The 144,179-nt window shown below is 42.4% G+C and overlaps 1 protein-coding gene across 1 annotated transcript; it reads right to left on the reverse strand.

Moving 5' to 3' along the window:
• Window positions 1–29,098: 29,098 nt before the first annotated feature.
• ncam2a (neural cell adhesion molecule 2a) lies at window positions 29,099–113,861 on the reverse strand. Its single transcript, XM_078290970.1, has 18 exons — window positions 113,856–113,861; window positions 112,888–112,951; window positions 105,411–105,617; window positions 100,745–100,888; window positions 98,727–98,864; window positions 88,031–88,148; window positions 81,517–81,686; window positions 74,883–75,028; window positions 68,458–68,608; window positions 65,623–65,810; window positions 65,303–65,399; window positions 62,137–62,310; window positions 58,483–58,602; window positions 57,013–57,134; window positions 54,574–54,748; window positions 39,498–39,705; window positions 34,105–34,191; window positions 29,099–29,213 (listed from the first exon to the last, which is right to left on the reverse strand). The coding sequence occupies exons 1-18, from the start codon at window positions 113,859–113,861 to the stop codon at window positions 29,099–29,101; spliced, it is 2,430 nt and encodes an 809-aa protein (XP_078147096.1).
• Between the last annotated feature and the right edge of the window lie 30,318 nt (window positions 113,862–144,179).

Below are 144,179 nucleotides of genomic sequence, written 5' to 3' on the forward strand. Positions count from 1 at the left end.
ATACATCTGGTTTGCCAAGGTTCACAAGCGAGTTAGAGCTCGGCATCCTCCTCAGGGCCGTTTGCTGCGAAAGCATTTGCGGGTTGAAAGAGAAACATTAGATTGGATTAGACCCGAGGGACGCAAACACCATCGCAACAGGAGCAAATTGGGAACTGAATGAAAGAAAAATCAATTATGTCGAACCCTCTTATTAACAATTAGTGCTGGTGAGGGGGCTTTCTCTTGCTTTTGTTGTGGCTGATTGTTCTGAGAGTGGCATCCTCGGCAGCTGGGGTTGTTTGTCTTAGTGTTGTCTTCCATACTGATTGTCACCACCCAAAGGGAATCTTTACAAATATAGTTTCTAACTCTGCAACTTTCACACAGTTTTTACCCGCTATCTCATATGGTTCATAAGGTTTACACACCGCCGATATCACTAGTGATGGCTGACTCACAAAACATTCAGACATGAGGACTGCAGTGAGTGTGTTTGTTCCAACTCATCTTCTGCACATGTGGCTCATAGTGCACAATATGTATTGTACTCTTTCTCTTTGGTGAACACTGTTTGAATGAAGAGCAAAGTTTGCTGATAACAATTATTAGTGTGGTAAGCTGCAGTACAAGGACCTTTACAGAGCAAAAAAAACATGCTGGAAACGTGAGAGCAAGAAAATGTGTATACCATCTAAAAGTTGCTCTTACAGTAAATGTCAATTCTAATGTATGTGAATTGAAGATGAAGTCTGAAGTATAACATTTCAGAAATGATGACATGTTAGGGAATGAGAAGCATTTTAGAGTGTAGGCATCATAGGGAACAATGCATTTTATAGTCACTCAAAGTGTGAAAATGGTTGAAAAAAGGTCACTACAGTACACCTAATGTGCTTATCATACTGGCTTGTGGAGCATTTGCAAAGAGCTTCTTGTGCAAGAATTACCAGTTATGAATGTAATCTAGGTATATGGGTTATTATGCGTATTATAGCTCCTGATTCAAATACTAATACATGAAATTTTAAGCAAATGAGCATGACTAACTTGCCATTGTGCACCGTAACAAACTAAAAGAATACTGCACAATCAAATTATTAGTGTTAATTTAGCTCAGCGGTAAAAATGTATGCTTTTCCAGCATTTCTGTGAGTCTACACCCATCAGTTAATTTAACACTGTTCGATAGTTTTGAACAGCCGCCTCAGAGGCATATCAGCTCTATGAGTGGACTCTCTAATCAATACTTGCCAACTCCAAGTAATTGTCACTGAAAAATGTGCTACCAATCTTCTTATTTCACAATAATTAGCTTACGTACTTAAACGGTGGTGTATTCTCTCATCTGCAAGTGCAAATTGCCAAGTCCTCAAGTCCCAACCTCTGATATCGTCTGCTCACACTATGATTTTAGATCCCGAGTACGGTTGACATAACTTATGACATGCAGTTAGAACAGAGTGAAAAGAAAAAAACTCCCATGGACTCTGTTTTTAATGCATAAAACTGCTGAATAACCCACAAGTAAAGGTAGCATCAAAAGGAAGAAAAACAAAGTGGACACAAAATACAAAATAAATGTTGAAAAAGGTCAGGTATGCTGGAGAGCATACTGTAGTGCAAAGGTAGACAGAAAAGGAAAAGTCATTTCATCAAAATAATAAATAATAGTGTGGAATTATACCAGCCTCGACAGAGCTTTTGAACCACTGTACACTTTGGCTGTATCTCTTTCTATTTCTTTCACTTCATGCTTTTTTCCACGGCTCTCAGAGTGCTGACCTTCCCTTTTAGTTTCCTCTCCTTATCATATCTCGTCTCTCTTCTGATCTTTACTTTAATGTGACAAAGACGGATCACATGGATCAACTTTTCTGTACGCTCCTAATAAAATCAAGTTTCGATCAGTAGTTTAAGGGGGAGCTTCAAAGTTAGCAACACAGTTCAGCTCACTTATCTGTGTAGAGGACATGTCTGAGCTGGCTGATCCACCCCGGGGCCCCTGTGGGCCGCGCCGGGCGACCCCTTACATCCAATCACAGCTGGTGAGTGGCTGGTTGGGCAATGATGAGCAGCTGGCTCTGTCACATTAGCCGTGACCGTCTGCGACCCGGGGGTGGCTTGGCAGACTGCTGGCTTACCGAGGGGCCTGAGAGGCAGCGCGGTCTGGGGATCGCGGGGGGAAATGAGCCGAAGAGGGCGCCGTCACCGACAGGACGCCGCCGGACTACAAGGAAGGGAGGGACGTGCCGGCAGCCTTCGCCTCAGCCCGCCTGGCCCGCAGCCAGCTGAGGCAGATGTTACACGCTGATTCTGTAACACCGAGGCTCCGGGGAGGTCATTTAGGAAAAGGTCTCTTGATCAAATTTGATTGTAGAAATGTGGCAGGTAGGCAGAAGTGAGAATTGTTTATAAGCTTTGAAGGTGATGTAAAAAAAAAAAGTTCTAACCTTTGACCTTTCCTTGCTGCACTCTCAGGATTGCTGGAGGTGTGCGGTGTACAACTATTAATGTTAGGATTAAAAGCCCCAGGTATTAAAATAGTAAAAGCCTTGATGTCAAGTCACATCAAATTTATAGGGGGATTTTTGTCATGAGATTCTTTGTACAGCAGCAGAGGGCAGAACAGATAAAACTAGCAAAAGAGAAAAAAATAATCCCATTTAATGATGTAAATACAAAGATTGTGTGTGTGAGTGTGTGTGTGTGTGATCACTTGCATGCACATAGTGAGGATATGGGAGAGATGTAGAGCAACAATAAAACAAGTCCACTGGAGTCCCTCAGTAGTAAGAAGCTCAGCAGGGGAGGAAAGAAAAGCAATGGGAACGGCTTGTATGGTGGGAGTTTACAGTAAATTATAGACCACACTATATACACACAATAAATACGGCGTTGTAATCAATGTATGCAGCGAACCAGGCCAGTGAAGAAAAAACTGTCTTTTTTTTTAGTTCAGGTAACTATTCCAGCCGCTGAATTCGGAAAAAGTTGAATGCAGGAACCAGGTATTAGTGCAGAAGATAGCTAGCCACTTAAAACTACTCCCGCTAATCCAAGATGAATCTTCTGGGATCTGAAAGTCCGTGCCGTGCTTTCCTATCCTAAGGCTCAAAGCAAACAATCTGAGAAATTTGCAAAAACGAAAAGGAGTAGAGAAGCAGGGCAGTAAGCCGGGAAAAGTGATAGCAAAAGAACATTTCTTTTTTTAATGGGAGTCCTGCATGCCCGCCAGATTCAAAGAGAGTCAAGGGTTTCAAGGTGACGGCTCCCAAATGTCAACCCAAAACATGAACTGTGAGCAGAAGACATGCCCAGCAAAAAGAATCAGCTAGGAAGTGAAGTGATTAAAGTTTAAAAAGGCATAGAAGTTGTTTTAAACCCTTTCCTTTATCAGGAGAGGTGAATAAGGAGAGCCGAGACAATGTTGATCCAACAGCCTCATGTTCAATTTCAGCCCCAAAGATCACAAATGGAGGTTAATTATTTTAAAGCATACTGAATACTAATAGCGGAATAGTTTGCCGACAGGATAGCTCTCACTTGGTAAAAGAGAGCAACGCTTCAAGCAAACACGGTAACTGATAACCCAGAACAGAAGATGTGACGAGCAGAGGGCATATTGTAGCATGGCAGTTAAACTGGTTTAGAATATTTATAGGACGAGGAGCTGAAGCTTGAAAAATGTTCTTGGGATGAAAGTGCAGCCGAAACCGAGGTACAAGCCCCAGGCCCAGCCTCCCTACTGAGAGGAAAGGGGGACAGGCAGAGGGTGGGAAAGGACAGGGGGTGGACAGCAGAGAGGGACAGAAAGAGAGAGCAGGCGGCGAGGCAGAGAGGGAGCGAAAGATTGAGGGAGTGAGAAACAGAGAGAGCGGGAGTAATGTGGAAGTAAGAGAGACAGATTGAGAAGAATAGAGCGAGAGACACAGATGGAGACAGAGGCTGTACGTTCTCACTGCAGCTGAAAATGTCCCGATTCAGATTTTTTACCCCCCCTCACATGTGACACAGACCCGATGTTACACCCAGTGTGTGAACAGCAAAACAGCAATCTGGAACATATGGATATCATGTGGATGTCACCCGTTCACCTGAGACAATTGTCATAATTTTGGCACCTAGCAGCTTGGCTGAGTCAGCGTTTGCATGGAGGGAAACGAGACACGACAACGGAAAGAAAAAAGCGAAATAACCGACTCGACTGGTATTTGGGGAGACGGCTCAATTCGGTGAAAACTTGAAGGCAGCAATTTGGAATCATATTTGGAGAGATCCCCAACTGCACTACTTAGCAGATGACTTGCAAGGTGAATGATGGGCCTAAAGTCTCAAGTTAACGAGGTGGATGCATTTAATAATCTGCATTATAAAGGTCTCAAATCACCGCTTGGATTTACTGTACAAGTCAATGACACATCAGCTATTATTCCCACTGAATTCTATGTCATATAACAAATTTGTATTAGATGCACCATCAGTGTCGCATCATCTCAAGAGTCTCTCTGCAACAGACTGGAAAGGCATGTGCTACAGGCCCGTCCCGCACACGAGCGCGACAGATGTTAAACACATACATTACCGCCTGCCACACAGCAGCTCAGAACGCCACACACAGCTGTTGCACTGTAATGTTCTCATCATTTTGGTTGAAAAGTTTTGATTGCTTTCGGTATTAGTGCCATGTGATCGCATTCTGCACTTGTGATTGCATTACAGTTAAGTCAGTCATTGGTCACTAGCGGGCACTTTGTATCTTTGGCGTCATCTTTACGGAAATTGGAGGGATCATGCATTTTGGCTCTGTGTTCTGGTGTTTAGAAAACTACACTAATTGGCCTGATGGGGGCGCTATAATGAAAGGTCAAAATTTCTAAATTTGAAAGGACCTAACTGCTACACCATAGGTCTTGCTAACTAAGGGGTGGCTGCATCATTTACTGGGGATGACATGTTTACTTTTTGTCAACACCCTTCATTATCCTGCATTGTGTCTGACATCTTGGCTGCAGCTGCTATGCAACTCCCTAAAATGATCTTCATCTAAAAACAAATCAATGAACTTTTCCCTTTTTATTTTCATTTTTATTTGCTGATTTGACAAAATGTTGAAAGAGAAGTTGAGAAAAAGTCCTAACTATGGAGACAGATTAGATGGTTATTTAAATTTATACCATGGGAATACAGCTATATAATATGGCATACTGTAATATCAATACTGGAGTTAATACAAGCAGCACTGATCTAGATACAATAAGACATGGGGCTTCCCAGGACAAAAAGAAAAAAAAAAAACACACTAGTGCGTACACTTGTCCCCGGCTTGTTGATTCTCATCCAAACAATCCAAACTAAATCTAAACATCTATTGTGTAATTTTATTAGCCTGTCAGGAAGTCAGCTATGGTGACTCTTTCATATTTAGCTGCCTCTACTGCCAATGGAGTGTAAAATAGTCAGAATAAATAACTGTGTAATCCTGTGAGGCATAAAGAGAGACTGGCACCATCACCGGTGAGTTAACTCTACCTGGGTGGTTCATGTGTATCTAGAGACATACGCCACTTCTATTTATGTCATGCTAACCAGAACATCAGTAATCATTTTGAAAGAGTATCTGTCACCTTTTCAGATGGTGGACTTCTCATTTTGAAGCAGGATCCAACATATTAACTAACGTGTGTATGTGTGTGTGTGTGTGTGTGTGTGTGTGCATCTGCCTGTGTGGGTTACATGGTCTCTAAAATGAAACTAAGTTAATTTAGCGGTCTATTGAGTAGTCCATTCTATTTCCCATCACATCCCAAGGTGACAGCGCGATACTCTATAATACACTTTCATGTTGTTTTGAAGCGAGAGCAGGAAGGGAGAGGATGGGGAGGGAGAGAGAGAGACAAAGAGTCGGGTAGTGTGTTTGCTCTGTCCTGTACTCATACACTATAGTGCTTTCTCCCGCACAGCCTACTATTACAGCCCCTCTAATCAGATTTGCAGAGCGAGGCCAAATGCAGGGCCCCTATCTCGACTTCCTTAATGCAGCAAAGGGGCGAGCCATCAGAACCCCTCTTTGGACAGGCAGCTGAAATAACAGTGATCACTCCTGACAGCAGCGCATGAGTGGAGTCTGCACTCTCATTTGGCACGGCGCTCAAATGTCATTTCACCTTCGGCGCACGCTAAAAGGTGACAGGCTCCATCGTTCTTGCCATGGGGACAGGTTGGCTGTGGGCGAGGACTGTGGGCAAGTACACCGAAACCAATATGTATTCCAAACAGATGAAACGACTCGCTGTCCTGATTGACAGACCCCAAAATGAACAGATATGTTAATGGTATGTAATAAATCTCGCTGGCGCATGGCTTAATATTCAGATGTGCGCTGTATAATTAGATATCATCTGATGTCAAATTGTTATTGCTACTCGTTCAATCCTATTATCCATTTAACATAACCGGTCCAGTTCCACTAAAAGGTCCAGTATCCCCGACAAAAATGACTTTAAAATGACTTACTACTAAATGTAAGCATGGCTGATCCAAGATATCAGAATGAGAAGGAGGAATATATGTCAGAGTCTGCACTTCTGCTTCAGGGACACACGGAGCGGGTGGGATGGAGGATGCACCGGGGGGCAGAAAAAGACAATCCTGACCCCTCCCAGCACCCCTCAACGGCCTCCTGAGGCCTCTAACACCCACACTCCCACAGGCAATACAGCTGTGATTGGGCAGTTCTTATTGCTGCCTATGTGGGTGTAAATTCAACAGCAATGTACAGGGGATGAGCACGATAACAGAACCGCCGCATGAAAAAGGACTTTAACATTGGAGATACTAAATCACAATAGTCCAAATTGCAGATCCATTCCATCAGATTCCAAATTCACAAAAAAAAACACAAAATAATTTTATGTGGCAAGGGGAACAGTCACAAAAATATGACAGCATATTCCGAACAGAATCGACAAAGAGCAACAGAGGTTCCAAGTCAAACCTCACCACCAACAGGGACTGACGAACACTTAACAGGATAATTGCTGAACACCACAAAATTACAACCTCAAAAAACGACCACAGAATTTAATCAACACCTCTGTGACACAGTCTCAACAGAAACTGTATGTCGTGAGTCTCACAAAGCCAGTATTTATGACAGTACTGCCACTTAACCACTTGAATCCAAGGCCAACATGTCAAGGAGCACAACCTGGTGGTTTCTACATCTGGATGGGGAAAACCAAAGATTGCAACCCACAATGTCTGTTGCCGACTGTTAAACACGGTGGTGGATCTGTAATGGTACGGGGCGGGCATCTCTTGGGAGTCATTAGGTCTGATGATTGCTCTGCATGGATGTATAAAGGAATATAAGGCCATTTCACAGGGCCATTTTAAACGGTTCCCTCATGACAATGCTCCCATACACACTGCTAAACAAATTCAAGAGCGGTCTCGGGATAAAGTCAAACGCAGAGTGTGAAGTAGATTTCCACCTGTGTTATCTGCCAAAGACGTGAATGCTTTTCATCTTGAATAAATGGTCCAACATCTCTCTACACACAGACTTGTAGGACAGCATGAAAAAGGAAGATTGAAGCTGATCTGAAGGCAAACGCTGACCCTGCTCCTTATTATGAGGTACTTGATATTCATATATAAAGTTAGGTGTTTCTGACAGACTATCCCCTGTGGATTTTAAACAAGACTTGAGGAGGCATATTAAAGTATTTCCACTTGCTTGTTGTGACGCCAGCAGCAATGCCATCAGTTATGAATTCTATCAGTGGTATATTTGTGAACTTGTGACGAACTCCAGCACACCGTCAGGCTAAAACATTTTATTGTAAAGTATACAGTGAATTTACAATGGTTTGGTCCTATGAGTAACAACTGAAATCAGTTAAATGACATGGATATAGAGTGTTCTTCAGCTGAGTAGCAGCCAAGCCTTATCACAGAAATATAAGAAATATGTTTTGGGGTTTTGGACAGTTTGATGCATATTCCTCTGTTTAACCTCTAAATGACTCAAAGAACAATGAACATTTTTCATACCATTTCTTGTAGGTGATTGATTCAGCAGAGGAGCGAGACAATGAGATAAGGAGAGCAGTATCAATCATCATTTACAGAAGGTCATTGGTATGGACACTGAAACTGAAACCTACTGTCCCTTCAATTCACTTTTCTACTCAATGTTCGCTCGGTCTCAACTTGGCAAACGATCTCAAAATGATTAGCCAGGCACATTAATTAAGTTGACCTTCAGAATGATGATAATTCTTATATAGGGATCATATATGGATGCATGATCTTTAACACACTCCTAAAATCCTATAGATTATCACCATTTAATTAGTTTGACCTACTATACAAAACTGCAAAAACCCTACAATGATTTATGGGGTATCAAATTAATGTTTGGCCAAGGAATTCAATTAGAAAAATAACCTGTTTCTATAAGCTACAAGGCCTGAAAAGCAATGGAAAACAACAGTAGCCCTTTGCTCTTACTATCTGCTACACTGACAAGGGGTTGCCTCTCTATAAATAGTTTATTATGCGCTGTACACCGACAGAAATGCATTAGTGGAAGTGTTGCTCTCAGATTCATACATTGAACTGCACCAGATAAATGCCCTTTTGTGAGAAGCCTTCAATCTTGTAAAATTGATTAAAGCTTCGCTAAAAACTTAGCGAAAAAACTAAAAAAACTAAAAAAACTAAAAAAACTAAAAATTGAGCACGGCTGTTTTCCATCATGCGCCTGGAGTCCCGCTAGCCTTAATGTCACTGGAGTCCTGATGTTTTGATTTCCCCACCCTGTCGAGACAGACTAATCAAGCTCTGAACACTGCTATCTTTAGAATAATGTTTTGGTCCATGATTTCAACACTTCTTCCTCACACATACACTACCAGTCAAAAGTTTGGACACACCTGATTGAATGTTTTTCATTATCTTAAAGCCATTTTGATATAAAGGCTTATGCTTAAATGCTTGAAATTTGTCTCTTAGACAAATATAAAGTTAATATATAAACTATGAAGTTGATGCCAATGTATGAATTTCTTTCCAAAGCCTTTGCATTTCCATCAAGGCAAAGGGCGGCTACTTTAAATAATCTAAAATATAAGATAGTTTTGATTTGTTTAACACTGTTTTGGTCAAAGCATATCAAACTACATGACCTGTTACTAAAGGCACAAAGCTGTAACTGTTTCTATGGAATTTCAAGATTAATCATTCATGTTTTCATCAATATGAAGCATTTCCCTAACCCTAAAGTCAGTGTCATGACTAGTGAAGGCAATCCTGGCTGGAGGCAGGTACGTTGTCTCATCACATAGCAAGTTATGGAAATCATTCGAAACATCACATGCTCAGAAACCATGATGTGTAGCTGATTCAGACAGCGCGGCAGTAACCCTATCATGGATCTGAATTTAGATATTTCATCTTGGCTGGATGCTTCCCCTTTGATAGTCTTATGCATATTCATTAGCCGTGATATCCACCAGAAGGTTATTATCCATAAATGTCACTCTGTAATTAATTAATCCTGTCTGCTGGTTGCTCTCCCTGCCTCATTAATGAGCCAAGTCTAGCTGATTGTATTCATATTCATGTGTCCAAATATACAGCTCTATTTTGGATTCAGATGCCAGAATATTTCACTTCATTAGCGGAAGGAATCGCCGGAGGGCCGTTTGACAGGCAGGATCTGCGTTCTGAGTTTCCTGTCAGCGGTGTGCACAGGATCCCGTTTGTCTGTTTGGGTTGTTACAGTAATGAGGGAACACATGGCTCCGGAGTCAAAAGTGAGGGAATGTCTTGGTCGATGAGGCAAAGTTTACTCACAGCCGAATGAGAATCACCTTCGATGGGTAATGCGGTCCAAGGAGACAATTATGGGGGTAATTTTGTGCTGTTTAGCAAATTGATTTTTAAAGCTACCCCAGAGGCACATCTATTACTGTTGGTTTGAGTTTTAATAAAAATCCAATATGAATTTGCACAAAGCCGAGAGGAGTAACTCTGGCACATTAGGCTAATAGAGAAGAATACCACAGCTCATGAATGGCTTGCAAATAGTTTGACATTTAGCCTTCCATGCACTCAATTATTGGGTGAGAAATGTATCCTTCGGCTCTATGCCGTTATACATGGCGCTTCCTGCAAATGGTAATAATCTATATAGGCTTTAAGGGGCACTGTAACACATGTTTTACTGATATGTGGCCAGTGTGTATGATTGGCAGGATGGCCTCGCGGAAAGAGAGATTGTATCATAATTGGACGCACACACACGTCAAATCCCCATTATCAGCCGTGTGCAAGTGTTCTTGAGTAAAACACTGAACCCCTTCTAGTTCATCCTCATTCTGGATAGGAACAACAGCTATAACGTATAAAACATTAAATGTACATGTACACTTAGATGGAAGACCACTTCTATGCCTAAGGCTGCTGACTTTAACCCCCTGCAGTTGTGTCACTTTGATACTACAATCCATAGTAGTTTGTTAAAGCCTTGCATTGAGTTAAATGGGGTGTCTGAATATGATGGGAAGGCTTGGATCCTGATATGTGACTCATGGGAAAGCAGTCACACTGTGGGAAATATAGATTTTTTTTTTTTTATAGATTATTTCTGATTATCTTTGCATTCTGAGCTTTTAAATGACATCTCTCACAATACTATAATATTTTGTTTCACTTATTTATGACTAAATAAAAAAAAAGTGCATTTTGATCAAAGTTTTGTACTGTAAAAAGCTCTGTAAAGTTAGTTGAACTTGGCGGATAAACAACTCAGAACATCTCAAGGATGCGTCCATCAAGATGCAACTGCCCAGTTCCCAGAGAAGTAACATCCTTTGTTGTAATTTTGTGCACCAAGTACAAAATGATTTGCTTGGTTTTGAAGTTGGCACAGGCATGCATGTGCATCCTAGAACCCACACTGATTCATCTAACTCAACTGCCAACACAAAAACAAGCTTTTACAAGCCTGCTGGGTGTTTCAGAAAATCTGAATGCTGTTTTAAATTGCTTGTAGTTATCATCCCAGCCTGCAATCACCAGCACTGTAGGTACATTACTTTCCTGTTTCAAAATACAGTCAAGGTGTTTCAAATCTTTTTGTGGAAGTGAAACACATTGGTGGTGCAAGCAGATAAACCTGCTGAGGATTAAGCAGGTTTGACCCCCATGTTGTTTCCTGCATGGGTTCTGACGAGACTGTTTTCTGTCTGTTACCATTCAGTTTGACCGAGGGCAGCAGGATGGTGCAGTCAGAGGGAGACTGCCCTTCAGACAGAAGACCTGGGCTCCAGCCGCAGTGTTGGCAAGCATCCACCCTGCTGGAGTGTCAAAACACTGAATCCTTACCAGCTTACCAGCTGTTCTGTAGTTGAGCCTGACCTCTGACCTCTCTGTGAAGGGGGGCAAGCAAAAAGACAGTTTCTTGACAGTTATCAATAAAGTATCACATTTTTATGTACAATATGTGCTAGTGCTGAAACAATTATAATTGTGATAGTCGATAAATCATTTTAATTATTTATCAAGCAAAAGTACCAAACATTTGCTGGTTACAGCCTCACAAATGCTAAGATTTGCTTGCTCTTTCCATTTCATATCATTATAAAATGAATACTTTTATAGATATATTTTCTAGACTAAATGATTAATCGAAAAAATATTAGATTAAGTTTGTGTTTACCCCAATATGAGTGCTTACTTTACTCTCTGGGTGCGGTTGGAATCATGTGACTTAACCATGTAGCGTTGACCTTTGACCTTAGCATGATGTGATATATATACAGTATATAGGCTAGTTCCTGGTTTGGGATCTTTCATTGTGTACACTGAAGATGGTCACCTGACCGTTTGCTACATTCCATCTTGCACTTTGGAAATAAATGGATTTATATCTTAGATATTAGACTGTTGTCTCACATCCTTATTTTTGTGTAGGTTTCATACCATACATTCACTGTAAAACACTGTTCAAAACTGCTATTGGCAATGTACCTTGCATTCCTGTGTCTTATTTTCATGGATAACCGGCCGTAAACCTGGATGGCGTGATGACACAGGATTTGATGCTGCAATCCCTTGGGCCATAATCCAAGGTGAACATTCATACAGAAGCCCTATTCAGATGTCAAAAGAATGATGTACTAACCCACAAATGGTCGAATGGGTTACTATGGAGGACATCAGGCTACGCCGTCATAAATCTACAGGACCATCAGACAGGCAGCACCATTCACCAGCCATCTAATCTAAATGTTACAGGGTGTGAGAGATCGGGTAAGTCACTGGGGTTATCAAGTGGTCTCCTCCCATCAGAGATGTTTCATTAGGCCCATGACACCTCCAGAAGAAGTGAAGAACCATCCCTCTCAACAAAAAACACAGCTGAAATCGCTTCCACTACCTTGTACCTACACTTAGGTGTATCCCTAGATCCCAATATTACTCAATAATTTCTAAACTCACTATTGATTTCGACAACAACCGGCTAATGGGACGGCTTGCTCGGCAGTTCAGAAACAAATTGTATCAGCAAGCCAACATATCAACATTCTAAAGAATCAATATACCAACAAACATGCTATAACAAACAGCCAGAGCAACCATACCACCTGCAACAATATATCAGGTAGCATGCTACAGACAACTAAAGCCAACAAGCAATTCCAAGGAATCAATATAGGCTACTAGCAACCATGCTACAAACAGAGATGGACAGTATTTCTGTTACTTTTATTTGAAATACGCATTTCAATTACTTAGTATTTTGTAATTGGTATTTGACAGGGCTGAAAAAATGCAAATGTAATTTGTAACAAAATACTTTAGAGTGGAGTAATTTTGTATTTTCAAAATACTCAAAATACTTCCTCCATGATTCATAAAACATAAAAAAAAAATCATGTAAATACATCTTAAAATGAAGAACAACACACTTAGACACACTCACACAAAGTGATTTTGTAAGCCCACACTACTCACAGTATTTCCGTAATCAAGTTCATCTTCTGTGAAGTTCACCCTGCCCCCCCAACCCCCCCCCCCTCCCCAACCCCCCCCCCCCCTCCCCAACCCCCCCCCCCCTCCCCAACCCCCCCCCCCTCCCCTCAAGCAAGCCAAAAAATGAAGCAGGCAGTTGGCAAAAAAGCTCTGTTGAAGCATTTAATCCAAGTATTCGAACACAGCTTCTTGTTATTTCTGGCGATTTCTTCATTTCAAGTCCAAGAAGAAAGATTGAACAGTAAAGTAAAATCTGTCTGGCATTTTGGGGATATACTGTGTGAAAATGGTGTGAGTGTTCTTGTGTGCACGACCCTGCAAGTGTGTTTATGCCTGGGTAAAATATGTACATACACAGTACAGGCATATGCATATACAGTAGCATTCTACTTCCTGTTCTTCCTTCCTGTATGGTTCAAACTCTCACCAGAGCCTTGTGTACATTATAAAAATCTGAATGTTCTGCCATTTTGTACAAATTCTGAATGCCCAATGTTACAAATGTATTTTCCTGTATTTTGAAAATACAAAATACATGTATTTTATCTTGATACATTTTCCTGCTCCAGTATTTTGTATTTTATTTTGATACATTTATTTGAGGGGTATTTTGTATTCTGGCTACAAACAAACCAATGCAACCATGCTACTCTGTCAGGAATGCTACAAGCACAAGCTAACAAGCCAACATAACAATCAATATCCCAACAAACCAACGCAACCATGCTACTCTGTCAGGAATGCTACAAGCACAAGCTAACAAGCCAACATAACAATCAATATCCCAACAAACCAACGCAACCATGCTACTCTGTCAGGAATGCTACAAGCACAAGCTAACAAGCCAACATAACAATCAATATCCCAGCACACATGCTACTGATGAACAGCCAGAGCAACCATGCTATTGCTAATGCCAGTGTCAGCTAGCATGCTACAAACAAACAAGAGCTAACAAGCAAACATACCACTAACAAAAGGCACCAACAAGCATGCTTCAGTCAAACAGTTCAAACTTACTTTAATAATAACTTTAGCACCGCCCACAAATGCCTAATTAACTTAAAGTGGACTTGCTGCTCCACCTCTGCTACCAACTCAGTATACCTAAACATTTTCCCTTCATATGCCTCATCTACTGCGTCCTCCCATGGCACTGTAAACTCAATAAAATACACAAAGCACCAAGTCTAAGTCCCTAAACTAGTATTTACTATTTCCTGTGGGATTATTAATTTCCCCCCCAAATCTACTGCCATTTGCCAATCTGTGAACACCCTTAGCTGGCCTACAATATGCCTGCCCAGAAAGTCTTTACTCCTGGGCTTTATTCGCATCAAAATGAGCACATTCCCTTGATGTCTTCCCTTCAATGAGCCCTCTAGTGACGAAATGTCTGGCGTACAACAACTAAACCCTTCTGGTTCTCAGCAAGGGAAGAAAAGCGATGATCAACACAAGTCAGAACTGAACAGCCCTCGCAACTTTTTACAGGAAAGAAGTCCTAAACATTTACTCTCAGAAACAAAATAAAAAAAGGCTTTTCCAGTGAGAAGTTTTACCAAATAAAAGCGAATAAAACTGCAGCTAAAATTGTTTAGTCTCTATAAATCAAATAAAGCCTTTTTGAGGATATTGGGTTGTTGAAATAGTCAAAATGCTGCATCTTTTGACAACCTGCCCACTTTTGAATGGTGCAGCATAATGAAAAATTGAAACAGAAACCATATCAACTGGAAGTTGCCAAATCAGCTTACATTTATAGGATAATCACAATTTATATCAGCTATCATTCTGTTACATTCAGAGCGGATTCAATGACTGGAGCAGAGCGGTGGATTGTGGGATACACTTGTGGGATACATGCTGGGGGCATTTTCTACCCTTTGTGGAGGGGAGGATACACCAGGGAATGAGGGAGAATAAATGCTCCGAACCGAATTCCACTTTTGCTGGTCAGCCATTGTTATCTGGGCATTTTGGGGATTCCCCAAAGGGAAGACGAGGGAAGACAACATCCAGAAGAAAGCATTTTACGTGGAACCGAATGCAGCCCTAGTCTTTTCTCCCTCATGGAAAAAAACAATTGTTCTATCTTCCTTCCTGTCAGCTGATGAATTAATTTCGATTCGCTTGCTCTCAATTGCTGCTGACACCTCAACACCTGCTTCTGTCGCCAGGTGTATCGTCCTTGACACAGATTATTTTTGCATCCTCACAAAACATGTCTCAGAGCAGCTAGGCCTGAACATAAGGGACAGACTGACTGAGATTTTGGGGAGACGCAGCACATCAGAGGTTGCACTTCTAATGAATCTAATTCGGTTCGCCTCCACACCCCACAACTCCCTCCAGCCAGGTTTCTTCTTCTCTACAATTTCCCAATTTATCCGCTGACCCTGTTTTGCATGACAGACAGCTTTAGCACACCTGCTGCTTCCTCCTGCCAGTGTATTTGCTCCACAACCATCCTTCTTTTCCCTGATAGTTGCCTTACTCCATAAAGGTTTTTCGAACGTTAGTCCTAGTCCCCCTCCCCTTGCTGCACCTGCCCTACAGTTTCCCTATGCCTGGATGCTGACTGCTGATCTGCCTCTCTTGGATGCCATTTTACAGTAGGCATTACACTCCAAACTGTTGGATAATGTAGTTTGATAGCAGAAAATTGTTCAGCTATCTAAACCATAAGTGGCAAACATCGCCCCTCTGAATCAACGAACAAGGGTTTCTTTTTAGACTCACCATTTTGCACCAATGTTCAACAATCATACAGGGAGAAATCCATTGTAGAAGAAGCAGAAAGACCAATTTCTCCACAGACAGCAGCCTCAATAGACCAGAATACAATACAGCCACAAGACATGTTGTGTTTTGAATAAGGGCCGCAGCCATGATTATAGACACATCTCAGGGTTCACAAACTGGTAGGCTAGCTAGCTATATTTATATGCTCATATGCTCACCTTTGATTGAAAGCAGCACGTTTACGTTCCTTCTCTGGGGATTGTTGAAAGGCATTCTGGGAAATGTAGGAAATCACTACAAGATGAGGCAGGTTGACGAGGTATGTCAGGACAAAATAATGCATTGAAAATGATGATGATGATATCTAACCATATAAGAGTATCCAAGGGTGGACTTTTCCTTTAAACCCACCAAATGGTAGGACTTTTTATAGAATATACACTTGATTTTGACTTTACAGTTGAAAAAGATAGACCAGCTTGTAACTGGGATCTCATAGGTAGCTAAGATTGTAAAATGTTCACTGGTGGATCTGGTGGATCTGGTGATCTGGTTGAAGTCCAAGAAATCCTGTGGGTCTGAAATGGTATTTGAGTATGTTCAACAATGAGTCATCCGAACTGTTTGAATACAAATGACCCAAACCTGCAAGCAGCAGAACTCATTGACAGCTAAGAGGGAATTGAATTATTCAGGTATCTATTATCTTATTTGTAATTTGTAGGCATAGAATCAACTGAGTGTGATTTGATTCCACTGGGAAAAGAAAGTGCCATGTACAAATGACATACTGAAATAGTTTTTCTATTACACAAGGAACTGTGCTTTCATCCAACAGAAAAACAGGTATTTTGCAGCTTGATTGTAGCGCAGATGCACAGATGCAGAATTATAAGTCTCCTTTGGCTCCAAGCATTTGATGATGCCGTATAATGAATGGGCCCTGAATCACAGCACACACAAGTAAAGTGACCAGCGTTTGTGACTTCCCTAAGATTTCTATGCCAATGTATTTATCTGTGATGATACTGAATATCAAAAGGCAGTTCTCGCCTGAGCATGACAGACCTCATGCGTTCCCCTTTTTAAGGCACTGCATCACTTTGAAAGAGAAACAAACTGAGGTAATTTAGGCCTATTCCCATGGAGAATCCTCCCTGTGTCCTTGAACACTGAGCCCACGGTGCGAACAGCCATAAAGCGCTCATTTGTCAAGCAAAATCGGGTCTCAGTTCCCTCCAAAGCTCGCTTGCTGGGACAAAGAAGGAGACAGCATGAAGGCTGCTTTATAGCTTAATGTTTAGTTACCTTTAATGCGAAACATAGTGTGGTTACCTTGTATTTCTGAGCAATTTATGGTTGCACCTCTGCTCCCTTTTGTTCCAGCACAATGTTTCCTGGACAAGCTGCTCCAAAAGCCAATTTAAAAACCTCGAGAGGGTGACATGACCTCTTACTGAATTTATAATACATAACTCTGCATGTTCTGAAAGAAATTAGGCATGCTGTGCCCTGTAGCTCTACTTTTCTCCAGAGAATATGGTTATATTGAGTTTGACAGGCCTGAATGCAGCAAAAGTCATGCTATGGCACATTCAGCTCCAAATGAATGAGGACTTGGGCTTGTAATGGCTTTCATAGATATGCTAAGTGATGTTTCTTTGGTGAACTCAGTGATAGAAATGCTTAGTCATGTTGCACCCCTTTGATAAACCGGGAGGAAATGTCCCTCTGCTGAAACCTTAAACACATCTTATATGCATCAAAGCATGGCGCGCTGCCAAACACGGCCATTTTTTCACCTCTCCTGTTTTTAGTCAGCCCTCTTGCAGTTCTTGAAGGAATTGTTCCATATCATGTCCTGATCTCAGCATTACCATCTACATCAAAATATTTGGCTCCATCCTTCATCGTACTGCTACCTGCAGTGTGCCGAGGGGCCAAGCAGCGCTTCAAGATATGACTTGTCAAAACAACATCCATTTTAAAGTGATAATCTGCAACTTTTTCATACAAATAAATGTCCCGTTGTCCCACAATGTCCCATAATGGTAGATTAAGTTGATCAAAGGAATAATACACAACACAAATAAATGTCCGTTTTGCTACTCTTTATTGCCAATTGATACCATATAATAGTGATTCAACCTACTGGCGGTTCATTAAAGCTTTTCCATTTGCTTTTGTAAACTCCTATGAGGCTTTTTCCCACCAAAAATCTGCTCATGAAGTGATTTGTTTTACATTTTATGGAATGAACAACAGCGGTTTGTTTGTAATAAAGATTACAAGGCAGAAGAAATATAAAAAGCCACAGTCTATGTCTATCTATCTATTATTATGTATGTAGCAATAACCGCTTATCACTAGAGATGTCGCCAAAATCAAGAAAAACAAGAATCTTGTGGATTATCACTTTAACAAGTCAGTTTCCAAAATTTGAATCTTAAAATCTTTTACCCACAGCGCATCCGAGGGCATCACGAGCCAAATTCAGGTCAGGCAGTCAGTCAGTCAGTCAGTCAGTCAGGCAGTCAGGTAACGCTTAGTGAGAAGTCGCATCACCACGCTGATGACGCTGACGCGACCTGTGCATGCAGTCGACGTCATCAGCGTGGTAAGAGTAGCTATAGCTTCTGGCTCCAAAAAGCTGTGTTTTGTGAAAGCGGAGGACTTTATTGGAACTTTTATGGTGCCGTGTACATGATACTAAGCCCAAGGACACTCAATGTAAGTTTGGGCCACCAAGGACACGGAGCTTTTGACGTTTAAAAGGCGCATCAACCGGTGAGTATCTGAGTGCCCAGTTGCATGAAAAACCTTAGGTGTCAAACTTAAGTTTGCCCCTTTGGGCAAATAATTCCCCGAGGCCAGGGGTTTTTAGGAGCGTTGCATGAAGCCCCTAAATGATCTCCTCAGCTAAGGGCTTGTACTTAGTGTTTACAGTGGTTTCAGCTGTAACAACGCAGTTGAGTCCCTCGTTACCGTGGCATCCGCTCTGCGCGATCTGCAGAGGCTCGGCAGAAATCGCTATTATTTTGAAACATCTACAAAACTCACAACTCCCCTTGCAATTTCATCAAAATTTAAATTTTTGTGACACCAAACCATGTCATAGATACTTATTTCATGCAGACTATAATTTTGTGTACTAGAAATGGATTGGCTGCAAGCATGCTAATGGGAAAATGCATTGAACAAGCTGCTAGCTTGGTGGATTTCAATCTTGCCAACAAGAATGCTGGAAGCATATTTGGCTATCGGGCTAGCCAGCCTGAAGCCTCCTACACATAAAACATAATTTTCTTTGACTGTAATATTAATTAATTTAAAAACAATAGCAATATAAAAATGGCACAAATACTTAAGAGACCATGGGAGGCCCCTTAATATTTAAGGAAAGGAAATTCCCTTAAGTGCAAAAAGGATATTCCCTGAGGGGGGGGGTTAGTGGGTTTTGTGCAACTCCCTTGAGTTTAAGGTGAACCTTAAAGAGAACTTAAGGTATAAAACTTAACTAAGAGTTTTTGTGCAACCGGGCACAAACTTCTAACTAACTTCACCGCGGTAAGGAACCGGCGTTTGGAAGGCGTCGCTAAATGAAGTTCTCGTTAGCGGTGAGTTGGATAAAGATCTTTGGGACGCGAGTAATGACATAGCCATCTAGCGTCCCTTTGGGGCTAACCGAGCCCCACTCTCTGCTGTTAATTTACATACATCCACGTCTTTTGTTGCCCTATAAAATTATTTAACCGATAACCTATAATAACATTGAATTGAACACGTGGGTCTGTACAGGATCTGTGCTTCTTTATTATTACACAATGCCCGTATTTTAACTGTCTCCAGTAATATGACTAATATGAAGTAACATTATAAAATACCAAAGCACATGTTGGCAGGTCATTCTGGTTTCAAACATCACATCTCATGCCCCACCAGGACCTCTAGTGTTGAAATTCATCATAAACCTTCTGTGGTGTTGCTGTATATTGAAAACAGGGTTAAATCTTTCTATTTTATACAATCATTTTTGCTCATTTTCATGAAGGGTGACAATAATTCTGGAGTTGACTGTATATGTATATGCATCATGCAATTCCTGTATGATAATTTCTTCATTTTACAATGCATCAATTCACAGTAAATGAAAAAAAAAATGGACTGACATGGACTGATTGACTGATTGCAATGCAACAGCGAATTTATTTGTTGCAGTGGGATTTCAGTCCCTCTCTGTTTCCTCGGCTGCACAGCTGGTGCACAGTTTGAAACAGCCGGCGGAAGAAGCGTCGGACTCTGTTCTTCTTCTTGGTTTTTTTCACATCCTGCTTCTCCTCAGTGCCAACCAGGCTGCTGGTCAAGCCTTCCTGGACTGGAGTAATGGCAGGAGCTTCAGTAGGGAGGGTCAGAGGAACCAGAGGCGCTTCAGTAGGGAGGCTCAGAGGAACCACAGGAGCTTCAATAGGGAGGCTCAGAGGAACCAGAGAAGCTTCAGTAGGGAGGCTCAGAGGAACCAGAGGACATTCAGTAGGGAGGCTCAGAGGAACCACAGGCGCTTCAGTAGGGAGGCTCAGAGGAACCACAGGCGCTTCAGTAGGGAGGCTCAGAGGAACCACAGGCGCTTCAGCAGGGAGGCTCAGAGGAACCAGAGGAGCTTCAGCAGGGAGGCTCAGAGGAACCAGAGGAGCTTCAATATGGAGGCTCAGAGGAACCAGAGAAGCTTCAGCAGGGAGCATTGGAGGAACCAGAGGAGCTTCAGTAGGGAGGCTCAGAGGAACCACAGGACATTCAGTAGGGAGGCTCAGAGGAACCACAGGCGCTTCAGCAGGGAGGGTCAGAGGAACCAGAGGAGATTCAGCAGGGAGGCTCAGAGGAACCAGAGGAGATTCAGCAGGTTCTGGTTCTGTTTGGTTCCAGAGATGAGCAGGGAAAATAAATGTCAGGGAAATATGATGATCAAGATCGATCAGGAAGTTGAAATCTTCTCTAAAATGTTGCTTGTTGTATCACAAACTTTAGGTCCAAGATACACAAGCACAAGTATTGCTTACAACAGGGATGGGACTGGCAAGCGGCACAAAATCAATGTAGAAACCACACTGGCTATAAGGAATAGGAGAATGAAAAAATACTTACATACTTTACATTGCCTCACAACACTTCCCATGTATCATGGCCCTTATTCCTCCCTCTAACACATTACACTGAGTAGATGTTCTCTTTTATTAACTTTATTTATTTAGTAACTTTTACTTTGAGTATATTTTAAATGAGCTACTTTTCATTTTATTTGAGTAGGTGTTTACACCAGTGATTTTCCATCTGCGTAAGTCAAACCTCAGCAGTGTAACAGAACATCTTGAGTAGGATATTTTGGTACTCTGTCCACTGCACTCTTGAAGCTGCAGTCAAATGAAGTATTCTTCTTCAAGAGCCTTGTACAATTTATTAACTTTTTACAATGTTTATTGTAAAAAAAAAAAAAAAAAAATTGTTCTACTACTCCTTACTAGCTAAGCAAGGCTTCAAAGTCCAGCCAATGTAATCCACTTGCACTATAGTCAAACTATGAATCATCAATTAATGTACCAAGTTGTGAAATCAGCTATATCTCACTGATGGTGGAGAAATCAGGCTGCATTCTGAAGATAATGTTTGCCTTTGATGTATTGAGTTTAGTGGAGTTTAGTTTACTATCAGTGCATGTTTGTATTCACACCCTTGGGCATCTGTTGCACACACTTACCTTTTTACACACACAGTTTTCTTTCAACCTATTTCTTTGTGTCTTGATAATCTATAATTGGTCAGCTTTCTCTGTGTGTAATGATCTGTGGGTCTGTAGATGATGTTGATTGGGAACACAGTGGGAAATACACTTTAGTGCATCACCAATGTTAAAACTGTCTAGTTCTCTTCACTTTGGTTTAAGAGCTAAACATCAAAAGTGTGAATAGGCCCTTTTCACAAACATGGCTGCCGTACTTCCGCAGGGTATAGATCGGTTCTCACCATTGCCAGCATTGTTAAAAAGACAACTTTCTGTCGCCCATAACTCTGTCTGTTTATTGTTTCTTGATAAGGATCCCCAGTAGCTGTACACAAAGGTGCCAGCTATTCTTCCTGGGGTCCCACTAAAACACAATATACATCCAAAACAAATACACAAAGTTTAAAACCAGGATATAATAAAAGCAAAAATTAAGACCACTTTGTCATGGGACATGAAACATGAAAGACAAGCAAAAATACAATAAGATAAAACACATTTGTACAGTAAACAATGATTCTTACATATCAAAGGCTGAGGACAAGCTTAAACAAACAAAAGTGTGAATTAAATATATCTACATGGATACACCGGTACAAAACAAATTATGCATTTGACCTTAACTCATAAACAAATGTCTTCTAACAAGTTTTTTGTCTGATGACCAGATAATAGGACGGCATGAACAACTTGTGTCATAATGTTTGAGGAAATAAAAGTGTTGCATTTCCTGCTATACCTTTGCCTACCTTTGCCACTATATTGTCTATATGTTTCGACCAAGACAATGAGTTGTTTAGTGTAATACCTAATAACTTGATCATATTTAGTTGTTTGATTTTGGTTCTCCCAATTGCCAGGTTCAACCTTATGTTGGAAACTTGGCGACTTCTTAAACCAAAAACGATCGCTTTAGTCTTAATAATATTAAGAACCATTTTATTACATGTCACCCTGAAAATGCTATTAAGTTCATTATTTAATACTTCAGTTAACTCATCACATGTTGATGCAGCATAATATAATGTAGCGTCATCCGCATACATTACCATTTTTGCAGCACTAAGAGAATATGGTAAGTCATTCAAATTAAATAGAGCAGAGGACCCAAGCAGCTCCCTTGGGGAACCCCACACTGAAGGTCCTGACTCTCAGATAAGCACCCATTAAAATAAACTTTCTGTTTTCTCCCATATAGATAGCTGTGCAAGAGGGAGAGCGCCAAAGGAGTAAAGCCTTAGGATTTGAGCTTGCTCAACAAAATATCATAATCAATTACATCAAAATCAGCGTGAAAGTCAATCATGACAGTGCCAACGATCTTATTGTTATCAATATTCTGTAACAATTCATCAGTCATTTGTGCAAGAGCTGTACATGTGGAGTGACCCAAACTGTTTACAAACGTCTTCTGCTGCCCTTCAAACATTAACGGTAGGTAACGTATAGCCCACCTTGTGATATTTAACTAACATTAGTGGAATTGTTTAACCGATAACTGTCGCAGCGCTTCAGTGCATTGAATTCAATTGAATTGAACTGAACACACGAAATTCTAATAATGAAGTGAGATGATTCCACTTTCTTCCAGTGCAGTCTCACTTGCTTCAGGCATTTTCTGGAAAACATTTTCAATAAGGCAGATCACATGTACTAAGAAAATGATACTTCACAAAAATTCCCAAAACAAATTGATTTGCATTGGATAAAAGTGAAATTACCCCATCCCACTGGTAGTATAAGATTTTAAGAGTCAATACTAGATTAGTTTGACTTGTTAAAATGGCTATTTTTGTTGGTGAAAGAAATGTCATGCTCCTGCTTCTTCATGAGAATGCATGCACCCTAAAACACACACACACACACACACACACACGCACACACACACACACACACACACACCCCTTCTTCTGCCGTTTCCCGTCTCCTCTCCTGTCTAATCAGAGGAGAGTCGGACCTCTGCTGGGAGATTCTGAAATCAGGCAGATTAAGGGAGTGGAGGGTTATACCTGCCAAAAGGCTTTCCGCTGGATTTGCTCATGTGGCGTGGAGTTTTGGGAAGCTGCACTTCCCTGCACATTGGCAAAGTTTCAGAAAGCTGTGTGTGTGTGTGTGTGTGTGTGTGTGTGTGATCGTGTGTGAATTCTGTGCAGCCCAAGTGTGCGGGAATAAAGTGCGTTAAAGTGCGTACATGCGTGTGTGCGTGTGTGTGTGAGTGTGCGAGAGAGGAAACTTTTGTGTGGCCGCAACAATGGCGGGGAGATTTCTTCACAGACTTCCCAAACTTCTCTCATAGTTGGGATTAAGGTGCTGTCAGCGCACAGTATCATGGGAGGACTCTGCAAACTGGAAGATTAGAAGAGAAATATTACCTGAGGGCTTACTGTGCTATCTTTCCGCGTGGAGTATGGCTTCCCAGCTGCATTCAGCAAGCTAAAACACACTGTATACTTCTGTGTTGTGTGTGTGTGTGTGTGTGTGTGTGTGTATGTGTGTGTGTGGTCCAATACTTCTGCCATTTGTCTGACTCACTGTGTGGAAAAAAAAAGAAAAATCCATCATACACCTGTAACAGATTTCCACCTGACAACCTCGGAGTTTGAGGATGACTTCGTTTTTTTCTACTCTATACTCCTGATTGCAGTTAGATTCAACTCAGTTCAACTCCACACACACACACACACACACACACACACACACACACACACCCCTCCACCCCCCATTGTGGCCAATATCACTCCTCTCTACATCTCTTCATCTCAAATGAGAGTTAGTGTTTGATGTGCAGACTTTCTCCGAGCCCCCTGTGGGAGATAAAGTTGAAGTTTGTTCCCCCTTGTTAACAGCCAGGATCCCCTCTCTCTCTCTCTTTCTCTCTCTCTCTCTTTCTCTACTCTCGCTCTCTCTCTCTCTATCTCACGTGGGAGAGAGAGAGAGAGACGTCTGTGAAATGTTATCTACCGACTTCAAATGAACGCTGAAGAGGGGGGCAGCTTTGTTAAGGAACACTGTGGCTCCTCGGTTCTATTCAAAAATGGTTTTAATTCTTCCTCTGAGCGGAGTTTCTCGGTCTCTCTGGTCTTTATCATGAAAGCGCTTTTTTTATTTTATTTTATTTTTTTTTTGTTTCAAGGAAGGGAGGCCAGATTTAGATGCAACACGGTTACTGTTTAAAATGGAGTAACGCCGTTTCAGGAATGACCTTGATGAAAATTGCACTTTATCCTCTGGAAAAAATGAGCTCTGCCGACTTCAACTGCAAAAAAAAACATTAAAAGCTATTAAAGTTGTGTCTTTGTGGAGTCCTCTGCTTTTATCTCGCAATTACACCAGACTAAAGCATATAGCCCATTACAATGCAGTGGATTATAATGAAATATCCGGCCAGTATCAGTATCTATGAGAGTATCTTTTTTCCCCCCGATATAACAGTATCCCACTACTCACTTCATGTTTATGTAATCATTGGATGAAAAAGATTTTTTTACTCTCATATTGATTCAGTCGGCTCTGGATTCAGATAGTAATTAAACCTAAGCACTCATTTTCTAAACTATGAGTGGCTGTTTGTATTGTTTGACAACAGTGGAGTAAAAATGTGGGATCTGAAAGTTGATAAGTTACTTTATTTATTGGCATGCTAAAATGATTTGGGCTTTAAAGGACAATACCAGTGGGTTTCTATGCCATTCTTGCTTTGATAAGAGTTTATACCTCATATATAATCTTTGAGTGCATGTGTGAGCAAGTAAACATGTCGTCCCCCACGAATGATGCAGGCGCCGCTTGGGCCAATCAGTAACAAGATGCAGCATCCCTCCAAGTTTCATCAAAAATCTGACTGGTGCTGTAGCAGCTCTAGCCCTTCAAAGCAAAAAAATGTGACCTTTAATGACAGCGCCTCCATCAGGCCAATCAGTGTATTTTTTTTAACACTGAAACACAGTGCGAAGATGCATCCTCCCTCCAAGTTTCATCAAAATCTGAGCAGTGGAGCCTGAAATATCACCTGAGATAATGTCAATTTCATGGCATGGGGGACAATAAAATATGCATCATTTGAAATATGTGACACCTATTTAAAAAAATGATTGATATTGCTGAAAAATGATATTCCAGCAAATGATTACTTTTAAAGGAGAGCTCAGAAAAAACACTAGTTATCATCCCGGAAAGCCAGTGAAATGGGACAAAACCACAACGTCTCGCTCTCTTCTACCAGGACATGTTTATTTACAGCGGCAAATGACAGGAGTTACAAGTGTTCCACAGGTACGTACAGAGAGACATCAATAGTTCCCACCTCCTGCACAAAGCACACTCAGCGGGGGACAGTCCAAGGGGACACGGGGGGAGCATGGGGACAAGAGGACACATACTGTACACTGAGCTCAAACACACCTGTTTTTACCCCCTTTACAGAGAAAAAAAAAGGGCCGAGGCATGGAGGAGGAGATAGAGGGACGAGGGACGAGAGAGAGGGGAGGGGAGGTGAGAGGGAGGGGGTAGGGGGGGCATCTAGACTCATATTCAAATACAAAAGAACATGTACAAATCGTATATAGCCTCCAGGCACTGTGCTCCCGTATTTACAGTCGTCGTAACAGGCAACCGAACCCCCCCCCTTCCATGGCGGGACCATCCATTTGAGATACGCAGGTACGAGGGCTCGCTGTGAGAAAACAAAGCCGGCGTTATGGGGGCTGAGATAAAAACCAATGGGGGCTGAGAGACAGGGGGGAATGGGGGGGGTGTGGGTGGGTGGGTGGGGGGGGGGTTGCAGACACATGCGCGGAGTGCCGCAGCCTGGGGAATTAATCACTGTCACGAACTACATAATCAGTTTTTACCTATCAAAGCGCACTCCGAAACTCGGCGTGAGAGCTCTCGCCGGCTGCACTCCACGCTCGCAGAGAAACACTCATGCATTCGCGGCCGTACGCTCGTAATCATCACGCCCTCTGTGGGTTTTTTTTTTTTTTTTTTTTTTTTGAAAAGTCGCATTATGCATCACGGAGCTGGAAAGTGTACTTGGCAATACACTTTAATCTGATTTAAATGGGTAAAGGGAAATTAACAAATGGAAATCAAAATGACAAGCCAGAGGAAGGAGATTTTTGTTCTTCTTGCCTATTTAATAATGTCATAGTTAGGAAGAAATAATCAGAAAATGGGTTTTAATTTCTGTTGTTGTGACAATATTGCACTGTGAACCCAGGGTGAGGTATAAAATTAAATCATGAGATGGGCACATTGTCACACCCATCACACACACACACACATCAACACACAAGTTCTCATAGATACACTCAACATACTACTATATACAAGCAACCTGACCCACATAGACATACAACCGTGTGTATACACAAACACACACACGCACACACACACACACACAAAATGATGCATTACACAACACTAAAACCCCTTATGTCATGGCCAGATTTCTGCAGCCTATCACTGTACTTTGCACTCAAACGTTACAGGATCAACCTGTCAGCTAGTTGTACTTCTATTATCCCTCCCGCATCTTCTTCTACAACTCATGATCCTACGACTACATTTCCCAGAATTCACAGCATGACAATATAATTCCACCACCTGACACGTTCTGTGACAAAAGCAATAAAGTCACTGTCAAAAATTAATTTGATGGTCTACATTGTTGCGGCGGCATAGGGCCACGGGGGAAAGAAAGGAAGGCACACTAATGCCGTAATTACTGCCTCCATTGAAATGCCGTGAAACAGCCTTAGGGCATACTGTGGATTTTCTTAAGGGAAAGCAAATGACTAGAAAAAAGCAATATTACACCATCACTGAACTTTGGACCAAAACACAACAGAAAAAAACCCAAAACAAAACGAGCTTTTCATCTGAGGAGCGTTCACAAAAAAAGCCAAGCCTGTTGCATTTGAAAAAAGACACATCCTTTAGGGTATATTTACATAAAAGCTTTGTAAAATATTTTTTTTCACCTATGTACAACACATGACAACATCAGAGAGAATAGCGATCAGACCAAGAGGAAAAAAGAGAAAGAAAGAAAAAAACAAAAAAGGTTCAAAAGGTTTGAATTCGTCTGAGGCGGGTTTGAGAGAGGAATGGATCATTAACAATATACATGACACACATGTTGGCTCATTTTATTCCTCATCAGGACACCGTTACTCATTTGTTCCCATTCCTTGAGTCCTACCATTTCCCTTTAATGGTGCTTACATAACACCATTCAGGGCGTTTGTGGGGAAGCCTTCCAAATACATAACCTTATTTTTACACTACTCACAATGTATACCCAAAGCGCAAACTGGCTTGCAGTGCAGTTGTCACAACTGTTGGCAGCAGTATACTGTATGCAGTGTGAACACAGCAGAGTAAAACATATTGATGTTACAGAATGTGAACGGGTGAAAAGCTTTGCCGCTTGAGTGTGCGAACAATATTTAGTGTCAATTTGAAAAAGCTTCTGTGACACTTCGTGAATGCACATGTGCAGCATGTTAATATAATACTTTATAGTTTGTAACATATAACTAATGCGAAAAAAATACACAATATTCTCTCTTTTTGGCATGTTTTTGCGAGGTTCTTGACGTTCGTTATCCGTACCACCGAATATGACCCGACAAGCCCTTCAGCAAAGCTTATTCATCAAATAGCGAGTCCTGATTTTAATAATATATTCTATTAAATTTTATTCGGTCCTGTTTGCAACCATCTTTCACAGTCTTACTGGGGAGCAAACGCCCCTGAGAGAAGCCTGTCATCAGGTTTTCCTAAAGCAGCAGGGTCAAAGCAACGCTCGGCGCTTCAAATCTCATTAAGAGCGGTTTACCTTTTGTTTACTGAAGCCAGCTGGTTTGAAACGCAATGTTTCTGTATTTGGCTCTCATTAGCCAGACACCTAGCTAGGCTATTACAGGCATAAAAAGGCTGCCGCCGTGTAACATCCAGGCGATTGGATTTAAATCATGGTGATATCCCGCAGCGAGGGTCGGCCTATGCTTTAACTCTAACAGGAAAACAAGAGAATTATCAGTTTGAGCTTAGGGGCAACACTGGCGTATGCGTACAAGCTTTGTCTGCGTGTGTGAGTGTGTGTCTGCGCGCCGAGTCACGGAGGGGGCTGGAGATGTGATTTATCAACATTATCTGCATTCAATTCAGGTTGTAAACAAAAAAAAAACCAGAACAACAAAAATGTCATCAGAAAAACAAGTTATGAACAGCAAAAGTAGACAAGGAAAAAGTCGGCAGAAAATAAGCCCAAAAAAATAATATACAATCATTGATCAACAAGAGCCTTCCACTGACGCCATGTTTGCGAGAACATGATACATATATCAGTCAGCGTGTCTAAAAGGCTGACCCTTTCTTCCTTTCTATTTTCTCTCTATTATTTGTATTTACACATGCCTTTCACTGGGGCATTGTTATAAACAGATATGGTATTTTTCTCCACTATTTTCCCGCGCTGTAGCTTCTCTGGGTTTTGGTCTCATGGGGGATGATCCGAATGTTCTTTTGGTGGTGCGGGGGACCATCCCTTTATGCTTTGCTGTCGTCGGGCTTTGTGTGGATGCTGTTGTCACTGTGCACTTTGATTTCAATTGTGTCCGGCTTGAGACTCTCTTTTCCGTTTTCTTCCTTCAGCGGTAGCTTCCTGCGGTAAACAAGAAAAAAAAAAAAAGGCAAAATGCACAGAAACGGACATGAGATGCTGCAGAGTGCCGTCGATGCATGCTACTTCACACATGCACGCTCGGTAATTACAGGAACTTATGACACCCAGACAAACAAAGTGAAGAGGCATAGACTCAAGAGTGCACATCAAGATGACATTTTTGCATGAAGCACACAAATAAACGCGAGCTAAATTAGATCTGAAGTGCTGCCATGAGAGAACGTGGGCTTAATGCATTTTTTGTTCTGTACAAAATATGTACACTTTCCTGCTTTAGAGCCCACTAGTAATGATATTTCAGGCCTTGTGGCATGTGAATCAGTTGCCCCCAGTGGGATTAATAAAGCTGAATTGAATTGAAGTGAAAAGGGCATTTAAATATTAAAAACACTACATCTGCAGCGCTGCAAATGGGGCTAGGTAAAGCCATATTATTCACATCTGTGATTCCCTCTGGCCTGGATGCTTGTTAAAAAAGCCTTAGCCAGACAGGAGATATCTGACCTAAAATAGTGATCAGTTTGCTTGCCTCCCTTGTGTTCCTTCCAAACACAGAGAGATATCTCTTGGCAGTCTTGGCTAGTCTGGACAGAGCTGAGGCGTTGCAAGAACAGTCACGACCAAACATGATTTGGCAAACCCTCTGCTGGATTTTCTCCATCTGTTCACCAGGGATGAATGCCACACAGGTACGCTCTCCCAGAGCAACCGCTGCATAATAACTATGTGAATAATTATAGAGTACTAACTAGGAGACACGCAGAGAGACGTGTTTCTGATTTGGCTTTTAATAAATTAATTCAGTCAAATAATCACATTAGAAGAAGCGCACGCTCGGTGCGTAGTGAAGTGGACTGCAATTTAACAGATTTTGTCCATGGAGCTGAAATGACACAGATTATATTAATAGCAGACAAACTAAACATTTGAATATTACAGCAAAAACCCCATCAGAAACATCATCGGGGGTCTTTCCCTCTTCATGTCAGTCATGGCTGCACACTGTTTCATTAGTGTGGCTGGTGGGAGGGGCTGTAGAGAGGAGGGGGGGGGGGGGGGGGGGGGTGTTGTTGTTGCTGTTTCAGAGTATTTTAAATTCTTAAATAGCTCTGCAAACTTGCCTGTGGCGACTTGAACAACTTCACTACAGAGCTTGCACCCGAACCCCCCCCCCCCCCCTTCAGCTTCTGACTCGATTCATCTCGGGCAAAAAGAAATATTAACATATCAAGCCGCTTGATTGGCTGACTGCCTCTTTTCAGACACGCAGTTCATCTCATCTTCCTGAGTCTTGTTTCATGTAATTCAGCAAAAGGACGTCGCTGTTGTTTTTCTTATGATAATGTGGGCACAAGATGAAAATCTTATCAGCCTCTGTTTCCAGTAATATGATGTATGAGAGCTTTTATCCTCATTGTGCGCACAAAACTACTTTATCCTAATGCAGTTAATATGACATCTGGGTAGAAGTCAGAAGAGAATAATAGAATTGCATAATACAATAACTTAAATGGTGGTAATTCATAATAGGCCTATGTATTACACTGTGGTAATATTTGTACAGAGTTGTGGTTTAGCTCTATTCATTCTATTCATGGTCTATTCAAGTTCCTCTCATTTAGTGGGCTCCTTCATATTCCAGGTTTTATTGTGACCCACGTTTATATTCCAGCTTTTATACTCACCTGCAGTAATACTGGATTTTGACATTTAAATTGGCCTACAATAAGTATCAGGTTCTGTAAAGTCCTTTGAGCCATGCTGTGTGACAAAGGGCTGCATAAATAAACCTGACCTGACTTGACTCATACACCAATATTACGTGTTTTTGGTGAAAACCTAGTAACTCCAGTTTGGATGACTTTCCTGTTTTAACTTAAATTGAAGGATCAAATGGTCCTCTATGGGCTAAGAAAGCTCTATGGCCCTTGGGCTGATGAAAACCTTTCAAAACCAACTGGATAAACTGAAAAATGCATGGGGGTCAGTCTGAAAATGAGGCTGTTTAATTTCTGAAAAGTTGACAGTTAACATGTCCTAGTATCTTCTGGTGTATTTGTAAGCCTGCAGCGTGCTGTTTTGTTTTGAGCTGTGTTGCAAGTAAAATTTAGCAGCAGCATCAATTCCATTTGCTGTGACCACCAAAAAACTAAAGCCTAACCAAAAACCACTTATGGAGAAACCAACAGGGACAAATTCAATGTAAAAGATGAATGGACCATGGACCTATGTGAAACGTACAGTGGATGACCTTTTGTTGTTTCATTGTTGTTTTTGGAAATAAAGCCCTGTGGTGAAATTTCAGTAAGTGACTTGTCAAGGCAATTTGTCTTTCAGCAGAAGCTGGCTCCTATCCTTCAACAACAGAAAGCACAGATGCCAATACTGAACGTATGAAATATTAGAGACATCTTCCTGATATTAAGCTGCAGCACCTTTGACAAAATCCGCATCTCAGTTGTCTCAAAGCTTAAAAATCATTCTCTAACTCGTCTGCTTCTCTTTATCTACATCTCCTCCTTTGTGAGTGGTATGTAAGAGAAATCAATAAGGGATAATGGCTTTTACCTGTATTCACCTTAACAGTGTGCTTCATGAAAAGAGTAAAGCCAGAAAATCAGTGAAAGAGGCTGATGTGCAGCTTTTAAAACTTAATTAATTGTTTCAAATGGCCAAACACACACTCAAGGCGTCCTGTGGAGCGCCAGAAGTCGCAGTGCAAGAGGAAAAAGGTAAAATAATGATTCTTTTTCCAGGAGGCCATATTCTTGACTTCTTAATTATCTGAATAGGCATGTCCATGTTATATTGCATATTTTTAGATTAATTTCTAATTTGCAGTCATATGTTACAGGGCGGTTTTGGATTTGGTTAATTAGAAGGATTAACTTTTGGCAGCTCGTCAAGTCGGCTAATTTGTAAAGTTTAATAGGATAGAGAGACCAGGTTGAGACTCTATACCAGGTTTGTAGACCAGTGTCTTGGCCTGCATTGCACCATAGTAGCATCAAACAAAGTGTGTTAAGTCACATCCAGTGTGTTTGGGCTTCAACTGTCCCTAATATGTTGAACATTCAGCTAAAGTTTCTGTCAAGAGAGATTAAGAGGGAAGAAATGGGTCACCAGCAAGGAAATCAGACGTAGACTTGATCCTGCCCAATGTGGTTTCAGGTTATCACTCTCAGTCTACCTGGCAGGACTGTATCAACACACTTCAGCTAAGGGCTATTCATTTCTGGAGTTCACAGGGCTTGGTGTTTTCATTTTGTTGTATTTCCAGCCTCCGTTAATGATTCAACACCATTCCTCACCTGGTCTGAGAAACCTGCACCATCCAGTGATGCTTTAGCCTCAAAGTTCTGCCATGCATCCTGTCTCTAAGTCATAGGAACAAAAGACTTTGCATTTTCAAGGTTTCATGTGCCCTTCACTTTCATGAGCACAGGTTCTAAATATATAACTAGGCCTAAATTTTTCCTTGGGCCAGGAGTAATTCTCCTTTCCCTGACCTATAGATTATTCCATGTGGTAGAGTCGGCTTAAAATTGCCCTGATTATGGTGTCAACTAGGGACCAATATATTTGTTCCTATATTGGTTTGCCAATACTGTATCCTGGGCTGATATTGACCTTTAATCAAATATTGGATATCAGCCAGTCAGTGTTGTCCACCTCTGTTATGATGGAGGTTTCTTTGTTCAGTGATGTTTTTTTTTGTCAATTCATCATTTAAAGGTGATCATTTAAATGTATCCCAGAGTTTCCCTACCATTGAAAAGCTACTAACCCTAAAACAATTTCATTGGTATTGGTTTCAATGGAGAGTTTCAGTGTCACATGATGGTTTAAATGCTGTTTCAGAGGCTTTTCTACCCGACAACAATATCATTCTGGGGCAAAGACTAAATCCTTGTCACTTTCGGCATGAAAACGGTCAAATTTAAAGATGTTGAATATCGGCACAAAATATTGGCAGCTTCAATACAAAAATATCCCTCAAAACCCTTCAAAAACCAGTTATCGGTCGAACCGTAGTGTCTACCAACGCAAAGGGAGTTTTCCAGTGAGGGAGATCAATGGGGGGCTAAATGTAAAACAGCAGCCCTGCATGAAACCTAATAAGCCCAAATATTGCTCTTGGCAATGGAGATTTCTCCATTGGTTGACTGGTGAATATGTAAGTTTAAACCAAGATTGGATTTATGTTCAGATGGGGAGGCTTTCTCAACATATGGACAATGTCAGAGTGCAGGTGCCATACCATTACTAGGAAATTTACTGAATCAACATATGTATAGTATACAGTTTTACATTAAAGCCGCAGTACACTAAGCAACAAACAGATGCCAATGGATGGCTCCAAGGCAGCAAGAGGCAACTGTTTGAAAAATGTGAACTTCGATACCCAGAAATCCTATAACATCTCATCAGTAAACGCTCATGTTTACCAAACTGTCCGGTCTGTGATGCTTTATACCAAAGGAAACCAAAGAAATGAGAGAGGAAAAGATCTAACGTTGATGAGTCCAGCTTTCTCTGGATGGAGCTGCTCACTGCTGTTTAGGAGACAGTTTGGATTTCGCTCTAAAGCTTCGATTCTTTTAAGTGTTCATACCTGACAGCAGAGTCAGATTTGGTCTAAAAAGGTGAATCTATGGCGTCTCTATTAGTGGGGATGCAACACTGTTCTCTATTACAGCTCCACTGTGTGATTTAGGCTGATAACATGGGTGTATTTTTTTTTTCTTGCCTTGTATAGCTTTAACCATGGGAGTAGGCTGTATTGTCAAAGACCTGGTGACTTATTTGGGTCAAAGTCAAGTGTGATCAGGGTTTGGATCTTCCCTAAACTGCCTGGTGGAAGAGGGGCGGTGTCATTGGACTCCCATCATCTGCCACAGCTACTCTCTCTTCTTCTGTTTTCATCTCAGCGATTGGATGCTCGGACCCATCACCCCTGCACACGCACACAGAGGCACGGTGGATTAAAAAAAACGATGTGTGGGACACAAAGCAAACAGAAGCGCCATTGAGTCTTGACAAGCCTCTCTGATATCTTCCCACAGCGAGCCGGGGAGATACCGGAGCCTGGGAGTGTGTGTGTGCAGATGTGTATTTGTAATCTGTAAGCCTCTAAGTGACACCAAAGCACAGCAGGGGCGACTTGTTCTCCCCTCTGCCGATGTTAATTAAGCGAGCCAAGGCCATCCGCGGCAGGCCCATAAAGGCTGATTAGAAACCCTGGTTTTCACAGAGATAGATTAGGTGGCCCAGGGTCTAAACTGTATCCCTGGGGCGTTTGTTTAAGCTCTTATCTACATCTTTACATTTACATTTTAGGCAGTTGGCTGACACTCGGCTGGCACATACTGTAGCTGTTGATACACACTGGCTGTTATGGGGATCAAGGACTCTATTCCCTGACCTGGAATCAGTGGCGATTCTAGGACTTTTGCTGTATAGTTTGATTGTTTTTAATCAATTGTGTGTACACAAGATTCAGCAAATAAGTTACTATTAGTATTACATGCAGGACGAAGTTTCTATTACTGCACGGACTCATTTGACTTGTATTGACCAAAGATTATTTAGGTGAAAAACAGACTCTGTCACACTCTTAAGCACTTCTATCTGTCTAAAAGGGTGCCTTGGATACTTTAAACAAGCCAATCTTACATTTCAGGTGATTTCAATGTGTCAATCAGCGTTAAACAGCCAATGACGTACAAGAAAACCTCGACCACCCCTTTGGCTCCGCCCCTGCCTGTAATAGGAATCAGCTTGTTTGCCTGCCTTGAACTCCAGCTAGGACTTCTGGAGGTAGCAGCCTCCTCTCTTTGGACTGGGGAGGGTTAAGGCATAGCAGTAACAGTTGGGACCAAGCATGATTCGGCAGGCTTTACTCTGGATATTCACATTATGTTCGCATCGCCTAATTGTGAGGGAAGAATGCCACATACTGTAGGTAAACTGCACTCTAGGGCCAGACAGGTGTATGTTTTATACTCGGTTACAAGGCCAGGTGAGCTCAGTCCAAAGCCTTTTAGCCTTCTCAAGACAATCAGTGTTTTGTTTGCTCTGCAGATTATGTTAAGAGGGAATCGCACTTAATTGAATGTCACACTTCTGAACCTACCTGTCCAGAATTTCACATTCGAGTGCTCCCAACATGACAATATCGCGAACAATCTTAAGTCCTAAGAGGTTTGCATAATCAAGCCTCTATATCCCTATAATGCTGTGCCCCTTTATTTTTTTAATTAGCATGACAGACAAAGAGGAAAAAACTTCTCTATGCTTACATAATAAAATGCATTGCAGTGCAAAAAATAAAAACGGTAATTAAAGTAGGGCATTTAATCATGGTTGACTGACAAAAGTGTTTACAATCCACCAATATTCATTAATTTAATATGCCCTTAATTTCATTTCTTGCAAAATAGCTTCCCAAAACCTGTGTAATGTGTATATATATATGCAAACTCTCCTTATCCTGCTGTTAAGGAAACACATTTCCACTCATTATAATATATAAAAGGAACTAAAAATCAAACACCTCTCTGCACAATATATAACACTCTTTCAATATTGTTAATGTCAAGCTAAATCACATCAAATATGTAAACAACTGTTCCATATTAAATATTGTTAATGCAAATTTCTGTCCTGGTTAGTGTGCTAAAAGGCAGGAAAATGGATTACAGAAATCAATGAATAACTAATTATCCAAAGAATGGCTTGGTAAAATGGGACCAAGGTGGGTGGGGGGGATGGGGGTGCACTAACATTTTTCTTTCACTTTTAATTGTCAAGGTTGGGAAAGTGAGGTGAGCTTGTAAGACTTGGCTTTCTCTATTGAATGAATACATAAATAAACACGACGCTTTGTACTCTTTGAAATCCCTCTTCTTTTTTTTAAGGTTTTTCACATCAAATATAAATGATCCACTCCTACACTCTGATGCTTAAGTGGGTGAAGCCTGTTCAGATACCAGTGAAGAGATGTTGGGTAGAGCTGCAGCTTTGCTTCACAGTTCATTCCTACTTAAACAGCATTTGTTTCTTAACACGCGTGAGTGCTCATAACTGCAATAAACAAACTTTTCCCCTTTATGACTCAAACAGTGTCACTGTCTTGTTTACATTTAATTTACTCACTCAATTTTTGTTGGCTGATGGCCAAAATAAAATTATTAAATTAAAACCCAAAGCTTGTATCTTTGTTTAATGTTTAATATTATTATTTTTTGTCAGCACAGCTTCCCACGACTGCAGCACTCCAGTGACAATAACCACGATACAGCACTCCCTCTTGTACCAAGTTTCCTTCTGTGAAGAATCCTGTGTCCCCACCACAAGTCACACTGGCATCGGTGAATGTAGACCCTCGAATGTCTACCCTAACCCTAACCCTAACCAAATCTATCACTGACCCACTCCTCAGTCAACATGGACCTCAGCTGCACCACCGGAACCCTCCTGGCTCCTACACCAGCATCTTATTGGTGGACTTCAGCTCAGCTTATAATACAATCATCCCCGAGTTGTTGCACTGTAACCCAGCAAACATTTTGACATTGAATATATGTAAATATTGTGCCAAAATGAAAGTTGAGATGATGTTTGTAGTTGTCCGTAGCTGCTACATTATGTAAACCCGGGGGCTCAATATCTTTCTTATCTATCAGTTTGAAACAGTTTCCAAAGCTGTTTTCATATAATTTTTTATGGTGCCATAATATCATATTCTGAACATTTTGTGCTGAATTTGGGTTGGTGTTGAGCTTGCCACCTCCTGCATGTTGCTGTTCCTCAAATGCTTGCTGGGAAGCTGTTCAGGGCTGCACAGATGTACAAATCTACACCTGGATCAACCTGGCTGGCTTCCTCTCGGTGAGCAAGTTGACTCAAGTCGGCTTATGACACCACCCTTCTTGGCCACCTGCCGCAGGGAAGTGGACCCATGTGGACCCCCTGACGTCATGGTGCTCCGTCAACAATCGCGAGTTTAACACTCAAAAGAGAGGAAATGAGGACTGACTTTTGAAGGAACCTGCCTGCTTCTCCCCCCTGGAGGTCAACAGCGCCGCAGCGAACGCAGCCGAGTCTCTCAAGTTGTACCGAGGCAGCGAAGGAAACTCGATATGTCACAACCGATCTTGGCACAATTGATTCATAATAGAACAGCGTCTTCACAGCCTCCATCATCCTTTGGTACGGCTCTGTCTCTGAGTTAAAACTACGCTGCTGAGAGGGCAGTTGGCTGCTGGCTGCTCCCTATTGAGCCTCAACACCAGGAAGATTGTCTACGACCCTATCGACCCAGGAACATGAATTCCTTTTAGAAGACGCTACCGATGTGTTAGAGCCACACCACTTGTCCCCTCAAGACACCCCCCCCCCCCTCCGTGGACTGTCTGAACTCTACCAACACACAGAGTCGCTGATTTTCTGATACTACTTATCACCCTATTCATTTAAAGTTCACCTGGTGCTATTTATCACCCTGTGTATATCGATATTGTTATTGATATTGTTGCACAATGTTTACTGCTCCTTTCAGCGTATTACCCGTCGGCACCTGCACTATCGACATCTTACAATCTCAGTAGGAGTATCTGTGTTTTGTATTTTCTCAAGCATATCTCATTATACTTACCTCATCTCAGTAGTATGACGCATGGCAGAACGGACTACTGCACTACTTTACTCTCACAATGGAGACGCTGATCATGCATTGACAGTTAATTTGAATTTCTGTACCATTTTGCATTGTTCCCCTGCACTTTATGTAACGTACTGTACGTCTGTCTGTCAGTCTGCAATGTGCGACTTTGCATTTGTGATGTGACAGCACTAAATGATCTAGTCTAATACAGCGAATGTCTTTATTTGGAAACTAACAAAAAGTTGCATTGGAATAACGGAAACATACAGCAACACACAGGCTGTGAAGGAACATACAGCAAAGCCTTCCTGCTGATGTGCAGGCTTTACCATAAAGCTGAGGCAGACTCTGCATGCTGCCTGGGCAGACAGTCGCTCAGCCACCCAGCACTATGGGCTTAGTGACTCAGCAGAAGTCAGCTCCCTCCCCTCTGTTTCTCTGTGCCCTCTCTCTGCATCCCTCTCTTCAGTAGACACTGCGCTGGCACCCTGACAGTCAGTTTGCACCCAAAAATGGCGCTGCTGAGGCCAATGAATCAGACTCCATGGGTGCCATCTCACAAAACCTCGGTTTGGCAACCGTCCTGCATTAAAATGGTGCTGGGAGTAAATCTTAAAATCAATGGTAAGTGCAGAAGCACACACACACACACACACACACACACACACACACACACACACACACACACACACACACACCCACACACACACACACACAGTAGATATGGTAGCAAATAAAGTGAGAGACAAACTTGTACACATAGACATACTCATGCAGCTTGTACTTTCACTCCCTTCTCTCTCTCTCTCTCTCTCTCTCTCTCTCTCTCTCTCTCTCTCTCTCTCTCTCTCTCTCTCTCTCTCTCACACACACACACACACACACATCGCATAAAACAACAAACAACATATTTCAACGGTAGACACACTACATATTGTATGAAGGTATGAAGCGATGATTTAGGATTTGGGACATTATCAAAGACAGAATGTTGTTGTCAATGTATAACAGTATTCTGCTCAGACTAAACCTGTACAATACAAGAAACGGTTTCATTTCAATATATTCAAGATATCCACCATTTGAGAAGTGATACCTACTCTTGGAAAATGACTGATGGCACAAAATGAAAACAGACTGTGACACCTTTTAAAGGGTAATCGGCAGCTTAAGTCCTTTGTTTTTTACAGACGTAAAAATGTATTTACAGAGTTAATCCTCTATATTTGAGGAATTTTACTCAAATATTACTCATATACTATTTTCTTCCAAAATGGGCTATGTAGCATTTTGGAACAGAACTCCTGACATCATGAGTCACGGAGTGGATTTGTCTTCACCCATCCAGCTCTTTCAGTTTATTCTTGCAGTATACAGGCAAAGGCAATGCAAATTCAGTGAAATTTGATTAAAACCAAATAGCAAATGTGCCAGAATTACCCAATCAAATGAGATAAACACACAGCAGATGCTCCGAGCGCTAGCATGAATGACTTGGTGACTGACAAACACGGATGCAGGACCACTGTCGCCACTATGAGGCAGGTGTCAAAGTTCCTGTAACAAATAAATAAAAAACAAAAAGCTAGACTCACAGGTAGGCGGCCTTGCCCTCCTCTATTTCCTTGCCCTTGCCGCTGGTGGCGGTCTTCTTGCTGCACAGCGTGCGGGTGATGCACATCAGCAGGCCGCACTGGCGCAGGAAGAAGCAGCTGACGTCCACCAGCACCAGCAGCAGCAGCAGCGCTCCCAGGCCCAGGCCCACCACCGCCCCCAGCCCCAGGCCGCTGAACAGGGATTCTGCTGAGGCAGTGAAACACACACACATACACACACACAACAGGCACACACACACAGGGAGAAAACACTGTTACCAATGCTTGCTCATACACTTTTTCCTCTAAGACGAGTATGATAATGTGATACTTGATTGAGCCGCATAGGGAAATTCTCTTTTTTTCATGCCTCCCTAGGAGTCCAATAAGCCTTTCCTGTAATTTTTTATGTTTTTATTCTACTCTTATATACACTGTCTATTTTTATTCCTTTTTATGTCCTCTCTTTTCTGGTTGTTTTATTCCATTGCATTGTGAAGCACTTTGAGCTGTATTTGCTTGCATGAAATGTGCTATACAAATAAAGTTTGATTTGATTTGTCTCTCCTCATTACCACCCTGCAGCCCCATGCATAGCTACATGTACAGTGAGTGTGAAACCCCTATACAGAACACCATGAACTTGTATTAAACAAAAGCACACATTCAACAAAACTTTTACAGTGGTACTTTCAAAATCACTCGAAGGTCAATGGATTCCTCTGGAGTCTGCTGGATAGTTTCCAACACAGAGATAAATCCTAATCCACAACTCCTCAACTCACACGCAATCCTCAGTGGAGGAGCTCCATTATTAGCGCGAATCCACCAAATCTCCTCCAAAACAAATCAATTTCAGCCTTAGAATGTTTTTCTATGCAGTCAATGGACATGGGTGAAAAAAAAGTTTGAAAAACTTTTTAAAAAATGAGGAAAAAGAGGTCCAATGCAAAAAAACTTTATTCTATTTGGGTATTCATTAAGAAAAGTTTTTTGTGAGAAGGAAATGATCCACATATCCACTTTCTGCCTGTTTACCAATCATCAAGAGTTTATATGCGAGATAATTTCCTCTTTCCCTGATGAGGTTTTTAAACTTTTCATAATGAACAGCCAAATAGAATAACGGCTTTTAAACATTTGACCTATTTTTCCTCAAGACTAGAAGACGTTTTTTTCTTTCCAGCCTCCTATCTGTTTTTCCTAGAACTTTACAAAGAATAACTGTGATTATTAGACAAAATGGCACCATGAGCATTTGACAGCAAAGCTCATTTCACGCAGACCAAGGAACCGTATGCATTTTAATTCTGTTTGAGCTCGGGCCTTGAATCTAATCTCACTGTTCTGTTCCGCAGTTTCAAAACTCAGCGCTCACTCTCCGACTACATCGTACCACACTGCAGTTCAGAGTGAGGCAGCGGGCATCAGCATCATCATGTTGATGCTTTAGCCCCTGTGTCCACTGGGCACCTCTTATTTTGTAGCTAGCAGCACTTAGCAGATTCACGTGGGAAGCAGAGTAGGAACTTTTTGCTAAAAGTTGAAATATTTTAACTCCGACCGGTCAGCACTCTGAGTGCTACAGCACGGCCAGCGCTCAGCTCAGTCGGGAACAAGCAACAGGGCTTCCTTTCAATTGCAAGTAATGAGAAAAGGAAGCCAGCGCTGTAAAGAGCGGTTCCCAGTGGACACAGCCTTATAGAGTTGTGACCTTAAGTGATCCCGAGGTTGAGCAAACTGAACATCCACTATTGGCTCAGTGTTGACAGCTGGAGGTCAAAGCTTGCCAGGAGTAATCGGCACTGGGAACAGTCAGAGAGAATGAACATTCCTATTTAGCAGTGCTCTGGTGCGGCCGTTCGCCAGCCTGTGTGGAAGAAAGGGGGATTAACCATTAATGTGAGGGTGAGAGTGTCCAGAGACAGTGGAGTGGTTCAGCCTGCTGCCTCCGGAGCAAAAAAATGCCCCGACTGAACCTCGCCACGGCTTTCTCTCCCGTGTCTCCTCTCTCCTAGGTACGTCTCAAAAAATAAAGTTAATGTAAGCTGATTGCCCAAGCTGAATCACATGGAAAACATCATGGAAACATCATGTGAAAGGTGAATTCGTTTAATTTCACTTGCATTTACGGGGCGTGGCTAACGGATCACAATGTCTTTGGATGAAGAAAGCTGTCACTGTGCGTCATACACCAATGACTCAGTGATCTCAATGACTTTTTTCTCCACTCAGTCAAAATCCTGGACAACGGAGATTGGAAGAGATACAAGGCACAGAGAGAGAGAGAGAGAGAGAGACAGAAAGCGAGAGAGAAAGCAACAGAGAGAGAGAATCTTGTGGAAGGGAACTCTAATTAAAACACTTTGTGTTTTTGTGAATTGGGGAATATGGGATTTGAAGCTTGCAGATTGAATCAATACTTTCTCACCGCCACAGGCTACTGTGTTGCATCTCACCTTCTTAAAGTTTATCTGAGTTCATTTGGCAGCTGAAGCCACAGATTCAGAGGCAGTAAACAACACCTCTCCTGCTCCCCCGAAGCATACACACACTCCAGAAGGGAAAGCCTACTTCACTCTTTTTCATCATGAGATTGCAGTGTCCTTAAGCCTTTTATATTGTCAATAGATGTTTACATTTTCAAACACGCAGTCCTTTCCCATTCTCTATGTTTGATGAACCACACTGAAAAATCAATTCATTTTTTCAGAGAATTGCAATCTCAATGTCGTCAAAGGCCTTGATACAGCTACAGTACAAGGTGTTATTTTACATAAATAGGTATATTTACTGTTGTATTATGACTTGTTGCTGCTAAATTGGCATAGACGCTGCAAATAATGGACGACTTGTTGAAATAACACGTCAAACATACAGCGAACCCCAAAACTAGCTGGACAACAACCAGTTTTGATGTTGCGACTGTTTTTGAATGTGAAATCACACATAGTTAAGAAGTTAAAGAAGTTTAAGTGCAGGCATTCCATTTTAAATAGAAAACTACAGAAAATCACTTTTATTTGAAGGGATGCCCAAAGTATTTAGGGGTGTCATGTTGAAAGATCCAAAGTATTTGCACGGATAAAGATTTTATTAAATAGTCATTTTTGGTATGCCAGCAAAAGCTCTTAGCTTGAAAGACTGAAATCCATAAACATCAGACTTTCAACTGATAAGGAGTCTTACTCTAAAGTGCTTAGCAGGAGCTTGACAGTTTGAGGTTGGATTGATGCGTTACACACTTGTTTACTTTTAGTTATTTTGCCAACCATGTATTAGATTTATTCCAAAATGTGGACATCATTTCCAGTAGGACATAGCCCATACCTGAGTGAATGATACACCGAAATACAAAAAGGGTGGAAGAGCACCTGGAAGAAATATATCAAGAAATCGTCAGTGTTCATGTCAAGAATAAATGACAACTTTCTAAGATAAGCTTTATCTGTCCAAAATAGTTTGTGTCGTCATTTATGGACACTATGTGCAAAAACTACAGTTTAGTTTTCTGCTTTTAGATCAATGAAAATACAGTAAAATTAGACTGACTTGATGGACAACTGATTGTCTGCACTATTCTCTTTCACTGCGTCATTCGAAGTCCAAAGCACTCGAGCAGAACAGTGACGGGAACAAAAAAACACAAAAAGACCAAAAAATGCGTCACTGACTCAATAGTATTGGAGCTCGGTGAGAAGTCACACACACACCTCCAGACTACTGCACAATGAATCTGTCAGGTTTGCTCGGTCTGGCCTTCAAGGATTCAGCTGCTGTGTGTGTGACCATCACCATCCTCAGACCTTTTCAATGCAACTGAATAGCAGGAGAGTGTGAGTCAGCTTGACTGCACTGTCAGCGCTTAATAAGGGGGTTCATGACCTGTTCAAAGCATATTCCCTCATCTAGACCTTTCTTCACCGTCTTATAATTTATTAGTAAGGTACAGTATTTTTTTTTTGTGTGTGTTTTTCTGTATGGCTGTTTCTCAAGGCCGATGTGCGCTCATGCCCAGGTGCTTTTATGACTTTGTAAATGGAGACCTGCATACAAAGGTTACAGACGGAAAATGTCATTTAAAGGACAAAGTTCCAATATTTTGTCTGTACTATCTTTTGTACGGCAGAATGCAGCGTTCCACAAGCCACAGACAAGCCGCCTTCCTTCATGAAATTGGTCAGCTCTCTGCATAATCAAAGGATTACTTCAAATTTGATAAGTAGAAATGAAACACAGTGTGCAGACATGAGTCAAACTGTTTTCCAATCAGGAGGCAAGTCGTCTTCCAACAGCCAATATCATGACTTGAAATGAAGCACAATCATGATGAGAGCAAAACAAGAACACATTATGAAGAGAGAACATTATGTTCTTGTGGCATATTTACACAAAATACGGATGTAAACTGTGAGTTACAGTCAGAGGTGGAAAGTACAATTTTGAGGTACTGGCACGTTTTTCCATTTTGTGAGACTTTATACTTTTCCTCCACTACATTTCAGAGGGAAATATTGTACTTTTTACTCCACTACATTTATCTGAAGGCTGGAGTTACTAGTTACTTTGCAGAATAAGGTTTTACATGCAAAACACACAATAAGCTCATAAAATATGTTGCATTTAAACTCCCCAACAGTATATGGAGCAGTTAGACCAACAACATTAAAATACTTCTTACAGGTTAAATCATCAATAAGATCATAATGAGTACTTTCACTTTTGATACTTTAGTACATTTTACTGGTAATACTTCTATACTTGTACTTAAGTAAAATTGTGAACGCAGGACTTTTGCTTTTAATTAAGTATTTTTCCTTTATGGTGTTGCTACTTTTACTTAAGTAAAGGATTTCAGTATTTTTTCCATGACTGCTTACAATTAATTAGTCTGACTTGAGATTGTTTTTGCAGTTTGTTGCATTTGTAAGTCGATTTAAAAAATCAAATCAGACCTAATTTCTGACCCACGGAGCCTCTGAAAGCGCACATTCCTGTGATCAACTGCTGCTATTAGATGATCTGTAATATAAGAGTGGGGAGAGGCAATGAGGTAATTTCTGTGGCAGGGCCTTTTAGATAAATAGAGGGCAATGCTGCTCTCCTCTTGTACCGAATGATCCCCTACCCTCAAATTGATACAAGAGGCAATGATGGCTGTGGAAGCTATCCCCTGTAATAAACCGCAGGTCAGAGTGATAAACTGCCTTCAGCGGTTTAAGGTCCAGCGCTGCAGTGTGCATGTAAATTACATCATCCACGTTGGGAAGGAGGGAGAGCTGCCTGGACAATCTCCTTCTTTTCCTCAAGGGTAAAACAAGATTTATTTCTATGTAAAAGGCAAGTTTAAGTCTCCCATTAAATCTGTCATAGTTAGTCAATTTGTCAACATAGGTTTAAAAAAAAGTCTATTCTAGTCCCCAGATGCCTATAGGTGTTTGTAGTGTTTGGTTTCCATTCAGTAGGAATTTGCAGATGATTGGCATTTTCTCCTTCTTTAAAACCAGTTTGAGAAATGTAACAGAGTTTTGAAAGCAATAAAAGCCTTACTGAGGATCAGCAATGATTTTTTACACTAGACTACACAATAGTGTCCACATAATAATGGAATTTGCAGCTAACAGCTATATTTGCTGCTGAATGGCTACCATGTATGCACCAATGTATTACTCCATTTATTGTTAAACTACAATCTGAGGGGATTAACAGCTTTGTGAATATGTATTCAGTGTTTTGTGGCAAAGTCTTCTTTCTTTAAATGTTTACTGACTTTATTTCATTGATGATGAGGAGCTAACCAACTAGGAATGAGAAACGGCTCGATGCTTTTCTAGCAGCTAATGTTGAAATGTGACGTTGCCAGGTGCATTCTAATGAATTTGCTAATTTAATAATCAATCCAGACGCACACAGACTGCAAGTATTGCAATTAGACAATCCTTTTCACCACTGTATTATTTTCTATGTGAAAAAATCCATCCAATTTGAAATTAATTTACTTGAATCTTTGAATACAAAGAATATAATTAAACATCAAGAACTAGTATTTCATAGCATAGCAACAACATTTATGGATATATGTGTAAAACACACAATGCACAAAATAGCCTAAATGACTCACAGGAATTAGCTGATTTATAAAATAATTGCTACAGAATGGAAAAACATTACATTGTGTAATCACGATAAAAGTAGAAGTGGCCTCATTTAACACCTGAACTAGGCAGCGGATGGTTTGGGGACGAGCTTCTGAACCATCTGCAGCCCCACGCTCTCTCCTAGTCACTGACCTGATCTGGTCTCTGTACACCTGGTCTCCACATCGGCAGCCATCCAGAACTTTCTACTGAATTTATTTGTTTTGTTTGTCATGTACTGAGTGAAGTGGCACTGTCCTTTTTTTTGGGAAGAAATGCTTGTCAACTGTGATGTTGGTACCAGACTTTTGTAGCACGCAATGCTGTTCTGGATACATTTTTACCAACATGTCGGGCAGCAGGGCAAACTTGCCCTCTTGCCAAAGCGTGCGCATCCTTGAATCTACTTCAGGAATATTGAATCTACCCCAGTCAGCCGACCAAAAGCTCCCCAAGCCCATCCTCTACGCTCCCTGCGCACTACAAATGTACAACGAAACAATGAAGGCTTTTAGTTCATCAACTGTCATGTCCCTCGAACTGTCTTCACTGCCTCTGTGTGCCTCGGCAGCGGCGGCGGTACAGTCCCTGATCTGCTCCGGCGTGCCAGGCCAAACACACACAGAAAGGCAGCGAGCGCATCTTCAATGTTCCGCTTGGCGTGCGCCGCGCGGCCTGCAGCCTCTGTGATGACATTTTGACTCTGCCGTCTTCCTGTATTTTCTCCTGGCTATATAACTGTCCACACTGTGCCATCTCTCCCCATTTCATGCCCTCCTGCTGGAGCGGGATTTAGCAGGCAAATCCATTGACAGGCTCAACAGTCTTGTGGTTAGTAAACACGGCACAACTGGTGCTTCTATGCTGTGGACAATGATAAAAGCCAAATTTACTTTCTGTCTTGAAAGACCCGATCAAGGCTAATATTTTGTTATAGGCTACACAAACAGTGGTCTATAAGAGCGAGAAACAAGTGCAAACAATGAGGTGATACACTGTCTATAATGTATACAGTCAATATTATAGGCTATAGAATTGTGGCTGAAGGAGGTAGAAATACCTCAGAAAAAACTTTTTGTGTTTTGAAATATTAGTCTTATAACAATGATAGACTAAAATATGTAAATATTTAGGAAAAGTCAGGCACTGGTAGACTTATGGTTTTTATTCAACAAAGCTGTTACATTTCTAAAATTGAAAATAGTCAAATTGACTATCTTGGCTGTTTTTGGCCGTGTCCAGTAATTTTCCAAAGGTTAAAAAATTAAAATGACAATACCTTTTCAGTTTTTTGATCCACTGTTATAGATTAGAATCTAAGGTCGATACTTTCAGTGAGTATGAAAGCACCCTCATTTGAAACTTCAGGCAAGGACATGGACAAGGACATTTCTTTTAGATTTTGTCTGTTAAATGCAATGAACACACAGTATATTACTTTAAAATGAATTGCCATTTTGAATGCAGACAGTTTAACTCCTTCAGGTACAGGATGGGCTCTGTTCAGCCCTTGGTTCTCTTGAACTCTTGGTTGTGGCTTCCGTTTACAGCTCAGCTTCCATTTACTTCCACTGTAAATTCTAATGCTTTACTCTGAGCATTATATAATGTTGATCGATATTTAGACCTTCTCGTAAAATACTTAATGTAATGTTGTAGTGTTTGGTATTGATGTGTACTATTTCTAACCAACAGTAATGATTCAAAAGACTATGCTGTGATTGGTTAATTGGACTAATGAACCCATTGTATCTACCTGTGTATAGTGGTTCTTTTGTCCTGTGAGTTTGATGTACTGCTCACTTTGCTCTGATGATGGCCTAAGGCCGAAAGCTCAGCAATAAAGTGCTGTGTATTGCATGGAGTCTCTCCTTTCTATTGAATGCTTTACTTTGAAAAACGACCACTAGGCTGCAATGTAGTTACTTGAACTGATGAGTGATAACAACGTTTTTTTCTAAGTAATTCAGCAGGTTTTTTTTATAGCTGTCATTATTTACTTGGTAACTTACTATTCTTAACACATACTGTATTTACCTGGTAAAGAGTGACTGTAAAAGGCAGTGTTACTGAAATATTCTTTACACCACTTCTACCATGTTAGTCGACCCTGACAAAACCTTCCAAACTGAATTTCACATTATCCATCCATCTCACTTATCGCCAACTATCATTCAATGCCATGGAAAGAACAGCACAGCTCTTGACGACGGCAAAGAGGAAAGAATTGCAACTATTTTATTTAAGGAGTAGTGCACTTATCGCACCCTGTTGGAAATACCTAGTTTATTTCTTCTGATTAGGGTTTTTGAAAACTCTCTTCGTCTTCAAAGACATTGGTCATCAATTCTCATTTCCCTGCTCTATTAACCCTTTTACTGACTACGTCTGATTAGTTGTTGATATATAGGGCCATTAGCAGTATTATTCAATCGTTTGCTAATGCTAGCCATCCAACTACTTGGATTGGACTTGAAGCCATTCATACGCATCTCGCTCTGACAATATAAACTCATTAGGCTTGAGCAGTGATTGACTCTCCCTCGATCGGATCTGAGAAGTAGTCACTCGATTAATGATGACCGAACCGGCATCCATTGATTGGGAAGCTAGCAGGTGCTAATCTGTAGAGGGATAAACATAATCATTAGTGGATGTGACGGAGGATATTTCCTAAGTGCTCACTTCGGTATCTGCTGAGGAGTGTTGAAGGAAAAGTTTGTCTGAGGAGGCCCTGAGAGAAGTAAACACAATCATTAAATCCTGTCCAGTTTTACGGAGAGGGATGAGTCTCTCCTTTAGCCCGTTTCCAAGGAACGCCAAGCAAGCCTGGATGCGTCTGAAGTGCACTCGAGAGCCAGCTTAGAGGAAATGAAAAACCATGGGAAATGACTCTTAACGTGGAAGCACTATGACGTCCTTAACAATGAACTTCAAACGACTTCAAAAAGATTTGATCCACTTTTCTATAATTGCTCCTGTCCGGGGGAACAACTTATTTCGAGAGCGCTTCAAGTATATCTACCTTAATCTTTGAAACTGGAATTGAAGTTGAAAAAGCAAATCAAGACACAGAAATACATGCATGAATTGCTATATATATGTATATATTGACAGAATGCATACAGTAGCCATTCATGCCATGAATAAGTATCACCGTTTACTAACCTGAAAGAGTACTTGATCTTGCCAAGAATTGGCCTAATTTACATTTGGGGAAAGTATACTCATACTTAACTCAATTTACAACAAAGAAGACTCACAGCGCTAAGTGCCCTCATTTCAATTGTCAATACTGATCAAATGCCACATCTGTAGTTATAATCCTTCAGAAGATAGGTAGACATTTAAGTGCCTATTCTTCTAAATGGCATGTAGGGCTGTTGAAGCCCCTGAACGGCCTCCGATGTAGCCAAGACTTGAGCCCAAATGGAACATTACCACAGAAAAAAAGCTTTTGAAGAGCAAAGCACCCTCATGGACATCAGAAGGAAATAGCTAGCCATTTCCACAGCAGTTATTGCTGCTAACTGTAATAACAGGGTTTTTTTTTGGCCTAACTCGGGTCATAAGGCAGTAGTGGAGAGATGAGCCTGCAGCAGTGAGTAGGCATTTAAAGGCCCTTGTTATTTTATTTTGACGTTATTTTAATTTATTAGCGGCTCAGGACCACAGGGCTTAAATCCTATTGTTTTTGTTAGGATTCTATTTTTTCTTCTTCCTTTTCTGCCCTAAAACGATCGCTACCTCACAGACCGTAAGTCCTAGAGCAGCCAAATTTGGCGGATAGGTTTCAAATCTCCCCCGCTACTCAGGCAACAAAAACTACCACGATCGGCCACATGATGGCGCAAGCAACTTTACATTAGACTGCTGATAACACCTGAAACATGAGGTCTAGAATGCAAATGTTTTACACATACAGGTTTTCATTTCCGCGATTTTGAATTATATGCAATACCTATCTTTTCTCCTGCAAAATTAATCCAATTTCAAGTAAATTTCGCACACAGCATATATGGACTTCCTAGATTACGGCTATTACCCAGAGTTCTGACAGTCCAAACTGCACAAATGAATTTGACGCGCAAAGATATTGAAGACGCGCAAACATATTTGGGATGGAGCCCAACTATGGACTAAGGACATAAAGACACTTGGATATCTCATTTTGGAACCGAACGTCTTTATCTAGCAAGACTCTTGGAATCAGATTCACTTGGACATCTGAGTAAAGACAAAGCTTGTGCCGGGTGTTTCAATAAAGAGCAAACAATTTCAGCTTTACAAGAAATAGCAGTTATCCTTGAAATTGTCTTTTTGTAATGTAACAGTTTCAACTGCAAATACAATAAGCTCCAGTGTTTGCCCATGTCTTTCCTCCTTGGCTAGTAAGAGATGCAGTTCAGTTATGATATACAGTAGGCTGATGTAGAATTTTTTTTATTTTACAAAACAGTTGTCAGATGGGCGGTTTTGGCAATGTTTTTAAATAGTCTACCTTCAAAACTAATGAAATCAAATGTGAGTTTACATAGCAAATGGGAATTACAGCTAGAGAAATAAATGACACTACGAAACAAAACAAATCCAAATTAAATCAAATTTTGAAACAAACAAAACCCCATTATTTTGGATGTATATTTTTCCTTTAACAGCTACCAAGCTACTTGTACTAAACTTACATTATTTTATCAATAAAGATCAATGCACAATAACATTACTTTCCCACTACTTTTTGTGCACTTGCCCTCTAAGAAGTGCCACTGCAACAGCAAACTGCATTTTGAGAACAGGCATTATTTATCAGGCCATAGTGGGAAAGCTTCCTTATTTATATATTAATATTCCTCTACTATAGTCAGTATAGTCAGTATAGCTTGAGGTCCCAAGAGAAATTTCTGCTGACTCGTCCTAAAGCTCAGGGATGTGTGAGAAAGCAAAAACTTGCAGTTTAACACTTGAAAACTGTCGATGCTTTAAGCTGTTTCAGAGTTTTGTCACTGTTTCTGCTCTCCCTCCATCTCCTCCTCCTCTCTCTCCTCCTCTCTCTCCTCCTCTCTCTGCCTATTACTCACGATGCAATATTTGCAATATTTGACAGTGATGTTGTTTTGTCTGTTGCTAAATACGCTCCCTTAGAAAAGAGACTCTTTTTATCTCAGCAGGACTAACCTCGTTCAATATAAGATGAATAAATGAGTGAGTAAACATCGTCAGTGATCTTGAAGAATGCAGCCTATAGTCTGGCCAAAAGTAATGTTATGTTTGAATATGGTGTAGCTTAGATGCTTAAAGTGTAATGACTTCTGAAGGTCTGGAGCCAGTAAACATCATTAGACTGTTTATATCTTATTGTCGGGCTGTTTTTGTAACCTTTTTCGATTTCTTTATGTATCTCTGGAGATGAATCTGAGTCTGGCATTAGTCATTTGATCTGAAATATCCTTACTTCTCTATCCGAAGGTGACTGGTAATTAATTCAGTAGTAGTTATAGGAAAATTCATCAAACCTATTCAGTATCATAAACTGCAAAATCAAAAGTTTTTATCTTAGATAGTGGATGACTAGCTTTATTATGGATGAATGAACACAGTCCATTGTCAAGCCCTGTCTTTTTGATTTGCATTGCCTTCTGAAAAAAATAATTTTATTGTGAAAATTTACGAGGGAGTTGATTAATGTAATGGACAGCGATAAAAGTATCCATTTTGATTTGCTGGCATCACTTCCAGGAAAGTCTCACTTGAGCTCACAGGAGAGGCCTTTCCAGATTATTTCTTCAAGTGCTTTGATGAGATTATTGCAATGCTCCGCAAACAAAAAGTATGACGGCTGTTTCGCTCAAGTGTTTTTTTATGGTGCGTGACTGGAAGGAGAAGAAGAAGAAGAAGAGGAGAGAGAGAGGCGAGAGAGAAAATAAAGCAGCCGCAACATACAGGCCATAATGATGTCATGGTAACGGCATAAGGCTAACATTTGGCAGGCAAATCACAACACAAAAAGTCTCTTCATCAATCAGACACTGGCGGAGGAATGCAAAAAGGTTGACAAGGCAAAAAAAAACCCTGTGTTCGAGACGGAGCGCTGTAATTTGGAAGGGCAGAGTGACAGTACAGTGATTTAGGAGGTAAAAAGAAAGCAAGGGAGTGCTTTGATTTGAAAAAGGCTTGAAGGAAGAAGAGTAAATTGAAAAGGAACCAAGGGCAGTGTTGCAATCAATGACATTTTTCTTAAAGGATTCTCTGTGAGGAAGAGGGGAAGGAGGTTAGGCAGCCTGTTACCAACTAAAATAGGAGAGAGAAAAGGGTTGAGGAGAAGAGGGAAAAAAAAGGAAAAGCGCCAATTCAATACTCTGCCAATGCATAATACATAGAGGAGAATGGAACAGAGAGGTTGGGTGGTGAAAGATGCATTTTCCTAGGGGATGTTTCTTTCATCCTGCATGTGAGTATTGATGTGTGTCTGCGTATGTACAGGTGTGTTTATGTGAGAGAGAGAGAGGGAGAGAGAGAGAGAGAGAGAGAGAGAGAGAGAGAGAGAGAGAGAGAGAGAGAGAGAGAGAGAGAGAGAGAGAGAGAGAGAGAGAGAGAGAGAGAGAGAGAGAGAGAGAGAGAGAGAGAGAGAGAGAGAGAGAGAGAGAGAGAGACAAGGGAGTGAGTGGGAGGGATGGGCTGATTGATTTCCACAATTGGGATTGGCAGAATATTTCACGTCTAATATCGCTGATCGAGCTAACAGCCACCAGACTACTGCAATATACTTTTTGTGTAGCAGCAAATGGGAGTAAACACTCATTTTGTCTGTTTAACCTGCACTACTTTCCAAAATTACACGAATAAACACGCATCATTTTAGGCTGAAAAATGTTGAGATTTACTCCTTTACCGAATTAAAATGCAGTACATTTAATATGCGGTTATTATGCAATGAATTGGTGTGGGACTGGTATCAGCTGAACTTGGTGATTGGCAGTGAAGCGCAATAATTGGAGCAATAATTGGTGTGTGTGTGTCTGTGTGAGCGAGGGAATGAGTGAGTGTCAGGAAGAGATAGAGAAGTTAAGAGACAAAGCGAATGAGTAAATGAACGAGTGAGCGAGTGATTCTCAGGTTTGCCGGCTTCATATACTTAGAAACTGTTTCTGCCTGGTGTGTTCGCAGCATGACACGTTTCCACATACTTTCCGCCTGTGTTCCTTTATTGCCTTCTTAGCTAAACGGCTCTCCGGTGCTACTCCTCTTCAAACAAACACATTAAGAGAGAAGCGCTCTCCCCCCTGTCTTCTCTCTCCCGGGCTCTTTCCCACGATGCACCACTGTTCGCTAACAAGAGAGGACAGCCAATCGAAGTGACCCGCCTTAAGCTTGCTGTTGCCGGTCTTGTTTTCTATTTGAAAAGCAGCACACACTCTCACAGGCCATTTAGCCAATGCAATAATGACAGAGGCAAACACTTGCTCGATCCAAAGCAGCACAAATGGCTCCGGTAACAGGCTCCGAGAAGCAAGGAAAACAACAACACCGAAACGGATCTCCTTTGTTTTTCCGCGTGTGAGCGCGGGACTCTGCAGGGGAAAGTGCACATGGGAGCAATGAAAGAATAACAACATCTCATTTCAACAATACATGTGTCTCTGTGTGTGTTTAAGAGCGTGTGTTCTTACTTCAAAGTTTGTGTATTACGGTGATGCATGGTGTATACTTCAAAGTGCGTATGTGTCTTTGTATTAATGCACATGTGTGTGCATGTGCAAGTGCATGTGCATGTGCGTGTGCGCATGTTATCCCAAACGGCCTGGAGGGTTTGGAAATGAGAAAGCATCCTGTGCGTCCAGGCGCTTTGTCTGTGGAACATTAAGCATAAGGCTGAAAGACACTGAGAAAGAGCACCGCAAGCAGCATGGGCCTACTGGAGCCACACACTCTCTGCGGGTAGAACTGCATAACCTCAACATAAGGACGACCAGGACCGAGCTGACTGAGGCTGAAATAGATGTGTATGTTTGTGTATTGGCTTACATGAGTGCCTGTGTGTTAGCCTTTCATCTAAAAAGGAAATGAGTTTAACTGTCCATGCAGAAGCATTCTGTCTGCGCTGTAGTTTGGTGCAGAATTGCAAAGTGCCACCACAGTTTGATCAAAAAGGAGGAGGAGGAGTAGGAGAACCAGAAGAAAAAAGAGAGGAGAAAGAGGGAAAACATAATGATGTTTTCAAGGTAAATATCCACTCTAAAACACTTTAACAATGTTAAAAAACAGCTATTGGCTATTTGCCTCGCATCTCTAGGCCCATTTTGTTGTTTGGTAGTGTATTTTCTTATTCTTGTGGATAACTGGCCAAACGTAGATGATGTGAAGTCACATTGAGATATTTCCATCGCAGCTACAGTGGAGTTTGATAGCAGAAAAATGTTCAACTTTCTAAAAATAATGGTAAATGCCAGGTTGTGATGTCAGTCCCTTCGAATCAAAGAGCGAGGGCTTCTTTCTAGACTCACCATTTTGCACCAATGTTCAACAATCAAATCCATCGTAGAAGAGGCAGAGAGACCAATTTCTCCACTGACAGTAGCCTCAATAGACCAGAATGCAATGCAGCCACAAGACATGTTGTGTTTTGAGTAAGGGCTCGCTTTTTCTTGACTGGAAAAACTCCCTCTCTTGCTCTTACCATCGCCAACGCTATCACTCTGTCCACCTACACGTATAACCCACAGCTGAATGCAACACGCTAAGGCACGTTTGCTGGGGTTTGTTGAGAGGCATTCTGGGAAATGTAGTTCAAGTAGACGAAGCATGTTGAGTGAAAGCAGGTACGCCAAAAAAGCAAATCACAAAAGTTCATCACAAAATAACTCCTGGAATGCATTGAACGTCACAGATGGATGATATTTAACAGTGTGAGAGTATATGCAAGAGTGGAATTGTCCTTTTACCTGTGATGTCGGGCTTCTGGGGCATGAAGAACTGGTAGAAGGTGGGCTCCGACAGGCCCTTGACGTTGCGCGCTGTGATCTCCACCTCGTAGCGCGTGTTCCACTGCAGCGGCTGCAGCATGGCGAAGTCATTGGCTCCCGGAACCAGCTTGGTCATCCACTGCTCTTCTTTATCCTGAGAGAGAGAGAGAGAGAGAGAGAGAGAGAGAGAGAGAGAAAGAGAGAGAGAGTCATACCCTCAACTAAATTACAACTTTAATCGTCGACGCTCTAGATTTCATTTCTGTCTGCAAACATCAAAGGAGGGCAGAGGAAGAGTTGTTTTACTCGATAAACAACGGCTTACTCTTTATGTTTAATCTGGGGATTCTGAGAGTTATTGGAATCAGAGACAGAGGCGCCGTTGTGAAACACCCACGCAGATGCACATGCATAGGTAAAGAGAGAGCTTGATCCTCTGTTTTTCATCATGACTTGCAAGTTTACTGAAGTTCACTCCACGCCTCAGCCTCTTAAATGCCTCTATTCTGCTTTATTTGTTTCTTAGATTCTTTCTTTCTTTCCTTCTTTGTTTGTTTGTTTGTTTGTTTGTTTGTTTGTTTCCGTCCATCCTTCCACCATTCTTCCCTTCCTTCCCTCTCACCCTCCTTCCGTCGTCGCTTGCTCCTTCACCTTTCGTTGAGACCGACTGCAAACAAAGTGATGGGGAGCTGAAGAGTCGGGCTGGGAGCTGTACATTGAAAGCATGCCAAATGTGCTGTGTACTTACCGCCCTCGCCTCCTGGGCACCTCTTCCTCCAAATGTCAGAGGACAGAGAACAGTGGAAAATGGGCTTTTCATATCATGGCTCCGTGTCAAGAATTACAAAGTCAAGGGCCAAGCCATGGATGTGTGAGAAAATCTTCTGTGGACTGTGAAGTACTTGTGATGTAGCTGTAAAGTTGATGTGTGCGATCCCTGTATAGTATATCTGTGTGTGCGTACTACTATACATCTGCATACATGAGTGTTAAGTGTGTGCAGTCTGTCTTTGTTTTTGTCCTTGGTGTGTGTGCCCTTCCACGACGATACGCTCGTGTATTTGTGTGTTCATGATGGCAGACAAGGCCGAGGGATTACCGGGGCGTGGAGGATCGGCCTTTCTCCCCCCGCATCGGCTCCCTGCCTCGCCTTCAAAGGCCTCGGCGAGAGTTCCCGACCCTCTTTTCCACAGCGTGTTTTCATGTGCAACAGTATTATTTTAAATCGCTGTCACTTTCTCAATGAGACGGAGCAATGCCTGCTTGGACACATTAGCATTGGGGAGATGGAAGATTTGGACCAGCTCAAATCCACTTAGTCCTGCGGAGAGTCTTTGTGTACGTGCCATCTATTTTAATTCGTAGTCCCATGTTGGTTGCTTGCCTTATCTAGTGAATTTGAGCAGCTTTTTCCAATTCTCCACGAGAGGAAAAAAAAAAAGCTGTTTTAATGGATGAGCAAATTTTGAAAGCTTGTGTACACTCTCATTTAAACCATGAATTGTAAGTGACACACGGATAGAAAAATAGAGATTCTTGAGCAGAGCATTATGCATTCTGCCACCCACACACCCCTCAGAATCACTCGGCAGGAACATATCAAACTAGTGACTCACACACACTCCAAACAAGAAGGAAATGCATTCCAAATGTCACAAATCCTGTGTGGCTATTGTATTAAACACAAAAAAAATCAATGTTTTTGATCCGTTTTGATGACTTCCGTGTGAGACCAAATTGCACACTTCAAAACTAAAGAAAACACATCCTCTAAATTGGACGGTCCTTATTTAGTCAGCTTGGTCACTGCTTGTCTGCCTTGCTTTGTTCAGTTTCCACTACCACGGTACTTTTGTTTATTCTGCTGGCCCAAAATGTATTATTTTTTCAGTAAAGTTCTAGCCACCATGATGGATTCATGAAGCAACAATACCGCTAATAAGCAGTGTAAAAGAGCCTATGTAAGTGATAACTATTGAACTACTTGACAATGCTTGCAGTCAGAGCTGCAGTACTTCTGCCTATTTTGACTCAGACTTGTCTTGGTCTCTGCCACTAAAAGATGTTGACTCGATTTGTCCCTGCCTATCTGAAAATGGTCATTTTATTGATTGATTGATATTTGTTTTTTACAAACAGTTTAAAGGATTTCAACCTGTGTATGTAATGATCCTCAAACGTCTATGCATAGTCAATTCCTATGCATTGAGTAGTTGGATGTTGAAGGATATATTGTACTACAGAGTGGATCTGCAGATAGATCTACGTCACTGTTCATCCTTAAGAAGTCTTTAATCATTATTTTGCATCTGGAAAGAAATGGCCACAGTTTATTGCCTATTTTGGTGTTAGTCTTGAATAGGATTTGCTCTGGTCTTGGAACTGGCTTGGACTGGACGATAGCCCCATGTTACTCACAGTCTTGTACTTGACTATGTACTCCACGATGGGCATTCCTCCGTCGTCCTGCTTGACCAGCCCCAGCCGGTAGGCCTTGCCCATTCCCCTCTGCCCGTGCACCGCTGGGGGGCTCGGCTCTCCTGAGGGAGACACAGGGAGGAGGGTGTTAGAGAGGTTCAGCAGAGCTGGGGAAACAGTGTGTCTTTGTGTGTGTGTGTGTGTGTGTGTGAGAGAGAGAGAGAGAGAGAGAGAGAGAGAGAACCCGAGTGTGCGTATTTCAGAGGAGGGAAGCAGGTGGTAACATGAGATATGAGATAAGGATGCAGTACAAGGAGAGGAGGAGGTTTTAAGTTGAATTAAATTCATATTACGAGGCAAATCCCAGCGCCTGGCTATAACTAATGTTGACTTGAGGTTCTTATTATTCACTGTATTTTGCTAATTGGGTCTTCTCTTTAACATTCATTTTCCGTAGCTGCATTAGGAACACATAATTTTAGCAGTGGAAAAATATTTTGCTATAGCCTTGCCTGGATTTACTACAATCCTACTGTGCCAGATTGCCAGAATTATTCAATAAAATACTCATCATAAAAACCCCGCACTAAATAATTTTAATGCAGCGGTTTTACATCGCAACACAAATTTGACAGGACCTATTCCAAGCGCTCCCGTGATCTGTATTCATATCACTGAAATATGAGGAGGCTCTAAAAACCAAATATAAGCATGTTGGAGTTTCATAAGTGAGGGAAAATAGCTGCCAGTTGGTTAAGGTGCTGATGCCTATTAATGACATAATAATCTGGCCAATCCTGTTACCAGCTGTGCCAGCGCTGCTACACTGGAACAATTCGGCTTTGAATGTATTTTTGTAGCATGTTTATGTTTAATCTACTGTCATGCGTCTTGTCTGCACTACATGTGAGCTCTTGTTACATTTTGTCCTGAACCTAGTGTGTTAATCCTATATTTTGTGTGATTGTCTTGCGATCCCAGCATATATTTTGATGCCGAATAGACTTTGAAAACCTGTGTAAATATAGCACCATAATGAAAGTTGAAGATGTCCGTAGTCGTCCATCATTTCATTCATTTCATTTTGTGAAATCGGGACCTAAATATCTTTCTGGCATCACTTCAAATAAGCTTCCAAAGCTGTTTTAGCATGAACGTTTACATCACATAACATCAAATTGTGTCAATTTTGAGCTTGTTTGGGTCGATGTTGCACTTGATCACCTGCACATCATCTGTCAGACGCTTGCTGGGATGTGTCAGTACCAATTACCCTGGTCAAATTCATTGTGCAACCATTGTAGTAGCGAATAAAAGCGGATTTCATTTGGATACATATGTGTGAATGGTCCTGAAGCTTAACTTTTGGGTCATATCCCACCACTTTAAAGAATGCCCCATGAAATGAGTTGTGCGGGGGGAAAAGGAGAGGAATGGAGACGCAGTAGAGGAAAGTAGAAGCAGACTTACGGATGGGTAAAGTCTGGAAGCTCTCCGTGTGGCTGAACTCCCCCTGACCCTTCCCGTTGACGGCCGCCACTCGGACCTCGTACGTCGTGTTGGGCTCCAGTCCTGTCAGCACCACGGTCGCTGGTGAGAGGGACAGCAGCAGCATTCATGTTAACTGGAAATGTGTGGTTACCATTATGTAGACCTCATGTGTGACCAGACTTCTCTCCTTGTTTTGGTGCTCAACACACAATGAAAACAGTCTGCCTCAGCCCATTTTTAAGGTATTCTTTCTGGTTCGGAGCTGATCGTAAAACAGAATATATATATATATAACTGAAATGTCACAGGTTTGATCCCTACAACGGCCGATGTGTCCATGAACAACCATGTCTCCTGTCAAAGTACCTGCTTATTTATTCTAAGTCCCTTAGTATAAGAGGTTTAGCTAAATTCCTAAAATGTAATGTAAATAGAGGAAGAGCAGCTGTGCTAAGGCAAAAAGACTAATAATATACAGTATGAGAGGATTATTTGTGTGCGAATGCAAGATAAAAACAGTGTAAACAACGATTTTTCAAACTTGTTTGGTAGGAAATGAGAAAAGATATTTAAATGCCACACAATTTCCCAGCAAAAAAAAAGAAGTTCACCTATCTTGATCTTGAACTATAAGGTCAAGTAAACAATGTATGGAAGAATAGATGGGACTGTGCATTACTAAACCCTAGATTGGATCTATTAGACAGTGAAAGCGGGATAATCAGTTGCACACATACAGTAGATTACATAGATTATTGAACAAAACAGCAAATCTCATTATCAGACAACATTAGAGATTCCTATTTAAATTCTACAGTGACTGAAATCTATTTACATACCCTTCACTATTCCGAGAGCCAACAGAGAGTTTGCAGTGTAATGAGCTTGAGTGAAAGTTGTTGTTTTGTCAGTCTGCACAAATTAAATACTCGGATGGTAATAGGTGCTTTGCAGTTCTTTAGTCCTGGAGCCGAAAACAAATTCTGCTATTTACAACCCTAGTAGGTTACTTTTCCAGGATACAAGGAGACATTTCGATTTGGGCAAAAGCGTTCAAATGAAACAAGTACGCATCTCATTATACTGAAGAGTTTATTGTGTAAGTGTCTTCTACTGAGGAGATCTAATGTGGCTTCTGTGGTTAAATTCCTAGTTAGTAATTAGTCTGGCTCACTACTTTAATATTGTAATGCTCACCTTGAATAAACAGCACATTTTTTAATAGACTTGCAGCAAATTGAAATTAAGCCCAATTCACAAAAAGCAAATTAAGATTTGTCTATCCACAATTCTCCTCCCTGCTCTTACAGTTCAATTCTGTTCCTCCTGCTTCCTTCCCATTTTCCTGAACTTCACGGCTTCCCTCTGCGTGCATGAGTTATTTTGTACATACAGGGCCGAGCGCTGCCTGCGGTTTAGTATTCACCTCACTGCATCTCCATATTGTAATTGACTCTGAAATGAGGGATATTAGCGATAAGCCCTTCAGGTTTGTTGGACCCGCTTATCGTCCGACCATTCGTCCTCTGACTTCCATTTTTCAAAGAACTCCTTCACATCGTGGCGTACTTTCCTCCAAGAGGCTCAGAAATCAATTTGGAGTCGTAAAGCATAAGAGGGGGGGGGGGGTCGGGGTGGGGGTGGGGGGAGGGCGTGCTCTTTCAGCTCTGACGGGTACTGGCGCTCTCCCACAAGGCGGTGGAGGGACGTCATGACCCAAACTGTGGGTGGGTGGGTGGGGGGGGTGGGGGGGAGTAGGCAGAAACATCGCAGGGCAACGGCTTTGAAGGATCACTTGACAGATCAAGTGCTGCGGCCGCTCTGCTCATGCTCGGCTGCTGGCGGTCGATGTGTGAGGCGGGAGGGAGTTAACAGACAGAAACACTAGTTAATTCCAGACAGGCGCGGTGGGGTCTTAATCTGGCATGGCAAGGCGGAACCTCGCTGGGGAAACAACTCACTGGTCTAGTAAGTAAAAGCCAGATAGGTTTGGAACTGTGTGTGAGCGCAGCGCTGTTATTGGACAAGAATCATACATCTGAAAAAAGCAGGTTTTTCAAGAAAGAAGAAAGCTTATTTTCTCATTGGTGGCCTTGTTTTCTTTGTAATTGCACAGTGGGTTTTTGACAGGTTTCAAAAGCCCGAGGGTCATGAAACTCACCACATCACTCACCACATAACACTCTTAAAAAGAATGTTTCAATTTTAACACATCTGTGTGTCTTCTTTGGGACAACACACACTTGTGTTACTTTTCAACACAGCATATGTTAACAACAATACATTTTAACACGTGTTGTTATTAACATATCTTGTGTTGAAAAGTGTGTGTTGTCCCAAAGAAGACACACAACTGTGTTAAAATGACACATCCTTTTTAAGTATAGACATTCAATTTATGTAAGAACAAGAAAACATATTGGTTGCTATGACTACAGTTCATTTATCATTAGCAACAGTTACATTTTGCATGATTTTGTGTGGTTGTTAGACTACTGTCAGGCCATAACAAACATAAATACAGTATTGCATGAAAAAAAGAAAACATGAATTGTCCTCTGAAGGGCCACTTACAAAGAACAAAGTAAACTTAAGCAATGCTTTCCCTTGATCCATCCATTTATGTTTAAGGGGCATTAAGTAATCCATGGCTGCTATGAGCTTTATTTGTAATTGACCTGTAATTAACATAATGACATAATCGATGAGGAGTTTTTGTTCCAAAACAGAACACGGACTGGAAAGTGAGTTTTGAAAGCCAGAAATCTCAGCACCTGGCGAAGTGATCGTTGAATCACTGGTATTGATCAGCAACCCTATCAACCTCCAACAGATACACTGAGTGGACAAAACATGAGCGTGACCTGCTCTTTCCATGAAATAGGCTGACCAGGGGAAAGCTGTCGTCCCTTATTGATTTCCCTGATTAAATCCATTTCAGCCATGAATGGGAGATGGAGATGAAGGTGAGGAGGCGGTTAAAGAGGGTTTTTAGTCCTCTTGACGATCGAGACATGGGCCGTACACAACGGGGCGCAACTCAACAGGAGGAAGGAGTTCCTAACGTTTTGTGCACTGAGTGTATATTATGGTCATTTTGTTTTTAAGGGACACTGCAGAGAAAAATCTTCCTTAATGCACAGAGGTGGAGACTCGAGTCACATGACTTGCACTCGAGTCAGACTCAAGTCACAATTTTAATTGCTTGAGACTTGACTTTCTAAAGTCTTGACAAAAGATCTTGTGTTTGTGTAAATTACTTGAAAGTTATAAGATTTGTTCCACCAGACGACTGAATTTAAATTCTGTTTTCTAACTGTTTCATGATGCACTTATCAAGTTTTTTATACTATTAAAATTATATTGCATTGAATCCTAGATAGACGTCCTAGTTTTCTTTAAGATATTAAATTGATACTGGACTCTTGATTTGTTCTGACTTGACTTGGTAATCTACATGTAGACTTGAGACTTGACATTAATGACATGGACTTGACTTGGACTTGACTTGGTAATCTACATTTAGACTTGAGACTTGACTTGAAACTGACTTGGGACTCGAGCGAAGTTGACTTGGTCACACTTCTGTTAATGCACTTTGAAGGAAATGAAAAGAATCAGGGTGTCACTCACTCTGGACGCTGTGCGACTTGACGTCCCTCCAGTCCTGGGAGCCCACCTCCTTGTACTGCACCAGATAGTGGCTGATGGGAACGCCGCCGTGGGAGTCGGGCTTCATGAAGGTGACGGTCGCCAGGCGCTGGGAGACAGCTGACAGACGTACCGAGTATGGGTTCGACGGTACGTCTTGAAGCACAGAACAATGACAAGTGTCAGACAAAAGACAGCATTTCCATTGCATCGCTTCAAAACTGCTGTTGCATCATGACCATCAGTCTTGCCTGTCACAGTCACACACTTTGTTTTATTTGCTTCTGTTAATCTGAAAATCATATTTCACACGCTTGAAGGAATGTAGGCGAGACGATTCATATATTTTTTGTTTTCTTTGTTACTTTTTCAGCAAGTGTACTGGTTTCTTATCAACAGAAAGAGTCAGTTATCAATAAAAAGCCCTGATACGGCCGATGAATACATGATTCCAAGGGCAGCCAATATCAGAGTTTGATTGTTTATGGAGTCGTGTTGAGGTAAGCGTGCTGCAAGAAGAAGAAAATGTAGCAAAGTGCAATACACATAAAACTTTTCCATTATCGAAGCTGGATGCACAGTTTTCCATGGCCGCAGCTCTGGCAACGGCAGACAGGTGTTAACTCCATTTGTTCAGAAATAATTGTCGCATTTATCTGTGAATTCAATAGTTGTTTTGGCGAGGAAAATATTTTATTTCACCGAGCCAAAGGGGCCAGAGCCAACTAAATGGAATCTCCTATTACGTGAAGGCCTTTCAGAAGTCTGTGAACTGCATCCACAATTATATTTGTGCATGCATGCATACAGGCACGCACGCACACACACACACACACACACACACACACCTTTATCTATGCAGAAACAACTTAATCCTTTGAGACCAATATAGAAAACCTCCAGTTCATAGTCGATTTCTAACTCCTTTCTGTTTTCACCTTGGAGGCTGGTTGTACTGCAGGAAGTTAAGAACAACTGGATGATACTAGAGGTGCAATTAAGGTGTTTGACTTGCACTCCACTTGAAGGATCATGGAAAGGAAGACTGCTGGACTAGTCCTGTGGAGGTCCAGTGTGTACAAGTGGTACGTTTCTAGCAGATCTCCTCAAGGAACCCACTTTCATTAAGCTGATCCTTGTTTTTCTTCATTTTGGCGACACCTTTGGTGATAAGCGCTCATTACTTTGCTGGAATAATAAACACACTCAGTGTAGACTGCGGCTTCTTCTATTTGTTCTACCTTCTTTATTTATTCCAAGCAAAAAGGCTGTTGCTGCTTCCATAAATATAAAACGCATCACTTCCTCTACAGCATTAGGTTGCATCACTGTTATACGTTATCAATCGGTAACAGAGACTAGCAAAACGGACATTTATTTGTATGAAAATGTTGCTGATAATTAATAATTACTCCGATCAAGTTACCAAGCAATCTGATTGGTCAAAGAAGCACTCCAACCACACTGATAATTGCTATAAAAAACGACTAGCCTTGTGGTAAACAGGGAGATACTTTGCAATCTTCCTTTTTTTTCCAGTTTTTTATTCTTATGTATGCATGCTAATTTGAGGAAAACTGTTCAGACAATACACATGCATTGGTAACTGCACAATAGAAACCATAATATAATAATAATAGCCTTGAGTGCATTTATTTTTACAATAAATACAAGTATTTTTAATGTTGCCGCCGGCACTCGGCTGTGCTTCGTACCTATTGCATCATTGTCATACCCATAGTCAAAGCACAGACCGCCCTCTCTGATATTATTGCTATAATAACTCTAAGCCTTGAAAGCCATTTAACATAATTGACTTTATTTCGAGGTGCGGTGGTACATCGCTGACATCTCTCTCTCAGCCGCATCTTTCATTTGTTACTTTTTTTTGTTTTAGATCCACACCTAGGAACTCGCTGGGCTGTTTCAAATAAAACAGTGTTTCTTAGTTTGAATAACCATCAATGCCATATTCAAATCATCACAGATGGCCCCCTTTAAATCAAAACAGTTCGATACAGCGCAAACATCTTCACAAGTAGGAGGGAGATTATAAGCTAGATGCCAGCATCTGTTTGGGAAGTTTCTAGTAGTTATTACCCGAGGGTTTTTACACACTTAAATGATTAGCTTTGAAGACAGTGTGTGAGGAACAGATGAGTTTTAGCCCGGTCCCTTATTTGAAATCATCCATCTTCCCTTACTGGCCCTGGAATTGCTGAAACAACATGTGTATGGTGTGGGTGTGTGTGTGTTTGTTTGTTTGTGTGTGTGTGTGTGTGTGTGCGTGCATGTGCATCCGTGTGCATCTGTGCATATTTGTATGTCTCAGAACAACTTCCAAAACACATTGTTTCCAACAAGACGACATATTAGGTCAGCTTTTTACTCACTATTTTTCTCCTTAGCCAGAGCAATTCAATCTGCACTAAAGAAAATTGGACTGCACTATTGTGTATTAGCCCGCGCTACCGTAAATTAGGGGGTACTTCAGTAAATAGCGAGGGGTATGGTAAATCAGCCAGCACTATTTGAGATTAGGCTAGGCTGAATAGGGGTTGGGAGTTGTAGTGGAATTTATCTTCACGTGAATTGCAAATAAGGCCATTACCATTAGTAGAGAGCTGGAGGGTTACAAAATAGCTGAACGGTTGGAGTTGCTGTGAAAGGACTGAATTCAAAAGGTGTGGGGTCTCGGATTCCACAGATTCTGGACTCATAATGTAGAATTTGAGTGTCACCAATTGTACACTGCAACAAACAGACATTTAGTCTCATATTCAGCCTTCAAATCTTATTTTTCTTAAAACAAGAGAAAATTTCTGCCAGTGAGGTGAGATAACTGCACTTTAACTTCCAGGAATTTTCTAGAAATGAGTGTCAGTATGTTGAAACAAGTCAGAATAAAGCAGATCACTGCACTACTATCAAGAAAATGACACTTGATTCTCCCAAATTCTTGAAACAAGTTGATTTGCATTGGAAACACGTGAAATTATCCAACCTCACTGGCAGATTTTTTCACTTGTTTTAAGAAAATTGCGATTTTAGGACTCAATAATGGACTAAATGACTTGTTAAGATGGAGTGTATTAGTTTGTGGTGTGATCCAGTGAATAGGTGCCATATAATTCTTGTGCACACTCACCTGCCTGGGCTAAGATGAACTCCTGGTATCGTACTCCAATGTTGTTCCTGGCTGTGCAGTTGTAGCGCCCAAAGTCCCTGTCGGACATAGGGGTCACCTGCAACCAAAGAAAGAAAAAAAAGAAAAAAGAAAAGCCCAAGATGAACTCATGCTTGAACCAATTAAACCACTTTGATTCTATTTTATGGTGCAATGGCTGCAACTGAGTGTAAATAACGTGTTCCTCGGGGCATGAATGTGAGAGGCTGCTCATGGACTCTAATTGCAAGAAAATTGACTAATGACACAGTTGTGGTTGCTGTCGCAGGACTTTCACTCACCTCCAGCAGAGACCTGCCCTCTGCGCTATGTACTCGAGTATTAGCGGTTCCCTCAGCGGAGATGGTGAAGCGCTCTCTCCTCCACAGCATGGTGGCGGGCGGGTTGGACATCACATCGCAGCTGATGTTCACCGGGTTCCCCTCCCACGAGTAGAAGATGGTGTGGTTGGTCAAGAACTTTGGTATGTCTGTCCAAAACACAAAGATATTATCTCTCAATCGTGCCACGTTTCAAGGCAATGCAGCTTGTAGGCTAAAGCGAGCCCTACATTCCATTATGTAAAAGTAATTGTTGGTGTCGCCGAAATTTGTGGCAGCCAATTAAACACTCAAATCAAAGGTGGAGCTGTGCTGGATGATCAAAGACGGAGAAATGAGTTGCTCGGGCTTATCCCACAAATTCCTCAAAGGGAGAAGAAAAAAGCATTTCATTACCACATCCCGCGCTCCCTCTGCAATGTTAAAAAGAAAAACTCCAACTTAATTGAAGCCACCTCATGCTGGGGGGAAAAATCTCCGTTACGATCATCTCCCCAAGAATAAAAATAAAGGATGCAAACAGAAGCTCATTTGGCCCGGGAAATAGGAGGGGCAGTAATGGAGGACGGGAGCGGCGAGCTGTCGTGTGGATTTCTTTCGGCCCAGTCAGCCCGGCCCAGTCGGAGAGGCATTATGGTTGTTTTATGCTCGCTTGCAGGATTCCATTAAAGAGATTGATGCCTGGCTCTCTGTCACAGCCGAGGACGTGTTATCCCCCTGCAGCCTGCAGTGACTTAGTAAATGAGTTCATTAGTTCGGTGGCAGCGGCTGGCTCAGCCCCGCCGCACTCACACACACACACAGCCTGCGTCTTTCTGTGGAGTGGGACTCCGGTCGGAGGCGGAGGAAGACACAGAACATGAAGACTGTTTGAACACTACCAGTCAGAACACACACATTTTTCTTTATTTTTTACTATTTTTCACATTTGAGAAAACTAGTAAAGACATCAAAACTATGAAATAATGGAATAACACAAATTGAATTATTCAGTGACCAAAAAAGTGTTCAAAACTATCTCATATTTTAGATTCTTTAAAGTAGCCGCCCTTTGCCTTGATGGCAAAGGCTTTGGAAGGAAATTCATACATAGGCATCAACTTCACTATTTATATTTGTCTAAGAAACACATTTCAAGCATTTATGCATAAGCCTTTAGATCAAAATGGCTTTAAGAGAATGAAAAACACAGTACATTCAATCAGGTGTGTCCAAACTTTTGACTGGTAGTGTAAATCGTCTCTGTGAAAACTGTGAAAAACTCCAAAAAAAACTTTTCAGGAATTATGAAAAACAGGTTTTGAAGGGGTTTCATAAGCCCAAGGGTCGCCTTATTTTCTCAGCCCACAGAGGATCATGTAATCTCTCAGCTGAAGTGAAAACATAAAAATCACAAAATTGGAGTTGCAAGGTTTTCACATGACACTCTCTCTCTCTTCTCTCTCTCTCTCTCTCTCTCTCTCTGCCCTTTCTCCTTGTCATTCCTCTGAGCTTCAAGGGGGGGGGGGGAAACGTCTGCTACCAAACCGCACTTCCCCCTCCAGTGTTGCTTGCGTTGTTATCGGCCTCGTTCAGGCAACGGAACCGCTCTCGTAATGAACCTAATCGTTCCAAGGCCAAAATGGAGATCTTTGCTTCAGAGCTCATTAGACAGGGGATGGCCCACCCCAAATAACCCCAAACAACCAGGACGAGGAGGAACGGGCGCGCTCATCAGTAAGTAGAGAGCTGACGGGGGGAGAAACCGAACAGCGATGCAGGATATCCTCTCACTAATTAACCCTTCTGGAGGCTGTGGGTGGTGTAGCTGGCGGGGAGGGGGGGAGGGGGGGGGGGGGGGTGTTTACATTCATCTGATGTTCTTGAGAAGGAAAAACAGGCGCAGCGTTAACAGAAATATTAGACCTAAGCGCTATTGAACTATTGAACTCCATGTATGACTGCAAGGAGTTCACATGTTCCTTGCTTGGTTAGTCGCACTGATGAGAATCTGTATCTTGCGTTTTCTGTTGCCTGTGAGATCGAGTGTGTGTGTGTGTGTGCACATAACATAGATAAATATCAGTGTGTGGATGGGGGCTTGTGTAGTTCTGTCTGCTTGTGTGTGCACGTGTGTGTGTCTCTGTGTTTGCCACTACACAGTCTGGATCTGATATAACTATTCCTTTTGCTATTAAACTATATTTTCATTGATTTTGGACCTATATATATAATTTGCCTCCAGCATACCTGTAACACTTGGCTCTGCAGACAATCTTGGCTCCAGATTCAGCTGTTGGTTGAGACGGCGAGCTCCTGTTGCTAGGCCTCTTGCTGCTAACAGTGAGTCCAAACGTGGTTTGACAAAATATCTCAAGACAAAACATTTGTAGGCTCCGCAGGGGAGTTGAGAGTAAACGCGAAAGTTGCAAAGTACATAAATCAAAATTAGCTCTGATTTCTGCTTTGCACTGAGTGGAAACGGTGCGGTGCTGCTGCTTTCCAGACGGTTAAAATAAAGGCATCAGCTGGTCACCGTATTGTTTTCACAGAATGGCTGTTTTTGAGATATTTTGACAAATCCTGTTGAACTGCTTATTAGCAGCAAGAGGCAACGAAGCTCACCGTTTCAATAGCTGACTCGGGGGTCAATATTGTCTGTGGGTCCAAGTATTACAGGTATGTGGACAAATTACATATAGATCCAAAATCGATGACTTTATCCTTTAATTAGGCCCATGGCAGCTCTAGGAGGTTCAACAGAAATGTCCTTTTATTCCTGCTTCAAGCACCGGTCAGAAAATGAACAATACTCACACTCAATGTCCAGGAACATGCTCTTCTGATGGCCTCCGATCCTGCTGAGTGCCTCGCAGTCGAAGCGACCCAAGTCGGAGAGCCTCACGCCGCTGATGGTCAGCATGGACTTGCCATGGCGACCACGAACTTCGAAGCGCCCGTCCTGGCTCTGAGGACACACACAGCCAAACACACACCTTATCTTATCAAGTAGTCACACAAAGTTGCTCGGCCAACTTTGTGCTCGGTAAGTGAACGTCAGCCCCCTTGATCCATTTTGACCCCCCCCCCCCCCCTCGCAGGCAACAGCCACTTGTCAAATGGAGTCAGGGTTAATGCAATAAACTGTCGATTTATTACAAGGTCATTACATCTGTATGAAGACAGATGGTATCAATTTGAAGCAACGGGTCAATTACAGCAGACGAGGCTATCATTCCTGTAATCGACATTCACTCGTAATGAGAAAAAACACCCCAGGAGCATCCTTGTTTCAGACACGATATTGCTCTCGCCTCCGGATTGTTACCTAACAGATAACCTCCGTCACCCCAAGAAACTACTTTTCAACAGCATTGCCGTGAACTTACACTTAATACATTTGGAGAGCGACATGACTGCTGCTGATGATTTGAATTGGTAGCTGATTTTAAGGTCAATTAGGGTGGATTTGTAAAACAATTTGTAACAACGTCTCTTATCTTGAAATATGGTACGGTAGTTTCACACCTCTCATTTTCTCCATTTCTAGGCATGCACGTGTATTCCTATCCATGCAGAGTGACTTTGCAGCAAACCTCTAAGTATCAGTCCTATTTCATTCAACTACTTTTTCATGTAATAAACACACGGAGCGAACAGCTAGTCCGAGGATGAACTTGATGGACCCAGGGTGCGTAAACCTCTTGTTTGCTTCATTATTTCCACCCAATAAAAAAAACAAAAGTGTAATGAAGAAGTTGGTTTGATAATTATTAGAGTGGCTCGAATGTCTGACAGACATTCCCTGTTGCTGGGGAAGGCACTGCAGTGAATAGGAAACACAGTTTTAGTCGAGCTCTTCTTATTATTCATAGAGTCTGAGAGTACCGTGGGGTATTTTCAGTATAAGTACCCACAAAATGGCACATGGCATATATTATGGTGGCAATCTATCCCGGGCTCTTGAAGCCTCGCGAACAGAAAGGCCCGGCCATCAAAGATAGCGGCGACGCATCATGATTGCACTATCACTGGTAAGTAATGCTGAAATAGACGGGCTTGTATAATCTGAGATGCTTGTGCACATGGTCTGGCTGCTATCGGCAGGAAAGCTGTGTCCTATTAAGGCGGACTGCTGACACGAACACGTTTTATGAACACGTTCAGGAAATTATCTGGGGTGTGAAACATGTGAACACACACACTTACACACACACACACACACACACACACACATACAGAGGCTTTGTGGATTTAAAGCGACAACGTTTGGGACACAATTCAGTCATGGGGATTTTCAGCATTAGGGATTCCACTAAAGAAATTCTTTGCCATAATCATAACATTTTGATTGACTATAAATGCCCGTTTGATTGACGGTTTGATTTTCCCACATTATTGCCGTCTAATTAGTCAATTAAGTCAACTGCGATGGACAGCATTAAATATTGTAGAAGAATAGAACTTGCTTAGCTGAGGGCATGAGAGTTAATCTAGGATTGCACTCAATTTAGTGTTGTGCTTTTGCTCCCAACAAAGGAATGAAATGAGTGAAAGAACTTGCTCAACAATGCTACAGCAACCGGGGGCTGAGAATCAAAAGCAGACTCCTAATAAGCCTACTTAGGAAAGAGATATCCCACAATCCTTTAGGAGCTTGTATAGTTAAAGTGGTAATCCATGATATCCTCGTTTTTTTGGGGTTTTTTTTGTGTTTCTGCACTGCACTTCCCACAGATCACCTGTCAATCAAGCAGAGTGGGCGGGACTGTGACGCCTTTTTTCTTCGATTTTCTGTTGGTGAAGTTTGAGTTTCTGCAGGTGGCGCTCTTTACTTTGTCTGTTCAGCCATGGTGGCTATCACTGCTCATGCTAACTACCCAGTTCTTCTTCTGTTTATTACAAACAAACCTGTTGCTCCTGCTGGAAACTTTTACATTTATTTACATGAAAATGACAGAGATTATTATTTTAACGTCGTTGCCCTGCTCCTACTGCTTGGCCTCTAGAGAATTATGTTTGAGTGTTCGTGCAGGGTTTGTGTACGTGTGTGTATTTGTGTATGTGTGTGTGCGAATGTATGTGTTTGTGCGTGTCTGTACAGCTATCTACTTGTGTGCATTTGTGTACAGATGCATGTGTGTGCATGTGTGTGTGTGTGTGCATTCTGCACACCTCCAGAGATTTCGCTGGTTAATCGATGCACATCCAGCCCCTTCCTAATGCCCCACTGCCAGCCCCCTGCCTCTGTTAATACTCATTATGTGTCTAAGCCCCATAAGCCTCGGCCGTGAATCCCCCTCTTCTGAATCACTCTCTCTTTATGTTGTCGCTCGTACACGACCTCAACATTATCCTGTTTAGAATGGCTTATCTTTGCTCTTATCGTTGCAATACGATCGACCAATGGGGTGAAGCGGTTTTTAAAAGCTCGGTTCTGGTCTCTTTGTGCTGCTACTGCGCACGTCGCCTGTTTGGTTTGCCAGCTGAGGTCAATGGGATTGGGAGAATGTGTGTTGAATGGGAATGCTGAGGATGGGGGGATGAGAGAGGAAGAGAAAGAGAGGAAATCGTCCAGGAGGGAGCTTCTGAGTCAGGAAATTTCTCCCTAACCCTGGTCTCTCTGTTTCTCTCTCTCTCTCTCTCTCTCTCTCTCTCTGCCAACTGACAGGGTCTGAGTCTGGAGACGAACTCAGCCCCTAAAGCACAGCCTGTTTGATATGCAGCTCAGAGGAATGACAAGGAGTGAGGCCAGACATGAAGCCCCACAGTGAAACACACACACCCGCACACACACACACGTGTGCACATGCACATCGCCACAACTGCGTGCTCACACACCACACACACACACACACAAATACACACGGGCATCGAGGGACATGAGAACACACAGATAAAAGCCAAAGAAATGGGGAAGTTGAGGGAATCCCAGAAGCAGAGGAGATGGAGCAGGAGATGAAGGGACAGACAGGTAGAGGAAGCAGAAAGAAGGCGGACGAAAAGGAAATAAATGTAGAAAAAGATGGAAAAGGCGGCAGAGAGAGAGAAAGCCTCTCCCTATCTGATCCATAAGACCTCATAAGACGGCAAAGCGTGTGCGTTGACAATGACCATGTGAGGCGCAATCTGAAATGTGATCTCTCAAATATGGAATTCCAATCCGAAAACTCTTCCAGTGTTATTTTCCATAACGGTCCGAATGCTGGAGAAGTTTCAGATATCAAAAATGTCAGTGATGCTGGAGTCTCACCAGTCTAACTCCGGCAACTCTTGCTTATTTCAGCAGTTGGGCGTGGGACTTGAACCCTGGGTCTTCTCACTGCAGCACTCTGCTGCTGAAGCTACCGCCTCACGCTCATCACAGCCTCTCACAGCAGAAAACTGACATTTCCTAACGCTGTTCTGGTTGGACGAGACCAGGAGTAGGTTTCAGATGGGCAGACATAACAAAACCTTGGTTGAAGGAAGCAGCCTATTAGTGTCTGAAAGAGCACTGCTGCTTTTTCTTTCAATAATTTATTATTCAACCAGGTTAAAACCATAAAATATATATGTGTATCTTTTTTTTCAAGAAACTTGGGTGAAAAGGCAGCAATTTATTTACTTACAGACAAAACAATACAACATTACAATTATCTAACTGTTTTTGGTTGTGTTTTGCTGTTGTACATTGTTGTACTGCAATTTGTCTGTCTGCAGATTTCCTCTTTGTCTTGATGCAACCTTTTTGGCCAGGTATCCATTGAAAAAGACTTCTTGATCTCAGTGGCACTGCCTGCTTTAATGAAGGCCGAATTAAAATTCATGAATGGCCGCTGCAGTTAGGTGTTTTGTCTTGGAGTTTAAGTCTACTGAATGAGAAAGGTTAATCTTGCCAAAACTTATCCAAGGGAAAGAACACAGTGTCAACGTCACTAGCTTCTTAGCCTTGGATGTTTGAATTTTACTTGAATAGAAGAGAGACTATGGTGCAATTTGCTAACCTTGCTCACAAGTGAAACAATACAAGAGGAGCGAAACAATAGCCTGACCAAAATCTTACCTTGGTTCATAATTAAATTCCAGTTGCATCCCATTATATTCTTTTACCGAGGGTCACGATGTTAGTTGACAAAGAATGAAAAGAGCGGCAGCAACATTATGCAGTGTGTGAAAGTAGGTCCTCTGAAGCTTAATGTCTCTCAACAAGAGAAGACTGTGTGCAGACTGGATATGCAGATTGGAGAGCAAATTGAGAGAGGAACATCCTGCCTTAAACCTAAATGACTATGGCCATCCATCATGCCTCGCGCTACACAAGCCGTGTTTGTCTTTGCGTATGTTTAGGTGTGTTGGTTTGCACTCCGCATTTCCATAATTGCATTTGCTGTGGGAAGAGAAGCACTTACTCTCATTTTCAGCTGTGATTTATCAACCCGAGCGATTCGAGCCAATGCACACATTCATTTATCTCTGCGGTGACCTTTTTCCCAAGCAAAAGAGCGGCTGCCATCTTTGTTTTTTTTAACTGCTTCTGTGGAAGCGTCAGCCCTCCTGCCAGGAAAGCGGTGATGGAAGCGCATATGGTTTTGACACCGATGGCGGCTCGTTCCGAAATAATTACTTTTTCCGAGAAAATGCAGCTGCAGCTCATTCAATTGGTGATCTCTGAGGCTATTCTTATGGACTATTGCAAAGTGAATAATGGATGCTCAGAGAAAAACACACAAGAGAGGCTTTGTGCCTTTTCAAGTCGTTGGACATCTGAAAAACGTGCCATGTCGCTGACTCAAACAGAAGTACAAACGGAAGTGTGAATTGAAAGTATTAACGAGTGCCCTCAAAACTTCAAGGTTCTTGCTGCTTCTTTGTGCTGCGAGCTACTCAAAATAAATGCGTGTTTTGATTTCCCTGGAGATGATAATCTCCGAAACGTCTGGTGATTTAATAAATTTTTGAACGCTCCTTGTAGAAAACATGGACCAAGGTGAATGTGCATGTATGTGCGCGTGCATGAGTTGCCTGTGTGGGCGGCGCTTCAACATTTTAGACAGTATAGTGTGGTCGAGACGAGGAGGAGGAAGAGGGGAGGAGTCTTTGAGGCCCGCATCTTCTTCTATGGTACGGAGAAGTCAGAGCACATGGATGAAGCAGCCATTTGGCTTGCTATTGTACAAGCTCATCCATCTGCATTTAGTTTTCAAAGGGAGAGAGAAGGATCAGTCATCAAGTACTGAATTTAGAGTGACCATAATAGAATCTAGCTTTGGACAGAAGGAGCGCAGCACTTTTACCATTGAGGGACTGTAATGGGAGCATTTCATCTATGGCAGATGGGAATCATTATGTCTGTTTTCATTTTTACGAGGACATATACAAGCAATTACCTGTTAATGTCAGCCATTTTTTTTAGGCACATGTTAGCGCACACACATACACACACACACATACACACATGTATTGTCCCCTTCTCTCTATATAAATACAAATATTGAGATACTTTAACGATCACCATAGGAACACATAAAAGAATAAATTTCACATGTACTTCAGAATATTTCTATTATTGTGTGAAAACCTCACAACTCTTGGTGATTTTCATGTTTTAACTTCAACTGAAAGATTACATGCTCCTCTGTGGGTTGAGGAAATATATAGGGGGAGGAAATATACCAAACATTGTCAAAAATGTATTTGTCCCTGTAGATGGCATACATGTATAATATATCAATGCCGGCTGAAAACCTCAAACTCAAATTTTGGTGATTTTTATGTTTTTACTTCAGTTTGAGGATGAATAAATAAATAAATAAAATAAAATTAGATGCAGATCAAAAATGCATGGTTGTCAAGCTGAAAAGAAGGCAGTTTTTCTTAGTTCCTGAAAAGTCAGCATTTTGGAGATATGAGGTTTTCGCCTCATGACAGCGATATTTTGAGTGGACGAAATATATTTTGCATGTACTTGCAGATATATGTTGCATAGGGAGACGGGATTTCCAATGTCCAAAATGATATTTCAAATGAATGTCATCTACATGTACAAATGCATTTTTGGCCATTTTTTTGTATATTATGAAAACATATCACATATTCTGAAGTAGTATGCAGTATAGATAAACTCTCTTCTGTTATGTATTCTATATGTAGTCTGTTTATGCTTTATATGTTATATATACCGAAACCCATCGATGCTGCACGATGCTGCATGATGCTGCACACACACACACACACACACACACACACACACACAGTTCTACCTTGTCTCCGTCGGCGAAGGCCTGGCCGTCGCTGGCTCTCCTCCAGGAGATGTCAGGTAGCGGCTCGCCCTCAGCCACACAGGAGATCATGGCAGCGCTGCCCTCCACCGCCGTCACGTTCCTCAGCTGGGTGATATGAGGCTGAACTGAGGGCCAGAGAGAGAGAGAGAGAGAGAGAGAGAGAGAGGGGAGGGGGTAAGAGAGAGGAAATGAATAAGAGAAAGAGTGAGAATTAGATAAGTGAGCAAAGAAAGGAGATTGAACAGATAGAAGGGGATGGGGAGAGAGGGGGTGAGAATTGGAGAAAAGGTGCGAGGGAGGGAGAGAGAGAGAGAGAATAAGTGAGTATAAGGGAAGGAGTTGAACAGATAAAGGGGAAAGAGGGAGAAAAAAAAAGAAACAGCAGAGGAGAGTGAACGAGCCGGAGCGAGAGAGTGACACAGATCTAAAGTGTACGGGAGAGGAGACGAAGGCTATACCACAGGGTTTAAACGCAGGGTTGATGCATGACTTTGGTGCTGACAGTCTAGGCCAACATCATTTATACACCGCCATCATCCTCTCCGGTTTGGGCGTAGCGGGAAAGCATGCCCTCTGGCCCATTTCGTGCGGGTTCCTTGGCCTAGATGACGACACAGAAACCGCCTTTGCCAAAGTTTTAGAGATAAAGAGCGTAAACAAAAACGAATCAAAACCGCCTCTGCTGCTGCACGCGTTCCACCTGTTCTGTTTTAAGTAAATATAGATTTTTTTTCTCTTTTCGTCTGGAAGGATGCCTCTCCAACGCTGCGTGGGATTCTCTTTTGACGCCGAGCGAGCACCACGGCGTGCGTTGTGGAAGCGTGGCAGTGGGGGCCGCTCCCCGCTCGCCTCGCCCAGATAAGATGCTCCGAGCAAGGCCCGGAACGCGGTGCATGTCAAGGGCACGGCACGCGCCACATGAATCATGGATTTTTTTCTTCTTGTTCTCCACATGCTGCACTTAAGTCCTTAACGGGGAGGAGGCTGCGAAGTAGCATGGCGTAAAACCCGAAAGGAAAGGGGGGCGGGGTGAGTGGAGAATAGTGACGAGGCTTTTAACACACATGCTGTTACAACTTCACAGCAAGACAAACTCCACCCAACAAATGCAACAGGATTCATCCTAGTCATAACTAGGGCTGCCCCCAAAGAGCTGCGACCAAAGATTTTCCTAGTCGACTAGTCGTTGCACGTTTATGATATTAATTTAATTATTTAAATATATATTTTTGGAAAAAACACACCCAAGTCGCGGCTTCTAGCGGTCAGAAACACCGGTGAAATACACTCTGGTTCACGGGAAAAAACACACAATAGGCGTAGGCTATCAGTCGCTTGCTTTGAGCCCCGCTGCTGCACAGAGCGCTGTTCGCTTGTTTATTCAAAGTTTATTAATATTGAACGTGTCGTGTGTCCAAATGGCACCAAATCCGACACTGCACGTCCTTGGGTCTCCAGCAATGCACCCGCCAAGTATGAAGTAGATTGGACGAACGGTTGTCGAGATACGCAAAGGACACACACACACACACATACATACACACACATATACATACATACATACATACAGACAGACAGACAGAGATTCCTTGCTTTGTAGTTTGATGGCATCAAAATCTCACTCCAGCCAGGTACCCAAAGTTGGCAATCCCGGTCTAATAACTTTTGACAAGGCGCAGCTCCCGAATGGAGTTTGACGTGTTTTTTTGTTGTTTTTTTTCCTGCGACTAACTGACCAATGAAAACTTGGCTCTTTAATTATGAAAACTAAGACTCTTCTCATCGACTAACGTTTGGTCGACTATTAGGGGGCAGCCCTAGTAATAACCTTAATAAGATGCCATTAAATTAATTTGTGAGTAAGGAGTTTGGCTTGCAGTTAAACCTGCAATAAGTGATATCAGACCTTATAAGCAGTCCTGAAACTAACGTTGTGCTATGTGGAGATTTCATTGAGACATAATGCTATAAATCAATATCCACACAGCAGCCGGCTGTGTTGCTGTTTTCACCTCTTTTCTAAAGCTTCTTGTCAAATTCTGCACCGGAACGAGGCTCCTCCCGGTCCGTTTAGTAGCTTTTCATTTTTTAAACTAGCTTGGCTCCTCCCTCGCTGTTTAAAAGCGGCTCTCACCCCCTCCCATTCCTGAAAAAATTCTTGTAATAGTGGAATCCATGAAGCGAGCGAGTAAACTTGTTAAACTAGTAAACTTGCTACCTACCTCTTCACTTGTCATTGTGGGACATGTAACCTTCAGCGGGAGAAAGGTCTGTCAAAGAGAGACTGGTAACTAGCAACACTCCTCCGTAGGTACGGTTAGCTTAGCTATTAGCATTTATCCTTCCATTTGTCCTTCACAGGCCTCCGTAGTGCAGTGGCTTTGCTGTGTGTTATTTACAAATGTGTTGCGGTTTCTGTCGCCCTCTAGTGGTCAGACAAATCGCTTATTGCAGCTGGATTTCAGGAGCTTGTCATAACACCGGGTCAAACAAATTTATACACACGCACATCCGCAAGCGCATGTTTGTATTACTATACTTGTGAGGACCTTCATTGACTTTTTTTCATTGCCTAAATTCTAAATGTAATCCTTAACCCTCTCCACTAAATTCGTAGCCTTAACTGTAACCTAAACTTTGTAATCCTAATTGTAATCTTAATCCTAAACCCAGGTCCTGATCCAAAACTAACCCCTTAAAGAAGTGAGGTCCTGACAAAATGTTCTCACTTTAGAGGATATTTCTTATCTTTCTATCCTCGTTTGGTTCAGAAATACAAGCACACACACACACACACACACACACACACACCATCACTCATACATACATACATACACATATTCATATTCATATAAACAAACCGCAAACACACGCAGACAACACCACTCAAGCGCACAGATAATACATTCATACATTGCAATTGCATATTCACAAATCAAACACAGTTGGCATAGCACAGAGAGATAAAATTGTTGTTAATGGTACTGAGTCTGAACCTGTTCTGTTATCTGCAATGGTTTTTGCCCCAAATGCCCTTCATAATTCAAATATTATTAACTGGGGAATGCCTCATTTATCAAGCAGAGTGAAGAAACCATTCTACAGAGAGCATTATTAATAACGTATTATCTAAAACACTTCAACTTTAAATGAGACAGAACCAAGTCTTTTAAGCATTTTGCATGTGTGCTGTGTGTTCAGTGTTTTCAGATACAATGCAGAATTAATTTGACTTTCTATGTTTGGGGTTTATTCTAGATTGGGGAATGTGCTTTCTTCTGAGTTTGATTTGTAGATTTAAATAAGCTTTTAAAACCTATTCTAACTAAAAAATAAAGGTCTGGCTTGTTTGACTCTAGTGTTTCTAATAATTATAATTACATATTATTATAATAATTACAGGTGTTATAATAATTATACATGTAAAACCTGCATTTAGCTCCTTTTATCACAATCTATAAATATTTCAGAGAGAAAAAAACACCTTCAATGCAACAAATCACTATGTAAACAAAGCCATTAACAAGGCAACAGGGTTTCAACAGAAGGTGCCATACTGACTGATTAAGGATTGGGCTTTAAATATTCAAAACATGTAGAAAAGTTCATTTGACTCATTGTTGGCTTATTATGGAACTACAATGAAATTGAAGGGAAGGGGAATCAGAAGTGTAATGTTCATAACTGATACTGGAAGAGAATATCATCACAGGCTCATATCCCACCCACTGACAGGTGTCATAAAGCAAGACTATATCTGATAATGTATTAATTAGTTGTGTCGGGCGCTGTTTTATAGCTGTGAATTCACGAGGCAAATGTCGTCATGAATTCTCTCCTGTCACCCCCGATGCCTCTTTTGGCTCAGCAAAGTTCAGGGGGTTTAAAGGAAAAATCCACCCTCCGATATTTTTACAGTTAAATATCAGCAATTTGTGATGTTCAGTGCATTCCAGGAGTTATTTTGTGATGAAGTGTTGTAATTTGCTTTTTGTCCCTTAACCTGCCTTGTCTACTTCTACTTCAGCTAGTGATTTCCTACGTTTCCCAGAATGACTTTTGTGACTTTTAATGGAGAGAGAACAACGCTGTGGTGTGTCGAGCCAAAATGTCACTGAAGAGGGCGTTGTGTTTCACATGCTACTGATGGCAGATCTGCAAAGATGCAAACTGTGGCTGCATTGCATTCTGGTCTACTGAGACTTGGTCTCTCTGCTTCAACTACGATGGATTTCTCCCTGCTTTGATTCTGAGGGACTGACACCAAAACCGTTGATATTTTAGACTGCTGAAAATGTTCTGCTAACAAACAGAAATATTAATATTAGCTGCACTGGAAATATGTCAACATGATGTCACATCATCTATGTTTGGCTGGTTATCTGTGGGAATAAGAAAAATACTCCACCAAACAACAAAATGGGCCAGAAATGCAAGGTGCAAATACTGTTTTTTGGTTGTGTTTTTTTAACAGTGTTTCAAGGATTTTTTCCTTTAAAGCAGCCAGTAACCCAGAGTCTAAACAGCAAGACAACCTGAGATAAACCCTGAAGCCTGGGAGTAGTGTGAAAGACCAGCATTTACCTGCATGAGGGCCACTACCTTGCACTTAACCACTGAAAAAGCTCAGCAGCCAGACTGAAGCCTGTGGTGCTACTGGGCAGCTCCCACATGTGAATATGTTTAACTGCATGAATGTGAAACAGCAATGAATTGGCTTCCAGCAGTTGGTTGCCGGAGTAACCAGTTTGTGGCGACACATGGCCGTCTGTGACAGCTGGAGATCCAGCAGCTGCTGCAGTTTTGTATCTTGTATCTCTGTTGTCACCTGAAAACTCTCTCTTTGTCCTCCTGAATCACCGCCTCCTCTGTCATATCTTCCATCTCTATTTGTGCTGAAAAGTCCACTGCCTTGTATAAAAAGCAAACATTTTCCTTTTGTTCCTGGCAAATTTCTTTCCCTATCATACATGATTATTCTCAGGACAGAGGGACAAATCTGTTGCATCTATTGTCTGGGCTTTGTGGCTTAAACCTTGCACTCCTTCTTATTGGTTGCCTGCAATGTTGCCGATCGATCGAGGGATTTAAGCTTATACAGCACTACTGTTGCACTCACTGTAAGTCACTCTGGACAAAAGCATAAGCTAAACGCCTACAATCTAAAAAATGCAAATGTCACCTCTGAGCCGGTGCTGATTGGTCATTCTAATAGCATTCAACAAACAAGGAAGCATCCTCTGTCTTCCTGTTTAAGCGTGAGGTGAGCACTATTCATCAAGGAGGGAAGTCGAGGTTGACACTTTACTACTTTGGGAATGTAATTTCAGGCCGCTGTGCATTGGCAAGACAACTGAAGGAGAAGCAGTGAGGCAAGACCACACAGCCAACCCGGGAGAACCAACAGACTGACGCTAAATTTGGAGCAACGAGGCTCGCAGAGAGTCGCCAGGCCTAAACACATACCAACAGATAAGCACGAACGCATGTGCACACACACACACGCGCGCACATACACACACACACGCACACCTCATCTAACTTATATGCCTGTACTCCTCCTGCCTGTGCTGTCAAGGGTAATAAAACTAACTTACAACTGTGTTTCCCCGCCGCACTTTGCAAAGCAAAACTCCTCCCTCCCCCCTAACTTCTTCATTTAAATGTGCATTTTGAAGAACAAGCGGTTCTCGCGTCTTGAAAGGATGTTGATGACTAGAGCATAAATCTCCATACATTTTCATGAGCAGAATATGCACTATCAGAATGATCTGTGAGGAAATAGCTAGCAGGTTTATGAAAATATAAATTGAATTTTTTTATGAGGAGTGTAGTAAATGAAATATGGCGCAATAATGAAATATCTCTTTTCAGTAGAAATATATCATATTGATGTGGTTGTTATTGTTATAGGCTGAGAGATATAAATGAATGTTTGTGCTCCCGAAAAAATACTTTTTCATCAAATGGAATTTGTGCAGCTTCTAATAATAAAGCTTTCTGGATTAACATATAACAGTATTACTATTAGACAGATCATAAAGGGCAAATGCAGAAAAGTGTATAGAAAAAGAAGAGTTTTGTTCTAAAATGAGAAAAGTGACACCAACTCTTATAAAATGACAGGTAATGCAAAATAAAAACAACTTATGGCACTTTTTAAATGATACTGGGCTATTTAAGAATTTGGTTGACAAAATGATAACACTATTTCAGACCGAATTGTTTAGATTTTATAAATACTGATGTTGAAGTTCATGTGTTTTTTTTATCTAAGATGGATATACTGTACAGTCTTTTGGAAATAAACTGCTTAAACGTATTTAAGCTTCAATCCCTAAGATACAAATCACAAAAATAGCACAGCTTCCTTTCAAGAGGTTTAACACCATGCATTCTCATTTCATATTAAATGTCAAGTTTACAGTATCCTCCATACTCTTCTCTCTTTTCCCTCTGAAAATACATTCCAATCAGCATGAAGGGCTTTGTTCCTAATCCTCAACTCCAAAAGTAATACGGGCATGTTATGAGCAATCGAGTGATATTTGCTTCTCGCTAATTCCCTGTTTGGCTTTGTTTGAGTTGCGGCCTCGGCTGTCGCCTCGCTCACCGAACACTTTGAGGAAGAGCTCCTTCTCCTGCGCCCCCGCCTTGTTGGTGGCCCTGCAGGAGTAGGTTCCCCCGTCGCCCTGGCGGATGTTGCGGACGGTCAGCGCGCTCCGCCCGCCGTCCAGCCGGCTGAACATGTACTGCTCCGACTGCTCCAGCTGCTGCCCTTTCCTGCACAGAGAGAGACGCAGAGACAGAGGGTGATGACAGGAAAACGTGGCAAGCAACAACTGAAACCTACCAAAAAACACACTGTACAGTCAGCTCCGGAGAAATGTAGTACAACAATGCATTTTTGAAGGTGCGGCTCTATAATCTTAGCACTTCGGATGTCAAATCATTCTGCAAAAAAAGACTTTCACTTTGAAGGTTTTGCTGTCTATAGCAGATGAACAGGTAAAAAAAATGACAGCACTCCTTATACACAGTCTCCCCATGTATTGTACTGGATAGACACATTATAGTATAACTGAAATAATTATGGTTAAATTAATCATTCATCAAAATTCTTAATACACTGTCTTCCATGCATACTTCATAGCATTTTCATGTTCTATGACAGCCAGTGCTACAGTCTCTTTGCAATCCACTGTATCCCTATGTACATTCTATTATGGACTACGCCACTCACTAAATGACTCCGGTGTGGTGTGGAATACATCGCGGCCTTAATATCTTTTTTTCCGATTGGACTCTGTGGGGAAATTAGTCAGGATAAGCAACCGCTAAATTGATCCGTGTCTATACTTTAGCTTCGTAGCGCAGGAGCGTAATGGTGTGAAGTAGGTTTGCCACCTCCCACGCTTGTTTATTTGTTGTTTGTTAGTAGCCAACTGTGTAATCTACCAGAGTTAAGGGACGAGCAGACTGTGGGTTACAGGAGGATTACACTAGACATACACTGACATGTTGGAAGCCTAGAGGTTAGAGAATGGCTGATTGGCTGAGAAAATGAATAAGTAACTACCAACTATGACCCTTGAGCAAGGCACTTAACTCCCAGCTGCTCCAGTGTCCAGCAGCAGAAGACTGTGGTTGCAATGGGCAGCTCCCAGGTGTGTGTGTGTGTGTGGAACTGTGTGAATGTGAAGCAGGGTGTTGCTGGAAAACAGCATGCATGCTCAGCTGACTTTCCCTGGATAAATAAAAGCTAGAAATGATTGTAAAACCGATTGTGGCTTCAGGAGGAAGACGACCAGAAAAAAGGTTTAGCTGCGGCGATGTTTACAGGTCGCAGACTTGATGGCAATATTATCAGTCGCAGCTTCATTTTAATCTGTCCAAACACTATTGGAACCCCAAAATAGGAGGAATGTATAGGAAGAAGTGCTTTTATTTTTTACCTGTTCATCCAATATGGATGAAAATACCCTCAATTTGAAGCTGGCACCCTGTACTTTAACCTCATAAGCCATTGGGTAAATTGAATTCAAAAGTGATGAGAACACAGAGCTCAGAATAATGTATAACTGAATATTTTTAGAGACGTCTCTGTATGGACTCGCACACTATAATCTACATCACTCGAAGGACCAACTTTATTGTATTTGGGATTTCAAATGTGGACAGTTTTGCACACAAACAAACACACCCCACACACACACACACACACACACACACACACACAGTAACACAGTGTTGCGCCGCACGCAGGAAAAGCGAGAGGGAGGATAATTGAAAGTCGACGGAGGAAACACCAAAGCCAAGTAATAATAACGCGGGCGAGCCAAGGAGGAAATGAAGAGAGGCCTCATCTTTGGAACGGACAGTACAGGACGGGCTGCAGCGCCGAATGTCATTATACTGACTGACTGCTGACAGGTAGTCCATTACCGAAGACGCGCGGAGGACGAGGCGGAACCTCGCGCCGGCAGGAAATGCAACTGGGAGCGCGGAGGACGCCGGGAGGGGCGACATCAAAAGAAAAAAAGAAATTGTGTTGTTTACAGCCAAGAAGATTCTTTTTAGCGATGTACGGATTTTAATCCTGTAAGGTCTGATGGAAAGACAGGACTTAGCGAGCGGGGCGGCGTTGCGCTCAGATGCGGCCATGCAGAGGGAGAATAAACTGAAAGGTTTGACAGGCTGAGGTCGCTCCAGAGTTTGGGATCAATGTTGAGGTATAGCTGAAGTGATGTCCTCTCTCAGATGAGAGGCAGCGGTCAGCCCTTGTCAAATGCTTTATATTTTATTAGGACAGTTATGAAAGGTAAGACAGGGCTGCAGTGAAGGGGAGACGCAGGAGGGAAAGTACGGGCAATACTCAGCTAGCAGAGAAATACTGAAACAAACAGTATAATTCCAGTGTATGTCTTTCTTGCTCGAATTGAAAGTTCACTTGGTCATGTTTGTGTTGAGCGAGTTCAGCCCTCATGCCCTTAAACACTGGTAAAAAAACACAGACAGCAGTGAGAAAAGCAACGTTCTCTTCTTCATTCCTGAAAAACTTCCTTTTTTGCTGACACTTGGTTTTTGGCTGTCAACAGTGACATGCAGTTCAAGAGAAGCGGATCCTAATAACCGGACTGTCTCCGGGCATGTGAACTGGTATAATGATGGGGGTAGAGGAGAAAATCTTTTTTTCTTCTGTAACAATATACAGTAAGTTGTAACGTCCAAGGAATTACACCGACACTCTCTGTCGATGGACATATGTGCAGAGGGGTTGTAAAAAATCCTTTCAAATATTTCCAACCCAAAAGAATCCCATAAGACTTCGATTTCAACCCTGTGTGATTGGAAAAAGGTCAAATAAGACTTTAACAGTCCAAAGTATTGATTCCAAGATGTGAATTCTGATTGGCTTCTTAAAGGATTTTCCTATTGGGTAGAGTTTATAGGAATCCACGTATCTTCAACTGGTATACAAAACTAAAATATCATGCGAATGGAGAAATTGCATTTCTTTGTTGTGGTTGCACTGGACTCCTCCCTGCATGGTGTAGCTATATGATTATGAAGCAGGGCATTGCTGAACAAGAGGATAGTACAAATACAGAGCAAAAAGAAGAACACATTAAATATGGAAGGAAAACAAGTCTGATAGCAATTACTTGGAAGAGCATCGGTAACCTTGACATCTCTAAATGTGCTGTTGATGTTTTTATTTGCCATCAACTGACGCTGTTCTTACTATTAAGGAAAAAGCCTGGTGCAAACAATGTCTTTCATGAAACAAACTGTCAATTCCCCAAACATAAACAGATAGATCCTAACAACTAACGGCATGTTGTGAAATTTAGTGACATTCCCAAATGCCAAATATGAAGGGATGCTAAATGTTGTAGATGTTCAGTTCTTCACTCCACACCTTTGAATCCTTAAGTAAGCCTGGTTTATTGTATAAGTCTGATTGAATGGATAACACAGGCAAGCAAAATCAAGACGTCATTTTCTACAGATGAACAGGTTTCTCATTTCAATTTCCTTTTGTAATTACCAAGCCACACGTAACTCAATTTCTCTTGCAACTGGAAAACCTATTACGAAACAAAAAGAGACAGTGAAGAAAACAAGTGTCTCGGAACAAAGCCCTCACAAGGACAGCCGCAGTTAGAAACCGCACCCTCAAATAGGTTCATTTTATCTTTAATTTAAATACGCAAAAACACCGCCCATATTTTCAACATTTTGGACGCACCCATCATCCATGAGAAATGCACTGCATCATATTATGCTTGCTGCTAAATCGTTAAAATCTCATTTTCCGTGTTTCCTCGTTGGTGAGAGACAAAGTTAACACACACAGGGGAACACGAAAAAAAAATCTGTTGTCATAGTTGCAAACTGGAGAGCAAGATGAAAGACGTTTACTGAGTTGAGGATGTTTCCAGCTGTGACAAGTGTCTCCAAATTCTGTTTACACTTCACAAAGTGATGCATGTACCTCGCTTTTTCAGCAGTGCCCTGCTTCTCTTCCACACTGTTACACACTCATTGCTCTTCTCATTATGTCTGCTACGCCACTTAAGATCCAGGAATTATGCCGTTCTCCACAATGCTCAGAACGTATTCCATGCATTTCACCCTACTCAGTGTAACTGCTCATAGCATGTTGTTCTAATTTAACCCCAGTTTAACCCCGGGGTTAAACGCAGGAGTATGTGTCCTCCTGCAAGACGCAGCCTTGAAGTGACGAATATGCAAATCAAAATGTGTACACCTTCACATTAAAATGCACATATTCTGACTCTGACTTAACTCAATTTGTACGCTCTTCTCCTTGTGCACGCGGAACCCTACAATATGTCTAGCGCTCACATTAGTTTGCTTATGTAAAACAAGAAATCTGCATGGTAATAAATGCTAAATACATGAAACAGGATATGAATTATTGAGTCACAAAAACTTGAAAGAAATTATTTAGGCTGTGCAACGCTGTGAGTTGGTCTGTGAACAAATGGAATAGTATTTAAAGTGGTATGACAGCTCTTACATAATCAAGATGTGTCCTGCCATTTATGTGCTCCTTCTCCCTTTACACATTTTGCAAAGTCCTGTTGTCCTTGTACTACTGTATGTGTGCCAGTGTGTACTTGCTATGTCAGTTGTTAATATGTCTCTGCATAAATGTCACTAGCACAAATTCCTGCACGTTTGTTGTATTTATAGAGTAAGGTGATTCTGACCCTGATGCTGATTTATATAATGATTTGAGAATTAAGCTGTGCGATAAGCTAATTCATTGTGATTTATTTCTGATGGAGGATGGTCAAAGACTTGAATACCTGTTTAGAAACTACGACTCCTTATTTATTTTGAATTCTGAATGAGATATTGGACAGTACGATACTGAACTTCATTGTTTGAGAGTGAATTGTAGATGGACAACATGCATTCTATGTTTTCATCATTGTACCTTTTGTTTGACCACTTGGTTTCACTTACAGTGTCTTGTAAGCCTATGTGGGCTGGGCACTAGTGTGGTGTATGACACTATAATAAAATCAAACAATCAATCAATCATACTTTCTACTAACAAACCTTCTCAAACCTCTTGGTTACCATCACTTATAGCCTATATACTGACTACTGAATATTTTGAAAATTCTAACAGAAGACTATAATCTAGACTACTAGACAAAAGACTATGATCTAGTATATGATGTATAGCATGTATATGATGTAGTAAACAATGCATATGAAGTATGTATATGACCTAGTATAGGATGTATATGATGTGTATACATATTGTAGTATGTGTATGTGTGATGTAGTATATATATGATGGTATATAAAGCCCTTTGAGACTTGACTGATAAAGGGTTATATAAATAAACTAGACTAGACTAGACTATAAACCATCATAGTTTTTTTTACTTGTAACCGCAAAGATAGGAAGGTAAGTGTATGTGGTTAAGAACTTAAAAGTTGCCATGCGCCTTTCCTGTAGGTTCAATTCAAAGCTATATTCAAAAGCTATTGCAGCTTTTACCAGCCGCCATATTTACCGTTCCTTTCTCTCTCGCTATGCTCAACGACGAGTCCCACACTCCTCAAGTCGTTAAGACGTTGTCGTAAAGCAGCAGCACACTGTTCTCAGCCACCTGACCTCTCATGATCTCTTCCACAGAATCAAGCTAACGATCATAATGATATTTAGGATGAACTAATTAGAAGAAAGAAGAAAGCGCAGTAGGAATAATGTAATGAGCCGCACTGGAATGCCAATGAAGCATTGTCAATAGATGCTCAGGTGTAAATAGCTCGTCGTGATTGGCTGCTGAGTGGGTGCGAGCTAATTACTTGATGAACCCTTCACACAGACGAGGCTGCTGTTGAGTGCATAGTGGGGTGTCAACTGCTCTTTAGATACTTGTTTTCACACTGATGATACATGGCATGTGATATTATTGTGGTAGCTGAGGGCAACGCGCGAGGGAGGACTATAAATTACTCAGTTAGAAATATGCTGGAATATCTACTTGATCTGTAGCCAAAAATTTTACATATATAGGCTTTTTGCTATTTCTAGTCTACTTTGCTATTAAGTATTAACACAGACGGCACAGTGGCTCAGTGTCGCCTCACAGCAATAATACTACATACGATATGTAGTATGTACTGTATATGTATATGATGTAATATGGTATATGTTATATAGTATGTAGTATGGTATATGACATGTATAGCCCTTTGAGACATGCTTGTTATAAAGGTCTATATAAATAAACTTGACTTAACACATATAATAGATAGATAGATAGATAGATAGATGAACATAAAATTAAAATGATTTTGGGACATTAAAGACCATGTTACCTAATGGGCCCTACAATGAAATTACTGTTACATTCAATGAATCTGTGCAGCTAAACTTGAATAAACTCTTTATTATACAGTTATGGGATGTCAGTCATGCATACCAAGAAGTTGTTTCATGATGTTTTCTAAGACACGGCTATCTAGGAAATCCTGCCCAGCAGTTTCCAAAGCCTAATGTTGCCCTTTAGCTAAAGGAGGATCTACAGTGTGTGTCACAGACTAATGCCAGGTGTTAAGAAAGCGGAAGGTACCTGTGCCAGGTGACCTCGGGGTCGGGGGATCCGGAGGTGATGCAAGTGAAGGTAACTGATTCCTGGTAGTCAGCGGTGGAGTTGAAGGACTGCTGGGACACTGACAGCACCGGGGGCACTGAGGGGACAAAACAGGACAGAAAATACCTCAGTCAGACAGGGTTTCCATCCCCAGACCCTGAGAGTCTGCGATTGAAAGCTAAATTCTGACTAGATTCTAATAGAAATTCCTCTCCTCAGTGTCTATGAAACTATATTCAAAAAGCTAACATTTCCAAATATAGTAAATCGTAAATGGAAATCCCTTTGAATGGGTTTACACGCTTGTGAGTATTTACTGCAAATGCCATCTCAGTTGGTGAGAGAAAATCGTATGGGGATTTCATATAACATTTTGACCCAGCTTTGGTAAAAATACAAAGGAGCTGAACAAAATGATGTGAAACCATAATACTATGGTCTGATGCTTTAAATCCAAAAAATGCTCCATATCATATAAGTCCATATAAACAATGGCGAGATGCACAAATGTGTTTTGACATCGCTGAAAGCCAATGCTCTTCCTCTGTGGTGAAACCATTCAACCCCTGTCAAGCGGTTGAACTTGTGCCATTGTTTTTCCAGGCTGGCCAATTTCAGAAAAAAATATCAAAATTAGTAATGCTTCGACACGGCGATTTTGAGGTTGCTGGTTTGAACTGTGGTGACTGTGACCGCGGCAGTTATGCCTACATCGAATACAATTTGAAAACAAATTGAGAGGGCATGTGCCGCCTCAGACATGTAATATCTCTCAGATATGAAATAAACATTATTTTTTGATCATTCTAAATGTGTAATAGTCAGACCGCCACCAGACATGGCTGTATTGCCTGACTGGTGATAACTATGCTATTTTCTATGTTCTCTATTTATTTGCCTTGTGGAAATGTTTGAATGAATTTGTCCACCATCAAAAATCTTGCGTGCATTACACTTCTGACTGTGACGGTACAAAGGAAGACTATTGGAAGACTTATAACAGCATATATGAACCTTCCCATTCATTGTCAATGAAGCCGAAGTGTCTCCATTCTCTAGTTTCTAACTTTGGGAGAAAATTGTTCACGGTCACAGATGCCGACTCTAAATGTAGGACATAAAAACAACATATGCTGAGTTTTTAAATCGAGTGACATTCCCCTTTAAAGACGAGTCCTGAAAATGAAAGCAACAGAAGGCGAAATGAAGGCAACAGGACTTTTTTGTTTTTGTATCACAAACTCCAATTCTTCACTGTTCTTCACTGGAACAACAGCACATGCTAAGCCTGCCCTTTGCAAATAGGAGACTTTTTATGACATTTTAGACTTTTTTTTTTTTTTTTAAGTTTCAGTAGAAATGGTTTAAAAATGAAACCACACAGGACAAGGATAGAAGAGAGATCACTTGATTTTAGCATACCATCAGCATGCCCTCACACATGTATGCATATATATATATATACACACACACACACACACACACACACACACACAGGTATGCATGTTGTCACTGTCGGGTGAAAACCTGACCTATTTACCAAATGCCAGCTTTTCTGGACTGACCACCATGCATTTTTGAGTTATCCAAAGGGTTTTGAAAGGGTTTCATCAGACCAATGATGGTAGAATTTTCTCAACCCATAGAAGACCATGTAATCCTTCAATTGGAGTTAAAACATGAAAATCACCAAAGTTGCGAGGTTTTCACATGACAACAGCGATATGTATAAACACACACATATATAGCTTGCTATCCGTGTAGAAACAGCAGTTTTATAAACAGCGTTGGTCCTGATGACTTTATCAACAGTATATGTTGAGTAGTGTCAGTAAACGCAGTGTGCCTCTGCCATCCAATCAGCTGGGGACTGTCATCCTGTCATGCAGTCAAAGGAGAGGCGAGGGAGAGCTAGCCCGGTCTTCTCTCCGCTAGCCGCCGCGGTGACAAGGGAATGACAGCTTTATGGCACAGGCATGTTTATCTGACGTCTCAGTCCATTTCTCAAGGCTCCGCTTCTACTCCCACTCACAGTCTTCTCCTGTTGCTCCATCCTGTCTCACACCAAGCGTGTTTGCAGCGGTTTATTCAGGCTCTGGAGCATTTACTCCTTTAGTTTGATTCATTTGGGCAGGTGAGAACAATGCAATGCAAACCAAATAAGCGCACGGAGACGCCTGGAAATTCGGCTCTCGGTCCACTTCCAAAAAAACTGTGGTGCGGTTCGGTACGACCCCAAAACACAAGGGTTTATGGGTATAAGGAGATGGATGTTGACATCTGATAGCCAGCAGTTCCTCATAAGCATAACAAAACAAAACAAAGGCAAACTGCAGTCCGGACTGATCCTCATATTCAGTTATTTCTTAACCAGAAATGGAAAATTACAACAAAGAGAGCAGACAAGTCCATCATGCTGAGCTAAAGTTGCAGGGATTTGCAGTGACAAATCGGATTTGTTTTGATGTTTTGTTAATATTTGATGTTAATTTTGGCAGCAATTGGATATTTGTTTTTGTATTAATCAAGTTCTTTCACTAAAATGCTTATTAGTTTTAGTTTAGCCATTTCATCCCATTTTGTGGTTTTGGTCGACAAGAATTCCTACAATGATATCAAAGCCTGAAGAAAACATCACTTACAAAGACAATTTTTTCTAGAAATTTGTGGCTGGCAAGCTGGCCATTCTCTTGTTGTACGTTTCAACCTACTTGTTAAGAGATGGTGCACTTGTGTTGGGAAAGCGTTGCAGTGTTGTATTCTAACCGGCAGCTGCACAGTGAAAAAAAGATTTCATCACCATTCATTATGCTGGGATCAAGAAAATAAATGGGTTGCAACAGTGTTAAAGGGGTCACTTCATGGAAAAACAAAACAAAGCTGATTTATTATGTTTATAATCTAACGCATATCCCTGAACTGTAAACAGTCCTCATTTGGTTTGAGCGTTATTGAGAGTTAATGATTTGAATTTGTCCTCCAAGTGATGTCATCTGGAGGACACTTATTCCTTGTAGAGCTAAGTCCAGCTCAGTAAAAAGATAGAAGAAGAAGAAGAAAAAAAAAATATGGCTTAAAGTCTCATTAAAATATGCTGGTGATAAAATAGAGTTTTGAAGTTAGGAAATATTTTTACATACTTGATATAATGAATAGGGCCTTTAGGAATTCTAATCAAAACAAAGCATCATAGCCAAATATTTAATGAACCAAACACACTGCAGTGTAAGTCTTTCTTGGAAGATTAACTACACCAACTTCACCACTATGCATTACAGCATGGGTGAAAGGCCAGTTTAAGGTATCACACACTCAAAAACAGACAAATTCAACTCGACTTGAATGAGTGTTGTTATGGTGTCTAGTTATCATTTAGTTATTGTTTATATTAAACAATGTTGCTGATGAATATTTTCTTTTTTTTCAGTAAAATTAACACTGACCACACACAAGCACACCAAAGCGAACACAGGCACAAACTCACATGCACACACACACGCACACGCACACACACATGCACACACACACATCAAGGCGCACCAAGCTTCCCGGGGACAGAAATGGCCCCAGCAATAATCAAAGACTACGAGTCCGATCCAATACTACTGACTCGGCGACTGAGAGGAGCAAGCATCTGTCTGACATGATAACCATTGATTTCCACGCCAATAGATCTCCATTCTCCAATGCCCTTCTCTTCCTATGCTATACACTCCCACATCAGTGGGTCTTGTTGAAACAGCCCTGTTAATGAGAGACACTGCCAAGCAGAGAGACTTCAAAAGAGCAAATCAGCAACAGGGTTTAAGCGTCCAAAAAGAATCTGGCAAGCTTTATGAATTCTTCATGTATTAGTCATATCCTTGAAACTTCAGAGGCTCAGTGGAGATAATGTGAGGTTTAGAGACATCCCCATGAGCGCAAGCGTACACCACAAACACACTTCAAGATACAAACTCGTTTGGACTGATTTAAATGCATTCATGAGGAGCTAGAGGACTTGTTTTCTGTTAGATCCTAATGGGCTTCAGTGAACTGAAGATCGCCCATGTTCTTAACTTGTAAAATGTTTTTGGCAATGTCACAACCAGATAATATCTGCTATACATTTAGCAAGTGGATGTTTTGAGTTTTCAGGACGAGTTGGTTTGCAAGACTTTTGCTGGAGCACTTATGAAGGATTAGTGTTGCCTTCTGGGTCAACACAAAGTGATGGAATCAAATGAGACCTGAGTCCCAATTCAAAATGTAATACATGTGAACAGAAGACATTGCATCTATTTTCTTTTAAAACAACCTGTGGTACCTACTGCTGTTAAATCTTGAAGGACAGAGGCAGTGGTTTACTTCAAGTTAACTTAAAGGGCAAAATTGTTGGTCTAGTGTGGGTTTCCAATTAAGCGGTCATACAGAGGATTTCAAGTTATCTCTATTTCGCTTCACCATCAGTTACAATAGAAAACTGCATGTACTGTGGCTAGTGGGTCATCAAAATGGAGAACACAGGAGCTTTGATAGCGATAAAGGACAAACACACAGATTTGGCTCTATTGAAGAAATTCAACAGCCCTTATCTACATTCCAGGCTGAAAGTTTGACAACATTTATTAAGACAAATCATTTGAACAGAAAGGTAAGTCTTGAATGAAAAAGTCAGCGTGCTAGCCATAGACATTAACGTTAGCTTAATAGTCAATCCGAGGTACATGGGATGGACTGCTGTAAAGCTAGCTAGCTAGGTTGCTACAGATTATGGCATGTGTTTGTGTCTGTCAGTGTGGTAAGTCTGTTTGTATCTAATGCAGATATTACACCTGAGGAGAAGGGGAATGTGTTTGGGCAGCTGAAATATGTCCCGTTTGATGGAATCCCCTTCAAAGTTCAGGGATGAAAAATTACAGCATGTCATCAGGGGAAGGACAAACATGCCCATGATAAACTGAGCTAACGTCAGTGGAGGAGTGTGTGTATGTGTGTGTGTCTCAGAGAGAGAGCAGGGAGTGTGAATCAAGTGTGGTTGACATAATGTGAACTCAGTTCCGACTATTACTATTCTACTACCGCATACTCACTTAATATTGTAATTTTAACAGCTAACAGACGCAGCGCACAGAGCAATTACCTTCGTAAATTGCCGCATCATTTCAGTTGTACTGATTGTGAAATCAATTGATAAATGTCAAACTAAGCCTTGTCTTTTCTCTCACCCCCCCTCTCCCAGACATAGTGTTTACATAGATGAAAGGCTTACAGAACTCTTCTATGGTAACTATGGTGACAATGCACTTCTGAGATGGCTTCCTGAAATCTCTCGGGTTGATTAGCCACCTGGTGGGTGGCCCTCTTTTTCGACACGCCATCATCGGCATCTAAGGTCCGCTTTGATGATACGCTGGAGACTGGGAGCTAGAGTAGGTCAGCGAAGCCTCATTCCCTGCATGCTTACGGGCAAGAAACCACTCTTTTATCAACGGAGCGATGAATATTTATGAGTTCATGTGAAAAAAATAGACAGCAAGTTATTTCCGCCCTGTTTTTGGACAAAATGTTCCTCCGTGAGCTCAATTTCATCGACACGTGTTGTTCTGCATGACTGGTTCAAGCCATGCCCGTTGCCATGGCGACTAAGTAATCAGAACTGACTTGCCCTTATGCCGTGCTTGTGTCATTTCGGAAGAAGTGGCAGAACAGGACGACACCTCGTCGCTGCAACCTGGAAATGTTCACACGTTTAACTCGGAACGCTCCGAGATGGCGAGCATTAAGTATAATTGCCATCATGAACAATTAACTTTAAAATCAATGACTGCAGCAGATATGGCTCTATTAGTGAAAAGTGAACATAACTGAATCAATCAAATTCATCCTGAGTTTTTACGCCACATTTCTCTCCTTTGTGGTCATAATTATTCCTCCTCATATTTTTTGCTCCCGACATCCAAGAGCACCTGTGGTTGTGTTGCAGATACCTGAAGCGCTCCTGTCACTATCTTTGTTTAGTGTAATTATATGGTGTTTTGACAGAGCATTTTTCCACTTCCTTGGCCTTTTAACTTGAATCATTAGAGATGTTTTGATTTCATAAATGTTTTGGCATTGGTACCAAAATAATAATAATAAATAAAGATCCTATTGCCAGCATCTACAAGTGGTATGAATGAAGAGTGTGAATCTTTGAAGTGTGTGAGAACTCTATGCAGGTTTCACACTGAGCTGCATACTTTTCTTCTCTGTCCTTGTCGGTGTCACTGAACAAGACCCTTAAACTAATTGAGTACTTTGAATACCATCTGCTTAGTGCTCCGAGGTCATCCTTAGGGCTTGATACAGGGCTTTTCAGACTCTATCTTCTGGCTGCAGTTTATGCACTTCTAATAAGATAAGATTAAACTTTAATGATCCCCATGGGGAAATTGAGCTATTGCTGCAGCAAATAGTAATATGATACAGCGAAAAATAAAAAAAAAGATGAAGAAGATAAATAAGAATATAGCAATAAAAGGGTTTATAAACACACAGCTGACATTTTCAACACGAGAACATGTTTGGTGAAAGAGTATGAATGAAAGCATGAAAAAGTACAGATTACAGGATGTGCAAAATAGTTAGTAGTATACATAAAAAAAGAAATATGTGCAGTACGAAATGATTTATAACAATTATATAAATTCTAAAAAAAGAAAAAATCAATACATAACAAATAAGAAAATGAGAATATGAAGAAAAACGTGAAAAATGTGCAAAAATGTGCTTGTATTCACATTAACAGGTCTACGGAGGGCGATGCATATGTACAGAAAGTCTCCATATTTGTGGATGGAGGTAGCATATGTACAGAAAAAGTATCCAAAGATATGTGCCGAGTCATATGCAGAGAATATACAAACATATGTGCAGATCAGAATCAGTGCAAGTGAATGTTGCCGAAATCAGACCGCAGCAAAAGAAGTGGAAAAGTGTTTCAGTGTTTTTGGCTGAGGCTGGGGCTGTTTGGACAGGAAGAGCGTGTGTGTACAGTCTGATGTTGGCACAAAAGAGCGCCTACAGGTCTCCGGGTTGCACCTCGGGGGGAATAAGGTGGAGGCTGAAGGTGCAACATAGCGGCATCAATGTATTTCTCTTCCTCCCTTCTGCTGCTGCCTCCGGGGTGTCCAGACTCTCTCACCAGTTCCTTTATCTCGCCTGCCCGCCCCACCTTATAGTGCTGCCTCCCCCAAAACACCTGAGCCTCCTGAGAACGGTCTGCTCTGCCCGCTTGTGTACAGTGCCTCCGTGTTGTCGGACTAGTCCAGGTTGTTGTAATGCATCCCCTGGCACTTGTGGGGCCGCACCACTTCCTCGCCCTCGATGGTGTCAGGGTATCCACGACCTTACTGACTCCGAGCTGCAGGCGGTTCTCCTTGCATCGCCCGACAAAGCTCTCCACCAGACTCCTATATTCCTCCCCCATTGCCCTCACTATTGCATCCCATTATAGAGGAGTCATCCGAAAACATTGGTTCCATGACCCAGAGTTCCACGAGGTTCCATGACCCAGAGTTGAATCTGAAGACGGAGGTGTCGAGAGTTTTAACAAGTTTTAAATTCCTCCCTGTCCCCAGCCCTGAAAGTCCTCTTCTTCCTATAGCGAGAATGTCTTTTTTTGTTGCCGTAAGGTAGTTGGAGAGACCCTCAATGTCCTCACTTTGTGGCCCATAAGGCAGGATCCGTGCGCCCAACAGTCCTATAAAGTAGTCTTGGGCGATATCCAAAATGTAATATTGTGATGGTGTCCCGCCAAAATATCGCAATATACAATATTATTGCAGCGGAGATGAGAGGGGGGTCGGCTGCTTTTTTTGTTGTTTTTTTCTATTTTATTTTATTTCTTCTAAATTACATAAAATATAGATATTCGATACCGGTGAAATATCGTGATACAGCCTCCAGACTCCAGAGACCATACACTCATAGTCTTTGTGACAATGGGCTGCTGCTGGACAACAGGCATGTGGATAACAACAGGATACCACCGTAGATCTATCAGCCTGCGATCTGATCTGCCGAGGGGAAGGGCAGCGGAGCCGCATGCGTCCCTCTGCACACCGCAGGTCGAGCACCTCGTTCTCCCTCGTCTTGTATTTCACATATTGAGTGAAATCTGTCAGAGTAGAGGAGAGGGAGGCATGGCTGAAGTCTCCCGAGATTGCCGCGAAGACGCTGAGATGTTGTTGTCTGTATTCCCGCAACAGCTGAGTAGATGACATCACACGCTGTGCAGAGCGCCATACTCACACTTTGTTCTGACAAGGGCGGACAGCTCATCTACCACGTGTGCCAGCGATCTCACGTTCCCCGCCACAACAGATGGAAGGTGGCGTTTAAATCTGCTTTCTCTCTCTCTCTCACCTTCGCCCCGGCGCTCTTCCCCCTCCGTCGTGCCAACAGCTCGGTGGGTAGAGTCTCCTGATCACCCTGGGCCGGATGCCGACCTTGGGGTGATCAGATGTTCCAGGACAACATACTTCCAAGTAGGACAACATACTTCCAAGTGGGACAACATACTTCCAAGTGGGACAACATACTTCCAAGTGGGACAACATACTTCCAAGTGGGACAACATACTCAACATACTTCCAAGTAAAGTAAGAAAAGCAATAAAAGCAGTAAAAAAAAAGTACTAAAATATAAAGAGAATCGAGAAAGAAAGCAATAGTAGGTTTAGGCACGCTTTGAGTGCTGAGAAAAAATATAAAAAATAGGAAATAGTAGACGTCCACTAGGTTGGCGCTATATTGGATAAACAGGATAAAATCATTATTAGGCAGCCTGAAAGTGTAAATATCATGAGAACCAATTGAAGTCTCTATGTATCATATTTTGTTTCCTCTGGGCTCAACTCAGAGCACTTCTGACTGTGTGAGTCCTTAGGGATCAACAGAATGAGTCTCCTTGAGGCAAAGTGCAGTTCACTTTAAAGTGTGTGTCTCCCGCAGGGTGTGGCTCCTTCAGAAAGTGCGCTCTTCTCAGGACACTCAGCAAGGCACTGCGCAGCCCGTCCCGTCTCAGCGCCACATGGCAAGTGTCGTGTCGCTGCAATAATAGGTTGTGCCTCATTGAGCAAGCTTATTGGATCTTCCTCAGAACTGAGGTAAGTGGTGTGCTAAATTGAATGCAATTCATAGTTTTTGGGGGGAGGGCCGCACTGCTATTACATTAGGTGGGAGAAAATTACATAGGCAGAGACAATATTGCAGCTGTTCAAGCGTTACAAGACGCTCATGGCCTTAGTGAGATCACATTTCAATCACTTCAGCAGTCTCAGGTGATTCGCTGTAAATGAGGACAAATGAGAAAATTAAAATGACATCCTTCGATTTTTGGGCCATAGAACCCAGAGCCATTGCTAATTGAAATTTTCAATCACACAAAAGAGAAGAGAGAGAAAATCAAAGCAAAGGTAACAGAAGCGGCAGACCTGTATTAACTCGGCCACTGATGAACTTATCTGCCGTCAATAGAGCTGAAGCTTTCACATTTGGGACAACTCTTTTCTCACGCCGCAGCTCAAGGTCCATTCAACCTGGATTTCTATAAAGCACTATTCAGAATGACTGACTTTACTCTTTGAATCATCTTGTACTATTTCAAGATCACTGACTTCACTCTGCAGATGATCAAAAACACTGCAAACGAGCTGTGAGTTATGTCAGTTTCATGTTGCAGTTGTCTCATAACAGGCTCAGCAACGCTAAACTGATCATCCACAAACTGGCAGGTTCATTTTCATCAATAGACTATTATGTGTCTCTTCATATTTAGCAACAATAATGACAAAAAAAACTGTAATTAGAAGAAAATATGGAGGCTTTCTTGAATAATAACAAATGATTAGTGTATACTGAGCATATACTGTGATGCCAGCATCTATTTTCTTTTCCAATCACCAGAGACAGGCAGAGCTGCTCCTGTGGACACTGAGAAGAAATAACCTTCCCCTGCCTCATTGTGCTTTTACCCTTTGGCCAGCTGCAGACTGTCTTGAAGGATCCACGACTTAATAGCTTTGAGAATGAAAAGAATGGGTGCTGCTCAGTCTAACACAAAAAAAAAACTTTTGACTTGTGTATGCAGAGGAAACTGAAAAACATAATCCCTAATGCATGCTAATCTGTTGACACAGTGTGAAGAGGAGCTTGTGGCTGCTTGGAATCTAAATGGACGCTGTTTGTTTTTTGCGACTCCTACACATTTTCCATTTAAAGTTCCGTACTTTAGACCTTTAGTTCTCGGCTGGGTTGGGAGAATTCGGTTTGTGTTCAATATGATGTGTGCTGATAGCGGCTGGGCAACGTGATTGTCGACGACGCTATATCACTCTAAGAAGATTACGCTTCACAACAATATACCAATATGTGAAATGACAGCAGGTTTACAGCCACATAACATGTGCGTTGGGGTTGAACAACTGTTTTTTTTCCCCCATACGATGCAATTCCTCGGCTATTCAAAACATTTTTTTTTTTTATTTTCATCTTCCAGACTTTACAATCCTCTGTAAGAACCTGAGCTTTTGATTCAAGGCATTATTGGCTTATCAAAGCAATGCATTGACTGAGTCTGTTTGTAGATTTCTTGCCCTCGAGTCATTCTGCATCAGTTCTGCTTGAAGTCCAAAGTGTGTGTGTGAACTCACCGTTGACCACCACAGCGATGTCCACGAAATCGATCTCGCCGCGGGCCTCGACGCTCGCCTCGCAGCGGTACACACCCTCATCGGCCTTCGTCACCTGATGGATCTGCAGGTTGTTGTTGGGCAGCACCTGGAACCTGCCTTCACAGCATGGACGGACAGAAAGACAGAGCGAGAGAGAGAGAGAGAGAGAGAGGGTAGAGGAAAACGACAAAAGAACAACAGTGTATGATAGAGAGAGAAGTGAGATAAGAAAGTTAGGAAAACAGCAGAGGAAAATTGCAATCTCCACTCTTCAATAGTCCGACTGTCAATCTTCACTTCGGCACATTTACCTGATAAAGTCCACATAGATAAACGCTGCGGCAATTACAGTTCCAAATAGCCTCTACTCTTCCCCATTGTGGCCACTCTGAGATTGGCCAGGAGTGATGAGGCCTCTATCTCATTTCTTCCCAAGCAAAGATATTTATAACCGTGCATTGTAATTAGACCGAAATGATCAAAAAAAAAAAAGAACAAAAAACATCTTCTCCAACTTTCATCATCGCCGTGGCACCGAAGATTTGAATTTCAATTAAAAAACGTGACAGATTCAAGGGGTCACTTTTTCTAATCAGTGCTCAGGCATACAATCTGTCTGGAAGGAGGATGGGGGAGCGGTGTAGGGACTTGTAAATGAGGGAAGAGGAGAAGAGGAAATAATGAATCGCAGTCTACCGGTTCTTACCATCGGCCCCTGCATTCGATCACCGACGACATAATATTACTGAAACCGAATCTGTCCTCTGAGTGCCTCTCTACCTCTATCTCTCTTTTCTCTGCAAATTAAGCAGACCACCCCCCTGATATTTAACACCATCACAGGGACTGGAGAGGGTGGGATCGCAGCGCGCAGCTATAAAAAGGATCCGCATGAATATTAGATCAAATTTGACGCTCTGCTGAGATGACTGACAATATGTGTAATTGTGAATTATTGTAGGTTGGGTTAGCAGTGCCACACACATAGGCTACACCCGTTCTCTCTATGTTGAGAGCTGAAAATAGCTTGTTTTCATAAGATGCGGGGTGCTGGTTTGCAATTAATCCCAGCGACATGGGAAGGAGCATCATCCCATGTCACCATCCAACTGCTCTATAATCCATCCTCTCAGTAGCTTGTTAACATGGTTTCTGTCCAAGATACACGCCTCCTCCAGAGCTGATGGGGTTTCTATTCATAGAATTTGATATTCTTGTCTTATTGTGAGCCCAGACAAAAGAAGGAAATGGCGTTTCCTCGAGAACGTTTTTTTTTTTTTTTTTTTTTTTTGGCACACTAGTGCGCCTTTTCAATGAGTGAGAGAATTGGGCACATGAGAACTCGTGAGCGTTTTTCCGCTCAACGCTCCAGTGTATTTGGCAAGTTTACATTCAAAATGTTATCCTTTACAGATTACTGGTTACTTGCCACTTTCATTACCAACATAATCCAATGGAATAATCAAGTTCAGCTACATCATCTGGTAATGTTGAGTTACTTTCAGTTTACTTTGTACTAGTATCTACATTCTCACATTTTCAGTGATTTTTTCCTTTTAAACATGTTTTTAATCGCCTATTTTTGCCTAAGTATCTATAATATGAGTACTGTGTCTTTGTTACAGGTTTGTTTATCTATATAGCCTTTATCACATGCATGTGTCAAAGAACTTTAGAGAGACTGAGCCTAACCTAGATCTAACTGATCAACAATCAATCATAGAACAGAATGATATAGGTCAGGAAAAGCACAAGACACACAAAAGTTACTGTTTTTGTAATCCGACAACTGCAACTGTGCTGTGTAATTGTGTATTTCAACAACTGTAACTGTGGTTTATGTGATCTATTTATTCCCCAACCTTGGTATCTGGCCAAAGGAGGTATAAGAATGCAAAAAAAGGCATTATATGATGCAGGGTTAAATCAGGGTCTCCCTCCACTCTATACCCCTCCCACAAATCGTCTTAGTGTAAAAGCAGGTCATGAAGACTTACTGTGGTGCTCCTCGGTGATCTCCTTGTCCTGGTAGTACCACACCACTACGGGCACCGGTGAACTGATGACATCACACACCACCTCCGCCGTCTCGCCGTGGCGGAACTCCTGTGGCGACTCGACGTCCCGAAACGTCAGCCTCTCTATGAGATCAAACAAAATGGAGATGGCATTTTATTCAGTGAGCATTCAGGGAAGACAATTTATGGCGGGCCTGAACATCAAAAGGAAAAAAAAAATTTGCTGTGCTTTCACTGTCCTGTTTCACTGTTTTGAAATTGAATTTGGTGTTAGGGTTTATGTTGTTTATTAAATTTGCATCCAATGTAAGAGTTTTCATCTAGGTTATATCCCTCAAATTAAGAGTTTTCTATTCAATTTTTGGTGTTTGCCTTTTGAAGTTGTTTGCTACTTTTGATGACAACATAGGTGAAAGTGTTGGGATGCAGCGTGCTGTGAATGAAACAGAGAAAAATTACTTCATCATTTATCTGTCCCAAAGAAAACTGTTGGCGCAGAAGTGGACTGCATATTGCTTACTAGCAGTCATGGGCATCAGTTTTGCTGATATGAAATCTAAACCCTACTCATTACTTTGGATCTTGAAAACACACGAAAAAGCGCTTAGGCAGCCAGGACACAAACTATGTGAGACAAGAGTCTGAGTTAAAATTATTTAAATTACCCCTCTCTCGCACCTGCCCACTGGGTTGCCAGGTTTCTGACATGAGTACGTTTTTGTTGCTCTCAGTGGGCCAGTCACATTCCCTTTGAGACTATATTATAATTATAACTATATAAAATTATATGATAGCCTTTTATTAATTAGCATATTATATTGACTTGCATCATTGCATTGTTCATTCTTTCAGCCTATAATAGGCTACTCTGTGTTTTTATTTGATTTGATTTGGAAATGGCTTGAGGCCTAAGAGGTTGCCTCTACTGAATGCAATATCAGTTAGGCTAAATAAAATGAAGCTGTTGTCTTTATAGTGGCTACTGAATGAAAGCCTAATCAAAACCACACAGTGCTGCTGTACTTAGCCTTTCCTCCACAGCAGACATGGAGGAGTAGATAAGAACATAAATTGCTCATCTTTGTAGGGCAGAATGGGTCTAATGTTTGTATGGTTTCTCTTCCCTGAGTATTTACTATTGTCATATTTCATTTGACTTTTTCAAAAGAGGCATCAAATTCACTGCTTCTTATTGGGGGAAGGATGTCTGTGGGTGACCTTAAAAAACACCTAGCTCTCCTCATAGGTAGGTTAGGTTTTCCACAATCAAGCAAAGCCTTTTCATGCCATGCTTTCCAAATTGGACCTGTTTTGTAACCGGGCAAATGAAACACATAGTAGAGTGTTCTTTGCAAATGGATGGATAGCTTTCACTCACGAAATCAACTCAAACAAAGCTAAATCCTGTTTTCTGGGACACAGATGAGGCGATTTTGATGAAACAGCACAGGAAACAGAAGGGGGGCCGTTTTACTAGCTGCCAGTCACAACCATGACAAAAAATCAATGAGCAGAGATATTCCACAGCCTCTGTTTGCAGAATTAGACATAAACACGGCCAGCCTTTGATTCACTCTGTCTTGGTTGCAGGAACGGTTCAATAATACATTCCACCCTGTACTGGTTTAAAGCTCTGTGTTGCCACTTGAAAAAAACATGGTGTTTTGACAAATTGCTTTTATGAGGACACTGTTCTTGGACCAGCGCTTCTCCACAAACAACACTTGATCCTTCTCCGACCCTGTTCTTGTTCGGATAGCCGGCTTTGATGTGTGTGTGGGGTGGGCACCGCCAGCTATGTAACCACCTGCTATCATCTGTGTGCTGTATTGTGAAGGTGTGAATAAATCAACAACAGCTCCCCTATTTATTTCAGTCCCTTCCGTTAGCAAGGTTTCGGTATTAGCATTTTACTGTGTGATTTATGCCAGGCTGCTCCCTAAAATGAGCTTTCTCTCCCCGACTGCACCCTCCGCCGCTGAACGTGTCTGGCATCCTGCCGTCTTCATTAGCTTCGAGGGTGCCATCACACGTTTTTGTCATTCATTCCTTTGTTTTGTTTTCAATTTCCCCTTGTGTTTTTTTTTTTTTTTTTTTTTTTTTTTTACTTCCGAAATTTTTTGCTCTTTCCCTCTCTCTCTGTCGCCTGGATTCGAACACTTTGGTGTCACTTGTTGGTGCTGCTTGTATCCATTTCCTGTCTCTTTTGTAGTCACACTGCTTTACAAGAGAATCAGTAAGGGAAACATGCTCTCCCCAGTAACACTCTATTGCACACTTGACACTGGCGGATTGAGAATATACTCAGCACTCCGGAGTTTCTCTTCCGCCGTTTGCCCACACATCACTGCGAGGACAATTGTCAAATATGGTGACGAGCCAATTTCCCTGGAGCCCTCTCAGCTGGGACGCAGACTCGTTCCTGTCTTTATTGTTCGCTTTTGCCTGTTTTCTGAAATGGGCTTGTGCAACATTACGTCTTTGCCCATTAATAAACAGATAGGCAGTGCAAGGAGAGAACAGTTGAGCTGGCTCAGACATTGTACTGACTTACGTTGCTGCAAAAAAATCTCCATCTTAACAAGCCATTTAGTCTATTATTGAATCCTAAAATCACAATATTCTTAAAGCAAGTGAAAAAATCTGCCAATGGGGTTACATCATTTCACTTGTTAACAATACAAATCAAGTTGTTTCCAGAATTTTGTAGAGTCAAGCATCGTGAAACTGCATTGGAAATAAGTGGAGTTATCTCACCCCACTGGCAGAATTTTTCTCTTGTTTTAAGAAAAAATAAGATTTGAAGGATGAATATGAAACTGAATGACTTGTTAAGATTTGCAGTGCATTCTGAGAAAGCTTCTGCAAAAAAAATACGATGTTAGATTTTCATCTTCCACATTTATGTGAGACAGCAAAGGACAAAAACCTATAATGTGAGCCTGCACCTTGGTGTGCCATGTTTATATATACGTATATTGGGAAAACAAACAATTCACAGATGATTTATCACTCCATGTGGCGTGAGTATGGCGAGCCATCATGGAGATGTCAGGAGCTACTGAGAGAATGTCAACAGTGTGTCTCCCGCAGGTCATGAATTCCATGTAGAACATGAGCGTTCTTGTAGCGCGCGGGCCGCCGCACTGCCCGAGGAGTCCTCGCCCGCTCCGACTGCGCGCTGGCAGAACGCTGGCTGGAGCTTAAGGCAGGTATTCATCCGCATGCTGCTCATGCAATCTACACGAGGGCCTCGGTGAGTGACGCCTGGTTGCCATGGAAACAATGGTTTTAGGAGCTGGTTATGTGGCGAATGAGGCGAGGGCTGGGTGGTGGCAGGTGTGATTGAGGCTGTGATGTCTCGTCTAATGGTTCGCAGTGAGAGGATGAAAAAGGCAACCGCGCAACAGGGGGTGATTTGGAGTGTGTGTGTGTGTGTCTGTGTCTGTGTGTGTGTGTGTATGCAGAGGAAATCAAATCCCTATACCCTGACTTTTTCTCCAATTAAACTTGGGAAAGACTCCTGATCAAAGTCCCAGGGTATTTGGGTTATTCACGACTCGGAAATCACTTTTCTTCAAGCGGCTTGATTCTTATGCAATCTTTGTGTGTGTGTGTGTGTGTGTGTGTGTGTGTGTGTAGGTGTGTTTGCATGCGTGTATGTCAATGCTAATTTCCGTTAGCGGTGACTGTGCTACCCTTGGTTACAGAGACGTGTGTATGTGTGCAGGTGTTTTCTGCCAAGAATAGAAATGACGACAGACCCAGGATGCTTTGTTGTCTTTAAAGCAGGATCTGCTAACCAACATGTTAAATGGAAGTTTTCAGGCTATTTTCCAGGCCTCATTCAAATGAATTTTGAACGCTACAAACTCGTCCAGCTGCATCCGATCTTGGTGATTCATTTATATTCTGGTTTTCATGGCGGTCAAGTGCTGAATAACCCCCATGTTAAAACTAAGTGGAATATTGCTTTGAAAGAGCGAGCTGGTAGGGGTTTAGGTAGGATTCAAGGATTCAAGGACGCCTCGACAGGACACATGTGGCAGTTGACACACATCGGTTGCTGTGAGGATGGAACCTGGGATGCGACAGCCTCTCTAACCGCTAAGCCCCCTCGCCCCCAGAGTAAAGCCTGTAACGTTAAGTTTTACCCAGGAAATAGTGATGGCTCAGCAAGCCAGGTTATCCTCAGTGCCATCCCTCATTATGCCTGGCAGGATCCAGGTCCCATGGCATTACTAGCTGTCATTACACTTTAATCACTAGAATGGATGTAGCACACACACTCGCACAAACTCACACACAAAGTCAAACTCATGCACGGACACACACTCTCTATACCGGTGTGTGGCTGTGGTGAAGGTGGGAATATGAATGGGCTGGCTATCCTTCTGATCAAACAGTAATGGAAGCGCTGTATTCTCCTCATGTCTTCACATGTCTAAATCTCCTCAGGAGGAACACATGCGCTGCCCATGCCGATGAATCAAGCATCTGCATCTTGCAAGTAAATGGTAGTGTGTGTGTGTGTGAAGCGAGAAATGTCCTGAAGTCAGACGTTCATAGGTTTTTATGTTATCACCTGTGTGTGTGTATCCGTGTGTGTGTGTGTGTGTGTGTGTGTGTTATCTGTCAAACTTACGGTAGATCTCCAACACAACGGTGGCCTCTTGGCTCTGGCCGCCGGCGTCGGTGGCCTGGCAGCGGTAGATGCCCGCGTCCTCGATGATGGCATTGTAAATGACGAGTTTGGAGCGTGACGTCTCCGTGTGGAGCGACACCCGCTTGGACGGCACGATGCGCTCGCCCTGGGGGTTGAACCACTCCAGCCTCACCGGCTCGCCGATAGCTGGGGGCGAGGTCAGAGAAAAAAAAACAGATAATGTTGAGCGAATGCTGAGCGACCGAGAGACAACCTGCTTCTATCTCTCAGAGCAGGAGCACAGGCCTCCGATCAAGGACGTCTCATTAATTTTTTACTCTTATTTGACCAGACATGAACATGTCATGATTTCATTCACCTTTTCACATTTACATTCACAGTTTAGGGGAGGGAAAGTTACACACACACACACACACACACACACACTCACACCTGGGAGCTGTCCAGTCCAGTTCAGCATCAGTGAACTGGACAGCACTGCTGCAGGAGCGGAGGTTTCACTGCCTGCGGGCACTTTACACATTACTTCCTTTCCAGGAAGCTGCTGTTGGCTTCATTTTCTTAACTGGTCCAATGATTTGAACCTGTAACCTTCCGGTCCCAAGCTTGTTTTTGAAAACATTCGATTGCCTATGATCTGAATGGTAAAATTGAGTGAGAGTGCCAGGCGGTTGTTGTTTTGACTTCTGAAACTCATTTTGAGATTCACTTGGCATCACTGTGCACCTAGTCAATCACACAAGGTGGAAGTTAATAAGTCTAGTGTCTTTGTACTTTGTGTGATCAGCTGTCACAATTTGAAATGTTTTTAAGCCCCTGTCCCAAACCCTGTTATACAGAGTACGCCTAGGACTCCCTAGAAAGCAAAGTTGTACTGACTGAGTTATTCTGGTTACGTATAGTCTGGCCACTGTGTAGCTGAGATTCAATCAAATTCACTCTGTGAAACTGACAAACTCCCATAAAGCTAACATAATGAAAGCAAATAATTTGAGTTTTTGACAACTTTGAGCCACACACTTCCAGATTCTACAATAAGCTAAGTTGGAGGTACTTTATGAATAGACACAGTGCTGCCATTGGTAAGCTTTGAATGAGTTTCCTATTTCACTGTAGAAATGAATTGATATATTTCAGTAAGCTTTTACATTCCACTACTATGGGGTTTCATTCGCTTTGGTCCTCTGAACAGCTGAGGACCATCCAACGTTGTTGTTGGAACTTGTCGAGTGAACAGACGGCCTGAAATTATATGATTATGTCATAATCTTGGATTTACATAGCTAATAAGTCTGTAAAGGAATGGGGACATATGCAGGCTGTAAATTTCACTCTCATTTCCAGACACACAAATAAAGAACGTGCACGACCACACACACATACAGTACACACACACCCGCGTGCATGCACACACACGGACACATAACAAAGAAACAAATGGTGGGCCTGATCAAAAGCTAACTTGAATCCTGACTAAAGCAGCATCCATATGTAGCCTGTGAAACGTGAGCTCATCTGGCTACTGGAAACAGATGATAGGACCATCTGCAAGCACCAGGTGCCCTTTGCCTGTAAATTCTGCAAATAAAAGTGTCAGTGTGGAGGGTCACTACATGGCCTATCAATCAGCCAGAGCCTTGAATCTGGAGAGGGGAAGGACTGAGGCCTGTCCAGTCCCCGGGGGGAGAAGACATATTCCTGATTCAATTAAAGAAACAAAAGAAATAAAAGGACAAATGAGGTGACATGAAGTTTGCGACAGAGGTGCCTTGTTTAGGAAAATGGAAGTAGCCACCGTCACCTGAGATAACCCTACTCAGGGCAGCTATACAGGAAGCAGGTTTGTCACTTTAACACTCTCTGAATTTAAATAGAACAAGTAATGCTCTCCGCTCCCTCAGTAACTATCAGTGAGATGCCCTTGAGCAAAACATTTAACCACCAGCACTGGAGGGCTGTGGCGGTTCATCTGGGCAGCTCCCAGGTGTTACTGCGGGCGGACGTCGTGATACGAGGCAGGGTGTTACAGGGAAAACAGCATATGTGTGCAGCAAAACCTACAAAAACAAGTACAGATGCTCTACAGCCCCGCGGCACCGAGCAAGGTGTGCAGCATCAACTGTTGCTGCAGCTGAAGTTACTACAGTCCTGGAATAATCAGGATATCCACATCACTCACCCAGCGTAACGTCTAGAGGAACAGATCCACCCGACTCTACAGCTACGCTCCAGTAGTTTAGCTGTCTTTCAGCATCATAGCAGTCTGTTTGCCACAATGTTTCGTTAGCACTGCCCAAACTTCATAAATTCCACACCTGTTAGGCAAAACTGCTTTCCTAGCACAATCTAGGTGTAACTAAAACATTCGCTGACAAAAAAATCTTTTCACGCACACATTAGGTGCTGCAGTTGCAAAGCTTACACACATTAGCAAGACTGTAACACTGAGTGAGTGAGCATTACTCAATATGAGGTGAAAATTCAAACTCTGTTAAATGTTCACAATAATTGAACTGTAACTCACTTTTATCTTAATTAGATACTGCAAGTATTTTTTTCAAGTACCGCAAATTGGTTTTATAGTACACTGATATACAGGGGTTAAGAGTCTGTGACCTGAATTGAGGCTCTACCTCACAGAACCAGCATGCTAACACTGATCATCACTGCAATGTTTCACGTCAACTTTGAACATTCTGAGTTATGCGTCTGCTGTTCGTTACTTTCAAGGGCAACATATCTGCTGAGGCGATCGAACATAAGTATAACTAGAAACATATCAGCAACGTGTGACGCAGGTCCGCAGAAGATCCCTCCAGCCTTGCTCCCCTCACACGTGGCTTTCCGCCGGAGGTCCACGTGGTTCATCTGGGTACTTGTGAGGAACAGATAACTGTCTAGCATCGCTGCAGGCGTCTCTTTATACCTGTTAGCATTACAGCGTTATCACCTCTTACCATTTCGAAGCCTGTTGACAGCAGAGACAGCTAAATATGTTAAAGGTGATGCAGCTAGCATCATGACAGGCCATTTGCTTCACAGATGATCTGAGAAGACAGGAGCGTGTGCCATGCTGCCCTGTTTTTCACGCTCAGCCCTGCCTCTGTGTGTGTTTGTGTCTGTATAACTGTGTGAGTAGCTAGTCGAAATTTCTCTTTTTTTTTTAAAACTGCATTAGCGCTGGCATTATAGCTGATTCTTGGCGAGATAATACACAATGACTGGCAATTCTCCTGAAGAAAACTCATAGGTAGGTAGGCCTACAGTAGTAAAAAAGCAGTTTTGTAGGTGCTGGTGAAATCTCTGTACTACAGCAGTCACTACCGAGGTCGACTGATGGTGGGCTTTTGCAAGCTGACAATGAAAATGACAGTTTGGCTCTGTTCCTGCTTAATTTTGAAATAAACAACCAAGCACATGGAAATAAAAGTGTAAATAAGACCAACACCTACAAGAGAGCTTTGTATCTGGAAGGTGTTCCAGACAATGTTTATGATCCTCCTTAGCGGTGAGGGAGCAATATAAAGCAACTGAGATACTGAAGCCGTTCTCAGCCTCCTCCGAAAAGCGGATTATTGACTCGACGGGCCCCATGGCGCCAAAATTAGCCGACTGCACGTCCAAACACTCCCACGCCCCTGTGTTCTCGCCCACATTAGCCCGCACCAGTAGTAATTGATTCAAGTCTCGAGGGAAATACAGTAGATAGCAGAGAGGGGAAAAAGAGCTGTGTGGGGCAGGAGGGAAGAGATCATCCCACAGGTCAGCATGCGTGTGTGTGTGTGTGTACGTCTAGCTTTAGGATATCAATTAACGCCAGAGTTAACGGCAGAATTACATAACACGCTCTCTCTTCCTCTCTCTCTCTTCTTCTTCTTCTTCTTCTCTAGCTGCTCTGCAATTTCATGCCGATGGACACAGCTGGGTCTGCTGGGACGGTCAATGTCATGCACATGGTCGGCCTGTGACCTGCCCTGCTCCAATTAGATCACACTGTATCGAACGGTGGCCCGTCTGGAGAAACCCACACAGAAAAACATCATGGCTGCTGGAGCTTGTTTGACTGTTGCTGCTGCCTCTCTTTTCCTTTACCGGCAAACGGTCGCTCTGGCTCTGCGCCATATCACAGACACAGTTTATCCAACTTTTATGTGTGATGAACCCAGGCTCATTTAGACTTACAGGAGACCCATTTTACATCAGAAACCATTTGATCACCAGGGACTTTTTTGATTCCAAACAAAACATCTAACTGACCCCTATTATGTAATAAACCATTTTAAAACTCTTAATGCAAAGATCAGTAATCGGTAAAAAAAAAATATATATATATCTCCCATAATGTTCCTGCTTTTCCATGTTTGGTCACATTTGTAAGGAAGTTATCTAGGTGATATTAATAGATATGAAATGCATATTGTAGTATATTTATAGCACTTTTGAAGAAAAATACATAATAAAAACCCCAATAAATAAATCTACTACTGCTAAATAGTGACTTTTCTTTACATTGGTGGCTGTTTGAATCACCTTCATTACTCAGTAGACTTCATACAGTAATATTTTTGGGTCAAATAGTTAGCAGTATTTAGCAATAAGTTGTCTTTTAGTGTATCTTGTTTGTGTATTTATTTTATTTGACCTTTATTTAACCAGGTCGGTCCCGTTGAGGTACAAAGACCTCTTTTTCAAGGGAAGCCTGGCCAAGATAGCAGCATAAAAATAGATAAAAGTTCTATTCTATTATCTTCTATTATCTATTTTGATATGCCACACTCCTGCAGCAGTGAATTCTATACATAAAACCGTATGGTGAGATTTATTTGCATTAACAAAACATCCAATAAATACATCCTGAATGAGCTATGGTGTGTATGTGCATCTGTGTGTGCTGATATAAATGAACACAGCCGCATACAGCTTTACACTATAATGATCTCTGATTGCTCAAGCCGATAATGAGGTGGGGTTTTATCATGTTGTGGAGAAGCTGCAGCTATTATTGTGGCAGTATATACTATCTCTTATTGTACACATTCATCATAGAGATGATCCTAACCTTTCCCAGAGCTGTGATGGAAAAACAAAAACAAAGGAACAAATTCACTTAAGGTGAAAGGTGACATGAGCACAAATGCAGTTTCTCTCTCTTTCTTTCTCTCTTTCACAGACTCCTATAGAGCCAGCCACTTTCTAAAGACGATCTTTACAGCCACTTTCTCCCTCATATTCTGCACCTGTTTTTCTCTCTGCTCACTCACTCACTGTTTTCCTTTTCTCCTCCTGACCCTCTCTACCTTCGTCTTTTTCTAGTCCGCCATGCCAATTCAAATCTTCACTGCGAAAACATGGCATAAAATAATAAATAATAATAATAAAAGAATTATTCAGTACCACAAGGAAATGAATTAAAGCTAATTCTGCTCAAGGGTTGTCTCTTGCATTTCTTTTAAAAGCAAAAATCTAATGAATAGGTGACATGTCATTCACTCTAACAATGAAAGATAAAAGGAGTATTGAAAAGGAATACTGAATGGAGGCTAGTCTGTGGACATGTATTAATTCTTAATGTTTGTACACTGAAGAAAATGTGCAGTCTTAACAGGTAATTTCAACCTGTATGAAGTCAGAATAATTTCTTAAAACGAGTGAAAAAGTCTTCTAATGGGGAGAAATTTTGCTTTTGCTTTTTTTTATTAGACAGTTCAAAGTAGAGTGGGAGGATTGGGAGATAGAGGCGGACAACATGCACCAAAGATCCTGGGCCTGATTCGAACCCACTTTCACATGGTTACACGCCTTCAATTAATTTCCAATGAGAGCTGACGCCTCCGTCTCCGTCCTTTTTCTGGACGGACAAATTTGTCACCATCCGTTTAGCAAATTAGAGTCGTTCCTATGTTTGTTTTGGCAGCAAAAATGGCAGCAAACACTGAGACACCATCCTCTTATTGTATGACTCATCATCAAATATAAAAGGGAGAAAGCCTGGTGGGATGATTGAAGGTTTTCCAGGTCAGTTTCTTTTTTAACTGTATAGTCTGTTAGTCCATTTTCTGTTGGATCAGTGTGGCCGCCCTCTTATCCCTCCGAGCCACCAGAACGCTCTGATTTGACTTGTTTTAACTGGTTTCAACAGTTTTCGAGAAATTAGCGATGTTACCATGGAACAAACAGAGTTATCTGCTTTATTTTAAGATACTGCCAATTGTTCCATGCAAACCTCTGAAACAAGCTGATTTGTATTGAAGAAGTGAATTGATCTCACCCAGGACTCAGATAGTTCCCTTTCTTTCAAGAACAAAATCAGCCCTGTTCTGTTCTTTTCACAACCAGCTAAAACCCTGTGTTTCTGAATAAACAGATAATTGCCTTCTGTGAATGAGATTCTCTCTGTTCTTTTCTCTTTTCCCAATCCATATTTATGTGAGCCCGATTCCTACAAGGGGCCCGAGCATCTTAAAGCCAAAAAAGTCACTTTAAGAGCGTCATTCTTTATTTATTTTGCTTGCAGCTTCATCTTAGTCTCACTGGGCTTTTCGCTTCTTACCAGTGACTTTTCTGCCCTGCTTTTCAACCCACTCTAGTTGACAGGACTGCACAAGGAGAGAGCGTGTGAATGGTAAAAATCAGCCTTAGCACAACTGCCCATGGTGTAAAAGGCCGAAAAGAATGCACAGAATGCCACAGACGCTCGCTCCCACGCATTTGACGGTGGATGGTGGCTACTTATCTCCCACCTCCAACGCTCTTTTTTTTTACCTCAATGCCTCCTCTATTCCGCTCGCTTCCGTCTTTCCATCCTTTTTCCTCGGCGAATGCTTTTACCTATCCCCCGCCGCCTCCGTCCCATTCAGCTCTACCTTTCAGTTCCTTCCTTCGTCAGCGCTGCCTCTGCCGCCCATTTTATTCCATTCAACTCTATTTTTCTACCCCTCCTCCTCGACGCACGTTAGACCTCCACACAACCCCCCCCCCCCCCCCCCCACACACACACACACACACACACACACACCCCGCCATGCTCCTCCCGGTGTGTCTCTAGTCCCTTGGCTGTTAGCTCCATGCTGGGTGGGCTGGCAGGAGAGAAGAGGCAGCCAGCGGGAGGCGGGCCGGGCCTGCCAGAGCGTGTGCCACCCCACCGAGCCACTGGCACGGGCATCAGGTTCTCTGTTATGGGGAGGCTTGATACAGAGAGGTGGGGGAGATAGAGGGGCGTCCCCAGTGTGGATCCAGTCATGGCGGGGTGAAAGAGTCACTTACCATATGGACGAGCATGGATTGTGTTGCGTTCAGTGTCGCGCAAAGAGCAAACACACTTCAAAAGCGCTTTTCAAACTGATATAAGACCCCCCACAGCATCACCATCCCCCCCAGCCCCCCAACACACACACACACACACACACACACACCTACACACACACACACAAACACAAACAGTATGGGGCTATCTTACCTGTGCAGATGAAGAACTTAGACTCTCCAACACTTAACTCCACTTTGTTGAGGGATATGGACACCTGGAGGGCGGCTGTCAGGGAGAGAGAGAGAGAGAGAGAGAGAGAGAGAGAGAGAGAGAGAGAGAGAGAGAGAGAGAGAGAGAGAGAGAGAGAGAGAGAGAGAGAGAAAAAAGATGCATGTGTTATTACACTAGTAAAAGAAAGAGAAAAAAGGATCTTCATGGTTTCCTGTTGATGATTGGATAGACACAATCATAAACAATTTCTCAGAAAAGCATCAGTCTCTCTCTTTCACATTGTGGCTCATTTCCTTCTTTGTAGCTGTGTTTTATATTATCTATGGACCATTTCCTTTTGTATGTCATCTTGTTGCATCTTGTTGTCACAAAATTGTAAGTAGTGCGGCGCTTACTTGATCGATTATATTAAAATACCCTTATACATAAAAATAAAGGCTCTTCAGAAATGCCCACAGTATCTCGTCAAGTTTACAGCTACTGCTAGTATAAAGCATATTGTTCCTGCTGAATAGAAGAATTCAAACACAATTTATCCAAACTTGCTAACTGCTTTCAACTTCAATGGAAGTCAGATATTTCTCCAAACAAAGCTCTGGGACAGATTGCATTGATGGATTTTATAAGGCACATAGCTAGTTGTGACAAGTGCGTTTGTCAGTTTCAAGCTGAATGGGATCCTTTCAGCTGAAGTAATGGCATTTTTGATCATCTCTCACAACAATATATGCATTTAACAACAGGAGCTAAAGTAGCAGAGCAATGACAGAGATCGGCAAAGAACTCAATAGCAGTGGTATTTTCCTTTAGTGACAAAAACTCTTCATGTAAAACTCTCTCCGTCTGAATTACAAATTGAGTCCCTAACACACGTAGCATCAATAAAGACCCTCTCTAGTGCAGACAAAGGTTAACTGGAAATGTCCTTGGCGTACCATTTAACAGACATCCATTCCACCTAATGACCCACAGTAAAAAGGGACAAAAACCCTCGCAATGGATGGCAGTGCCACAAGGTTACAGTCTGCCAGACAGTCGTGCAACAATCAGACCATTCGTCTGCGCTGCCCTATTGAAACAGGCACTATATCGCCAGACAAAAGGGGCTCTAGTGCAAGTTTTATAAGGTGGAGGTGGAAGGTAGTTAGCATGGCGTTAAGGCTTTCTTGTCGGAATAAGAGCGTGTCTCAATCTTGGCTGACACTTAATGGTCAATTGGGAGAGAAAGAGGAAGAGAGACAAATGCAGAGAAAGGGAGATATAGACAGAAAAGATAGAGACAGAGAGAGAGAGAGAGAGGGAGTATGGCAGCCCAGCAAGGTGGAGCTGGAAGTGGCTCTAATGTGATGAGAAGTGATTGGCAACCCAGCGGGGAGAGGAATCATTTTTAGGCCGTCCCTCAGCACAGCGGCAGTATTACCATTTCTCTGTGTGAAGCGTGCCAATAGAAGATAGTTGATTGGCCTGTCATATTTGAGGCTTTCCTACTGTAAGTGCCTCATTCTTAGCCCTTGAGAGCTTTAAACCTAGGTAGTAATAGCAGCCGAGTTGGGATCAAACACGAACCACAACGATAACCACCTTTGATCGCCGCACTCACTTTCCCTTCTCCCAATGTTCTCTAACAGTCTAGACCCCAATTTTGTCTCCAAATCTGAAGATATTTTTGCTGTTAGATACGATTTTGTCCAGAATTTCATGACTATCTGTATTGCAGGTAGAGAGATAACAGAGAAACTATGATCAAAATGATCATTCTTCTACCTTCTCTAATTGTGTTAACTTCTTGTAAATGAAACAATGGTGAAGTTTAACAATTCATCAATTTGCTGGGGACCCCCTGGAACTCCCTCAAGGGCTCCTGGTGGTCCCCAGACCCCATGTTGAGAACCACTGTGTACTGTTCACAGTACACAGTACACAGGTAGTTGGAAATATGTGCACAGCCAATGAAACATTGAGTGTATGAGTCAAAAGTGCTGCGATTCAGTGGTGAGGAAAGTTAGAAGCCTAAGAAATCCCACATGCACACACACATACTCTCACAGACAAACTGAATAATACTGTAATGGATGTTAATTCTCTCTGAACAACGCTGAAAATTAACAGTGGAGCTCAGGGCGCCTGTCAATAATTGAGGAAATGATGACATGATTATCTGCAGCTTCCCGGGGGAAGATGGCTGCAGCCAGCAGCAGCAGCAGCAGCAGCGGCAGCAGCGACCGAAACACTGACACCGCTTTCCAGCAGCAGTATCACTGGGAGCCATCTGCCATGGAACCAGGCCGTCTATAGATGGCAGTAGGGGGACACTGCCACCTTTCCGACTGGTACCTGAGCAGGCTGCATGATGAAGATTGGGATCCGCCTGTATCAACCTATTTGATCATTCCTGCTGTCAAACTCCAGTGTAAAACATTAAACAGTCACCGGCAGAAACTCTGACACACACACACACACACACACACACACACATACACACACACACACACACACACACACAGGGACACGAGAGAGCGAGTCATGCAAGACACGTTCACGTCACAAAGCCTCTAGATTCACACGCGCACTCAAACACATTCAAATACACATCCAATCCCATACAATGCAATCCCATGTACAAGAATGCACCCACCCACACCCATACAGTACACACACACACACACACACACACACACACTATTTGTAATGGATGCAACTAGTATTTTGAGATTGATTCATCTTGTCTATTTAACCCAGTGCGCCTCCACGTTGCCTCTGTCTGACTTTAGGCAGATTCCAGTAAACGCTTAGTAGTTTAACGGATTTCAATTATTAATTGATCCAGGTCTGTCTGTTGTATATGGGATTGACCAAGTAATAATTAACTTGAGTACAACCTTGTAAATCTAACCATTTGGATGCCTTTTTTTTAAAGTTGAAATACACACAGCAGTCCCCACAGCAAATAGCCATTGACATTTTAATGAGAATGCTGATTGAATTTGAAATATGACATAGAAGAATATGTTTATTCAACTCTGTCTCGCCTGGTGGGGACACAGAGAAGTGCTAATTATATCAATTCTCAGGAATGCAATGCTGTCTGCTGTACCCACCCGCTTATTATAGAACTTGGGTCAATATGTTATGAGCTAGGAAGACATTTCAAGGCAATTATCAGCTCCAATTATTAGCTCCTCCAAGAAGTGTTGGAGACAAGCAAAATAAGGCGGCAAAATAAACCATTGATTGCCATTTGTAATGTGTCTGAGTCGGTCGATACCGTGCATGACGTGCCAGTTTGCCTAACAATGCGTATTGACTGTGTACAGCCTTATGGAAATCTAATCACAGGGATCTGAGTCTAGCTTCTGCATCTGTGTCACAACTTGAAATATTTCAGCATCAATAGTGAATTCTCAGCTCAAAGACACAGAATTGTCGCCATATCTGACACAGCGGGGGTGATGGAAGCCACAGGTTAGAGAAGCAGGTTTGTGACCAGATGGCTGCCGGTTCAAATCCCCCAAACAGCTAAGATTCCCTTCCTCAATCAAAGATGTACCGTTGAGCAACGCGCTTAACCCCCAAATGCTCCAGTGGACAAAAACCTGCACTAGGCATGATTTCTACATAAAAATACACCCGTCCTATACGCCTAAATCACAAGTGAGGCAGCAACAAAGGAGAGTGTTGCATCCCCACTAACTGAGATGCTCAAGATTCTCCCTTTTTGCCCAAAATAAATTCTGGTGTTGGGTATGGACACTTCTCCGCCCACAAGAAATGATGAATCAGAACATAAGAACTGTCTCCTGAGAGAGCGAGGGCTTCGTCCACAGAAAGCTGGACTCATCAACGATAGATTGATCACTTGGTGAACATGAGTGAGCTGTGTGCAGATTACTGACATCACGATACTGTGATTTCTGGGTATTGAAGTTCAAATTTTCCAACCAGTTACCTCTCGCTGCCATTTGGAGGCGCCACCGTGCGAAGTTGCCTCGTGCGGCTTTGACTCATCTGTTTGAAATTTCCAATAACAACGCCACATGATGAATGGCCTCATATTCATCAAACGAGGGTCAGTCAAGCTCACCAAAACCAGCGGAGCAGGAGGTGCTGACTGAGCTGGCCCGGTGACATTATTCTGCCACATCTGGAGCCAGTGCAATAGTGTGCAAAACTTGCCAGCAGTTAAGACAGTGTGACTAAATCTAGAGCAGACTATGGCAGGCTAAACGCATCGTTGCATTTAGCAGGCTAAATCCAATGTTTGATTGACAGAGTGGAGAGTGTCCAATCAGCTGGCAGGGAAAAGGATGGGATTCTGTAATCCTGTACTGCATAAAAAGCTCCATTATAGCCATGGCCAAATAAAATGCATGACACAGAACGCGCGTGTGTGTGTGTACGCGCGCGTGTGTGTGTGTTTGTACGTGTGTATATGTGTATGTATGTGTGCTGTATGTGTATGTGTGAGTGTGTGGGGGTGTATGTGTGCTGTATGTTTTTCTATGTGCTTTTGTGTGTGTCTGTGTGTGTGTGTGTGTGTGTGTGTGTATGTGTGCGTGTCTGTGCATCTGTCAGTGTGTGTGTGTGTGTGTGTGTCTCTGTATGTATTAAGCACACAGAGCAGATAGGCCCCGAGGCAAAAATGCTCTGCTTTAATTGTCTGTGATTTCGTGGAGGAGTTGAAGGGAATTCTTCCCTTGAACCACAGACAGAGAGACAGAGAGAGAGGGGCAAAGAAAAGAAGTAAAAGAGTGGGAGAGCAAGAGCAAAAGAAAAGAGGGAGATAAAATACTAATTACTATGTTTTGTATTCGCCAAACCTATGTGTCTTGTGCATTCGTTCAAAGGTGCTAGCAAAGGCAGGGAAAATAATGTCCAGAAGGAATTAAATTACCTCCCGCTAAAGAGTACTATAAAGAGTCCACATCCTTCAGTCCTTTTCTTATAGAAATTGGTGACTTGAATTTTCTGTTTGTTCATTTAACAGTCATTTAAGAAGACAGGTAAATGAATGATCCCATGGTAAGCTGTAATGGGCCGATTCACGTATCAATCCTTCATTTGAACGATACTGTCAAGTGAACGAGTTGAGTCAGTTCGCCAATGGAAGAGAACGAAAATGGAAAATCGTTCGCTGTCTGTGGCTGGACTGCACAAGTTCAAATACAGCATAAGCGAGCAAGTATTTGGGATAAAGACAGTTGTTATCTACCTACTCTATCTTGGCAATGACTTCAATGACGTGTGGGCTGGCTATTCTGCAAAATAGGCGTAATCAACCTAAGTCACAGCAAACTCATACATTCTCAAAGTTCCTTGTTCATTGATAAGATACGACTTCATGACGCACGAGTGACGCTGTACGATTCGTTCAGCAGTTCAGTTGCTAGTGTGTGGCTTTGTATCTCAGATGCTGAATCTCCATCTTTAGTTCGGACTGAACAAACCGTTCAGTTGCTGTTTCAGACTGAATGAATCATTCAGGAAGGTAGGCAGTGCCTCCTTTTTTATCAAGAGACGTGGTGCAGATGTGAGTGATTTGTTTTAGTCTGTTCAGTGGTTCAGTTGCTGGTGTACATGTTAGTAGCTCACTTGCTGTATCAGGATGAGTGAGCGGTTTGTTCGTTTAGAGGGTTCGCAATTAACTTAGTGAACAAACTCTGTACATCGGTGCGTGAGCGTTTAACTCTTTTCACTTGAATGGACATGATAGCATAAAGTGCTTTTTGCTATGAAACTGTCATTTTCACAAAGGTGAATCAAGTGAACCGGTCCAGAATCAATTCACTACACTCGGGCAGCCTGAAATAATCGAGTTAAAAAAGAATCAGTCTTCCCACCACTAATGGCAAAAGGCTAAGGGCTTTTGAAGGGGGGCATGAACTGCTGGAATATGGAGTATACTGTATTTAGATGTAAAAGAGAAAGACAGAAAGAGATATATGTGTGATGAGCCAGCTCTAATGATGACCCAAGCCTATGAGGCGACACAGAGAAATGATATTCGGGGAAGTGAGGAGTAAATTATCTTTCTCAGAGACAGACAATATTGTGAAATTCATTACACATTCATTTCCTCAAGTGCAGACAGAGAGCTTTGAGTAGAGGGACAGGGCTGTTGCTTGATATTACAGTATCACGATTTTTAATTTCACACAGAATGGAAAGTTTTTGCCAATTAGTTTTCGCCAACTTCGCCGTATACGTTTTCATCTCTAGTCGCTGTTTTTCTCAGCTTGTCTAAGTATACCTCTCTGCCTGCCTGCCAAGCTGGCTCCCTGTGTATCCCTAACCCTATATATCTGTCTGACTGCATAACCACTAGCCTGCCTTCATGCTTGAGAGGAGAGGAGGGGAGAAGAGGGGAGAGGAGAGGAGAGGAGGGGAGAGGAGAGGAGAGGAGAGGAGAGGAGAGGAGAGGAGAGGAGAGGAGAGGAGAGAGACAAAGAAACGGAAAGGAAAGTAAGCGGGAGAGGAGAGGATTGGAGCAGAGAGTAGAAAGGAAAGGAAAGGGAATAAGTGGATGGGAGAGCAGAGCAGAGCAGAGGAGTGCGGTGGTTCTACTCACCGAACCATATCCAATCGTGCCGACATACAGTATCAGCCCATGTGTACAGTCTCAGGCGCAACCCACAGCTACCTATTATCTTCTCTCCCTCACACACACCTTCTCTGTATCTCTGCCTTTCGCTCGCCGACTGCTTTCCGATTTCTCCCTTCTTCCTTAAGCCTCTTACGCCTCGGGCTGCAGCGGCCGTGATGGACCTCTCACTGTGTGTGCACCTCAAAATCCACAACCTCCCCACAATGCAGACACACACACACACACACACATGCGCACACCGTCATGCAAATACACAGCAACAAGCACACACAGACCCATAACCAAGCAAACACTGTAAAAGGTAAATATAGAGTGAGTTCCTTCTGAAGTGATAAAACCTGACCTGGTCCGGCCTCAAAGGTTCCTTACCCTTTCAAGGATGCCCTTTCATAGGCGGCCTGTGCCTGTACCTGTGAATGGCCCCATCTCCCATTGTAGACCTGAGAATACATCAAAATCCTGCACAAAGGATCTATCCCAAGCCACTACACACACTGAGCCAGAAGGATGAATACTGACTCTTGATAGCTCTACTCAAATTTGATTTTAACACTTGCATTATCCATCATATAAGTCAAGCTCAAGGCCATAGTAGGTGTTTGACAGTGAACCAACTGTCTAGGGATTTCATGGACTTTCCACGGTTAACATCACTGACTGCTGTGGTTACATGTCCATCATCTCAAAAACAACATTCCAGAAGCATAATGGAGTCACTGTCCTTGGATAACTCCTGCATTCCAGGAGTTATTTTGTGACGAAGTGTTGTAATTTACTATTTCGGTGTACACACTTTCCCTCAACCTGCCTCGTCTACTTCCACTTCAGTTAGTGATTTCCTACATTTCCGAGAATGCCTTTCAACATCCCCCCCGAGAAGGGGCATGAATTTGTTGCATTCAGCTGTGGGTTATATATATGTAGGTGGAGAGAGCGATAGCGATGGCGGAGTGAGTATTTCTAGTCGAGTAAAAGTGGGTTCTTAAGTTGGTATCTCTGCCTCTTCTGCAATGGATCTTCCTGAGTGATCGTTTAACACTGGTGCAAAATGGCGAGTCTAGAAAGAGGCCATTGCTCTTTGATTCTGAGGGACTGACACTAAGACCTGACGTCTACAATTGATGTTTTAGATAGATTACATTTTTTTCTGCTGTCAAACCCCATTGACGTCTAAACATAACGCCATGTCATCTACATTTGGCCAGTCATCCTTGGGATTGAGAAAAAATACACCACCAAACAACAAAATGGGCACAGAAATGCAAGTTACATCCCAAAACTACACTCTAACAATGCAACAAGGTTTAATAAACATGAAGAAAGCGATTCGCTTAAAAATAATTCAGCAATTTGACTAGTTTTTGCCGGACCGCGGAGCAGGGCCGGCCAATAGGCTACTAGTATTTGTCCCTAACTGACTGACTCACTGTATATCACCACGGCTGCCACAAAATCAAAAGTTGGTCAATGTGTCTAATATGCGCATCACGTCATGTCTGTTATTTGGCGATGCACAGACCAGCAGCATTATAAGCTACTCAATCCAACAGAGTCTCCCGTTGTGGAAACGAAAGTGAAATTTAAAATTCCACAATTTGCATGTGTTAGAAACGGGATTTGTAAACTGTAACACGTGTTAATCTGAGATGTGTCAAACTGCTTAACCCTCAGAGTTAACATGAGTGCAGAGACTGGCATATTGCCCCACCATTGGATGTCACTGGACGCTGCTGCAACTGTAGGTAAGGACAAGTAATCCTATTGAAATGAATTGCACTGAGTCTACTATGTGTAGATTCAGAGCACTTTCCATTTTCCATTTTCCATTTTCTTCCACAGCACCTGTTCCACCATATAATGGCAGTGAATGGAGACAGAAAAAAACACAATTCTCCAATCCCCTCTCATGGAGCAACAGATAACAAAGAATCACAGATTTTGGGGTTTTATCATGGCCAGGAAGCTACACAACCCAAGGTACTACCAAAGTTCAACATCACTTTAAGGGTGCTTATTGGCTCGCTTTGTATCTTGTAGGAACCCCCAGTGAACCCCACTTTTGGAATGTTCTTCTTGGTTAATTACTGTCCGGGCTTATGAACCATTTACAAAGGGGCTCTTCAGTGAACCTTCTGTGGTTCCTTTATGTTTGCAAGTAGAAAAACCCCTAAAGAAACCTTGAAGCACTTTTAGTTTTTAGAGTGTTTTCAGAGGAATCCGTTAGAGCTTGCTGTATTCATGGGTCAACAAAATAACAAGGTAAGTCATTCAGTGATTTTTCGTAAGTGCAGAATGAAATGCCTCTTTTGCCAATGAGGTCGTTTCATCAAAACGACTCGTAGTATCAAGAGCACTCCACCATTTGCTGAAACAGGATGTAAGTCCTCAAAAGTTATGAAGCTGTCATCATGTCAAGCTGGGAAGCTGTGAGAAAATGACGGTAATATTCTTTAAGGACCAAAGGACCATCCTGTCAGCTCTGACCACAACCAACACCAAACCCGTTGAAAGACAGTACAGTCAAACAATCAAGGCTGTATCAGAGGGCAGATGAGTTGTCAAAAGGTAAAATGCGTATGTCGTTTTCCCTTTTTCCCACCCCTTGCCCTTCCAAGTGGCGATGCAATCATCAATCAGCCATGACAGAAATAGTGGGGTTGACAGCTAGGCCTCCATTTCAGCTTTTCAATTGCTACCTTGCAATTAGAGCCTCCAAATGTCAAAGTTGCTGCCAGGGTGTAAAAGCAGTAATTCACGAAATGACGTCTACATGTGTACAAGCATATGGACACGCACACACACACACACACACGTCCATGGACACACAACACACACATACCTCTCAGACAAACATACAAACAGACAGCAATATGACCTTGGCATTGTCACATAACCCCCATCTCCCTTATCCCCCATCACAAAGATGATTTCTATCCCAGATTGCAGAGAAACTGGAGCGTCACACTGTGATAGAGTAAATCCCATTTGCTCGGATATTGTGTTCATATTTATGGAAACATAGGAAAAATGGGGCCTGTAAACATAGGTGCAAGATAATGTCCTTATCCCCGCTCTCTTTTCCAAAATAGAATGATGCTCCACTGGAAATTATTCAGGAGCTATGTCTTTGCAGCCTTTTGGCTTTGACCATTTGTTAGGTATTTTTCCAATTCTTTCTTCCTTTCTCTTTCTATCTGCGCTCTCGGTTGCTCTGTGTCTAATCTATTAGTCTCTTTTTTCTTTATCTCTCTGTCACCCCACCATTTCTGTTTCTCAATTTCTTCCCTTTTATCCGTTCGCTCCCTCTCCTTGGGCTGCAACTTGTTTCTGCATATGGCAACATCAGCGAGTGTGGTTTCTGCATATGCCAACATCAGCAAGCGGCTCAGAGAAGTCTGGGGCCATAATAAATCCAGGTATGTCATTCTGAGAGGCTGCTTTGCTCCACACCACCCTGTGTTTCTCTTCAAGTCTGTTCCATGCAGCCTTTCTCTCTCAGGACCGGGCATAATATCCCACACTTCCTTCAGTGGTAAAATTGATTGTCAGCTTGTGTAGCACATATTCAGATATATATCTATTTCATGATCAGATGCTTTCAAAACTACACTCACGCAAATATTCTAGGATTATGCTCAAGCAATCAATATCCATGCATCCATCTATCACCTTGTCAGCCTATACGTGTCAATCTTGAACACTAATGATGTGATGATCAGATGTAAGCTTGACGCAGGAACATAAATAGAATGCTGTATAAGTGGAGCAGCGCTGACACTGTTAATGAGTCACTAGCCGTTCCCTTTCCAAGGACCGTGGCAGTTTTTCCTAGGTATTAATAAGGTCATCCATCAAGAAGAAAAGGTTCCTGTCAAATGATTAGGGTAATAAAGCCAATTAAAACGACCGGCCATTTTTCCGAATACAGACAAGCTAATTAAATATATATTAATATGAGGCCGCTTCTGCCACTTTAGTGTCGCTCTTTAATGCTTCACAGTGCGTCTGTGTTCCAAACACTCTCCTGGACGCCAGGAGAAAGAGGCCATTTTCAAATCGCGGGTTAATGTCACGGCAAACGTGACATGAAAGAGTATTTTGACTCGACTAATATTGTAGCATCTTGGACACACACACATCCTGTACCTTATTAGCAGGTGCATGGTGGACTGTCAAATCAGTGGCTAAGGGCGGCTTGCAAGCTGCTACAGGTCCTGTCCCAGGTAGCTAGTGACAGTCTTCACAGCTGGGGGTTTTTCTACTAGTGGTCTGAAAATGCACCAATCACACCAATAATTGGTATCCAGGCAAAAATACAGCATGGTGTTAGTGACAATGAGACCCTTACAACTAGTAGCTTTCCACCAGTGACCCAGCAGTGTAGCACCTGAACCACGCATCCTAGTTATAGGTGACTCCATAACCCGTAACATTAGGCTAGAAGCGCCAGCCGAAATAGTCTGTCTACCAGGGGCCAGAGTTCCCGACATAGAGGCTACTCTTAGGGTGCTGACAAACAGGCATAGACATGTGGATAAGGCACACAACAACCAGGCTAACCAGGCTACTCATGATAACATCGTAGTACATGTCGGCACCAACAACACTAGGATGAAGCAGTCGGAGGTCACTAAACACAGCATAATTAGGACATGTGACCTCGCCAGCAAGATGAGTCGGCATCGCTTAATTGTCTCTGGTCCCCTCCCCGTTACGCTTAATGATGATATCTACAGCAGATTAGTCGCCCTTAACCGCTGGCTGGCCAAGTACTGTGAGCAACAGGGTTTTATGTTTTTAGATAACTGGCCCTCCTTCTGGGGTAAACCTGGCATGCTTAAGACTGATGGCATACACCCTACTGGGTTGGGTGCCCACATTTTGTCTAGGAACATGGACAGGTGCTTGAGGCAGGCATGACACACTCCCCTAAAGCATGTTGGGTCTCAGGTTGTTAGACAGCCTGCTAGGATTTCACCTAGTGCGGGTTTGGAGTCTGATAGCTCAGGTAGCTTAGTGTATCCAATCTGTGTCCCGCCCTCGCCATGCCACCTTTTGCCATCGCCGAGCCAAACGTTCTCAGCATAACTTTATTCATATCAACCCTTCTGGCTGCAGCATTGACGCTACAACGAACTCTATTGCGTACTCGCAAATCAGCACTGTATCCCTTCCTCGTCTCTCCTACCGTCGTCCTCGGCCGCCGCATGGAACAAAAAATAGTAACGTAATTGAGATTAAACCTATTCGCATTGCTGAGCGTCCCGAACCTACTAGCAACACAAAGCGCATATGTCTCGGATTCATCAATATCAGATCACTCGCTAACAAAGCCCTGCTGGTCAATGACTTAATTAAAGAACATAGTATTGACATAATGGGATTATGTGAAACCTGGCTAAAGCCAAATGATGCTCTTCCATTAATTGAAGCTTCCCCCTCTAACTTCACCAACTCGCATGTCGCTCGGACATCTAAGAAAGGTGGGGGCGTTGGCCTAATCTTAAATTCGAGTCTGAACCTTTCTCCAGATCTAAGTAACAAACTCTCATCTTGTGAGATGCTCACTATGCGCCCGTCCATTCCAGTTAGCATGGGCCTCAACCACTCTGGTATCCTGCCTTTCTACCTAATCATCCTTTATCGCCCTCCTGGGCCCTATTCATCTTTTTTAGAAGAATTTTCCAATTTCCTCTCTGACCTTGTAATTCGTACGGATAACATCCTAATTATCGGTGATTTCAATATTCATCTAAATTGTAAAACTAATCCACTTAGCAAAGCTTTTTCGTCCCTAATTGACACTTTTGGCTTTACTCAGTTGGTTCACGAACAGACCCACTCTAGCGGCAACACTCTTGATCTGGTCCTCGCTCGTGGTATTAACGTGTCAGACTTAGAAGTTTTGCCGTATCCACCGGCATTATCAGATCATTATCTCATTAAATTTCAAATTGCTCTGCCCTGTCGGCATTCCAATCCAGTTGATACCTACAGCATCCGCCGTATTGATACTTCGACAACTACAAAACTTGCTGATCTCCTACCTAAAACTCTTGCCTCTCTCCCTGAACGAATTGGTTCCCTCGACGAGTTCACGGATAACTTCAACTCTATTCTAACTGACTCGCTTGACTCTGTTGCGCCCCTACTCATAAAAACCCGCCGTCTAAAGAAACCGTCGCCCTGGTTCACTGATGAAACTCGTGCACAAAAACAGGCGTGTAGAAAGCTAGAACGCAAATGGCGGTTATCCAAACTCGAGGTCTTTCGACTAGCTTGGAGCGATAGCCTATTGACTTACAAGCGTACGCTCTCCGCCGCTAGGGCCTCCTACTACTCAGATCTTATTAACACTAATAAAAATAACCCGAAGTTTCTATTTGACACGGTAGCAAAACTTACTCGTAAACCCTCCCCTGTAGCGAACTCTCAATTTACCGCGAATGACTTTCTTAATTTCTTCAATCACAAAATTGACTCTATTAGAGATGAAATTAGCAATTCTTTACCCACCGAGGGCGTTGATCCCTCTCCTAATCGTGCATTAGCTCCATTAGAGACCACCGCCGTACTCTCGCAATTTGAGACTGTCTCCTTAGACACCTTCTCTAAATTAGTACTTTCCTCTAAATCCACAACCAGCTTATCTGACCCTCTTCCTGCTAAATTGGTTAAGGAACTTCTCCCAATATTAGGCCCCTCCCTACTCAATATCATTAACACCTCTCTCTCCTCTGGCATTGTGCCCTCGTCCTTCAAATCAGCCATAATTAAACCTCTGCTCAAAAAATCCAACCTTGATCCGGATGATCTTAATAACTTTAGACCAATCTCCAATCTCCCCTTCCTCTCTAAAGTCTTGGAAAGAATAGTTTCTACCCAACTAACTGACTACCTCTCGTCTAATAGTCTCTTCGAACCCTTTCAATCTGGTTTTAGGTCTCTACATAGCACTGAGACTGCTCTCACAAAAGTGGTAAACGACCTACTCCTCGCCTCAGATTCCGATTCTTCTTCTGTTCTTATCTTACTTGATTTGAGTGCGGCATTTGATACAGTCGATCATAATATTCTCTTAAACCGCCTAGCGAGCGACGTTGGCATCCGCGACTCTGCGTTTTCCTGGCTAAATTCCTACCTATCTGACAGAACACATTGTGTCTCACATAAAAATACTATATCTGATTACTCTAAAGTTAACTTTGGCGTACCGCAGGGCTCCGTGCTCGGACCTTTGCTTTTCTCCATTTACATGCTACCTCTTGGTGAAATCTTTCGCAGTTATGGTATTAAATTTCACTGTTACGCGGACGATACTCAAATTTACATCCCAATTAGACCTGACGACCGCTTACAACTTTCAAACCTAGAATTATGCCTAATCACTGTCACCAATTGGATGTCACTAAACTTCTTGCGACTAAACGCCAACAAAACTGAGATGCTAGTTGTTGGCCCAAAAACCCAACTACCTCTTGTTTCAGACCTTAATCTAAATTTTGGGGATTGCTTAATTACCCAGAGTCCCACAGTTAAAAACCTTGGCGCTACGTTCGACTCAGCTCTCTCATTCGATGCTCACATTAAGGAAATCACTAAGATAGCATTTTTCCATCTTCGTAATATCTCGAAAATTCGCTCCCTACTAAACACGGCGGATGCTGAAACCTTAATTCACGCTTTTGTTTCATCAAGACTCGATTATTGTAATGTCTTACTCTCTGGCCTACCTAACTGTAGTATTAAAAAACTACAACTTGTGCAAAATGCTGCTGCCAGAATACTAACCAGAACTAGAAAATTTGACCACATCACTCCTATCCTAACCTCCCTTCACTGGCTCCCAATTCAAGCCAGATCTGACTTTAAGGTGCTTCTGTTAGCTTATAAATCGTTACATGGGCTTGCACCATCATATCTATCCGACCTCATCATCCCTTATATTCCACCTCGTGCCCTCCGTTCGCAGGACGCTGGCTACCTTATTGTCCCTAGAATCAAGAAAAAATCAGCAGGCAGTAGAGCTTTCTCCTACCGAGCTCCCTATCTCTGGAACCAGCTACCTCTTACAGTCAGGGAAGCTAATTCTGTCGAAATCTTCAAATCTAGACTCAAAACCTATCTTTTCTCGCAATCTTACGACCTACCTTAGCACCGCTGGCCTGGGCTCGTCACAGTCTTCTCTCTTACCCTAGCCTAGACAGTATTTATATAGAAATTTGCCGTTGGGAACATAAGCATAGGGATGCCCTCTGGCTACACTGTGTCTAATCACTTCCTATCTGCTGTCTGTATGAGCGTGTCTGTGCCCAAATACGTCCGGGTCTTGTGCTGCTTCTGCACAGCTCTGTGTGTGTGTGTGTGTGTGTGCGCGGCTGGTTTTCTCCTCCATTTCTCAGATTCCTCTGACCCTGATGGTCTTCGGTGCTGGCCTTAGTCCCATCCCTAACGCTGCTCCCACCTGGATCTCTCTCCGTGTGTTCGTTGTCTTTGTGTGTACCTGTCTCCTCCCCCTTTCTCAGACTCCGGTGCAGTGCAGTGGTCGCCAGTGCATGCCATAGTCCTATCCCTGCTGCCGCTCCCACCCGATGTGTTCTGACTCCGTGTGTTCTGTGTGCAGCTGTCTTCTCTCCCCTTCCTCAGACTCCGGTCCAGTGCTCCACCTGCCAGTGGACAGGTGTTGCTCCCGCCGGTCGTTGGCGCCGGCCTTGGTCCTGCTCCCACCCAACGTGCCTGTCTTGTGTTCTGCTGCTGCTGCTTCTCCCCTTACTCTCTCCCCCCTTCAGACTCCGGTGCAGTCCAGTGGTCGTCAGCGCCGGCCTCGGTCCCTTCCACATCCCTGATGCTGCTGCCCCCCGTGTGTCTCTGACCCTGTGTGTTCTGTTTGCAGCTGTTTCCCCCCTTCTTCTTTACGTGTGTGTGTGTCTGGGTGTGTTGTGTGTGTGTACGCGGCTTCCTCTCTCTCCTCCTCTCTGACTCCAGGTCAGTGTTCTACCTGGCAGTGACGGGTGCTGCCCTGGCTCTTCGTCGTCAGTGCTGCCTTGCTCTTCCTTTCCGCTGCTCCCTCCTGGACGCTGATTTACGACTGCTGCCCTCGCTCCTTTACTGCTGGCCTCAGCCCTCCCCCACCGCCGCATGCTCCTCCCCTTCTTTTGTCTCTCTCTGTTTTCTCTTGTCATCATTGTTGCCCATGACTCTGTCAATGTTTTGCCCGGCACCTATTGCACGCTAAGCCGTCCCGGGGGGGGATCCCTATCTGCCTCAGCCCGCCCAAGGTTTCTTCCAAATTTTTTCCTGGGAGTTTTTCCTTGTGTGCATTTAGGGTCTAAGGCTGGGGTGCCGGGTAGGTTAGGCTGTATAGAATAGGTAGATTGTTTGTCTCGCTAAATCTGCTCCTACCTACCTTGTGTTTTTCATCATGCTGTCCTACAAAATTTTGTTTACCACTGATTGTGTTTAGTTAGACCTAGCTAGACACACTCTCTGTAAAGCCCTCTGAGACATGCTTGTGATAAAGGGCTATATAAATAAATAAACTTGAACTTGAACTTGAACTACACAGCATACGTAATGTTAGCGTATCCGAACTTGTTATGGCCCAGTTGCAGCACGGCAGTTTAACCTGCTACACCACCACCTGAGGAACATTAATGTACCATATAGGAGTACTTATGTCACTTTTTTTGAGAGTGTAATAGAAGGCTTCTCAGCACCTATCCACAGATAACCAACATTTATTTAAGCGACATTGGTTCATGTATCCTCTATTTGGTTAACTGACATAGTGATAAATGACTGCAGTAAACAAAATCTTAGCATTTATATACATTTATATGGCTAAAATATGTAACAGATGGATGCGTAGTTCATCAAAAATAGAGGTCATGCGTATCTCCAAAGTTGCGGCTCTGATCTGGCTCTGTCAGCAGCCAGTGCAGCAGCTGCATTGAAGTAAATGGCTGCATATCTGATCCGACCCTTCCGACACAAACAGATGGAACAGAAACGCAACCGGTCTAGTTAAGCCGTAACTCTAGCACTAAATAACATTTCTGAAGGTTTTGAGTCTGAGGCGGAAGTGTGTTTGTATTCATCAGGGCTGGTGGAGTCAATGGGAGCTTGGTATGGTCATAAGAGTTTTTGTTTAGTCAGGGAGAATGGTGTGACGGGGAAGAGGGGTGGAAGATTTGCTTAGGATGATCCTGTTGAATTTCAAAATTTCCTGCAATTGAAAGAAATGCGGTGTATCGATCTTCTGAAGGGGCTGGCTGAGCTCACCTCGGCTCTGATTATTTCACTGGCCCTCCACAAGCACTGAGATGGGCAAACCCACATGAGTGATGTGAAGTTTGGCGCTTCTGTGGGAGGAGGTGACTCGCTTGAGTTCAGTGAAATGTGATTCAATAATAAAACTTGAAGGCCTTAAAGGCAGCATCTGATTTCCAGGCACCGCCGAGGGAAGTCTCACAGGCTGCGGGGGAGAGAAAGTGCAACATTTGTAAGCTACAGACAGAGGAGACATGCAGTGTGTGTACACGCGCAACTTAGTGTAAAAAAAGAATGACTCATCATCAATGCTACAACACAAAAATGACTTATTGTAACAAATCCTTTATAAATAAATAACAGATCACAAATCCACGTTGGCAGAATGAGACCTGGAATTGCTTGTCTCAGGGAGGAAAATGGAGTATTTTGATTCGTTAGTAAGATCCATTCCTGTCTGAATTAAAGTTAAGCATCGTCGTCTTACTTGCCATCACTGGAGCTGGTTCAAAGATGGCAGTTTCAGACCATACAATCAAAAGTGGCAAAATGTAAATTGAGGATGAGTGTCATAGGCACAGCAGTCCCAGATAGCAAGAATTATGGCAGGCCACTGTCAGCAGCAACAGCGCTCATCTAGCAGCAAACAGTGGAGGCTTGTAGGCTTTTTTCCCGTCAGATTTACCAAAGCATGGAGGAGGCAAGAGGGTTCACCATTCTCCCGCTCCGCTCCTTCCTTCCGCTCACTTTCCTCACTCCGAGAAACCGCAGAGCAGAGGCAAATAAAAATAGTTTGTTCAGCCATTTCCTCAGCCAACTGCTTGTTTGGTGGATTCACAATATGAATCTAATGCCATCTATTAGCATTTCCCAGACCCAAGTTACGTGTGCGGTGATGGGTTGGACTGAGGTGATGGGTTGGACTGAGGTGATGGGTTGGACTGAGGTGATGGGTCGGACTGAGGTGATGGGTCGGACTGAGGTGATGGGTTGGAGACTGATGGCCCTGAGACTTAGAATCTAATACTTAGGCCACAAATACAGTCTCAGTATATGTTATTCCCTTTCCTTCAGTAATATATTCTCATTGTATGCTCTTAGCGCAGGATTGAACAAAGTCTTAAACAATGGACCATTTTATCACATTGCAGCTGAGTGTCCCTGTGCCACGGTTGGACATATTCACCCTTGAGTAGTAACTTTCTGGGTGATCATCCTTGATTGCATAGACAGCGAGGTGACTGAACCTCATTTTCTATACTGTATAATGTGCAATCAGCTCACTCAAGTGTCACGATATCATCTCTCAGCTCTGTCACCTTGCTACCAGCCACTTGCACTACTAGAGGGGACAAATGGCGTTTTTGAGCAAGACAACAATGGCCTGCATTGTAGCCATGCATGAGAGACAAAACCTGAAACTACCCACAGGCTAAAATAGCACCACATACATTGCTCAAAATCAGTGTTGGTAACTTCATGATGACTGTTTGCGGGAACATTTTATAGTAAATGTTATTGTCTAATTCCAGGAACACACGACAATAGTTTTCAAGTAAAGAACAAAGTTACAAAATTTGAGAAATGCACAATTGGTGTACTGAACTTGTGGTTGTACTGAACTTTTGGTATGCTGTACGGCTGAGTTCTCGCCTTCCTCTCCTCCTGTACTTTCCCCCCCAGAGACACCAAGTTCATCTACACCGAGGACCTAAGGTTTCCACCGAGGAAGAGTACTGAATTCAGACTCATCTTTATGGGACAAAGGGTTAGGAGAGGATGAGTGGAACTCAGGTTTCTTCATGGGAGATCTTTTCACTACTATTTCCTCCTGCACTTATGTAAAACTTTTTGCCATTGTTTCTGCAGTTCAGGCTCAGTGTCACAAATTTTCTCATTACTCAAATGGACCACAGAGGTCCTGAATGCAAAGTAAAGATTTATAAAGCTGCTATCTCCCAGCTCAAGATATTGGCCTTCTCAATTGTGTTTTTATTCTGAGTTGAGAGCTACTGCCTGTTCTTTGAACAGAAAGTTATTTGGTCTCAGCTGCCCAATGAGGCGCTCTCTGACAATATGTGATTCTACCAGTCAGGCTGCCCCAAAAATACAATTGTACTGTATTGATTTTTTTTGTTTTTGTTTAGTTTTTGACTGACCAGAAAACATAAATGCGTCACTCAGAAACATATGAAAGGAAGCTTTTCTACTAAATACATACATCAAGCACAGATGAGGGCATTTTCAAGATACAGTGACATAGATTTTCAAAATACTACAAGATATTATTATTGTGACTTTGTTGCTGAGAAACAACCTGCTCCAACCGTCTTTGCCAACAGTCACAATACTAGTAGATGTCTCACCTGCACCATATGTCTTCCTTTTGATCAGCTTTTCCATGTTACTGTGGAATTCAGCATCAGAAAAGCCTCTTGTGAAGCAAACCAGAGGCAACCATCAAGGCTAATGATTGAGGTGAGTCTGTCCGCTACGCCTGTAAGTGCTGGAATCTTAATTCTCATTTCATTCATCCCAGACAATGAGTGAAGCAACACGTTTTTTTTTCTGTGGCAAAAAAAAACTGTCATTGCCACGGGGATAGAAATGGCGCGGCGGTGGGCTGATTATTCTCCTGCCACATCTTGCCAGTGGCTGTGACATGGCCATTATCTCAGGCCTGCGGATTAATTCAGCCACAAAGGAGAGGTCAGTGGCTCCTGCCAGGCCTGAGAGAGGCGACTCTGGGGATTATGCGAGGGGGAGTGGGGCAAGGAAGAAACGTCTTCCTCCTGCCTTTCAGCAATAAAATTCAAAGGTTTAAGGTCAACAGTCTCCCTAATTGGGAGGGTACATCCCATGACAATACCGGTGTCTTCCCACAGCGGCAGTTCATGGTACGCCATTAAAGCTGGATTTCCCTGCTAAACGAGCTGCATTGTAAACTGAATTACACTCATATTCTGAATTTTACTGCGGAATGGGATAACGCTGTGCTCACAATTTTAAGTATGAATTGGATCGGACTGAAAATCCCAATTACATTAAACCCGGAATGATTTGATGTTTACACAATGAGCTGCATGGCTGTATTATGCTATTAAATCCGGGGGGTGCATTTCAATATTTCATATGGCTTACATGGTTAAGATGGAAAATACAATGTATAGCATAATATGTGGATTCATATGAAATAACATTATTATGCAATCATAATTGTACCAGTGGAACTTGCAGCATTTCACCGATAGATAGTATTTTTTTTCTATTAGAGCCCATTCAAATTCTGGGTAAAAAAAAAAAACAACAAAAAAAAACAACTGGTCTTGGAGCTAATGACATTTCCCTCTCTGATCTCAAGATCAGTGCTTCAAAGCTTCAACCCTCCATTATTCACTTTTCAGCTTGTCCAATTCCTCCCACTCCAACACACTCTTATATTTCTATTCCCCTTTCTACCTATCACCCTCGATTTTACTCGTGTCAGAGGCTTTCATCTTTCCCTTTTTTTGCTTCATTGTGCAATGAATTGCCTGTTCACCTTTTCTGATTTTCCTCCGGATATCATGTCTGTCTGTCTTTCAGTCCCTCCCCGCTCTCTCTTTCTCTTTCTCTCCCTCACTCTGACAGTTTCATGGTTGTCCATCTGTTGTTCCTGACAGAAGCTGCCACCAACTGTCACCGAGGCTGTCACCACGGCCGGGCCAACCGGGGATTTAGGATGCCAGGGCAGGGAGCCACTGGGTCAAATCACGCCAGTATAAATATTACTCAAAACTATCTGTCCCTCTCTCCTTTCTGACCCCCTCTCCCCACCACTCCGCCCCATTTCTGCCACAGTGCCATCGGCATCATGAGGCAAAACCAGCACAGTCAATCAGAGCTGAGACACTTCACTCCTCTATAACTGAGCTCTATCAAACTTCATCACAACATACCGCAGAGCCCTTAATTTCTACACATCATGTCTGTTGGTAAAGGAAGCAAAAGTTCTATTACTGTTAATCTTCTGCTAATCTTCACACAGCAATCCTATTCCCATATTCAGGAAGAACTAAACGTCATTGACCCAAATGCGTCATGTACTTGTTTGCCTTGTCATCGTCAACTGTCTCATCCATTGGCTGCAGGTACATTTGTTTGTTTTGAAGAATCAATCCAGAATTTACGTGACCATCATCTGAAATATGGACATAATACTTGGAACTTCCTTAATCCCTCTTAACTCAAAATACTTTTACTTGTACAAATGTAAACAAACATTTTACAGAGTCCAAATACATGTCAAACTTGTATTTAGCTGTCACATACTGTCCGTCCTTATATCAGAAGACAGTGAATTTCAAGAGAGAAGAGAGAAAAAATAATACAATTACAGACTGGGCTTTACCAGCTAACAGACAGACTTAAAGGCAGTATGCACAAAGTCAGAAATGTGCAGGAATACAAGGTCTTATAGTTTTAAGGCTCAACACAAAAGGAATCCATATAGCGGGGGGGCTGAATCCCACTTTCCATTCCACGCTCCATCCATTTACTCTCTCACTCTCTTTACTGTCACTCCCTCAGTCAAACCTCAAAATATAGAAAGCTTCTCCAAGCACCACTTAGTCAATTTGAATTAAAAACATGGGGCACATGGCCATAAATGACTGTAATTACGTTCTGAAGAGTGAATTTTCAACGTTTTTTTTTTTTTTTTTGACGTTAGAACATGCATGGCAGATGTTACTTTGGAAATCGCTCCTTCATCTCGTCTCAGTGCGAAATGAGACATCATACCTGCCACCGCCAGCAGTAATGAGACAGCATGGTCAAGACTTACATTCACTGTCTCATTGTCAGTATTGTCGTTCTATTACTACATCCAGCTGTTTGCAGCACCGTGAGTCATTGCCAGGCATATTAAAACACTATTATACCAAGTCATTATACAGACTTGAAGATATCAACAAAACTCCAGGCAACACAGGTTCACCCGGTCCAGGGGGCAGGGGCAGCCTGACACCGAGACACAGGGTGAAGGAAAAGCAAGGCAGAAATGTAGGAAGCAAAGTAGATGTGTACCTGAGTTGGAGATCCATTACGTTAATGGCTAATTTACAACCATAATAAAAGCTGCTCATGTGACAGCAGTGACTTTGAAGAGCACCATTAAATCAGGTTCAGTATCAGCTTGTATATTCAACATACTCTCTCAAACTACAGTCCATAGCGAGCATCTATTTTTTTTTTAGCCTTTATTTATCCAAGAGCATTTGCTGGGCATGCATGCTCTTTTTCAGCACTGACCTGCTTCACATTCACAGTGTTACTCACCCATACGTTCAGATATAGAACTGCCTTGAATAACTGCAGTCTTCTATTGTGGGCCACTGAGCAGCAATATTGTAGGCGTTTGATGTTACCAGTAAACTTAACATCTTGAATGTCATGATGTATCATCTGTTAGAGAGGCAAGCAAAGCCAAGCGCAAGGATACAGTCATTTGCATATCGAATTAACAGATTGAATGCTTATTATTCCACCTTCATGTGGATAGTCTCCGGTTAGAGACTTAACCGGTTGCCACTGGAGACTGCTTTCCTCTGCGGTCTGGGTAAATGTCAAGTTGTTATTCAATCTGATATTGTATCCTTGAAAATAAACAAAGATTCGAAGACTCATTGGAAGTTGCTTTAAAATGGGCAAATGCCACAGATGAAGGAATCCTATTGATCTCGGCTCACTTTGGGTTCATAAATCCTGCGCTGGGCTGAGGATATATGGTGCAGAATGTGTGAGTGTGCAGATAGATAGACAGATAGACAAATCGACAGATAGATAGATAGATATATAGATAGATGATAGATAGGTGTATGTAGGTACAGTATGTGTGTGTGGACTTGGCGATAGCGTTGTGTTTTGTTCAGCAGCATTGGGTATTGCAGTAAGCACATTAAAAAGGAATCTGTCATTGAGCTCATGGGTGAGTACAACTGCACCTCCCTCACAAACAACTCCCCCCCCCCCCACCTGCCCCCCCCCTCCCCCCACCCACCCACACCCCACTGATGGATGATAGCAGGGTGTGCATCTGCATACATAGCCTCAGCTCCGCATGGCTTTCAATTAGAACTGTCAGGAACATGCACTCAGCGCCCCACTGAGATAAAGGTAGGCAAACAAATCAATATGCATGGAGGCAGGCATTCCTCTAAAACTAACATACACACACACACACACACACATACATATCTTACGCCACATTCACACGCATATGGACACAAACAGTTTGCATCACAATCGCGCATACATATACACCCACCCGCACAAACACGCATGCAATCGCACGTATATATCATATTCATACACATACGCACATGCACACAAACACACACATACATTGCATTCGTACACACACAAGCGCACATACAGTACACCACTACGAGTATCCCTGACTTGGATAATTGTCACCGCTGTAACTCGAAAGACAACATATCCCCCAGCTTTAGAATTAGCATATTCATTATTTAACTGGGGAGCAGCTGGCTAATTGGCAAATGAAATGCTTTCAATAACGTTCACATGAGAAGCAGAATTTGATTAAACTGAATCTGGGGAAAATACCAAAAAAGGAAACGAATATAAATGAGCATGTGGAAAAAAAGATAACTTTTGGGACATGGGCAAAGTGACAGTCTTAGTCATAAACACTGCCACTGCGCAGACGTGATGACTCTGCTGTGTTTGTGGTCCACAATAAAGTGGGCCACAGTCAACAGAAATGCATAAAAACATGGCAACAATTACTACAATTTCCCATCCGGCACTACTTCTGTATTCTCTGAAAGAGAGGAAGGGTATCATAGCTTCGTTCTGGCGCAGGTACTTCAGTTTTAATGGACTACCAAAGCCGACTGACTCATGTCGGCTTTCTAAATCAGAAAGGAAGGAGGAGGGGGTGGGATGGGCTCGTAAAAGTGCCCCCACGATTCTCGTCTCTGCTCATTCAAGTTAATGACACACACTCTCCGGCCATATATCAGGGTCTGTTTGATCCTGGTCTGGGATATTAAACTTTGATGGGCCCCTGCCTTCACTACTCCCTGCCTTCCTTTGCAGAGGACAGTGCAGGGTTAATGCGCTACATGCTTCCCATCTGATAGCCAACAAGAAATGCCTGAGTCATATTCACGCAGATGGATTACTGGATATGACTCATAAATACGATAATAAATAAATAAGTAAGTGTTGGCATCAAGCTGAAGAAGTTTCTTTCCAAAATGTTACACATCTATTTTGGTAATTTTGCGACTTGTGATTCACGACAATAAGGTGGCATGAGTGTCAGCAGGGTGGCAAAAGAGTATCAAAAGAGTAGCAAGTAGCACCGGCCTGCAGCAGAGCAATGGGGCGGTGGTAGAAGCAGAGGAGAAGGGCGATGGAAGGGTAGCAGAGATCGGTTGCTGTGCTGTTGGGCCACAGCAGCAGAAGCTGCTGGTGGCTGTCAGTACACATCAGCTAAGATACATATAGTTGGTACACTGAGGTTAGCAACACTGTTTGCTGGCAGCAAACCACTGGTGGCTGCTGTGTCGCAGCCACTAGTGGCTTGCTCCTATAAATGTTTGTCAGATTTCAAAAGTTGGTGTGCTGTTGCGGTGGGTGTACTGTCAGTCCTCCATCGGAGAGAAAGCTTCTGAATAGAGGATAGCGGCTTGGAAGACATCCATTAGTCACTGATGTTCTGCAAGGTGTTTGCTACCTCGGAAACTTTAGTAGAATTCTACACTGCTCAGTTTTTCCAAAGTGAAGCTAAAGAATACATTGACCCAAAGGTATGGCTGTATCTTGGAGGGTTGGCTTGGACCCATCCTGTAATCTAGATTGCACAGGTAAGATCCCTGCCCATTTGAACAACCAACTTCCCATGTGTCCTGTCAAACTGTCCTGAACACCTACAGTACCAGCATCATTTTAAGTCACTCTGGGTGAAAGTCAACAATATGTTCTCAAACCTTTGTAGAAATGACAAGGGGAACAATAGCCAGATTTAGCTTGTACCACATTAACGACAAATGTGCGCAGCCACTCCAGTCAAGTGCAGTGGTGAGCTACAATTTCCAAGCAAAGCGGCCTTTAATGGCAGCACTGCATAGACGACACTCATAACAAAGTGCTCTGTTGTTTATTTTCCCATTTCCCTCTCTGCATTTAATTGTATACGGTGACTGGTGGGTGGGTGTTGAGTTAGCTGACTGTGACGACCCTTTGTGTTGAACTGAGTGGAGGCTGTTTCCACACAATCACTGGCAGAGGCCCGTGCTAACATTTAGAGATGGTGTCCCCGCTGGGTTTGCACAACATGCAAATGTGTCGCCCATCTCTCCAATGGCTTTAGACGCTCTTTTTTCCTGCTGTTGGTGTTGTTGTTGTTGATAATAGTGTTTGTTGTCGGACCACGTGGGGGGACAACGCGGGCTCCCACAGCTGGGCCGTAGCGGCCTGGAGACAATGGGCATCCTGGGCGGCTCTGACGCAATGCAACAATTGTGTGAGGAAAGAGCAGAAGCGAGTCAACAGAACGCGATCTCTTCATTTCTGATTAGCATTTGAAACGAGCTCCGCCATCAGGTCCTGTGGAGGGCTTTTCAGAAAGCAGTGATATAAAGCCTTTGTTGTTATTCGTTGATAACGTATATATCAGTGGAGTCGAGTGGTATGTGTGTGTGTTTGCATGCATGTGTGTTTGCATGCTTGTGCATGTGTGCGTGTGTCTGTGTAGAGAGAAAGAGAGGTGTTTTTGCATTCGTAAAGGAGCATGGCCATTTGAGAAAATCTTGAAGTTGCTGGGTGTCATCACTGCCTTCTCTCTGGCTATTGCTTACAATGTAGGTGCAAAGGGAACTCGTCTTCAACTTTCAATGAAAAAGTGAGTACAATTTCGGATTTCCACTCAGCCGTAGTCTTGCTTCTCAGTGTTAATGAGCTGCGCTCTTGCCACCTTTATCAGCGGCACAGCCTATTTAATTATTCATACCGAGCCTGTTCTTTCCGCCATTGTTGCCTGAAATCCTTCCCCACACTTCCCTTCTTTTGCTTTTAAGAAATTCTGTTTACATGCAGCCTGGAGCTGCATTGAATGACAGCTTGAACACTGGAGTTTGTCTGGGCTTGGCTGTATGTTTGTGTGTGTTTGTTGTGCCTAAGCTCCTTGATCGTGGGAAACGGAGGAGGAATTTCAGTCCCTGCCTCTTAACACAGCAAAGCATGCCTTGTGTTGAGCTTAATGATGAGTTGTAGGGCAGAAAACATGCCTTAGACATAAGACGGAAACAGGCCACATCAGCCAGCTCTGCAAATACCTTGATATCTTGTTGTCTGGATGAAAGGAGCTATGAACTGTGGCTATGGGGGCTGTTGTGCCATGTATAGGATTGATGAATAAATAACACTGGCTACCACAGGGGAGGCCCAGAATCGCAGAATTTCACATACGCTACCTCCTTTCATGATCATCCATCTCCGCAAACATTCCACATCCTCCTCCTCTTCCTCCTCCTCTCTCTCTGTCTGTCTCTCTCTCTCTCTCTCATCCCCTTTTCCACCCCCAACTCCTTTTTCGGATTTCTTTTGTTTCCATAGAAACTGGGTCTTGTCCCATGCATTCTTCTCTCATGGCAGCTTCCTTCCCTGCTGGCTAGGCTTCTGGAAGAGTATCACTCCTTCCAAACAAGCAGCAGCAACCTCGCCTACAGCTTACAATATCTAATGGGAATTTTTCCTTTTTTTACCGCAGGGACCCATCAATCAAATGTGAGCAATAACATGATGTAGCTATATATAACCGTACTGTATATGGACAATGGCTTGCAACTGACAAAAGAGCATTAGAAGAGCTGGGGTGTATATGCAGTGTAAATCAATATAAAAGAGTCTTAAAGCGTTAACGACGGTTTAGACGCCGTGGATCAATTGTGACCACAACAGCTTAATTTTGCATTCTGTTCATAGACATACGGAAACTGACAAGACCGCTGCAGTTCAAAACCGCCGCTTAGATCAATCCACGCAGGAAACATAATACTCTATGATGTTCATCACACTGGAACTGGAAATCAATAAAAACATATGGGAGAAGCTGTTGTTGCTAATAAAGCTTGATGAATGAAAACGAGTCTCTTAGCTTGTCTGTCGTGTTCATTTTCATAGCGAGGCAATACTTTTGTATGATCACATTTTAGGAAAAGTTCTGAGCATATACAAAAATTGCCTTATTCATCCCGCCAGCATTCTTGGTGAATTTCATTGAACTTTAAACCATCTCAGAATTCCATTAATATACATTTAACCCAGTAAAAGGTCTGTGAGAGGACTAGGCTTAATCCTTTATTTGATTCTATTTAACTTGTATTTAACCAAGTAGGCCTCGATTTCTGCAAAGCATCTTAGAGCAAAGAGGATCGTTGTATTCTAAGCCCATGGATGGGGAAGCTCAGATTAATTAACGAATTCTTATTTACACTGATGGCCTCGTGGCCTTTATCCAAAAAGGGCAGCCCTGCCTCCGAAAGTTAAAGGACGGGCTGGAGGAAGTGTTTTCGCTCCCAAATTGATTCAAGAATCTAATTTGTATATTTGAAACAAAATACAGATCGGTGCTTTAACGATAATCTTGTATGAGGCCAAAATAATCAATGGATGGACTGGAGCCAAAACAACCAAATTAATGTTCAGCACACTATAATTACGCTGACATTCTGAGCTCAAATGGCTAACAGATCCACGCTCTAAGCATAAAGTTCACAAAAAAGGCCAGATCAAACTTTCCCCGGCGTTCTCGTTCTCTTCCATTTTGCTCTTTCCTGCTAATACTGGGCTGCCTGAAATGACCCAGCTAGTGGAGCGTTACTGGGTCAAACGTCTACTGTAGCTGGCCTCCAGATTTATGAATCTGCGGGCTCCTGTGGTGGATATCGTCGGATTTGGACCTCAGCCTCAGGGTCAAACAAGGTAGCGTCGAGATGGACCGGATCCACCGTCTCTGCAGACATGATAAATGATGGCACCAGGAGTTTGAGCTCGATGATGGCTTACATTGCGGACTGGAGCAAAAATCTATTTGGATTTGGCTTCAGATATTTGAGTGAGATGAGGGTGCACTTAATTCATCTCACTAGACACTTCAGCAGCCTAGAAAGTGAATAACTTGCTTGAAAGTTATAAGCCTAGTTAACCTTGTGCCCCCTTTTTTTTTTTTCAAGTGTTCAAAAATGTATTCAGCTACTGCACTGGCCAGATTTGGAACAAGGTGATGGGCAAAAGTGTTTTTCTATGATGAATGAAAGCGAGTGAAAAGCAAGGCCAGGCCAGTAGATTGAGAGCGTTAGGTAACCCTGCCCCGGTCACAGTTGAGAGACCATTTCATAATAACCTAATTAAGTTTACAGGCTGATTGTTGTGGATTATGTGCTAAGCTGACACTTGTCAAAATAGAACATGCATGCCTGTTGGCACCAAACAGCAGGGACTCAACCAGGTTATTAAAGCTGTAACCCATTTCCATTCAGCTCCTGCTAAATGGATAACAACACCAGAGATGGATTTCCATTTTATCCTAATTCACGACATCATGACTACATACTCTATTTCCCTGATGGCTCTCATTTCAGAATATCCGTCTGCATCAAGCATTCCCCTTTCATCATCCATTATTATATTTTCGTCTCATACTCTGTGTACTGAAAGGAATGGGAGGGTGCTCTCGAGTCAGAGAGAGCTAAATATATATAGAGAGAAACATGCAAATCCACATAATTCAAAAGTGGTTGCATAATTAATAATTGCTAGCGTGCTCACAACCTGTTATTCCAAATGATCAGACACAAACATCAGATAAATACACAGATAACGCATATAAATACTGTACAAATATTGGAGGAACCCAAAGTTTCTGGTTTGTTTTTTATGTAAAAGTTTGCTTGTGCCTGTCTGGAATTCTATGTGGCAAGCTTTGCAATTGGACCAGTGCTTTTGGTTCCTGTTTGGTCAGTCGCAGAAAAGCATTTCATGGCCCGGAGTGAAGCTGAGCTCATTACAAATTAACATGCTGACCACTCCGACCTGAGTGTGACAGGAGTGATAAGAGAGTGGTGGTGATAGGAGATTGAAGGGGGCAATTATAAAAAGCTCAACAAACTCGAAGTCGATGTTTTAATGGAACCTCTAATCTGCTTAGGGGGAGATACTAAAGATGGAGTAGTCTGGATAAAGTGTACCACTTAACACTTTGTTGTTGTTTGTTTGTTTGTTTTGCCTCGTTTTTAGTCCCTTTTTATCTCATATGCATAAATTGATCTTTTGCATTTCTTCTTTGTGTATTTTTTCATATTTCATCCCTGTTTTTTAACATGTTCATGTGTTTATCACAGTGCAAATAAACTAAACTAAACACTGTCAGCTTATCACATGACCTGGTGCCAAGCCGGAACAGAGCAGACCTCCATGAACCCGTGAAAGTGAATAAAAAAAGTAGTTGTACCTTCAATAAAGGCCACCCGCTGTCCAATTTCAAGTAATGATTAACTGTATTCGAGCCTCTAGCGGTGCTCAATTGACATGATATAGTTCATAGCTCTCTAAATAGCTCGTTCAATCAGTCGTTTGCAACTCACTGGGGCGAATCGCCATTCCCAATCCACTAAAAAGATAGTTCAGAATGAACAAATCGTTCAGGAGTCGCACATCACTAATCAGACCATTAAGTCTGAACAACACGGTGCCAGTGACTTGAAAAGACAAGAGTGGCAATGATGCTAGGCTGCTGGCGAGATGACTCAACAGAGTACGAGCCAAACCTGAGACGGGGCCCGTTCCACCGCCTCCCGCTGTGAGAAAACAACAAATGTTTGGTTACGTCTGGAATGTTTGAACAGATGGAGGAGAACCCTTTCTGCCAATCGTCATCCCCTGAAGGTAGCCCGCCCTAACGCAGCGAGCCGCAGACTGGAAGCCACATCCCTCCATCATGCTCGACTTGCTGCGCCTACAGCACTCCCTCTAACTGCCAAACACACACACACACACACACTAAGACAGACACACACACTCTCACATTAAACCCTTCCTTAGCCATTCACCAGGCTTGTCTTTCGTCAACTCAAGCCTCTCCTCACCTAACACTGACCCCTGCACCCCTCCTTCCACCGTACTTCTCTCATTACGCCAGCTGTTTTCTCGGCAGAGCCCTAGCCTCCTTCATTACGGGCCCTCGCCGCGCTCGCTGGCAAGCCCCCCAGGGCTCGTTATCGATAGCACTGCACTGAGCAGCCCAGCCGATTGGAAAGACTTGCCGCTGAGGCTCAATGGACGTGCGGGGGCGAGCAGGGAGAATTCATTAGAGCCTAGCGGCACCACTAAATCTGATGCAGCAACTGCGACTTATTCCTTGGTCTGATAGGTACAATTTATTGGAGGCGAGTCTTTTTCCCCTCTCCTGTGATGTGGGGATGAGAGGGGCTGTAAACACTGGGCACTCCTTGCGGCGGGCAAAGATAACGGTGGCAGAAGGTTATCTGCGTCGCAACGGGAGTGATGTATGCACGGCAAATATGGGAGAGTGGCGTTCTGTTGCGTCCGCCTCCCTCGCCCCTCTCTCTCATGGCCTACTGTCAGTGTCTCTCTGGCGCTCTCATCTTTACTGATCTGATCTGCTGTTGAAATAAAGATCTGTGGTAAACACTGACAAGGGGTGCGGGGTAGTCTCAGGTGAATTTAACACACAGATCTCTTTTTCTGTCTATATTCCAATTACACATATAACTGACAGAGAGGAGAGCTGAGAGCATGCGTAACTCCTGAATTATCTTCATTGTGTTTACCTGCGGCCTCAGATTGCCCCTGTAAACTCTTAAAACACACACTCCATGCCCACAAACTCTCCTCACAACACATTATGCGCACACACTCAGACACACACTTACACAACCCCATTGGACACTCCAAGTGGCCCTTAACAGCAACCTGCTGAATCCTGATTACAGGCTCTCCATTAGCTAGCTCCTTCATTAGCATGCCTTTAATTGGGGCCGTGTTAGCATCCTACCCCGCCGCGCCGCTACCCAAGCCTTCCGCGGGGCTCTCGGGCGTGTTTACCGCCGCGCTTTGGTGAGTGAAACAGAGGAAACAATGTGCCTGTTTAAGGCCGCTCTGCTCGGTGACAGCCCCCTGGCAGGCCGAGGCGGCTTCTCTAGTGGCTGGCCTTGACTGCGTGTCCTCAGGCTGAGAGCGACTGTAAGGAGGAGAGGCGACGCGGCCAGCAGGAGGAGGAGAAAGAGCTGTCGGCGGGAAACGAGGCAGACCGCAGTGGATGTGTGACTGGCTTGCGGCCTCGCTTGCCCTTATAAGGTCTTGGGAAGTC

Source organism: Centroberyx gerrardi, chromosome 21 (assembly GCF_048128805.1).
Source record: "Centroberyx gerrardi isolate f3 chromosome 21, fCenGer3.hap1.cur.20231027, whole genome shotgun sequence".
Lineage (NCBI taxonomy): Eukaryota > Metazoa > Chordata > Actinopteri > Beryciformes > Berycidae > Centroberyx > Centroberyx gerrardi.

Bases quoted from the DNA above. Each gene is read 5' to 3' on its own strand.
- ncam2a (XM_078290970.1), bottom strand. The intron at 105,618-112,887 runs GTAAGATAGCCC...CCTCGCCCCCAG, and splicing joins TAAGTTCTTCATCTGCACAG to CTATCGGCGAGCCGGTGAGG. The intron at 58,603-62,136 runs GTGAGTGACACC...CCCTCTCACCAG, and splicing joins CAAGTCGCACAGCGTCCAGA to CGACCGTGGTGCTGACAGGA.